This window comes from Adiantum capillus-veneris, chromosome 6 (genome assembly GCF_014529385.1).
Source record: "Adiantum capillus-veneris isolate H3 chromosome 6, ASM1452938v2, whole genome shotgun sequence".
NCBI classification, from domain to species: domain Eukaryota; kingdom Viridiplantae; phylum Streptophyta; class Polypodiopsida; order Polypodiales; family Pteridaceae; genus Adiantum; species Adiantum capillus-veneris.
In genome coordinates this window covers 85,889,388-86,033,566 of record NC_140936.1, presented here as the reverse complement: position 1 = coordinate 86,033,566, position 144,179 = coordinate 85,889,388, and the positions used below count along the sequence as shown (strand labels likewise).

At 43.9% G+C, this 144,179-nt stretch overlaps 2 protein-coding genes across 7 annotated transcripts; both read right to left on the bottom strand.

Moving 5' to 3' along the window:
* Nucleotides 1–65,285: 65,285 nt before the first annotated feature.
* LOC147455828 (purple acid phosphatase 2-like) lies at nt 65,286–128,385 on the bottom strand. Of its 6 annotated transcripts, none has more exons than XM_086514478.1 (9): nt 128,073–128,385; nt 93,101–93,269; nt 83,780–83,983; nt 83,598–83,709; nt 82,902–83,125; nt 82,348–82,486; nt 81,967–82,019; nt 66,205–66,326; nt 65,286–65,617 (listed from the first exon to the last, which is right to left on the bottom strand). In XM_086514478.1, the coding sequence occupies exons 2-9, from the start codon at nt 93,263–93,265 to the stop codon at nt 65,431–65,433; spliced, it is 1,206 nt and encodes a 401-aa protein (XP_086370604.1). In that variant the 5' UTR covers nt 93,266–93,269; nt 128,073–128,385; the 3' UTR covers nt 65,286–65,430. The 6 variants fall into 6 exon arrangements, with proteins under 6 accessions (XP_086370604.1, XP_086370602.1, XP_086370601.1 ...); XM_086514476.1 differs by having other exon boundaries at nt 81,967–82,136; nt 128,073–128,384; XM_086514475.1 differs by having other exon boundaries at nt 81,967–82,187; nt 128,102–128,382.
* On the bottom strand, nt 96,063–108,122 carry LOC147455829 (uncharacterized). Its single transcript, XM_086514473.1, has one exon. The coding sequence runs from the start codon at nt 106,351–106,353 to the stop codon at nt 105,802–105,804; it is 552 nt and encodes a 183-aa protein (XP_086370599.1). The 5' UTR covers nt 106,354–108,122; the 3' UTR covers nt 96,063–105,801.
* Nucleotides 128,386–144,179: the final 15,794 nt, after the last annotated feature.

The following is a 144,179-nucleotide window of genomic DNA, read 5'->3' as shown; positions in this document are numbered from 1 at the left end:
CAGTCTTTTTATGATGTTTTTTAAGCCTATAAAGAAAGTCAAAACTTAATTTGGCCTAAAATGTCAAGAAAAAGTAAATAATCTAAGTTTTGGTCAACTTTTTGAAATTTTTACCTCAAAGTGTCTTTGAGCTTAACCACTAGTTCGGACAACTCTTAGGCTTACTGTCCAGTCGGATTGAGTGAATTTGAGTCTTTTCGAGCTATTTCTAGCCGTAGACCTGAAATTTTGCAACTTAACATAACAACTCACACTTGATTCTTTCAGAGAGAGCAATGTTCTGAAATCCACCTCGGATCCTACTTACCCTACTCCTAGTTTCTCATGCAATGGGGTTGTGGAAAGTGTCCCCAAACACTCATTTTCTTGTATTTTTAATGTTTTTCAAAGTCTTTCTTAAGACTTGTCTCGTCTATCAATCATCCTCCAAATCCTAATCTAAATCTACAGTCCTATAGTCCTAAACGTACTCAGCAAGTACGATTACTTCCAAGCTACCTCTACACAGCAAAAGACGTCAATCTTAAGCTATGCGGTTTCTAGAAGAGAGTTTTGAACTCTAGGCGAACCTAGAGGAAGTTAAAGGACAATTACACAAGACCCTCGTGTTTTTTCCTAGTTTAGATCTCTTTGATCCCCGACAACGGCGCCAAATGTGGGACGCGTGTCTAACCTCACCATCCTATCTTATTGCAGTATTAGCGAGAACCACGATTAATTTGTCAAACCATGGGACGAAGCTGACTTGACTAGTGCATAGAGGCTACAAGAGGTTTTCAATCTCTAGAAAAACAACTAACAACTCGCATCTAACTCAAGCTACACTCAAGTGATTGAAATTACCAAAAGCAAATCGCTCATCGACAAGCAAATCACATCTGTTACAACATCAAATGACATCCAAACGTAACGAAACTTCTAGGACAAGTTTATAAGACCTAAGCACACATGCTTATGGTCTCAAACCCCACTTTAGGTCAAGTTTCAAAATCGCGATTATTAACAGCAGTGGATTTTTGACATAGTCGTTTTCGACCTAGAATGCATCTAAATGCTTAGCAATGATGCCCCAATACCCCGCCTATGCTTAGTTTTGGTTTTAAAAGTAAATTCCTAGTTATGAAGAAATTAGGCCGTGGGTCTCGGCGACGCCAAAAGCTAGAAAATACTGTGAATGGATTACGTCAATGCGTAGAGCTCTTACCTGCGGTTGCAATGCAACAAACACATTCGCAATGTGACAACCGGAGAGGGAGTAGGAAGCACGAGAAGGAGAGAAGTGAGCACCATTAGCTCACGCTGTGTATTTCTTATCCAAAAACTTGTAAAAAAACTTACAAAAATTTTCTTTTATACCTTAGCCAAGGTTTTTGAGTGGTCAAAATTAATAATCTGGAGTTCTACCAAAGTTGGGAATTGACTGGCTGATACAATCTAGAAGCTTGTAGCCCCGACTCATTAATTACAAAGTTTACTAAGAAAATAGGAGTTAGAATATTCTCGATTTATCAAAATAATAATTGTTTTACAAGGAGAACTTCAAAAAATGGTGTCCACATTAGCTTGCTGCTAACACAACACAACAACAAACCCACAACCAAACAAGTGAAGGGGCACCACCTAGTTAGAGAGCGCACTAGGATGCAAAAGAGGAGAATCCCTTAGCACTACAAGCGAGAATCAAGGGTGACTATCACTAATTTCAATGCTACAAATACACACAGAAAACAACACCGAGAGAGAGAGAGAGAGAGTTTTGTGCAAGAATTTAGCTTCAATTTTAATGATTGAAGCGGGTGTATGAATAGCTTGGAGAAGAGACAAGAGAGATAATTAAGTTTGATGATGTTGCGATCTACACATTATTTTAAGGTTATGGGAGCCCTCTCACCATACAACCCTCTTATAATTTTTTCCCAAGCAACAAAACAAACACCAAATCTCTTGAGTCATATACAAGAAAATACTACAATCAAATCTCAAAATGAAAAAGCATCACCTTAAACCAAATGAGATGAGGTTCCCGTGAGGAGAGACTCAAGAGAGTTTTGAACCGTGGTTGCACCCAATTTATTGATTCAATTGATGCACAAGAGTAGGTACAACTTTGATTGAAAGTTATGAATCACCCACTCCCTTGCAATGTTACAATTAGATCAAAGAAGCGTATGGTGTATAGAGAGCTCACTCTCTCTCCCTACAACTAAGATGGAGAATGGTATGCTCAAAGTAGTGAGCAATAGTGTACAGATCATGCCCTTTACAAAGGGAAAAGGGTTCTATTTATAGGTGAGGAGAGCCCTTATTAGGATTATCTCCTGATCAACATTTACATAGAAAACAATGTTTAAGAAATTTTTTATATGTCCTTATGGAAGTGGGGCTCTCTTATCTCGTGAGTCACATGGATGTAGGCTCAAGAGGAGAGAATTATTGAGGTGAAATAGAGAAGATTCTAGAGAGGTGAGTGATTTTTTTGTGTGAGGTTGCCTACTCCAAGGTAAAGTAGAGTGGGTGCAATTTACAAGAAGGATTAGTCATTAGTGTTAGTAGTTTGTAGTTAGTAGGATGGGGTAAAATTACATGGCATATGCATTCAAGGTGCATTATATGATTTATACAATGATAAAAAGTAAGAGAAGGATGATAATATACACAATTTGATGGAAACCACAAGATGGAAAGGGACTTTTCCACCTATCTCATCCAGTGAAAGAAGCGGTTGTAGAACTTTCTCGGTGTAGTTTTTGTGACCATGGGAAAGTTTCATTTTCCATGATCAATCTCCTCCTTTTGTAGAGCTTGAGATTGGTTATTTTTTTATTTTTTCTCTTTTTGTGAAAGCATGAAGAGGTTATGGTAATATGTATTTGATTCTAGAGAGAGAAATTGAGCTATATGTGTGTAGAGATGATAATTTTTGAGCTATGGGGAGATGGGAATGGTGAAGAAGATGAAAGAAGCCATATAAGTTGCAGGTTGGAGTGAGGGATGGAGAGGAATGAGTGTGTGTGTGTGTGTGTGTGTGTGTGTGTGTGTGTGTGAAAGTAGAAAAGGAGGTTAGAGAAGACTATGGGTTACTTTGTGAAAAAGTGGGCAGACTGGCGTCTACACAAAAAATCCTATCTCACCAGTGGTAGTTTTAAAAATTATGAAACAATTGGAGGTGATTATTGAGCTTGTGGGCTACGTTTTCTTTGCTGACCACTTTTTCCATTTCCAAGCAGAGTTAGACGCCAAAAATCTCACCAAAAAGCCTATTTTTTATGCCTACAATAGTCTTTTAGTGGCCCCCTCCTTTGTTCAATTTGCACAATGCATCCAAGAGTGAGCCCCTCTTTTTTCATATCATGATACAAAGCATCCAAGTTATCTTTACACATGCATGGAGGAGGATTATTGATGAATAAAAAAATATATACATGGTGGGACTAGTGTATGGACTATTCATGGATTTTAACTCAATGAGCATATGCTCCTATAATAATGAGTACATAATTAAAAAATATGGGAGAATTATGGATATGGAAAAAGATATTGGAATCATATGATATGGTCCCTCTTTTGTATTATTTTAGGTAAAAGAGGAAAAAGTATGCAAGTAATATGAAAATTATATAATAAACGTGACTAAGGGAGTTGAAACCAATTTTTTATTTTCACAAGGGTGAGGGTGAAAATGTGGAGGTGATTTGTATTTAAAAAAATGAGTTTAGAGTATATACATATTGACAAAAAATATACTTATGGTGCAAGAGGATGAAAGAAGGAGTACATAAGTTTAATAAAACACACACCTAGGTATAAATATTTAAATAAAATACCAAAATAATTATAAAAAACTCCCTACATTTAGGACCTATATACAATGAAATATTTACACACAAAAAGGCCATAATATACTTTTTATTTATTTATTTATTTGGTTCAACTAGCCCAGTGACCAGCTAATTGAGGGTTTTTTAAGGAGATATGGAAAAAGTCCCCTAACTCACACATGCCTATGTACAGTGAAAGGGTGAGGATAAATGTTTGAGTGATTTGATAGGGTGAGGTAGCTCACTGTGGCAATTTTGAATAGCCAAAAAATGGCTATCATTAGCCCTCCCCCAGGATGATGGTATAATCATGTATCGTCATAAAGCATCTTTTTCAAAGAGAGTGCTTCTGAGTCCTTGACAAGATTTTCATTGCTTGGCCCCTTGGAATTTTTGGCTTGAGTTACACTCATGATTCATGCAACAAAACTTACATGAGATGGTTGCCTTTTGATAGATCTTTGGTAGATCCTTTTGTAGAAGGAGACTCAAATAAGGCTTTAGCCGATATCCATTTACCTTCTTGGAGTGCTCTTTACCATTCAAGTCCATAAGCTGATAGTAACTTGGATTGAAAGCCTTCTTGACTATGTACGGTCCCTGCCATCTAGTTTCAAACTTGGCATCAAAACAATTGTCAAGTCGATTCTCATACCTTAGCACAAGCTCTCCTTCCTTGATGCCTTTGTCCTTGAGTTTCTTGTCAAGCTTCTCCTTTGCTTGTGTAGCTTTTCTTTTGTAGCACTCGTAAGCTACTTCTCTTTTCCACTCAAGCTCAGCTAAGTTAATAAGTCGATCCATCCATGCTTCTTGGTTATCTTGTGCAACCTCTGCTATGAAGCCGCATTGTGGTAATGTTGAGCTCGATAGGCTGCAAGGCCTCTTGAACATAGACCATGTGAAATGGTGTGAACTCCGTGGCTTCCCTATATGTGGTTTGATAAGCCCGCAAGGCACCATCCAAGAAGTCATCTCACAACTTTGTCTTGGTTTTCACAATCTTTTTAATGATGCCTGCAATGAGACCATTAGCCTTCTCAAACAAACCATTTGACTGGGGATAGTAGGGTGTACTATGGTGATGTAGAATGTGAAGTTCTTCTTTAGACTTCTGTGAGCAAGCCCTTTCTAAACCCTGGACCTTTATCAGAAACAATCTCCAAAGGTGTGCAAAATCTACAACAAATTTGAGTGTAGACAAATTTTCTCATTGTCCTCTCATTTACCTTTGCCACACTTTGTGCTTCCACCCACCTAGTTATATAGTCTACAACCACTAGAATGTAGAGTTTACCATTTTTTGTCCTAGATAGAGGATCCATAGCATCAATGCCCCACTTTTCAAAGGGTCCATGTCATAAAATCTAATATCTAACTAACCCAAATGATTTTCTCATATTAAATTGATCACTTAATGTGGGAGAATAAACGGGAACAAGTGTTAAGATATAGGTATGTGCTTTTAGATCTATCTCAACACGGGGCCAATGTAAAGGGGCCCAAAAGTGAGATGGTCTATCAAAGAGCAAGGCTAACCAATGGAGCATAAGACCTTAGGGTTAGCTTCATTGAAGACCTCCAATAAATGTGTGTAAAAGTCCTTTTGACCTTAAGTAAGCTAGGGCTGAGCTTGAGGTGGGAACCCGGCCCGAGCTTGAGGTGGGAACCCGGCCCGAGCTCGAGGTGCTTGTCCTGCTTGAGGTGCTTGTCATGCTTGAGGTGTTTTTCATACTTGAGGTGCTTGATTAAGATGCTTGAGGTGCTTGACTTGCTGCATGATTAAAGTACTTGAGGTGCCTTGAGAAGCTTGCCTGAGATGCTTGTGGGAACCCCCCCTAGTTCAAGTGCTTTGTCATGCTTGGTGAGTAAGGTGCTTGATCACCTAAAAGTCAAAAGCATTCCTACAAGAGGGGGGGCGAGCCCTTTTCCTAGGGCCTAGAGAGAGAACACCCACTCACACACACAAGGGAAGCCCATCTTGAAGAGGCAGCAAGGACACATGTCAGGCCCCTACCCATGTTACCTTCATGTGTTGCTTGAAGCCTATTGGCTAGGCTTCAAAGGGGTCCAATGATAAATTACATGAATTATCTAATTGTTTTAGCATTTATCAAGTCCTCTCTCTCAAAGGGGAAAGGGGGACACTTGTCCCAAGGCTACCCATGTTGCTTGTAATGGCTCCTGCTTGTGATTGGCTAGGCCTGGAGGGGTCCAATGAGCTTCAGGCATGAGCTACAAGGGGGGGTCGACCCAAGCAAGCTAGGGGGGTGCCTAGGGGGTATACTCACCCACACACACTCACAAGCACTCTCATTGTGTGATATGCAAAGTGCAAGAGCTCCCTCTCCAAGCAAGTAGAGGTTGAGAGCCTACACCAACACTCTTGGCTATGGAGTGCAAATCCAACCAAGAGCCATGCTTCAATGCTTAAGCTTGCCATCTCCTTCTTCTTCATTACTATGCTATTATGTATGCTAGCAACAAGAGTATGATAAGTGAGGAACTAATTCTTTCTCCTACGAAATGTTTCTTCTTCCTCTTCCCTACCCTCATTCCCTGCTAGCTCTCTCCACCTTCGAAGGTGTTTGAGGTCTTGGGACTGAGGCTTGGTATAGTTAAAGCTTTCTTCAAGTTTATGTTATGTTTGTGGTGCATGAAGCCCTCCATCTTCATGGCATCACCGAGGTCACAAGGAACACAAAGACTGTATTGTAACAAGTCTCTCTTTATGGGAGAAATCATAATACAAATGCCTATTGGAGGGGGGACCGACTCCACATAAATCCGGTCCTCAATTGTTGTCATGTTCTCTAAACTCTCTCTCTTGCAAAAGTATTGTCTATGCCAAGTTAACTAATTGCTATGATTATGTTGCTATCTTCAATTATGTATACCCGCTATGCTCACAAAATCATTTCTTGAAAGTACTCTCATTAAATTCCGCTATTCTCAAATTGAATAGGCAAATTCCATTACATTGGTATCAGAGCATTTGGTTTCTCTTTTCTTGCTTAAGAAGAGAGGTCCTTAAGTAGCCTATAAATGGTTGATGTTGTTAATTATAATAGAGTAAGTGGAACTGGGATCTAATACCGGTTTTGTTAAGCCCACTATGTGGGGGATGGTGCACACCTCGGGAGCTTTGGACTTAATAATGGAGTCTTTTTAGACTTGCCTACGGCTTTACCATTATTGAGCCATAAGAAGTCCGAAAGGAGCTAGCCCTTGGCAACTCTGCTATGTTAGACCTACTCCTCTACTCTCTATAATTAACCACTTTGAGCCGTGGGTGTAGATACTTAAGAGCCGATTTTCAAAGGCTAAGAGGAGTGGCAACTAAGGTTTTGAATTGCCAAAGCATACACTAAGTACATACATAAAATTTTGTTAACATGGCTGACAATAATCAAGAGAGTAGAATGAACATTGATAGCTTTGATTTTGCACATGAAGGTGCTAATGATGATGCTCCCATGTTTGTGAATTATCTTGTGACTAGGTTGCAACAAGCTATGGGCAACCCTACCTTGCAAGCCGAAGTTACTCAACAACTTCGTGCCTATGGAATTTCCCTTCCTCTCCAAGAGGAGAGAGAGCTTAGGAGGCCGAGTCTTGAAGAGACCCCCAAAAGAAGACTCTCTCCCATTCGAGAGGAGGAATCCAAAGAGAAAGAAAGCAATGAAAGTCTAAGTTCTTCTGAAGATGTGGCTCCACGAAGAAGGCGGTCTAGACGATCGCCTACTCCTCCCAAGAGGAAAAGAGCAACCCATAGTCCTTCTCCTCATCACTCTCAAAGGCAAGAGAGGAAACAAAGGAAGAAAAGGGCTAGGAAGAGGTCACCCTCTTCTCCTTCTTCTTCACCTTCCTTCTCTTCCGATGAAAGTTATGGTTATTCTCCTAGAGAATACAAGAGGGGAGGGCATCGCAAATCATTTCCTGCATGGCGAAGGTCACAAAAGCTAAAGAAGTTCAAGGAGGGAGGAAAGAGTATCTCTTTTCTCACCTACGATGGCACCTTTGGTGCTACCGACAAAGTGTTGGCCTTCATCCAGCAATTTGATGCGGCCTTTGGGGACGAGGGCTTCACAGAGTCCTCCAAGCTACGCCATGTAGCTATGCACTTCCAAAAATCAGCTCGTCAATGGTGGGCTAGCCTTCGTGGCAATGGAGAAGCCCCAAAAACATGGAAAACTCTACGAGTTTCCATCATGAAGCAATTTCTTCCAAGCGATACTAAAGATAAAGTTCTTACCGAATGGCGCGGCTTGAAGCTCCTCTCTCATGAGTCTATCAACAAGTATGTAGATAAGTTTTGGGATTTACATCTCAAAGCTACTGTCTTTCAAAAGATAGACTTTGCCGAGCAAAGACAACAATTCTGTGCGGGATTACCTGAAGAGATGGCCGAATATATCAACTCTCAACGGCCCGGTACTATTACCGAAGTAATCCACCACACCATGGTTGCTTCACGCATCAATTTCCATCAAGGGGCTAGACGTAATGTCAAGCCCATGGAAAACAAAGATAAAAATGATACAAAGGGGAAATCCAATGCTCAAAATAATTCCCAAGGCACTTCCAACAACAACAACAACAATCGGTCCAAGGAGAAGGGAGTTTACAAAGGTAAAAACAAACTCTCTCCTGAAGAGCTTGAAGCTTTTCGCAAGGACCATAAGTGTTTCAAGTGTGGGGAGCAAGGACATGGCTATCGTTCTTGCCCCAAGAAAAATACTCGCAATGAGACTCCTAGGGCTTCCACCATTGAAGCTCCAAAAGAGGATGCTCATTGCAAAGGATCATCACTCTCCTATGCTTGGGGAAAGGTAAGAGAGCATGATGCCTTCATCTTGTTTGACCCTGGCTCTACTCTCAACTTCATATCAATAGAGTTGGCCACCAAGTTGGGCATTCAAGCTTTTGAGATGGGAGATATAGTAACAGCTGATGCAGCTTTCAAGGGACAACAAGCCTCCGTTACTCCCTTGATTGGGAAGTTGAGGCTTCATGTCCAAAGCTATGTCGACAAAGAAGACTTCTTCATCTCTCCCCTCCAACATCAGGATGTTATCCTAGGGGCACCATGGTTTGATCGCATGGCTGCCAACATGAAGTTCCCTGAAAGGAGAATTTACTTCACCTACAGGGGAAAGAACATGTATATAGATGCTAGTGAGCGTGGTCGCACTATTCCACTTGTAAATCCTCTTTCTTTTGATAAATCAATGAAGAGCTCAGTTTCTGCGTACATGATTTATGTCAAAGAGTCTCTAAAAGCTAATAATGTTTCATCAAATGAAAATGATAGGAATCAAGAAGAGTTAGACTTGTCTACTTTTCTAAAAGGATTCCAAGATGTGTTCATCGATGATATCCCTATGGACCTACCTCCAAAACGAGGGGATGATGACCATCGTATTGAGCTCCTTCCAGGAAGCTCACCGCCTAACAAACCTCCTTATCGAGTCTCACAAGCTCAACAAGAGGAGATCATGAGGCAAGTACAAGAGCTGGTAGACAAAGGGATGGTGAGGCCTAGTTCCTCTCCCTTTTGTTCTCCAGTCCTTTTAGTGCAAAAGAAAGATGGTACATACCGTATGTGTGTGGACTATCGAGCACTAAACCATATCACTATCAAAAACAGATTTCCCGTACCTCGGGTAGAAGATCTGTTTGATAAGCTACAAGGCTCTACCTACTTCAGTAGGATTGACCTTAAGAGTGGCTATCATCAAATAAGGATAGTGGATGAAGATATTTCAAAGACCGCGTTTCGCACAACATTTGGTCTTTATGAATATCTAGTCATGCCTTTTGGCTTGACTAATGCACCAGCTACGTTCAATTGTTTGATGGAGAAAATTTTTAGACCATATCGAAAATTCACTGGAGTGTTCTTCGATGATATCATCATCTACTCCAAGTCTTTGGAGGAACATAAGCAACATCTCCAAGTGATTTTTCAAGCCTTGAGGGAGAACAAACTTTTTCTCAACCAAAAGAAAAGTGAATTCTTCCTTCAAGAGATTCAATATCTAAGCCATATTATCTCTCACGATGGTATTCGTATGGATCCATCAAAGTTAGAGGTAATAAAATCATGGCCTAACCCAAGGAATCTACATGAGCTAAGAAGCTTTATTGGTATGTGTGCATACTATAGACGCTTCATAGCAAAATTCTCTCAAGTAGCAGGACCACTACACGACTTAACCAAGAAGAACGTTAAGTTTGTATGGACTGCTAAGGAGCAAAATGCTTTTGAAAAACTCAAAGAGAAGCTTACTTCCCAACCAGTCCTCGTGCTTCCGGATCTCTCAAAGCCATTTGAGGTCCAATGTGATGCTTGTGGTGATTGCCTTGGAGCGGTTTTGCTTCAAGAAGGGCATGCCATAGCATATGAGAGCCGAAGGCTCAATGGTGATGAACGAGTCTTGGGCATTTATGAGAAAGAGCTTTTAGCTGTTCTACATGCCCTAGACACATGGAAGCACTACCTATTGGGGACTCCATTTATCCTACGAACCGACCACCAAAGTCTCAAGTATTTCATGACGCAAACCAAGCTTTCCGACAAACAAATGAGGTGGGAAAATTTTCTTTCGCAATTTAATTTCCATATTGCTCACATAGCTGGTAAGCACAATCAAGTTGCCGATGCACTTTCACGAAGACCAAAAGTTAATGCGGTGTCTATAGCTACTCACAATGATCTATCCTCTATGATAGATGAGTATGCTACTGACCCTGACTTTAGAGACATAATGTCAGCCCTTGCTTTGGGGAAGAAAGAGAAACCATTCACCTTGCAGGATGGTTATCTTCTCCACGGCAATAGGCTATGTGTTACCCATTCCCTTCGTGAAAAGGTTATGTATGAATCCCATGCTCCCCCATATGCAGGGCATAGAGGTATTCAACCTACTCTCCGAGGAGTAGAGACGTATTTCTATTGGCCTACCATGAAAGTGGACATACAAGAGTATGTTTCAAAATGTGTAGTATGCCAAAAGACCAAGTATGATAGAGGGAAGCAACCTGGATTACTCCAGCCATTGCCTATTCCAAATTCACCATGGGAGAGTATATCCATGGATTTCATCTTTGGATTACCCAAGTCTATCCATGGGAATACAGGAATATGGACAATAGTCGACAGGTTTAGCAAGCAAGCACATTTTATTCCTGTCAAAAAGACTATTAAGGCACATCAAATGGCAACTCTCTTCATATCTCAGATTTTCAAACACCATGGATTACCCACATCCATCGTGTCAGATAGAGATCCTAGAATGACCAGTAATTTCTGGAAAGGTCTCTTTGAAAATCTAGGAACAAGATTGAATTTCTCTTCGGCCTATCACCCACAAACGGATGGCCAAAGTGAGATAGCCAATCTTACGATACTCGATCTACTCAAGACTTATGTTACCGAAGTAGATCAACGCTCACAATGGGAAAAGTATTTACCGCTAGTAGAGTATGCCTACAATAATACTGTACATACTTCTACGGGCAAAGCACCTTTCGAGATCATAGAAGGAAGACCTAAAAGTCCCTTGCTACTGAAAGTACATGGGAAGATCTTCGCCGCCGATGAGTATAGCCGTGACCTACAAGAATCTTTTCAAAAGATTAGGGAGGCTATAGCCATCTCTCAACAAAGGCAAAAAGCTGCTGCTGATAAGCACAGAAGAGCCTTAATGTTCAAAGAAAATGATTGGGTCTTACTCAAGTTTCCTAAGGCTCGATTAAGGCAAATGACGGGCAAAAATCCTACGGGCCATCAAAAGTATTATGCTAAACTAGCAAAAAGATACTATGGTCCTTTCCAAATCTTGAAGCCTATCAATGAGACGGCTTATCAACTCAAGTTGCCCAACCATTGGCTTATACACAATGCCTTTCATGTAAGCTTACTTAAGCCCTACAAAGGAGAGCCACCAATTGAACCAATTATTGAAGACCCTCCCGAAGTTGAAGACCAAGAAGAGGTGCTACAACCCGAAGCTATCCTTCGGCATGAAGACAAGGTACTACGACATGGTAAGATTATCCGACGGTATCTTATTAAGTTCAAAAATTATCCTTTTGAAGATGCTAAATGGATGCAAGGAGTACAACTTAAGGATAGTATGAACCTTGTCAATGCTTACAATGCTACATTAGAGTAAGCAAATGTACAAATTTCTTTTAAATAACTCATGTTTTTGTCTTATATGACTAGTCCTCTTTTTAACTGTGCACAAATTTAACTAGTATGCATGCTTAGAATCATGTTTGTGATGACGACGTCTCTCAAACACCAAGTAGAATTTGTCACTCTACTTTGGGAGAATGAAATGGACTAAAGAGCAGACATGCTTGCGGCAGCTATGTCTCCCAAGCACCAAATGGATTAGTCATCCATCTTGGAAAGATGTCGTAGGGTAAAAAGGGATCCTTTACCCGCTAAGTACGATTGACTAATGACTAAGACTTTATCTCTTCTACCTCATAGTCGAGGACGACTATGATTTCAAGAGAGAGGTAATGTCATAAAATCTAATATCTAACTAACCCAAATGATTTTCTCATATTAAATTGATCACTTAATGTGGGAGAATAAACGGGAACAAGTGTTAAGATATAGGTATGTGCTTTTAGATCTATCTCAACACGGGGCCAATGTAAAGGGGCCCAAAAGTGAGATGGTCTATCAAAGAGCAAGGCTAACCAATGGAGCATAAGACCTTAGGGTTAGCTTCATTGAAGACCTCCAATAAATGTGTGTAAAAGTCCTTTTGACCTTAAGTAAGCTAGGGCTGAGCTTGAGGTGGGAACCCGGCCCAAGCTCGAGGTGCTTGTCCTGCTTGAGGTGCTTGTCATGCTTGAGGTGTTTTTCATGCTTGAGGTGCTTGATTAAGATGCTTGAGGTGCTTGACTGGCTCCATGCTTGAGGTGCTTGACTTGCTGCATGATTAAAGTACTTGAGGTGCCTTGAGAAGCTTGCCTGAGATGCTTGTGGGAACCCCCCCTAGTTCAAGTGCTTTGTCATGCTTGGTGAGTAAGGTGCTTGATCACCTAAAAGTCAAAAGCATTCCTACAAGAGGGGGGGCGAGCCCTTTTCCTAGGGCCTAGAGAGAGAACACCCACTCACACACACAAGGGAAGCCCATCTTGAAGAGGCAGCAAGGACACATGTCAGGCCCCTACCCATGTTACCTTCATGTGTTGCTTGAAGCCTATTGGCTAGGCTTCAAAGGGGTCCAATGATAAATTACATGAATTATCTAATTGTTTTAGCATTTATCAAGTCCTCTCTCTCAAAGGGGAAAGGGGGACACTTGTCCCAAGGCTACCCATGTTGCTTGTAATGGCTCCTGCTTGTGATTGGCTAGGCCTGGAGGGGTCCAATGAGCTTCAGGCATGAGCTACAAGGGGGGGTCGACCCAAGCAAGCTAGGGGGGTGCCTAGGGGGTATACTCACCCACACACACTCACAAGCACTCTCATTGTGTGATATGCAAAGTGCAAGAGCTCCCTCTCCAAGCAAGTAGAGGTTGAGAGCCTACACCAACACTCTTGGCTATGGAGTGCAAATCCAACCAAGAGCCATGCTTCAATGCTTAAGCTTGCCATCTCCTTCTTCTTCATTACTATGCTATTATGTATGCTAGCAACAAGAGTATGATAAGTGAGGAACTAATTCTTTCTCCTACGAAATGTTTCTTCTTCCTCTTCCCTACCCTCATTCCCTGCTAGCTCTCTCCACCTTCGAAGGTGTTTGAGGTCTTGGGACTGAGGCTTGGTATAGTTAAAGCTTTCTTCAAGTTTATGTTATGTTTGTGGTGCATGAAGCCCTCCATCTTCATGGCATCACCGAGGTCACAAGGAACACAAAGACTGTATTGTAACAAGTCTCTCTTTATGGGAGAAATCATAATACAAATGCCTATTGGAGGGGGGACCGACTCCACATAAATCCGGTCCTCAATTGTTGTCATGTTCTCTAAACTCTCTCTCTTGCAAAAGTATTGTCTATGCCAAGTTAACTAATTGCTATGATTATGTTGCTATCTTCAATTATGTATACCCGCTATGCTCACAAAATCATTTCTTGAAAGTACTCTCATTAAATTCCGCTATTCTCAAATTGAATAGGCAAATTCCATTACAGTCCATTTGCAAGCATGATTTTCCTTTGACCATATACCAATCTTCTATTCCTGTTTACCTGACAATTGTGACAACTTTTACACCAATGTTGGACATCCACATGCAGACTTGGTCAAACATACCCCGCAAGCAAAATCTCCTTCACAGTTAACTCTTGGGCAAAATGACCACCACATGCCTCTTCATGCAAAACTTTTAGAATGGCTGGAATTTCCTCGATAGTTGGTACTCTTCTACACACTTGATCTTTTCCTCTTTGATAGAGGGAGCCTTCTAGGAAGAGATACACGCTTGCCTTCTTCATGAGTCTCCTCTTCTGAGCTTTTGTGAAGTCTTGTGGAAACTCACCCTCCAAAATGTAGCCAATAATGGGATCCAATGACTCCAATCCCTGGTACCTCGGTTGCTTCATAGCAGTCGCCACCATGATGACCTGCACTTCTTTCTCAACACAGCAATTGCTTGTTGTGCAAGTAAATCAGCATCCTCATTTTGTTTCGTAGGAATATGATATAATTGCACTTCTTCAAATTGATTAGACAACCTACAAATAGAATGAACTTTTGTCCTTAGGATTTCATTTTTGCATGCCCAAACGCCCAAGATTTGCTTCACAATGAGGAGTGCATCCCCCTTTATCATGAGACATTGTATACCCAATGCAAATCTTTAAACCATGAAGTAGTGTATCGTATTTTGCTTCATTGTTGCTAGTTGAACTTGGTAGATTGACCTTCTCTTTCATGATCACCTCTCCATTGGGGTTGAGCAACCCTAGCCCTCCCCCTGCTTTTTTTATGGCTCGTCAAAAAGCTCCATCAAAGAACAAGGTAAAAGCATTAGGAATACTTTTTGGTGGTGGCAATGGTAGGGTCTTTACTTCAAGCACCTTAATCTCCTTCTCGTGTACCCTATAAGTGATGATCCTTGCCAATTGTGCATGCACACTATCTTCTACCTTGAAAGAGTATTAGAACTCTTGCAACTTCATAATCCACTTTGAGATCCTACTACTAAGATTCATTTGAGATGACACCCAAGGGAACAAATTTTTTGCAATGAGAATTACAAAAGTTTTTCGTAGCAAGTAGGATCTAAACTTCCTGACCGCAAAAATGAGAGAAAGCATCATGACTTCTGCCTCCATGTAGCCTCTCTCCAAAGCATTCATGACCCTACTAGAAAAGTAGATGGGCCACATCCTATTACTGTGGGGATCTTTTTGTAATAAAACATCCCCAATTGTTTCCTTCCCAACACTAGAGCTAACAAAGAATGTGTACTCCCAACAAGGAGGCATGAGTGTTGGTAGCTCTGACAAAACGACTTGAATGTTACAAAAGTACTCTTCAAGCTCATCAGACCATGCAAATTCTACTTGTTGTGTCAACTTTTGCAAAGGGTGAAGAAGCTCCAAAGCTAAGTGAATGAAGCGTGACATATACTTCACCTTTTGAATGAATGAGATGACCTCCTTACGACTCTTGGGTGATGGTAACTCAATAAGACACTTTTCCTTTGAAGGATCGACCTCGATGCCTTTGTAAGAAACTTTGTGACCAAGCAAGATCACTTCATCCTCACCTATGTGGCACTCGTCGGGGTTGAGCTGACCTCCCATGTCGTAAAGTTTTTTCAAACCTTCTTCTACCTTTTGTAGGTGCAATGATTTTGAGCTATAAATGCAAAAATAATCAGTAAAAACCCTAATGGACTTTCCAAAGAATGCTTGAAACACCATGTTCATGAAGCGTTGGAAAGTTGCAGGAGCATTTGTCAGGCCAAATGGCATGACTCTGAAAGCATAACAACCCCACGGAGTGATGACGGTTGTTTTTAATTGATCCTCCAATGCGATACCTACTTGAAAGTAACTTGAGTATCCATCACACATAGTGTACCAGCTACCTCATGTAGTATCTCATCCTGAAATGGGAGGGGAAAGTGATCTCTTTTTGTTGCCTCATTCAGTGGACCTCCACTTGCCGTTCTTCTTGGGATTGACAACAACGCGAGAGACCCACTCTGAATTCTCCACTTGATAAATGAAACTTGCTGCTATAAGCTTTCTTACCTCCTTAAGTAGAGCCTGCTCCTTTATAACTCCTAGCCTTCGTAGCTTTTGAGCTTTAGATGTGGCCTCAGGCTTTAACTCAATCTTGTGTTGAACAACATCTACTCCACGCATGTCGGTGTAATCTTTAGCAAAAAGCGTAGGAAAGTTTCTTAGCACACATTTGAACTCCTCTCCTTCGTCCTTTGTAAGTGTTGTAGAAAACATACCTTCATCTTGCACATTTTGGTTCTCTTGAGTATCTACTTCCTCCAAGCCTTAATCCCGCACCCTCGTGGAAGTCAAAATTTGTTTCTACACTGTCACTCACATTCACTAGATATTTTCTCGCTTGCATATTTTTCTCTTTCACCCAAAAACAAAATAAACTACTCCTATCATGATATTCCTTCATGGGTCCTGCACATATTTTTTTCCATACAGCATGTGCTCATAAAGACAAGGGCTAGGAAAACTCCAAGCACTAGGTCTATCATGTGCAATTGTTTTTTATTCTTAAAAAACCATCATCCATGCATGTGGCAAGGGCCACCTGGATTCCTTAGGTCATGGCATGGCTCATGGGGGACTCACCTTTGGATGTATAAGGAGAATTCAACCAAAAAGGGTCCCACATAAGCACCTTTGCAGTCCCACAATACACAACTTTTTGGTCGAATTTTGGCAGCTTTCTATCATCCGAATCAGCAAAAGTTGTCAACATACAAAATGAAGCTCGTGAGCTGAATTATTTTACATAAATATTTCAGCATTTTTGAAGAAAAACACAAATTTTGGTGAATTGTTTGGTGCGACCCAGTCAACCCACTCTATGCAAACAAGGATCCTCTCACTCTTCTCTCACATTTTCACACTCCCACACACATACACACTCATCCCTCTCCATCATCCTTTCAAATGTACATATTTCCATGCCCTCTCACCTTCTTCACCATCTCTCCTTCCCCTCTTACCACCATAGCCTTCTACATACACATATGCTCTCATATCGCTCTCTACTACCCCCAAATTACAATTTCATGTTAACTCCTCTAAAAGGCATGAATTTTTAGCACTTTATCCTTACATAACCTCTGCAAATAAGATTTTTTTCATCAATAATCCTCATCTCTTAGAGGTTTCATCAATCTCAAGAGCTCATCCACCTCATTCACCCTTGGTTCCTCAACAATCAAGTCACCATCACTTTTGTAAATATGCCACTAACATTTTCTAGCGATCACTAATAACTAACCCTTCTTGTAAATTGCACCCTCTACTATCTACTAGAGTAGGCACCTCCAAGTTACTCACCTCTCTCTCCTTTCACTCTCAATAATTCTTCCCCTTTAGCCCACATCCATGTGTCTTAAGAGATAAGGATGACCCACTCCCATTTAAAAAATCAAAATATTTTCTAATCTCTTGTTTTGTCAATAAAATTGATTAGAACTAATCCTAATCAAAGCTTCCAAAAACCACGGTAAATAGAATCCATCTCTCCTTGTAAAAGGCATCTCTACACCATTGCACACTAGATTGAGCGTAGCACATGCCAGTTCTATCTTGGTTGTAAGAAGAGAGAAAGCTTCTTATACACCATCACTTTGGTGCATAGAAAAGCTTGAGCTAGTTGAGTGAGTGCGAGTAGAAGATATTCTTGCTACCATTGTTGTATCTACCCCAACATCAATGAATTGGTAGTTTTGGGTGCAATTTCATGTCCAAAGGCTTACGCTTCTCCTCGAAGTTGGCTTGAAAAACTCATTCAGCTTCATAGGCGACTTGTTTCATTGAAGGTTGTTGTTTTGTTGCTTGTCCTTGCGATTCATTGGCTATTTTTGGTTGGCTACCATTGTAAAAGGGTGGATGGTGAGAGGGCTCCCATAACCCTAAGACAATGTGCTAGTGATGCTATAACCAAATCTTGTCACTTGAATCCGCAAGCTCTAGGTGCCTTCTTGTGCAAATCATAAGGTTGAAGCTAAGTTGTACACCATCTTTCTCTCTCTCTCTCTTGTGTTTTAGTGCGTGAGAGTGTTCCATTGGTGTTAGGGTTAGTGTAAAGTCCTTACTTGATTTTGGGTTGCTCTAACGATTCTCCTTTTTTTGCATGCTAGTTCGCTTTTAAACTAGGTGGTGCCCCTTGTGAAGTTGGGTTTTGGCTGTGGGTTTGTTGTTTTGTTGTGCTTGTGGTTGCCCCAGCCCCAATTGAGCAGCACGAGAGCCTTGAGGGGTGTTTAGAGGTCGCCTCTCTTGTTTCCCCCCCCCCCCCCAGAATAGAGGTTTTTGTTTTGTTTTGTTTTGTTTTTTGTTTTGTTTTAAGAATTAGGGCATGCATAGACCATGGATAATGGCCCAGAAATAGAGGTTTTCTCCATCCATTTCACTCCACACATTAGAGTAAACATTGCGATTAGTAGAAATATCCATTTTCAACAACGTATGGCGTTCATGTTTGGTGCCCAAAGAGTAGGAGAAATTCTCGCGTCACCAAACCCTGTCATCCTACCTCTTATTGATTATCATAGGTCATTTGATGTGAATATTTATATTTTGGTGTACAATAGATTGCAATTTAGAAAATATTATTGTGTAAATCTTTTAAAGAAAGAAAAAACAAAAACATGTGTCACTTTGAAATCAATTAAATGGAGAGCCAACGCCAAATGTCTGGATATCCTCTTTTCTTTGGAGAGCCTGGAGAGGATGCATAATTATTTTTAGCGAATTTCAAGATGTCTTGCCGTATCAAGAGGATAGTAACTGATCAAGAACGTGTAGAAATGTTTGAGGTGGTCCTTAGGAAAGATGCTAGCACTTGGTTTGACTCTTTGCCTGAGGAAGTTAAGGGGAATTACACAGAAGTTTTGAATTGTTTCAAGAAATACTTCTTTGATCCCCAAAACACTCAAAAACTATGGCAAGACATTGTTTCTTATAAGCAAAAAGACTTAGATGACTACTACTTGTACAAGAAAGAGTTTCTATGTCTTTGGGCTCTATGGATACCAAATGTTGCTAACCCTGGTGATGGTGCAAAATTTCTAAAGAAGGAGAGGTTCATATCCGGACTCTTTCCTGACCTTAAGGTAAAAGTTGAGGCCGGTGCACCTGCTACCTTTGATGCAGCTAAAACTAGGGCTGCTGAGAAATATAGGAAACTCAAGTGCTTAAGGGGGGAGGTTCCAATAGAAGGTCTTAGACCCAAAGGTAAGTCACAAGCATCAACATCTAGGGAGCTTCCTGAGGTAATGGTGGAAGTGATTGAGAAGTTAAATGAATCTTTAAGCAGCCTGTCAATTCACCTTGCACAAGTTGTAGGTCCAAAGGGACAAGCAAAGAAGTCTGAAGAGCGAGATTCACGACCTAGGAGAGTCTTGCAATGTTGGAATTGCGGTGAGTCTGGACATGGGATGTATAATTGTCCTTGGCCCCGTGGGGAGCTAGGGAGACCTAACTTGAATTACCCAGTGATGAATGCAGGTGAAGGAACTAGTCAACAACCAAGGCTTCTACAAAGACCAAATGGACCAAGACCACCTCCACAAGGGGTAGAAGGAGTTCCACCTTTGCTAAATCCAAATGTGCATGTAGTAGAGGTGACAAATTCAAATGAGATTAACATGGAAGCAAATGGCATTAAGCGTGGCCGAGGAAAAGGTAAAGAGAAAGAAGGTGTCACATCACAGAGTGACCATGGACAAGGCAAGAAGGCAAAGGAGACCAAGGAAGCTAAGAGGACTCGACGTCGTATTAATCTCCAAGACTTCCCTCTTGGACATGGTATGGCTCCATACAACCTGTTGGAAGACATGCAAGGTAAGGGTCTTGATATTTCATGGGCTCAATTCCTGGCATTATGTCCACAAGTTAGAAGGGATTCAACAAAGGCAGTTAGCACTAGGAGAAAGGTAAAAGAGAGTGTGCCTGTTGTAAAAATTGCACATGTTGAAATGAATGAGGATATTACACATGTGCTAGATTATTACATCAAAGGAAGATTGGTTAGGAAAGGTCTAGTGGATGGGGGTGCACAAATTTTCATCATGACAAAGGGACTCATGCAAAGACTAGGCATGCACATCCATGCGACACCTGAAATTAAAGTGAAGATGGCAAACAATAGCAAAGCTAGGTGTGTAGGCATTTGTAAAAATGTTTTTGTAGAGGCCTTTGGCATTAAGAAGGCAATGGATTTCTATGTCATGTCTACCAAAGGAAATGGTTACCCATTTATCTTAGGAAGACCATGGCTAATGAAAATGCGAGCTTTGCAGGATTGGAAGAGTGGAAAGCTAATTTGCAGGAATGAAAATTATAAGAAGGTTGTCTTTGACATGAAGGAGCAACACCAAGAGGAGCTCCATGAAGAATCATCTCAAAATGAGACGAAGATTAGACCGATAACACTTCAGAAGAAGAAAGTAGCGGTAGCATTACTGAAGAGGAGTCTTCCATTGAAGTCACAGGGGTAAGGTTTAAGCCAAACAACCAGGAGACCTCTTGTCGAGGTTTGGAAGAGGTAGGTACTCAAGAGAACCAAAATGTGCAAGATGAAGGAATGTTAGAAGGCATGTTGTCTACAACACTTACAAAAGGACGAAAGAGAGGAGTTCAAATGTGTGCTAAGGAAATTTCCTAGGCTTTTTGCTAAAGACTACACCGATGTGCATGGAGTAGATGTTGTTCAGCACAAGATTGAGTTGAAGCCAGAGGCCGCACCTAAGGCTCAAAAGATACAAAGACTAGGAGTCATCAAGGAGCAGGCTCTACTCAAGGAGGTAAGAAAGCTTCTAGCAGTAGGTTCCATTTATCTAGTGGAGAATTCAGAGTGGGTCTCTCCTGTTGTTGTCACTCATAAGAAAAACGGCAAGTGGAGGGTGTGTGTGGATTATTGTCCACTCAATGAGGCAACAAAAAGAGATCACTTTCCCCTCCCATTTTAGGATGAGATACTAAATGAGGTAGCTGGTCATGAGAAGTACACTGTGTGTGATGGCTACTCAGGCTACTTTCAAATAGGGATTGCTTTGGAGGACCAATTGAAAACAACCTTCATCACTCCTTGGGGTTGTTATGCTTTTAGAGTTATGCCATTTGGCCTGACAAATGCTCCTGCAACTTTCCAACGTTTCATGAACATGGTGTTTCAAGCATTCTTTGGAAAGTCAATCAGGGTGTTCATTGGCTATTTTTGCATTTATAGCTCAAAATCATTGCATTTACAAAAGGTAGAAGAAGGTTTAAAAAAACTTTACGACATGGGAGGTCAACTCAACCCTAACAAGTGCCACATAGGTGACGATGAAGTGATCTTGCTTGGTCACAAGGTTTCCTATAAAGGTATTGAGGTGGATCCAGCAAAGGCAAAATCTCTCATTGAGCTACCATCACCAAAGGGTCTTAAGGAGGTCATCTCATTCATTCAAAAGGTGAATTATATGTCACGCTTCATTCACTTAGCCTCGGAGTTACTTCTCCCTTTGCAAAAGTTGACACAACAAGTAGAATTTGCATGGTCTGAGGATCTTGAAGAGTATTTTTGTAATATTAAAGTCATTCTGTCAGAGCTACCAACACTCATGCCTCCTTGTTGGGAGTACACATTCTTTGTTAGCTCTAGTGTTGGGAAGGAAACGATTGGTGCAGTTTTATTACAACAAGATTCCACATTACCAGGATGCAACCCATCTACTTTGCTAGTAGGGTCATGAATTCTTTAGAGAGAGGTTACACGGAGGCATAACTCATGATGCTTTCTCTCATGTTTGCAGTGAGAAAGTTTAGATTCTACTTGCTACCAAAACCTTTTGTAATTCTCACTGCAGAAAATTTGTTCCCTTGGGTGTCATCTCAAATGAATCTTAGTACTAGGATCTCAAAGTGGATTATGGAGTTGCAAGAGTTTCAATACTCTTTCAAGGTAGAAGATAGTGTGTGTGCACAATTGGCAGGGAATCTCACTTATAAGGTACATGAGAAGGAAATAAAGGTGCCTAAAGTAAAGACCCTACCATTGCCACCACCTAAAATATTCATAATGATTTTACCTTGTTCTTTGATGGAGCTTTTCGACGAGCCACATGAAAAGCAGGGGGAGGGCTAGTATTGCTCAACCCAAGTGGAGAGGTGGTCATGAAAGAGAAGGTCAATCTACCAGGTTCAACTAGCAACAATGAAGCAAAATACGACACACTACTTCATGGTTTGAAGATGTGCATTGGCCAAGGTATACAACGTCTCATGGTAAAAGGGGATGCACTTCTCATTGTGAAGCAAATTCTAGGTATTTGGGCTTGTAAGAATGAAAGGCTAAGGCAAAAGGTTCATGCCATCCGTAAACTTTTCAATCAAACTGAAGAAGTACAATTGTATCATATTCCTAGGAAACAAAATGAAGATGCTGATTTGCTTGCCCAAAAAGGAGTTGCATGTGTTGAAGGTGACATGCGGGTCATCATGGCAGCAACAATGATTAAACAACCAAGGTACTAGGGGATGAAGTAATTGGCTCCCACTGTGAGCTACATTTTCGAGGGTGAGTTTCCAGAAGGCTTCACAAAGGCTCAAAAGAGGAGGCTCATTAAGAAGGCGAGTTTGTATTTGTTTTTGGAAGGTGCCCTCTACCAAAGAGGAAAAGATCAAGTTTGCAGGAGAATATCGACAACCAAGGAGATTCCAGCCATTCTTGAAGGTTTGCATGAGGAAACGTGTGGTGGTCATTTTGCACAGGAACTCACTGCGAAAAAGATTTTGCTTGCCGGGTATGTTTGGCCAAGCTTGCACATTGATGTTCAACATTGGTGTAAAAGCTGCCACAATTGTCAAATTAATGGAAACAAGCGTCTGTTACATGGTCCACGTCAGTTAGTCTTTGCAAATGGTCCGTTTGAAAAATGGGGCATTGATGCTATGGGTCCATTGCCCAGGACTGAAAATGGAAAATTGTATATCTTGGTGGCCATAGACTACATGAATAGGTGGGTAGAAGCTCAAAGTGTGACAAGAGTAAATGAGAGGACAGTTAGCAAGTTTGTGTACACTCACATTTGTTGCAGATTTGGCACACCTTTGGAGGTTGTTTTTAGGAAGGGCTTGCTCATAGAAGTTTGTGATGAGCTTCACATTCTACATCGGCATAGCACACCCTACTATCCTCAATAAAATGGTTTGGTAGAGAAGGCTAATGGCATCATTGCAGGAATCATCCGAAAGATGGTAAAGAACAATACAAAGCTATGGGATGACTTCTTGGATGGAGCATTGTGGGCCTATCGAACTACCTACAAGGAAGCGATAGAGTTCACACCCTTCCACCTATTCTATGGTCAAGAAGCTTTGAAACCCATCGAACTCAACATCCCAACGATGCGACTTCATGGAAAGGTGTCACAAGGAGAAGAAGCAGCATGGGAAGATCGACTTCTCACACTCACAGAACTAGAATGGAAACGGGAGGCGGCTTATGAGTGCTATAAAAGAAAGGCTACGCAAATAAAGGACAAGCTCGACAAAAAGGTGAAAGACAAAGGGATCAAGGAAGGAGATTTGGTGCTAAGGTACAATAATCGCCTTGACAATCGCTTTGATGTGAAGTTCAATACTAGATGGCAAGGAGCGCCCCAAGAAGGTGAATGGGTATCGATTAAAGCCTTACTTGAGTCGAGTTCTACCAGAGGATCTACAAGAGCAACAAACAGCTACAATACCATGTAAGTTTTTGAGCTTGGTACTACAAGATGAACATTCGATTAAGGCACCAAATATCACGAAGGATCGAAAAACACTCTCATTGGAAGGTATGCCTTTTGATGGTATATGAATGTACCATCATCTAGGGGAGGGCTAAATGATAGCCATTTTTTCGGTTCTCATAAAATGTTTTAAGAAGCCACTTCACCCCAAAGAAACACCCTAGCACAATGACTAGGCTCGCTTTTTCATTGTAAATAGTGTACATGCGTTTATGGTTTTTATCACATTTGTTTTATCAAATCATTGAGCGAGTCATTGGGCTAGGAGACAAAAAAATAAATTTATAATATTATGGTCCTCTTTACATGTAAATATGTTCTATCAAATAAAGGACCCAAGTATAAAGGTTTTTTTTCAAATTTTTTGTATTTATATGAATATATATTCCTAAGTGTGCATTCTCTCTAAATCTCTTTGCATCCTTTCACGGCATGAAATATTTCTATGTTAGTGTGTAAATACCCCATAATATTTATTTTTACAAAATAAACCCATGCATTCAATCCCGCACCCTTGTGGAAGTCAAAATTTGTTTCTACACTATCACTCACTTTCACTAGATATTTTCTCTCTTGCATATTTTTCTCTTTCACCCAAAAACAAAATAAACTACTCCTATCATGATATTCCTTCATGGGTCCTGCACATATTTTTTTCCATACACCACGTGCTCATAAAGACAAGGGCTAGGAAAATTCCAAGCACTAGGTCTATCATGTGCAATTGTTTTTTGTTCTTCAAAATTCATCATCCATGCATGTGGCAAGGGCCACTTTGATTTCTTAGGTCATGGCATGGCACATGGGGGGCTCACCTTTGGATGTCTAAGGAGAATTGAACCAAAAAGGGTCCCACATAAGCACCTTTGCAGTCCCACAATACACAGCTTTTTGGGCAACTTTTATCATCCGAATCATCAAAAGCTGTCAACATACAAAATGAAGCTCGTGAGCTGAATTATTTTACATAATTATTTCAGAATTATTGGAGAAAAACACGAATTTTGGTGAATTGTTTGGTGCGACCCACTCTGCCCACTCTATGCACACAAGGATCCTATCACTCTTCTCTCACATTTTCACACTCCCACGTACATACACACTTATCCCTCTCCATCATCCTTTCAAATGTACAGATTTTCATGTCGTCTCACCTTCTTCACCATCTCTCCTTCCCCTCTTACCACCATAGCCTTCCACATACACATATGCTCTCATACCACTCTCTACTACCCCCAAATTACAATTTCATGTTAACTCCTCTAAAAAGCATAAAGTTTTTAGCACTTTATCCTTGCATAACCTCTACAAATCAGAGGTTTTTCATCAATAACCCTCGTCTTCATCGTGGAGATCAACCGTGAAGGCGGTGCAAGAAGCAGAAGTAGAAGAAGAAGAAGAACCAGCGGTCATTTTCATAAGGGTGAGTCCATAATTCTTAGAGTTTTCATCAATGTCAAGAGCTCATCCACCTCATTCACCCTTGGTTCCTCGATAACCAAGTCATCATCACTTTTGTATATATACCACTAACATTTTCTAGTGATCGCTAACAACTAACCCTTCTTGTAAATTGCACCCTCTACTATCTACTAGAGTAGGCACCTCCAAGTTACTCACCTCTCTCTCCTTTCACTCTCAATAATTCTTCCCCTTTAGCCCACATTCATGTGTCTTAAGAGATAAGGATGACCCACTCCCATTTAAAAAATCAAAATATTTCCTAATCTCTTGTTTTGTCAATAAAATTGATTAGAACTAATCCTAATCAAAGCTTCCAAAAACCACGGTAAATAGAATCCATCTCTCCTTGTAAAAGGCATCTCTACACCATTGCACACTAGATTGAGCGTAGCACATGCCAGTTCTATCTTGGTTGTAAGAAGAGAGAAAGCTTTCTATACACCATCACTTTGGTGCATAGAAAAGCTTGAGCTAGTTGAGTGAGTGCGAGCAGAAGATATTCTTTCTACCATTGTTGTATCTACCCCAACATCAATGAATTGGTGGTTTTGGGTGCAATTTCATGTCCAAAGGCTCACGCTTCTCCTCGAATTTGGCTTGACAAACTCATTCAACTTCATAAGGTGACTTGTTTCATTGAAGGTTGTTGTTTTGTTGCTTGTCCTTGCGATTCATTGGCTATTGTTGGTTGGCTACCATTGTAAAAGGGTGGATGGTGAGAGGGTTTCCATAACCCTAAGACAATGTGATAGTGATGCTATAACCAAATCTTGTCACTTGAATCCACAAGCTCTAGGTGCCTTCTTGTGCAAATCATAAGGTTGAAGCTAAGTTGTACACCGTCGTTCTCTCTCTCTCTTGTGTTTTAGTGCGTGAGAGTGTTCTATTGGTGTTAGGGTTAGTATAAAGTCCTTACTTGATTTTGGGTTGCTCTAACGATTCTCCTTTTTTTGCGTCCTAGTTCGCTTTTAAACTAGGTGGTGCCCCTTGTGAAGTTGGGTTTTGGCTGTGGGTTTGTTGTTTTGTTGTGCTTGTGGTTGCCCCAGCCCCAATTGCGCAGCACGGGAGTCTTGAGGGGTGTTTAGAGGTCGCCTCTCTTGTTGCCTGCCCCGGACTGCTTCAATAACAATCTAGCACATGTTTAATATCCTCATTCATTTCAACTTGTGAAATTTTTACAACAGGCACACTCTATTTTATCTTTCTCCTAGTGCTAACTGCCTTCGTTAAATTTCTCCTAACTTGTGGACATAATGCAAGAAATTGAGGCCATGAGATATCAAGACCCTTACCTCTCATGTCTTCCAACAGGTTGTATGGAGCCATACAATGTCCAAGAGGGAAGTCTTGGAGGTTGATACGACGTCGAGTCCTCTTGGCTTCCTTGGTATCCTTTGCCTTCTTTTCTCATCCATGGTCACTTTGTGATGTGACTCCTTCTTTCTCCTTACCTTTCCCATATCCATGCTTGATGCCATTTGCTTGCATGTCAATTTGTTTTGAATTTGTCACCTCTACCACATGCACATTTGGATCTGGCAAAGGTGGAACTCCTCCCACTCCGCCTGGAGGTGGTCTTGCTCCATTTGGCCTTTGTAGAAGCCGTGGTTGCTAACTAGTTCCTTCACATGCATTCATCACTCGGTAATTCAAGTTAGGTCTCCCTAGCTCCCCATGGGGCCAAGGACAATTATACATCCCATGTCTAGACTCTCCACAATTCCAACTTGCAAAATTCCCCTAGGTCGTGGCTCTCGCTCCTCAGTTTTCTTTGTTTTTCCCTTGGGACCTACAACTTGTGCAAGATGAATTGACAAGTTGCTTAAGGATTCATTTAACTTTTCTATTACCTCCATTTTTACCTCAGGAATCTCTCCAGATGTTGATGCTTGCAATTTTCCTTAGGTTTAGGGCCCTCTATTGGAACCTCTCCCCTTAGGCACTTGAGTTTTCTATACTTCTCAACAGCCCTAGTTTCAGCTGCATCAAAGGTAGCACGTGCACCCGCCTCAACTTTTATCTTGAGTGTAGGGAAGAGACCCGCTATGAACCTCTTCTTCTTTAGGAACTCTATACCATCACCAGGGTTAGAAACAATTCTACCCATATAGCCCAAAGACGTAGAAACTCTTGTTTATACATGTAGTAGTCATCTAAATCTTTTTTCTTGTGAGAAACAATGTCTTGCCATAGCTTTTGAGTGTTTTGGGGGTCAAAAAAGTATCACTTTCTACCTCAAAGATTTCTAAGCGTTCCTCATCTCCTATCACTCTTTTTATGCGGCAAGCCATTTTGAAATTTGCTGGAAATAGCTTGGCATCTTCGCCAGACTCTCCAAAAAAGAGAGGATATCTTGACATTTGGCGTTGGGCCTTCATTGAATCAATTTCAAAGTGACAACACGTTTTTTTCTTTCTTAAAAAGACTTACATAATAATTTTTTTTAAATTGCAATCTATTCTACAATAACATAAAAATATGCACATCAAATGATCTATGATAATCAACAAGAGGCAAGATGATAGGGTTCGGTGATGCGAGAATTTCTCCTACTCTTTGGGCACCAAACATGAACACCATACGTTGTTGAAAATGGATCTTTCTACTAATTGCAACGTTTATTCAATGTGTGGAGTGAAATGGAAGGGAAAAACCTCTATTCTTAGTCCATTATCCATGGTCTATGCATGACCTAATGCTAAAAACAAAAGAAAAATATAGACATCCAAACTAAGGTCGTAATTAATGAGAGGCAAAATAAAAAGATTTACTGAAGCGTTTATCTCGGCCAATCTAAGAGACCCCAAAATTCTACGAATTACTCGTTGAAATTGCAACTTAGTACTAACAATTATGTGTACCTTTTGGCTTGCAATGGGAATGAAAGGATCATACAAATTCTCGTGATTCATGCAAACTACTTCACTATGCTAAAGGTTTAACCTACACAAAACATACACAAGCCCTCCTCCATGGGGGCACCAAAATTGAGGCGGTCCGGGATAGGCAACAAGAGAGGCGACGTCTAAACACTCCTCAAGGCTCTCGTGCTGCTCAGTTGGGGCTAGGGAAACCACAAGCACAACACAACAACAAATCCACAGCCAAACAAGTGAAGGGGCACCACCTAGTTAGAGAGCAAACTAGGATGCAAAAAAAGAGAATCCCTTAGCAATACAAGCAAGAATAAAGGGTAACTATCACTAATTTCAATGCTACAAATACACACACCAAACAACACCGAGAGAGAGAGAGAGAGAGAGAGAGAGAGAGAGAGAGAGAGAGTTTTGTGCAAGAATTTAGCTTCAATTTTAATGATTGAAGCGGGTGTATAAATAGCTTGGAGGAGAGACAAGAGACATAATTAAGTTTGATGATGTTGCGATCTACACATTATCTTAGGGTTATGGGAGCCCTCTCGCCATACAACCCTCTTATAATGTTTTCCCAAGCAACAAAACAAACACCAAATCTCTTGAGTCACATACAAGCAAATACTACAAACGGATCTCAAAATGAAAACGCATCACCTTAAACCAAACAATATGAGGTTACCAAGTGTGAGGATAGATTCAAGAGAGTTTTGAACCGTGGTTGCACCCAACTTATTGATTCAATTGATGCGCAAGAGTATGTACAACTTTGATTGGAAGTTATGAATCACTCACTCCCTTTCAATGTTACAACTAGATCAAAGAAACTTTGCTATACACCACAAGTATGGTGTATAGAGAGATCACTCTCTCTCCCTACAAATAAGATGGAGAATGGTATGCTCAAAGTAGTAAGAAATAGTGTAGAGATCATGCCATTTACAAAGGGAAAAGGGTTCTATTTATAGGTGAGAAGAGTCCTTATTAGGATTGTCTCCTAATCAACGTTTACATAGAAAACAATGTTTATGAAATTTTTTATATGTCCTTATGGAAGTAGGGTTCTCTTGCCTCCTGAGTCACATGGATGTGGGCTCAAGGGGAGAGAATGATTGAGGTGAAATAGAGAAGATTCTAGAGAGGTAAGTGATTGTTTTGTGTGAGGTTGCCTACTACAAGGTAAAGTAGAGTGGGTGCAATTTACAAGAAGGGTTAGTCATTAGTGTTAGTAGTTTGTAGTTAGTAGGATGGGGTAAAATTACATGGCATATGCACTCGAGGTGCATTATATGATTTATACAATGATGACACAATTTGATGGAAATCACAAGATGGAAAGGGATTTTTCCACCTATCTCATCCAGTGAATGAAGCGGTTGTAGAACTTTGTCGGTGTAGTTTTTGTGACCATGGGAAAGTTGAATTTTCCATGATAAAAATACTCCTTTTTTAGAGCGTGAGCTTGGTTATTTGCTGATTTTTTCTCTTTTTGTGAAAGCATGAAGAGGTCATGGTAATATGAACTTGATTCTAGAGAGAGAAATTGAGCTATATGTGTGTAGAGATGATAATTTTTGAGATATGGAGTAAGGGAGAGATGGGAATGGTGAAGAAGATGAAAGAAGCCATGAAAGTTGCAGGTTTGAGTGAGGGATGGAGAGGAATGAGTGTGTGTGTGTGTGTGTGTGTGTGTGTGTGTGTGTGTGTGTGTGTGTGTGTGTGGAAGTAGGAAAGGAGGTGAGAGAAGACTATGGGTTACTTTGTCAGAAAAGTGGACAGACTGGGGTCCACAAAAAAAAATCTTATCTCACTGGTGGTAGCTCCAAAAATTATGAAACAATTTGAGATGATTATTCAGATTGTGGGCTACATTTTCTTTGTTGACCACGTCTTCCAATTCCGAGAGGAGATAGGCGCAAAAAATCTCAACAAAAACATGTTTTTTATGCCGCTTTGATAGGGTGAGGTAGCTCACTATGGCAATTTTGAATAGCCAAAAAACCGCTATCAGTACCAATAAGCTCTGGAAGCTAGCCAACAACATCCATGAACTAATGAATGACGAGAGAGAGAGAGAGAGAGAGAGAGAGGCTCGATGGGGACGCAAGGAAGTAAAGAGGTATATTATGTTGTGGTGCATAGGCAAAGGAGGGAGGAAGTCATGAGGTATGGGATACAGTAGGAGATGGAGGCTATGAGGCGAAAGGAGTAGCAGTAAGGATGCGAGAGCAGGAGGAGGTGAGAGGGAGAGTCCAGATGACGAGGGCACATGCAGCAAGGGAGAGGAGGAGCGATGGAATCTTTGTGTTAATATATTTAATTTTATGTGGAGCCATGGCAGAGGCGGATGTTTTTCTAGCTGCATCATTGCAACAATGATAGACAGTTGCAGCTCTCCTACGCATTCTCCTCGCCACTACCCAACAATCTCAAAAATGTTCCCCAGGGCTACAGAGGGAAATATGTGGACTGTATAGAGAGAGAGAGAGAGAGAGAGAGAGAGAGAGAGAGGTTAGTTTGCATGTAACCAGAGACATGTTAACCCCACAGCTTACCCATGCCCCCCTCTCTTCATGCATCCCAACCTTCTTCTCTTCTTCTTTTTCTCTCAACCTCTTGTTTGAGAGCAAGAGAAGCGGCCCACAACTGCTTTCTGCACCAAGGTTTATATGGAAGCTGGGCACACACGACACTATGAACAGAGTAGACGTCAACTGACTCGCACCCAGTTGCAGATGTAAAGCTCTATAATTGGTAAGTCGCAAATCCGTGCAATCGCTTGTCATCTGTGGCAATGGAAAACTAGTAGGCTTTCCCATCTTCTCCATGGCAACAAGCCCAATACCATCGCCATTCCATTGTGTGCTATGTTGCTGTTACTGGATAGGCTGAAGGTTGTGTCATAACGAGTTTGATGATGCCAACTTTGAAGGAGTTTGAGAGGAAATTGAGACTTGATTAGAGAGTAAATAGCAAATAGAGCATAGCATAAGAGAGTAGAGAAGAGAATCTGCAAGAGAAAGGCCTAAATCTAGTCCCAAACTCCATGGCACCTCTCTTGTGGAGTTGGTATTTAATATATTATTTGTGAGTTTAAGGTGCCAAAATTTGAGGCCCTTCTTTTACAACCACTTCACTTTCGTAAGTGAAGCTCATTAGTTCTTGCATTACCCATAAGGGGAGTTCCCACTACAATTATTTACAGAGCCATAGTGGCTTATTGGAATGAAAATCTAAAACACTGTGCGAGTATAAAATGGTCAAGAGTAATTGTCGGCGCCTCTTCGTCAACTCTCCGCATTTCACTCTACAAAATCATCATCATCAACTCAATTAGAAAAATAAATAGACAGCACATAATTAACCATTACGCCAGCTATCCCAATTGCAGCTAGCCACTACAACATGAGTGTGCCCAGTCTCGTAACGCTCTAGCTTTTAGAAAGTGAAGAGAGTAAAGGGGTGTGGCCACATCAGCAAAAACGTAGGTCACTAAGAGCCAAAATTTTACTTTTTTTCAAAAAAAGTTGTTTTTATTTATTTATGACTTAAAACTCCCCCCAACATATATACATATCAAAAAATTATTTTTTGACATTTTTAAAACCTACAAGCACTGAAAATCCACTTTTTTTAAAAAAAATCTCCAAAAAAAAACCTTTCTTCTCTCCTCCTCCTCCTTCCTCTCTCCCTCTCCTCTCCCTCCCTGGCCCCTTCTCTCCTCCTCCTCCCCTCTCTCTCCCTCTCCTCTCCCTCCCTGCCCCCTTCTCTCCTCCTCCTCCTCCCCCCCTCTCTCTCCCTCTCCCCCTCTGTGCCCTTCTCTCCTCCCATGTTCCTCCCTCTCTCTCCGAAACACACCTTGGTGCAAGGTAACAATATAATTCTTACTTTTGGTTGTGTTCTTCTTATCATAGACTTTGAAGTCTGAGGTGTTACCTCTACTTGTTTTGTAGTTCTTGGCATAAAGGTTACTTTTGTGCATAAATAGTGAAAGGCTGCAAGTTAGAGAGGTCAAGTATCACCACTTTTCCTCTAAAACAACGTTCTTTGGTACATCTTGTAGGTAGGTGCTTCAAATCCATGCTTATTAGAGGTGGGTAATCTCATCCTAATGTATATTTTAGGATTGTCGATTCCCAGTTGGATGGAAATACTTGCAAATCTGTACATCATATACTTAACAAGTGTCTTTATTATACAGCTTGCAAATGTTGAATTCGTACATGTTTTTGTTTGAAGAACATGTCTCTAACGCGCCATGATACAAGGTGACCTCTTACTATGCTAGTTGAGTGGCGTTGTTTGCAAGAATGACTCAAGGAACTGGCATAACATGAATCTTTTACGGTGGCACAAAGCTCTCCTCAAGCAATGTGACTCCCACTACACCAAAAATCATTATGCTAATATGGAGAGATCCCTAGCAAGACAATACAACAACTTTTTATCAGCAACACGCCCTTTCCTAACATGAGGGCACCCCCACCAAAGATAGTTTTATGTGATAGGTTACCCCATGAGCATACCATGTCATGGAATGGAAGAACTATGACCGCACTACCCCTTGGAAGTTGTTCACAAATGTATGTTTATCAAAGTTAATGAGAAGAAATTTGGACTTTTTTGTTTGTTGATGTGTAAGAGCACTCTAGGTCTACCATATTTTAGATTGTTTGATAAGTTAAATAAGATTTGTAGTCATTTAAAATGTAAATTTATTTTTGTTTGGTAAGATTGTACATGAGAAGACATGATAAAGTACAAGAGATCTTGACTGAATAAACCTCAATGAGATTCCTACCATGCACTTGTGACACCATACCTCTCCTTGAACCCTTTAACTTCTATCATTGTGGGAAGTCCAATGGGGGCCTATTTTCAAAATTTTAGCAATAACTTTTTTTTGAAGGAAATTTTGGTTATTTTAAAGTTTGTACATAGTATAGGAGTTCATTCTGATTGTTTTCCTTTAGTTTCAAATTTTGACCGAGTGCACTCCTTGGAAGCCACTTTTGAAAGTGTTAGGATGAGATTTTGGAAAAGTTTTGTATGTAGAAAATACAATCATTAACACAATAAAAAACATTAGTTCTTTGAGTATTTTCAGATTCCATGGTTTTAATGCTCGTTGGAGGCCATAGATTAAGGAAAAAGTAAGAAAGGTCTATTTTACATCATGTTTTTAGAAATTGCCAACTTGCACGTTGATTTTTGGAGAATCTAAGAAAGATATGATTTTTTCGCATCACACAATGGTCGAAGAGTGCAACGAGATGAACAAATTCATGTCAGACAAGCCGAGACAAATTCGGAGCCGATTGGAAGCTAAAGCTATTGAAAACAGCCTAAAAGTTCAACACTTAATTTAAAAAAGAAAAAAACTTAACACTTGAATCATGGCCATGCATAAAAAATATGCTTGTATTTTTCATTAAGGCCCCAAGGTTCCTCGACAAGAGGGGCCAAAAGGACGTGCAAAATGTCCATCCATTTTTCTTGTAGGGCCATTCTGCGCGCCCTTGTGGCCCCTCTTGTTGAGGGTCCCTGGGGCTTTAAAATGGCAAATACAAGCATATTTTTTATGCATGGCCATGAGATAGAGGTGTGCAGTTTGTTGTAATCAGAGCAAACCCTCGCCCCCCCAATGGCAAATACCTAAACCTTGTATCATGCTCATCAACCATTTTTTACTTCCTTGTATCCACCCCTTGTTCTTGGGAATGTCTTGGTCTGTATTTGCCATTTTAAGGCCCCAGAGACCATCAACAAGAGGGTTCACAAGGGCGTGCAGAATGTCCATCCATTTTACTTGGATGGCCATTCTGCACGCCCTTGTGGCCCTTCTTGTTGAGGGTCCCTAGGGGTTTGAAATGACAAATAGGGGCTTTTTTTAATGCATGGCCATGAGATAGAGGTGTAATGTTTAATGTAATCCGAGCAAACCCCCCCCCCCCGTTTTGCTTTGTGTTCAAAGGTCTGGAGCATTCACTTTGTAAAAGTTTCCTATATCATGTGCGTTCATTACAATGGATTAAAAGTATCCCTTATAGGCCCTATCTACACATGTTTTTGTAACTTTACAAGAATATAAAATCCCTTCTGTTGAACACATGTGCTATGTTACATATACTTTAGTGAACTCCTCAGGTCAAAGGCCTTACAAATCCTGGGCACTAGACATTCAACACTAGAAATCGACCAAACAAGGAGCCAATGTTTACTTCCTTGTATCCACCTCGTGTTCTTGGAAATGTTTTGGTTAAGCCATTTATTTGGTATTTGAAACCACATGTGACCGCTATTGTTATAGTATCCAACCAAAGGTTTCTTGATTAGCAGTTTACATAGGCTCGAGTGGTACATATCTTCTATGGTAACAATGCATGTATCTATAATTTATGTTTACACTTTCTCTATCCAAATGAGATACATAGTAAAAATCAAATCCGCAACTTAACAGTTAAGTTCACAAGGTGATAGCTATTGGTATCATCTTTAGCGCAATACCAAAGAAATAGGTACCAATAGCTAATGAATAGGGATATTTAAGAAGATTTGATACCAAAAACTTGTCAACATTACTCAAAAAGATGGAAACTCAAAGGCTTCACAATATATATATGATGAAACACAAATGAATAATAAGTCAGCCCTATACATCGACACCTCCATCTCAAGTTGTCATTTCTCTAAGTCAAGCTTGGCATAGGCATAGTATGGAAACAATAACATGTTGGAAAGCAACACTTTAGCTTTCTCAACTTGTGAAACGTTGCTAATGATATATATTCAACATCCCCAAATGAGGACATCTTGACAAAGGTTATGATCCACATTAATAAGAATAACCATTAATGATTAAACTGAAATCAAAATATTGCTTGAATTTCTTCATGGTGCAGTGATTAAGACTTGGGACTTGAAACATCTTATAGGCAAATCAAAATATCCATAAAGTTCAACAATATTTCTCAAATCTGTATGAAACTCTAGTAGTCTAAATTAAATACTCTCAGACAATGCGACACCATTTAACAAAAAAAAAATATTTAAATTGCATTTATAGAGGAATCCAGCCTCATGAAAATAATTACAAACGAAGATAATTTTGTTGTTGTTAGGCTTCTCTTACAAGTATTTGTCTTCCTCATCTAGAGATTCATATACACTTGAGTATTTGTGTGTCTATGACACTAGGGAAGATAGTAGTACTATATGGATGGCTTTTCTAAGAGATCCTAGAGATTACCTATTGGTTCAAGATTCTACAAAAATCCTACTATTTTTATCAAAATCTTTTAATATGGTAGTGAAAGGTTCCTCAAGAACAAAAATAGAGTGATTTCCATCTCTGCACATGGTTTCTTGCTCATGTCCTCTCAAAACAAGTTGACTCTGTAATAAACAACAGATTATGTGAGCATAAAGTTATAAAGTACAAAATGATATCATTTTAATAATTTAATACAAAGAATAAATTATAAGAAAAATCTTTGATGACTCTCCATAGATAACACAACTTACTTGCATTGTGAGACTCAATCACATGCTACACAACTATAGATGGTGTGTCAAAGCCATCAACAAAATAGCACCACCCAGTGTTATGAGATGTGAAGCCTAAACATTGAAAGCCATAAAGAGGTTAATTATCTCCAACATGATAAACTTAAAGATGGAGATGATGTTAAGCTCTGAACGTAAGCTACAAGGGTAGTTTTCTTACCATTCTATCTTTATGTTGGAGATGAACCCTTGCAATGCCCACACACTATTCACACCTCCTGTTGTTGTGGTATGCAAGTCATGTGAGCTCATACTTTTGTCACCCTCAGGAGTAGAGGTTCCCATATAGTGTGAGTGAATGGAAGTAGAAGGAGTAGAATCTTGTTTTATGCTATAATGGATATGAGAGAAGGAAGAGGAGCTAGCTTGGTGTGAAACTATGTGGTGGGCAAAGGAAAGAGATGGGGGAGGAGCTTGCTTGGTGCTACAATGGAGGTGGTAGAAAGCTAGCAGAGCGATAATGCTGGACTATAGGGGGTGCATGTGGTTGTTGAAGCAATGGAGAGCTTGGAAAAGGGTTTGTAGAGAGAGAAAAGCACTTTTTAGCTATAGAATAGGTTTGGAGGGTGGAAAATGATGTTTTGATTTATTTTTTTTAAATCAATTTTTTGGATTTTTTAGTATACGTTTATTACGTTTGTAGGTCAAAAATATTTTTTGACCATGAAATAGGTTTGGGGACCTTTTAAGGAGGGAAAACTTGAAATTTGATTTTTTTTTGGAAATTTGAAATTTTTAGTGTATTTTTAAATCTGGGCCAAAAAGTGGGGGAAAAGAAATCAAAGTGGTCCCCCCCGCCCCCCCCATCCCTTTCCCCTATCCACCTCCCTTACCTTCTCAGTAGGTAAGAGGCCATTAAGAGGTGTAAGGCTACCTTGTTCCCCTAATTTTTTGAGGGTATAGAATGTGTCCACCACCCTCTTCCTATTGGTTGGCCTCTAATTAACCTTAATCCCAAAGGCCCGTAGAGGGTTTATATTTTTCCTAATGTAAGCAAGGATTTTCAAAAAGGGGACTACGTATTGGTATATACTCTCAAGCAACACTTCAAAAAACCCAAAAAGCGCGGGATGGGACCTTTTGTGATCCATGACATATCGCAAAGTGGTGCCATCAAACTTGCAACATTGGGGCAGGTGAGGAGATGCCTAATTGGATAAGTGGATGTAGGTTAAAAAAGTATCTTCTCTCATTAACAGAAGAGGAGTTAGAAACAATTCATGAGGCAACTGAGCGGAAGAACCAAGCCCATGCTATTTAAGCACATGCCAAGGAGGAAGCCAGACTTATGATATTGAAGCGGAAGGAACAAGGCAACCATAGAAAAACTTGGCAAGAATGCAAGGGTACCAATCATCCTCCAATCACAGCACTTCAAACGAAACCTACATGGCTTGGTGGTATGGATGTACAAATTATCCTTCAACTTTTTTATGGTTCCACTGACGTACTAATGGACACCAGAGCACGAGGCCAATGTCATCAAATACTCGACATTCTTGAGAATGGTCACGGAACCTCTAACACCAAAATACATTGAGCTCAAGGCAGCCAATCATGGGACAATTCTCAGCTTGGGACAAATCTTGGGACAAACCAATTTATTAGTCAATGATGTTGACGGTCACAACTTCCCTCATCAATTTAATGTAATGGATGATATCAATCCTAATGAAGCAGTGTTTCTTGGAGTACCCTGGGCAAGCTTTGAGGAGGCTTTGACAGCTTGGTCATCGGAGCCTTGAGCATCAGATGGCAGAAGGTCAAAGTGGGGAAAAAGAAAAGATTTTATGAGCTTTTAATGAAGGTTTTTGAGGGGCTTGGAGGGCTAGGCACTATTTAACATTGTCGGATATCCCACATGTGTTGTTTGGGTCCTGCAAAATGGGGTATAAATCCTACATTGTCACACCACTTAAGGACATCAAAGGGGAATGAGAGAGCACTTAATTTTTGCTATGGTGATCCTTGGGGTGGGCACTGATGATGCTGCTTGTGGTGGTTCGTTGGCGACCTTGCTGTGTGTGGTGGCGTTGTTGGTGATGGAATTGTGGTTGGCCAACGGATGTTGGCATTGCAACTTGCACTATAGTAATGATGTGGCATGGACGTTGGGGGCCTCATTCTCGCACACCCATAAACGGGCCAAATCTTTAAATTGAGAAGGGGGAGTCCCATGGCATTGTCACACCAATGTGACAACCATGAGGGCCAAGAGCTAATTCACATGTAGTGTGTTGAGAGACATGATAGAAGGTGGACAAGGTGGTGCGCCATGCAATGTAATGCTAAATATGATATACCAAGTGTGTGTAATGTGTGGAAAATGGTAAACAGGGCTCAAGTGGAGTTGCATGAGCGGATGAACCAATTTTTTTCTTTTTTTGGGAAATGAGGGCCTTCTATAAGAGGAAATTTTTGAAATTGTAGGGTCTTTTGGACGATATGATTTTTAACCATTGGTCTTTTTTTCCCATTGTGTGGTGGGAGCCATTGGAAGCTAGTGAACCAGGTGAAGTTTATGCAAAGCCAGGAGGGCTGTCGAGATGGCAATTGAGATTGTCGATGTGTGTGCCAATGGATTTGGTTTGTAGAAAATTTGTGTATGGTTATTTTGAATGAAGTGAAGCCATCATTGCCATATTCTAGTGTCAATTCCCCCCTTGTTTTCATGTGTGTTTCAAGGCATGTGTTGGCAGGTGTGCCCCCTCGAGGTCATGTTTTGTAGAGAGGGATAGAGAGAGGTGCTATGTGTGTTGGAAGACTGTGAATTGAGCATAGCGGAGTAAGTGGGTTGATTTTTGGTGTTGCGAAAAGTGTGCACATTGGGCTGCATACATACAATGGTTTGCTTGTGGAATTGTGGCGATTTGTGATTGTTTTTGAGTGGATTGGGGTGTTGTGGAAGCCATGGGCTATAGAGAGGCGTTTTGGTTGTGTGCTGGGTGTGCTCCCCTTTCCGCCTTTCCAATGAGAGTACAAACTTGTTGATCCATTTGACATAAAAAGGTATACATACAAGGGTACTCCGATCTCTACTTACTTTCAGTCAAAAACGATACCAAAGCACATACCAGAGAGGATTCCATCGAGATTTTCTCCAAGACAAGAAGAGAGGGCAAGAGACATTTTTGCAAGAGAACACAAACTCGTTAGATTGGTAACTGAACCACAACAAATAAAACCATCTCAACTGGCCACATGCATCAAGACAAAGTACAATGGGTCAAGGGATCTATTTGGTCATGTCTCACTCTTTAAACAAGTTTTTAGAGCTGAGTAGATGGCGGATTTTCACACAAGGTACAAAGGATTTGGGCTAACATTGGAAGAAATGTCCTTTCATTGAACAAAGGATTTGGGCTAGCATGGTACAAAGGATTTGGGCTAACATTGGAAGAAATGGCCTTGCTGTGGTTTTCACACAGGATACAAAGGATTTGGGCTAACATTGGAAGAAACGGCCTTGCTGTGGTTTTCACACAGAACACAAAGGATTTGGGCTAACATTGGAAGAAACGGCCTTGCTGTGGTTTCAATCATTGAACAAAGATGACTTTCCACACATAGAACAAATCTTGTAAGAATTTTCATGGGAGTTCTGAAAAAGGGGGATCAAGCACAACACTGTGCCACAAATCTATGCTTTCAAGTAAAAAGTGAACGAGAAAGTGAAGGAAGCATTGCTTTACTTCAAATAGTACATAGAGAGATGTCCCACATGAGAGTTATCGCAAGATGAGAGACTATTGTCTCTCTTCATAGAGGGTTTGAGGAATGAGACTCTCCAGAAGGACTTGCATTTGAAATCATGCATGACGTTTGAGCGGTGTCAGGGGATAAGTGTTCAAAACTTGAGCCAAATCAGCACCGAGCTGCTAACTGTGGAAAAATTGAGAGCGAAAAATTGCCACACCGCACAATACAACAGCTATTAATTACTTGGTAATGCTATTGACGCACAAAACTTGCTCGAAAATTGGTAACACCGACGAAACTGATACGCAATCAAGAAGAAGTTCCGTTAACGACACCATTAAACAATAATAATGACAATTTAAGAGCTTAAACTCCCATTATAGATCACTCCGGGCCGTTAATGGCTCCGCAATTCATCAAAAAGAAATAATTAATCCTATTGTGTCAGTTCTATCTGTTTGATTTGTCTTCAATCACTATCTTTGAATTTCTTCTTGCCTTTTCCTTAGCTCTAGACTTTTCGATTTCCCTTCATGCTCGGCTTGCTCCGAAGAGCTCTCAAAGCTTACCCTGCTTGCTATGCCGAAGCTTAGCTTTCTTCTCCTATGACTGCTTACAAGCCTTGGTTCGTCTCTCCTTGCCTAAGCCAAAAGAGAGCCATGCTTTGGTTGCCTTCTCCTTGCCTAAGCCAAAAGAGAGAGAGTGGTTCCTTCCTTAGCAAAGGCCGAGAGCAAGCCAAAGAGAGTGTCCTCCTTGCTAAGACCTCTCGATCCTTCTCTTCCCTCCTTGCTCCCGTCCAAGCTTTCTCCTCCCTCTCTCGCTTGCAATCACTTGCAATGACCTTCTCTTCTTGCCCTCGTTTACTTACCACTCTCCTTCATGCAAAAAACCCCCAGCTATTAATAGCATGACTTCTCCCTTAGCAACGACGGCGTCGTTGTTGCTAGGGAGGCATAAAAATTCCCTCCTATTGACGTGGCAGTCCGTCCTTGACCCAAGCAAAAAATGACACAGATGCTATCGGAAATGGTCACCTCGACGTGCTGGTCTGATCTTGCTTCATGCTCATCGGCTGTTGCGCCCTCTACAAGACGCTGCAACTTCCTCACTCCCTTCCTGCACTCGTCGCTGCTGCTGCCCGCCATTAACTTCTTTTCTTGCTTTGCTTTTACACTAAAAAACCTTAATTTAAACCATTGGGCGGGTGGCCTTCATAATTTGCCTTTGGGTGGCCATTTGTTTAAAGCTCTTGGGTGGCATTGAAGGGCATCACATTTGGCATGCATAGCGGCCAATCAATTTGGGCGTCCATTAATTTGAACTTGAGCGGGCGGCCGTTCCCCTTTGAGGTTGGCCATAGCTTATGTAAGGGCACCACCTTTGGCATACATGCTGCCCAAGCAATACCAAGCACTCGACAACCTTGGTACCCCCCATTTGGCATACATACTGACTAAAGCATCCCCAAGCACAACATCTTTCTTCAGCAGCCCCCGTCAAGCAACCTCATCATGAAATCTGTTGCCCATATCATGCAAGCTTCAAACAAACTTGATGTGCATTTTTTTGGCATCTTTCTTAGCATGGGAGTGGAACTGCACGACATCCACCCCCTCTGAACCTGCATAGCCTCTGGTATGTGCCAACCGCACTTATAAAGCATCATGAAGAGCATCATCAGACTCATCATCTGATGCATACATAACATTGTCTTTAGGAGGTTGATCTGTGTTGAAGTCTTAATCTCACCATGTCTTTGCTTAAACAACTTAACTCTTTTCCCTGCAATAGGCACCTTGAGCTCAGTGCCATCAAGCTCGCATAACTTGTAGGTCTCATTATCATAAACATGAAGTACTACATATGGTCCAAACCATCATTTAACCATCTTCCGCATAGCAGTGTACTGGTTCTCCAGGCTGCTATCATATACAAGGACCCAATCCCCATTTTTAATAGTACGAGGTCGTAGTCTCTGCTTACCATCAAACGCTGCTTTGTTCTTCAACGTTGCTTCCTTAAGCATTACTTTAGCCTGTTCAATATCTTCTTGATGCCTCTCAAGTTGGCGAATGTGCAATGCAAGCAAATCTTCTGTAGACATACCTTCTTCCCATGGCATTATGGTCCAAGAGATAACCGCTTCCTCTATAGGCATAATGGGTTTTTGCTCGTACATTATCTTAAATGGCATAAAACCTGTAACAGAATTAAGTGTAGTTCGATCAGCCCATAAATCAAATGGTAGGAGTTTAGGCCAATCACCAATATGTCCCTGGCATGCCTTTGCTAAAGCTTTAAAAATAGGCGGATGCCCTCTTTCACTTTTTCCATTACCCTCTGGATTGTATACTGTAGTGAGAGCCAATTTAATGCCCAAGCAAGCAAAGAAATCCCGAGCTTCATCTGCATCCAGCTCTCCTCTATCAGCAGTAATTCTACCAACACATCCATACCTGGAAATAACATCCTCAAGCAAGAACTTGCATACGGAACTTGTAGCTTTGGTACGCAAAGCTCTACCTTCCACCTGATTAGTAAGATCCTCTCTGGCAAGAACAATATACTACATCTGCCAGACACCTACTTGCATGGTAATCAGGTCCACCACCCACTTGTAGTGCAGAGCCAGTGGATAGGTGGGATGCAATCCATCTCAATGTCATACATTAGAATACTGTTGGCATGTTAGGCATGTCTCCACAAACTGAGCCACATCTTTATACATACCTTTCCACCAGTAACGATCCTTAATCTTGACAAAAGTTGCCCAGACCCCTCTGTGTCCAGCCCATAAACTTTCATGAAATTCTTTGATAGCTTGCTATTGAGTTGTTTTATCACAAACAACCCGTTGCGGTACTCCTTTAGAGCGTTTTGGTTGCTTCCATAAATGCCCATCCTTCAAAAAATAGCCGTAAGCTTTCTTTCTGATCTTTTTGTACTCTTGATCCATCCACCCTTCATGCTTAGTAAGAGTGCTAAGGTAGCGACCAATCAAAAGCCATTCTCCATCATAGAACTCTTCAAAAAATACCTCAAAAGTATGAGCAATATTTCCACAATTCGCATGCAGATAAGAAGACATATAGAACTTCAAGCCAACATCATCACTTGTGGTCAGCATCTCCTCTTCATCTTCAAATCTAGCTCTTGATAACATATCTGCACAACAGGATTATCTCTATCTGCAATATGATAAATTTCAGGATTAAGAGATTTAATATAGGCTATCCATCGTAGCATAGCAATATCCGGAGTAGAGCAATTTGCAATCATCCCTATCAGTGGCAAGCAATCTGTCTCTACCACGACTCAAGCTCCAATAAAGTATTCTTTATTGGACCTTAGAGCAATAGCAACGCCCCAAAGTTCTCTCTTAACCTGTGGGTAGCCTCTTTGGCAAGCAATGAGTACTTTTGCTCCAAATTGAACCGCATACATGTTCCCTTCTTCATCATCTTTACCTATAGCCCATCCAATACCTGTCGGACTAGTGTCAATTTTTAAAATTACTGGCCTTCTGCATTTATAGTCGACTTTCCTCAAGGTCGGAGCCTCAAGGAGAATCTTCTTTAATTTCCTCATAGCTCGTGTGTGAACTTCTTCCCAAACAAATATTTTACCTTTTCTCAACAGTTGATAAAGCACTTCTGCAACATGAGAAAAATGTGGCAGCCAAATAAGATAGAATACACATGCACCCAGAAACCGACGAACTTCAGTTATCGAAGAGCATGTGCCCAATTAGAATGTTCTATCTTATTTGGCTGCCACATTTTGCTCATGTTGCAGAAGTGCTTTAACAACTGTGCATGTGTATTCTATCTTTAGTGAATTTGTGCCCAATGTTCTTAGGATTCCTGAGCATAGGCTGTCGAGAAGCTTCTTTAATTACTCCATCACTTCCCTCTGGTAGAGGCATAGCCACAAGTCTCACTTTCTTTGCAACTGTCTTGTACTTTGTCTCTACCTGTGCTTCAACTTCTTTATCCAAGTCATCCTCGATATGCATAAGTGCCTCGTATATGTACAACTCTTCGTACATGTCCATTGAGTGCACTTTAACAACTTCAATTCCACTTTCTAACCTGTTTTGCTTGATATCCTCAAGCTCTGACATAGTATCAACATAAGAGATCCCTTCAAAGATTCCTGAAATCACATCATCTGGTTCTAGCACATCACATCCCTGCAAGTCAATTTGAATGCTTGAAACATATTGTTTCTCCCATTTAGTTAAATCATTAAATTTCCTGTAAGATACTGAACCCTCAGATGTCAACCCCAAAAATCTTGAAGAGAAGGTTTCTCTTTGCGAGAACTTCTCCTCACTTGCACCACCATAGTCCCGCTTTATAGTGGCACCCCAAGTAAATCCTGAGCAAATCTTTGTTCTTTAAACTCCTTACATATCTTTGGCATCGGACGATCACGTAAAATGTCTTTTTTTCTAGCATGATCAACACATACAGTTAGAAATTGAACCGCTTTCTTACCATCTCAGCTTTGAACCCTGGCATAGGTTGATGGCATAGGCGGAGCCATCATCCATCACCTTAGTTTCCATCCGCACAGCCATACTGTAGAGTTGTCCTAGAATCAATGGGTAGGAGGAATTCTCCTGTATAAAAAAGTTTTGCTCATCACAGACATCCCCAATAGCTACCTTAACATTTGCAAATGCACCGTAAAGATCCCAAGGAAGCATGTTGGTAGCTCAAATCCGCCAATCGTGATCCACATCAATAGGCCACTTCCTCTTTTGGTGCAAATTCTTTGCCATAAGATTGATTTTTGAACCATGGTCTACGAGGGCTAAGATCGGCTCCTCAATGTCGCCAAGCTTTACCACTTTTTCTATCGTTGCTCTTGCCCAATTAGTCCTCGAAAAGTGACTCTTGGGTATAACTTCTTCATCTTCACCGTCATTACAATGCATGTTTCTTACCTCAGGTACAATCGGGCTTGGAACCACCACAGGCTTTGGCTCTTCTTCTTCAAGATCTGCTAAATACTCTTCATATTCTTCCAAAATTTCTTCAATGTGACGAACCACTTGGCTTTTAACTGGATTTGACTCTTAATCACTCGGTATTTGTCGCTTCCTTTTTATAATGTCGATGATCTCTTCATGGAACTTGCACTTAGCAATTCCAAGAATATCCCCCAATGTGAGCTCCACTTTACTATTTAGGATACGTTCTTCAAATTTGTAGCCAATTCAATACCAGACTTGAGTTTATACAAGGGCTCTTTAGGCTTACCTTGCTTCTTGTCCTTCGGAGCCTCTTCCATAACCACCTCAGGAGAAAGTTTAGGAGGAGGCCCTTCTTCTTTCTTGTTGCTGGATCTCATTGGCCTTTTTGACATCCTAGCCACCTCTTCATCTCTTTTTCGCTTCTCTTCCACCATAGCTTCATTGGCTTGAGCTTTAGCAATATAAGCATATACCGCTCAGGGGGTTCACTATGTATAAAACTACCATATCATGTGCGTTCACTGTAAGTTTTTTTCAAATTTGAAAAAATAATACCCTTTTGTATATATATTTCTGTAAGTTTCAAGAACTTTAAATACCCTTCTGTTGAACTCATGTGATAGGTTACATTTTTATTAGGTGACCTCCCCAGCATATACCGAAAGAGAATCCATTGGATCGGTCCACCCAATAGTTTCTCGAATTGAATTCCCCACCTGGCGTAACTTCCCATATGTTACCTTATCTCATTCTGTTGTCTTTAAAGCATATGGCCACAACTGGCCCTTTGCACCTGTACCATCATCATCTTCCTTACCACAAACTTGTAGCCCATATGTAGCTGCTTCCACAAGAGCAACATTATCCTGTATTTCTTCCACTATCTTCTTCATTCCGCCTCTGCCAAAGTTCAAGTGGAGCATTTCCCCTGTTGCCCTGAGATGAATCTTCTTGTCTTTCTAGAAAACCACATTCTTCTTGTAAGCTTCATCAAACTCGTTACACTCTCTCACATACCTGTGATCTTCACTATTGCACCACATGCATTGATCCCAATTTTTACGTGGTGGCTGCTTAGGTTCAAAAGTAGACGCCTTTGTAGCTAACCCTTCAAATTTGATAGTTTTGAAATTCAAATTTAGTTCTTGAATAACTTTAACCAGATTGTCAAGAATAGGCCCCTCCACCTTGGGTACTGTCGAGGGTGACTTCTCTTTAATCTCTTCTTCATCATCATCTAGTACCTCAATCACGATTTGCTTATCAACTCACTTTTGTCGTTTTACGATCATATTCACCGCTTCAGAGTCTGTTTTCCAATATGATGTCAATCATAGTTCTCCTGTCGGGTCCTCCAATATTTGCACCAAATTCTTTTGTAGTCGCGGATCAACTGCTTGAATAACAATTCCACCTTTTGATCCCTCAAAGAACGTTGTTATGTTGATGATAATAGATCAAACTTCTTTTCAAACTCTCGCAACAGTTCTCGTGCAGATAAATTTTTACCCTTCTTCTACACCCACTTTGTTAAATTCTGTCTGGTCACCCATTGAGAATCCTCCAGAAAATATTCCTCTTGCAGTGCCTTCTTAAAGTCCTGCCAGTTCAGTCCTTGAGCCACTTGAATTTCTTTAATCCGGGCCCCAAGTTCCGGCACTGCAATCAATTGAAATCCTTCCACTGAATCCTCGTCTTCAATACCATTATCTTCCACAAACTGCTCATACAAATTGCAAACCGTTGCAGCTTCTCCGTAACACTTATCCGAGCTTTACGAATCCGCTCTTGCAAATTATGTTGTTGTTGGGAAGCCTGTTGCTATTGCATGTATGCTGCAAATTGCTGCATCATATGCTGCATGGCTGCCTCCTACGATGTAGACATAGGCTTCAACAATTTTCCCACCCCAGCTCGGGTTTTGTGTGTTGGGGGATAAGTGTTCGAAACTTGAGCCAGGTCAGCACCGGGGCTACTAGCTGTGGAAAAATTGAGAGCAAAAAATTGCCGCACCGCACAATACAACATCTATTAATTACTTGGTAATGCTATAAACACACAAAACTTGCTCAAAAATCGGTAACACCGACGAAACTGATACGCAATCAAGAAGAAGTGCCGTTAACGACACCATTAAACAATGCTAATGACAGTTTAGGAGCTTAAATTCCCATTACAGATCACTTCGGGCCGTTAACGGCTCCGCAATTCATCAAAGAGAAATAATTAATCCTATTGTGTCGGTTCCATCTGTTTGCTTTATCTTTAATCACTGTCTTCAAATTTCTTCTTGCCTTTTCCTTAGCTCTAGACTTTTCAATTTCCCTTCATGCTCGGCTTGCTCCGAGCTCTCAAAACTTACCCTGCTTGCTATGCTGAAGCTTAGCTTTCTTCTCCTATGATTGCTTACAAGCCTTGGTTGGTCTCTGCTTGCCTAAGCCGAAAGAGAGCTGTGCTTTGGTTGCCTTCTCCTTGCTAAGCCGAAAGAGAGAGAGAGTGGTTCCTTCCTTAGCAAAGGCCGAGAGCGAGCCAAAGAGAGTGTCCTCCTTGCTAAGCCCTCTCGATCCTTCTCTTCCCTCCTTGCTCCCGTTCAAGCTTTCTCCTCCTTCTCTCGCTTGCAATCACTTGCAATGAGCTTCTCTTCTTGCCCTCATTTACTTACCACTCTCCTTCATGCAAAAAACCCCCAGCTATTCATAGCATGACTTCTCCCTTAGCAACGATGGTGTCATCGTTGCTAGGGAGGCATAAAAATGCCCTCTTGCTGACGCGGCAGCCCGTCCTCGACCCACACAAAAAATGATGCAGATGCTATCAAAAACGGTCGCCTCAATGTGCTGGTCCGATCTCGCTTCATGCTCGCCGGCTGTTGCGCCCTCTACAAGACGCTGCAACCTCCTCACTCCCTTCCTACTCTCGTTACTGCTACTGCCTGCCATTAACTTCTTTTCTTGCTTTGCTTTTACACTAAAAAACCTTAATTTACCCCATTGGGCGGGTGGCCTTCATTATTTGGCTTTGGGCGGCCATTTGTTTAAAGCTCTTGGGTGGCCATTTGTTTAAAGCTCTTGGGAAACATTGAAGGGCATCACATTTGGCATGCATAGCGGCCAATCAATTTGGGTGTACATTAATTTGAACTTGAGCGGGCGGCCATGTCCGCTCAAGTTCAAAGGGGCGGCCATGCCCCTTTGAGGTCGGCCATAGCTTATGTAAGGGCACCACCTTTGGCATACATGTTGCCCAAGCAATACCAGGCACTCAACAACCTTGGTACCCCCCATTTGGCATACATACCGACTAAATCATCCCCAAGCACAACATCTTTCTTCAGCAGCCCGGTCGAGCAACCTCATCATGAAATCTGTTGCCCGTATCATGTAAGCTTCAAACAAACTTGATGTGCATTTTTCTGGCATCTTTCTTAGCATGGGAGCGGAGCTGCACGACAGCGGGTCATTAGAGAAGCTCTATTTCTAGTGGACAATTGCAAGGCTTACAAAGAGGGAAAGCCACAAATCATAGAGCTAGAAGAAACAACATACACAGGACATCGGGAACGGCCAAACAGTGTGTATGATGCTAGGGGGAGGCTATAAGATAGCATGGATGGGTGGAGACTAGCACACGGCATTACTCTTGTCCTTTCAGTGGTATCTGAGCTATTTTCAAAAAAGGGAAAAAAGCGGGCTGCAGGTGATGCACATATCCTCTCCCACGATCCGCAGACAGGCAAGGAAGACGACCCTCCACAGTGCAACAAAAAAGAGAAGACAGACAAAGAGCAGTGTTGGCCGCCCTATGTAGCCCTCCATAATGGGCGGCTAAGACATGCGACGAAGGCAAACTCGACCGACAACTCTACGGCATCAAGGCTCCATTGGTGTCATGTAGAAAGGCCCTCTAAACACTTGCATGAAGGAGGGTTGAACCCACCCCATGAGGGTAAGAGGCCAACACCCTACCATCCAAGCTATTGAACCTTGTTGTATACAACAAGGAAATATAGCATACTTGTGTTGACAAAGAAAGCTAGAAGGAAAGGAAAGCTACAAACTTCAAGGAAGTAGTTTTACCCTTCTTTTTCACTCCTTAGAGAAAGACAAGTTTTCTTTCAAAATTTCTTTTTCTTCAAGAAAGAAGCTTCACAAGTGAACAAAAGCCTTCACAAAAACGATGAATTTTTGTGAAAAAGTCAACAAAGGTTTACAAGGTACAAGTTGAAATTTTTTTTATCTCTCTACATTAACGTGTGTTTACCATGACCAGCCAGGATATCCCACCTACACACACTTTTGATTTTGAGCCCACACATCAAAATCCGACCACCACGAGCACTGTAGATATCAATATGCATGACAATGATGATCTAGGAGATCATGGCCTTATCTATATGGCTGCTTTCAAGACTTTGGAAAATTACCAAAGCTTACTTGAACGCAACCTCTCTGCACTAAATGCAAATGTTACAAACCTTAATCAGCTACTTGTGAAATTTATGAATTCACAGACGGATCAAGGAGCCCCAGCTGGCACGGTTCAAGGAACCCAAGCTCGCACAACTCAAGGGGGCCATGAGGCAAGTGCTTCAGAAGATGTAGAAGGTAGCCATGCATTACTTAAGAATATCACCATTCGTGAGTTTCACGCGGTGAAGAGCGTGATCGCAGCAAGGATGGAATCAATACGTTCTTACACAAATGGAGTGATATTCATAGGCTGAGACACACCCCATATATTAAGATAGTTGTGGAAACAAGTGTATCTCTTAAAGGCAAGGCCTATAAGTGGTGGATGACATTTCCAATAGATGCTCGTCCTCAGTCTTGGGCTGTGTTTCAAGCTTCTTTCTCCAAAGAGTTTTTGGACTCCAATGAAGAAGATAAGAATTGGCTAGCATGGGATGCATGCTACATGTCTGGCCTCTCTCTCACTTAATATCTTTCTAAGTATAGAGAAATTATATTAAAACTAGAAGGTCTAGATGAATTCCAAAAGATACGGGGTTTTAATAGGGGTCTTGACAAAGACTATCCGGACAAAGACTATCGTCTTCATGTCAAGACCCAACATCCAAAAACTTTAAAAGAAGCCATCGACCATGCCCAAAGGTGTGATGATGACCAAGAGAGGAAGGGAAATGTCCTACTCTAAGAATACTTTTGCTAAGAGCAATTCGGCTAAGGGCCAATGTCAAGGTAGATCTCCCATACGTTCCAAGAGGAGCAAGAGACAATCTACCTCTCCGCGCCCACAAGAGGCTAAAAATCCTAAGCAATCACGAGATACTCCACGTGGGTCTCTCAACACTGCCAATTTCGAGTGTGCAAAGAAACACAATTTGTGTTTCGGATATCTTTTGGACTAGTATAACAAGAAGGATTGTCCTCTTTTCCAAGGCAAAGAAAAGGCCATGCACACAGTGCAACACCTCACATTAGATTCATCTCCTAAATATTGTGCTATAGAGGTTCTTCACATGGAAGAAAAGCACAAGTTTTGTGTACCTGCTTCAATGTGGTAGCCTACCTTTGGCCCCCATGAGTTGATTTGCATGCATGGCACTATTAACGAACAACATGTTCTTATTTTAGTGGATGATGGTGCAACTCATAATTTCTTGAGCTATAAGCTAGTTTAGAAATTGAAGCTTACATAGACTCCCTGCTCCCACAAGTATGTGATAGAGCAGATGTCTTGAAATGATAAAGAAGTCTGGGACATGGTAGTTCAAGGGGTTGAGCTTATTGTTCAAGATCATATGATGACCCTTGACTTTCAAGTTATGAACATGGACCGTGTTGATGTAGTTTTAGGACGAGAGTGACTGCATGGTTTAGGAAACACATTGCACACTAGTTATGAACACAACTCCTTATCCTTTGTGGCCAATGGTAAGCATGTGCTTTTCTCGGGGGGTCCACCTCTATGTATGTAAGTATACCATGAGAGTTCCACAAGAGGGGTTTTTTAATTCAAAAATTTTGGGTAAATTTACATAAATATATTTAAATAAGGGGTTTTTTTATTGCACTTTGGAAAAAAAACCCGTAAGTTCATAAAGAAAGAGGGGTTGTTTTATTAGTTCAAGATTCACAGATAAGAGGTTTTTTAAATACCCTTTGAACGCACGTTGTATAGATGGTTTACATATAGTGAACCCCCCAAGGTGCTTTTGCTTGGGGAGAAAAATATACCATCTGTATCTCCTTAAATGTACAACGGAGCTTTCTGTTTTATAGAAAGAAAATTTAATAGATGAAGTCTTTTTGTGTTATCGCTTGTCTCCAAGTCTTGTGAATTCTCAAGAACAAAGTGTTGTGGATTCTAGTTATGGTATGCAAATTGCAATGAATTTTAATGAAAAGCAAAGTGCTAAAAATTCTAAAGAGAAAAGTGCTCTCAAGTATAATTATATTGAGTAACATGCAACTGTTGTAAAACAAACATTAAAGGAATTACAATATTCTCCATCCCAGCATAACTCTAGTTTACTTTTCTCCTTTTGCACGGCGAAAGCTAACTCACTTATCATATGAGCGCTAGTGAGGGCAAGGAGCATGAGAGTTAGTTGACTGACTACCTCGCCTATGGTTTCATTAGACCTAGCACTTTACCTTGGGCATCGCCAATTCTATTGGTAAAACAGAAAGATGGTACTATTCACATGTGTTTGGATTATCGCAAATTAAACGCCATAGCCATCAAGATCAAGTATCCTCTGCCTCGAGTGGATATGTTGTTCACTCAACTCCATGGGAAAAGATACTATACAAAGATAGATCTTCGTTCAAGATATCACCAGATGCGTATCCTTTTGAAAGATATCCCTAAAATTGCCTTTAGAACACGGTTCGAGTATTTTGAATTTTTGGTTATGCCTTTTGGTTTAACCAATGCTCCATCTACATTTATGACAGTCATGGATAGTGTCTTACTGGAAAATTTGATGTGGTTTTCCTTGATGACATTCTCATTTACAGTAAGACTGAAGATGAACACATAGAACACTTATGATTAGTGTTCGAACAACTACGAACTCATGCCCTGTATGCTAATCCAAGAAACTGCAATTTCTTTAAAACAGAGATACAGTACCTATGTCATGTGATCTCTTATTATTAAATCAAGATGGACACTGACAAGGTCGCTTCCATTCTTCGATGGCCACATCCCAAGATGATTGAGGAGCTTCAAATCTTCTTAGGCATGGCTGGATTTTATTGACAATATATCCGTGATTATGCCAATATCGTTGTTCCTATGGTGAATCAACTTAAAGAAAAAGGTAAGACATTTTCTTGGGAAGAAGCCCAACAACGCAATTAAGCCGTTTGCAGTAGAGACTGATGCTAGTGATAAAGCAATTGGTGTGGTACTTCTCCAAGAGGGTAGACCTATAACCTTTTGAAAGTAAAAAGTTAGATAGAGCTCAATAGAATTATTTTGTCTATGAGAGGGAGCTCTATGCCATAGTTCACACTTTACGAAAGTGGAGACACTATTTATATGGTGCCGAGCTTGAAGTAGTATAAAATGATATACTACTCAAACAGACTTGAAGGGTCTTAAAGCTAGATGGACAGAGATCTTTCAAGATTATGATTGTAAGCTACGATATCGCAAGGGGCGATATAATGTAGTAGTGGATGCACTAAGCCAGATGCCTCATATTAATTCACTTGCTTTCACGCAAATAAAGAGTGAATTTTTGGAGTCATTACGTGGCAAGTGTGCACAAGTTCAATCATATGCTAAAGTGTGGAGTGAAGTTTTAAGAAGGAATCCCTCACACTCACATGTCTCTATACGGCCAGATCAACATGTTTTTGAAACGCGTAGATAAAAAATCCAGCACACAGAGCTTTACCCCTACTCAGAAAATGCGAAGTTAATAAGCCAGAGTGCCTCAAGGTAGGTGGCCTTTTACATCCTTTAGATATTCCACAAGGTAAGTGTGAGAGTATCTCTATGGATTTTGTAGTAGGACTACCTAATACAAATTGTGGCCATGATGCCATATGGGTAATTGTAGACTGTCTAACAAAGATGTGTTGATTCATTCCCACTAAGACTATTTTTAAGACACCAAAATTAGCACGGCTATTTATAGAGCATATATATAGACTCTATGGTCTTCTAGCTAGTATCATTAGTGACAGAGATCGAAAGTTTGATAATCACTTTTGGAGAGCTATATTCCAAAAGTTGGAAACTACACTTAATCTTAGAACGAATGATCATCCCGAAAAAGATGGTCAAACCAAAAGGGTTAATCAAGTGTTAGAGGATATGCTACGACCATATGTTAGCAAGAAGAAAACCAATTGGGAAGACTACTTGCCTATATTAGAATTTTCTCTTATAATAGTTCAAAGGATGTGACTATAGGGTTTAGTCCATTTATTCTTTTATATGGTTTTCAACCTAGATCATCCGTTACGGTGGGGTTCGCTACGGAGAAGATGAAACAAGCAAAGGATTTTCTCAAAGACCATTTTGATATGCTTCGAGTTTCTTGACAGAATGTTAAGCAAGCTCCAGATTGATATTAGTACGCATATAAGCATCTTTGTCTGGCTACTTTCCAAGAAGGAGGCAAGGTTTTCCTCAAGGTTTCGGAGCATTCAGAAAGTCTAAGGATGGAAAAAGTTGCTAAACTTTCACCATGATATTATGGACCATTTACCATTCTCAAACGTATAGGTCAAGTGGCATATAAGTTAGCTCTTCCCAAGCACTCACGAGCACATCCTATTTTTCATGTTAGTCGTTTACAAAAACAACTAAGACAAAATGATAATGTCATTGACACAAGTGTGTTAGTTGACCTTATCAAACTGCCAAAGCATCCCTCATGAACCCGAAAGGATTTTGGATTCTCATGAGCTTCACACTAAACATCATGTCAGACAGCAGGTGTTGGTAAAATGGAAAGATAGACCTGAAGAAGGTTCTACATGGGAGAATGTCTCCACACTTAAGAAACATTTTCCTACGTTTGTTTTCGAGGACGAAAAAGATTCTCCAAGGGGGAGGGGGGGGGGGGGGGGGGGCAATGTAAGGACATGGGTCCTATGGGCAAGGCCACTAGCACAACCGGACAGTGTGTATGCTAGGGGGAGGCTATAAGATAGCATGGTTGGGTGAAAACTATCACACGGCATTACTCTCGTTCTCTCACACACCATCAAAAATACAATGGAAATCGAAACAAAAAATTTATCAACCTAAGTTTCCATCACAACAAAGCCTCCAAAAGAAGCCAAAGAGAATAAACCAAGTGTTGGTATATAATGAACACATCAAGGTCAAATATCTAATTTGGATACACCACTTGCACTTCCAACCTCAAAAACCAAAGGTAATAGGGTGGGTAGCATCAAATGGGTCAATCACTGCTCAAGGATACTTCCAATGAAATGGTCATGTTTGGGCCAAACAACCTAAAGTGATATCCTAGACCTACTCACCTCAAGAACACCTTAACTAGGATAAAAAAACAACCACAAGGGGCAAAAATAAAGACCTTTAAAGAAGCAAGCAACACAACAAGTATGGGTGCCAAAATCAAACTTCAACCAAGCTACCCAACAAAGAGAGATGCAGTAGCAGATGATTCGGATCCGGCTCCTCAAAGCTCAAGGATTTGATGAAGGTAACACTCAAATATGGTTACCAAAAGTAGAAGCTCAACTTGTAATGACAAAGATCAGTCAGGAAACACAAGGCTCCAACCAAAGGCAAACCAAAGGCAAGCAATCAAAAGGAAGATCCAACAACCATTCACAACTGAGGGTGATATGACCTCTAGATAGATACCTCATCATCCACTGCAACAACAAGGCTTTTACAATGGCAATAATAATGTATGGATACCAAAGTCTGGTGTCCATCAAGTCATCAAGCAAAAGGAGAAAATGCAAAGGATAATCACACAGGGACCAAAGACAGGGTGGGTTGCGAGTGGGAACTCAATCACAAAGAACCCAAAAACTTCTTCAAACACTTCTCATGGGAGATAAAGCAAAGGCTCCATCAGTCCCTACTACAACCATAGAACCTGTTTCACAATGCAATATCAACATGCAACAAATGACTCAAGAGGAGCAGAAGTATGCCAACCTACTAGAAAAAATGGTGGCATCCAAAGACCAAAACAATGAAAGAGGCTTAAATCTCAAGAACCTATAGAATTGAGTTTTTGCCCTTGAACAGGTACGCCATTAAAAATACATGGCGTAAAAGTCAGAGTCGAAGCCACTAAATGAGTGAGGCATTAGTCCCAAAGCTTCAAGTGATATTTTTTGTGGTCCAAGCATCTTAGCTATTCTAGTTACTACTCAGGCTGGAAGAATTAAGCATCATTACGTTGTGTTGCTCATGCTGATATAGGTGAGCATAAGAGTGAAAGTCTATGTATTTTACGTCCGGCAAAGTGAAGGAGAAAGTCCAAACAACACTCACGCACTCTCCATGCACTGAGCATAGTTAGGTATGAGTGGAGAAGCTTCTACACTTGAAAACCCTTCTTGGAAACATGGAAGGATGTCACACGTGCTACATGTGTTCCTTGAAGCACCCATCAACTCCATCTTTCACACTGCATGCTTTTGTTTGACAAATTTCTCATATGCATATAGAGTGTTCCATAATTGACACTTGCATTAGACACTCTTCCTTTGTTTCTCCTAAGCACTCACTTTGCATGAACATGTACTTCAATTTCAAATGCTCAACTCCAGTAAGAGCATATACCGAAGGCACTTTTTCCCATCGGGTTTTTTTCCTTTGGTCATCCAGGTTTTAGACCCTAATCTAGAAACATTTATCATCATCCTCTTGTATATATTCCTTCTACATAAGCAATAAGGAAATGGCTACCCATATCAATCGTCAAAGAATCAAAGCAACACTACAGGTCTCCAAGGGGGAAACAACAAAACTCCATCAAAAAATGGCAAATTGAGCAAGCGAGCTATCCACAACAATCAGGAGGAGCTCACACAATAATTCAAAATTGGAACAATATTGCAAAGGGCTAGCAATGTAGTGGAAATTGAGGGCCAATTTATCATGAAGTCAATGACCCAAAGTTACTCATTTCTCGCGAGGAATCTCAAATCTCGAGCGAGATTTTCCGAGCAATCCCTAAAACGAGCAAGACTGGACAAGGCACACTATACAAAACAAAAACCAAACATGATTTTTTAGGTGACTTCAAGCACAATTAAAAAAAACTAAAACAAGATTACACCTAATTTTAATGGTAAAACGATCACAAAGTTTTGACAAAAAAAACCCCTTGAACAAGGGTACGGTTTGGTAGAATGTTTCCTTTGATGGGCTATAACAATTGGAACCCATACAATGGCATTTTGATATTCCTCTTCTTGGAACTAGCTGCCCTCAGATATTGGAAGCTCATTCTACCACCATTGATCCTTGTTGGGAATAGTGGCACCATGATTCATTGGATATAAATCTCCTATTTCTACCTCCCTACATGTAGGACCACAAAACTTACACTAAAAGAGTAAGGTTGTTTCCACTTGCACAAAGCTCATGAATAAGGAGAGTCTGGGAGCTTGAGCTTCTTGTCACTTTTTCTTCTTCTTCTTCTTCTCCTCTCTCTTGCTCTACATAAAGTTATTGTGGGTTGATGTACGATAACATACTATGCATTTTAAGTCCATACACGTGCTACAGAAGCTTTGTGTTGTACCATAGAAGCCCTGTGACACGGGTGAGAGAATTTACAACGAGATTGCTATTGAGGGGTTGTCTTGTGTGTGGTGGTGCTTTGGTGGATATATATCCCTAGCGGTGCAGAGGAAAAGGGGGGAAAGGGTAAGCAAGAATTGTTTTTGAGTCTTGATTATCTCCAAAAGAGACGACTTCACCTTTATAATACCAATAAGTTGTGGAATCCAGGCAACAACATCCATGAACTAATGAAGAGAGAGAGAGAGAGAGAGAGAGAGAGAGATAGAGGCTCGATGGGGATGCAGGGAAGTAAAGAGGTATATTATGTTGTGGTGCATAGGCAAAGGAGGGAGGAAGTCGTGAGGTATGGGGTACAGTAGGAGATGGAGGCTATGGGGCGGAAGGAGTAGCACCAAGGATGCGAGAGCAGGAGGATGTGAGAGGGAGAGTCCAGACGACGAGGGCACATGCAGCAATGGAGAGGAGGAGCGATGGAAACTTTGTGTTAATAGATTTAATTTTATGTGGATCCATGGCAGAGGCGTATGTTTTTCTAGCTGCATCACCGCAACAACAATAGATAGCTGCAGCTCTCCTACGCATTCTCCTCGCCACTACCCAGAGAGAGAGAGGTTAGTATGTACGTAACCAGAGATATGTTAACCCCACAGCTTACCCATGACCCCCTCTCTTTATGTATCCCAGTCTTCCTCTCCGCTTCTTCTACTCTCAACCTCTTGTTTGAGAGCAAGAGAAGCGGCCCACAACTGCTTTTTGCACCAAGGTTTACATGGAAGCTGGGCACGCACGACACTGTCGGCAATGCATACACCAACTCACTCGCACCCAGTTGCAGATGTAAAGCTCTATAATTGGTAAGCCCCATGGAAAGCTTGTAGGCTTCCCCATCATCTCCATGGCAACAAGCCCCACACCATCGCCATTCCATTTTGTGCTATGTTGTTGTTGTTGCTGGATAGGCTAAAGGTTGTGTCATAACGAGTTTGATGATGCAAGCTTCTCAAACGAGCCCTGTTGTTGAAGTGGAAGGTAATGAATTGACGAGCCCTGTTGTTGAAGCGGATGAGATTGTGTATACGCATTGCTACAGCTTTTGAGAATCTCTCTCTCTCTCTCTCTCTCTCTCTCTCTCTCTCTCTCTCTCTCTCTCTCTCTCTCTCTCTCTCTCTCTCTCTCTCTCTCTCTCTCTCTCTCTCTCTCTCTCTCTCTCTCTAAGTCAAAAAGAAACTCTCTAAAAGAGTGCACTCCGATCTCTTAGTCAAAAAGAAACTCTCTGAAAGAGCATGCACCGGTGCGCGCTCTTTCAGAGAGTTTCTTTTTTACTTATAGAGTATGTGCTACCCATTTTGGAAAAAAAAATATAGATGGAATATTTTGTGGATGCCTTGAGCAACCAAACCAGATGGCGATGCACGCATGTGGGGGGGGCGGGGGGGGGGGGGGGGGGGGGGGGGGGGGGGGGGGGGGGGGGGGGGAGGCAACCAAAGCAGAGATCACCAATGCACGTGGCGTAGACTTGAGCAGCAAGTGGTAGTGCCACCCTTAGCAGGAGGCAGCAATGCAGATGGAGGGGGATTGTATTTAAATATTTTTTTTTAAAGATGATGAACCAACATCGAAGTTACCTTACTAAGGTGGTTAGTGTAGGGAATGTAACACTAATCTGTCTAAGTTAAAATCCGTTAAATGACCCTGGGTTTTGCTGCTCCATGTGGGATTATTAACCATGCTAAAAGTCCGGTTTGATGGGGCTGTTTGCTTTGTCTAAGTCAATTTTCACCAAAAGATTTAAACTACTGCGTTGGGGGAAAAAACAGGCCCATGCTGCCTGCTAACTGGTGTTTTAGGTCAAGCCTATAGTTTAGCTTACTTTTTATGTGCCATATCCGTACGACAGGCTAGTCATCAGCAATTATGGAGTCATGGTGTAAATATCCACTTTCTAGCAAGACAATTTGAATGATTGCAGGAAGATCCATACCAATTAAAATTCTAAGTGGAGGTATGAATACTTAAATAGTTAATAGGAGTTTTGGTTATGACTTGAAAAGTAATGGTGTTCCAAGGATCCTTTATCCTCTTGACTAAAAGAGAGAGAGAGAGAGAGAGAGAGAGAGAGAGAGAGAGAGAGAGAGAGAGGATCCTGCAAGGAAGTGTTCACCAAAACCTTTTGTAGGAACCAATGGAAAAAAGGACATTGAATATCTTAACAAATTTTTTTTGGATTTTTACCGAGTTTTACACTAAAATCCTCCAAATTTGACCAATTTCCTTCAATGCCACCCTCAAAACTAGCCTAGAAGTTTTGATTTTGGCCCTTAAAAATACACTTAAGGCCTGGTTTTTAATGACGTTTTTGCCAATGATAGTAATATTGTTTCTCATTTGAGAGAGAGAGAGAGAGAGAGAGAGAGAGAGAGAAAGAGAGATCTAAGCATCTTCTCTCACTTAGCATTGTTCTTTCTCATGTATACCACCTTCTCTCGAGCAGACACAAACTCAAAACAGATTGAATTTGCTGCAAACAAATTAGTATGCAAAGTCATTGCAGCGACCTTCCCTCTTGTTGAAACTATCGTTCCAAATTTGAAGAAGTCTCTAGTACCATGTTTTAGCGTATGGCATGGCTTTGATCTTCATAGATTGGAGCCAAATTTGCCTCTTATAATTGGTGGCGGCATGAATATTCCATATGACCAAAGATGTAAAGCATATTCCGACGATGATGTGGTGGATGATATGGCCTTCCTGACATCTGCCATATTTTCAAAGAATGATTTAAAATGGAAAGGAGAAACGTCTTCAATCTTTTGTGAAAGAAGTTGTTCAATTGAAGCTTTGAAGTTGTCACATTGTATGGTAAAAAGATCCTCAATATTTTATTTGTTTCCAACTAAATTATTTCAATTATGATGATGTCTTTCTAGAAAATTTTAGGCATAGAACTCTATTAATTTTGATTATTGTTTTTGTAAATTGATTTAAAAAAGGCATATATTGGTCAATTAAAGAAAAACATGATTTTATTGTAACAAGAAGTCTTTCATAATTAATAGTGTTTGTCGGACATGTGTAGTGTAAAAAGGGTGCCCTTGTATGAAGATCATAACCTTGTAATATGGGCAGGGAGGAAGATGACATGGAAGGGACGATTGGTGTATAAATGAACTAATGAGGTGTAATAAATTGCTATCAAATTGATGTGGCTAAGAGAGGAAGGATGCAATGCTCTCAAGTATAAATGACAATCAAGAACCAAAGTACTAGACAAGGGAGTACTTACCTTACAAAAAGAAACATAGGATGACTTGAGCATTAAGTAAAGTCCTAGAGCTCTTATTAGTCTATCAATCTTACTTCATGCTCAAACATGTGAAGCCCAAGCGAGAAAAATCCAAGCCAAAGAAGAGTAGAAGCAGAGGATATTACATTTAGATAAATAGAGATTGAGCCAGAAGATAATATTTTCAAATAATGTGTTACTTTTTTTAAAAGCAAACTTTGATCTTTTGGAATTTAGGAGGTAGTCTATCCATTGAAAACTCTTTTTGTTGTAGTGCATCAATATATAACAAACAATAAATATTTTGTTGATGATAAAATTTACTATATTGGGTACAAACACTTGCTCGGGTTTTTCTTTGCTCGGAAAAACTTTCTTGGTGCGTGGTAAGACTCATTTCCCACAAAGGAAGGCAACACCAAAAGCCGTCTTCATGTCCAAATGTGGTAACAAAGGAGAGAATGAGCAACAAGATACAAAGTTTCCTCGACAATTGAAGTCCAACATATGCATCAACCAGAACACAGGAGCTATGAACCACTCAAGGAAAGAGGAGCGTCATCAATGACAAAACACTTTTAAGCTAAGGACCAACTTTAAAGACAAAGTTGAAGACAATCCTAACAACAAGATTGCACATGGTCATGTCAAGGGACAACGTGAGCTAGGAAGGGGGGAATGTTGATGAATTGACTGAATGGGCACCCTGTGAGGACCATGCCAAGGACCGTCGACTGCACCATCTCCAAATGGATACACCACAATTCCGGACATCCCTCCCGCTTGAGACCGACACCAAGACAAAACTCCCCCTACTCTTCGATGCCAACTCAAGGAGGTGATAACATTCACTTTCTCTCATATGGGTCCCTTAGCCCCAAAATATCTCTCCTTATTACTTCAAACTTTCCAGTCGAGGTCGTCAGACTAACTGTAAACTCAACTTTCCAGGGTCAACTGGTGGATGTTCTCTAGTTCACCCTTGGTTCAAGGTCACGTGGATGCTTTTTTCCCGGTTCTAGCCGAGCACAACCATCATAGCGTTTCCCTAAGACGAGTGTATTTTAATAGACACACAAAGCCCTCATTCCCAAGTTTGATTCCCGCTCCATAGATCGGAATCCCTTATCCCGTTTTTCCCTTAACTAAATGGACAACATAAAATTGGGTTCAAATTTTTGGCCAACACATTAACCCTTCAAAATACACCCACCCACCAAATCATTTGATAGATGCACCTTTCCAAGGTAGTACTATGATACTAGAAAAAGGTATTCCAAAACATGTCGAACTATGAATACATTCAAGTATTTAAAAGAAGCATGCAAATTGTTGCATACCCTTGCAAGTGTGCATTTATCAGGTCGTTCCCACCTTTTTCCTTTTTGGAATATTTTACTTTATTTTTCCTTTAGCATTAGTAAAATTATCTAGTTATCTTTCAAGCAATCACATATACTCCTCCAGGCATATCCCTATCCTTATCCCAAGACTCCTCCGCCACACGTGGAGATGGCACCTTGACACAATTTCCAATTCTTATTTTTCTTTATCTTATGTAGGAAAGACTTACAAAAATAATCTACTCTAGATTCTTTTAAAATCACTAATCCGAGAAGCAGAGCAAATGTCCGACTGATGAGGACAATTGCGGAATAGCCCATTTAGGTTCCTAGCCTTTCCAAGGTTCCTTTTTACCAAACAATTTAAAGAGTTTCTTAATTAAATCACATCCTTCCCCCTTATCGTGATCCCTTCATGGATCCATTTTCCTTCCTTCTTTTCCCATTGGCATCAGGCCTACCCAGACTAAGCCAATTTCCAGACGCATCCGCGGGTCCCTATCACCCGATCGGGACTCACTCCCATTCAATCCCATTTCTAGGATAGTGAATGAACCCGAGCTCAAAACATAGACCAAAAATTATGAATCCTAGCCAAAAAGGACCATCCCCCATTGTATCCCACGAGTAATATCACCTAAGCCGGACTTTTCCAAGCATGTAAGACAAAGTTCACACTTAAATCTTCTATGTTATGCTAGGGCTATCCACGTCAAATCTTCTCGATAAAGTTTTAATCCTAATTTAAATTTAGGTTAATTTTCTTGAGCTATAATCTCTTGGTTCCTAGTTCATTTTAATCTTTAATCAAACCCCGGGGAGGTCACCTAAGAAAAATGTTACCTATCACGTGAGTTCAACAGATGGGTATTTAAAGTTCTTGAAACTTACAGAAATATATATACAGAAGGACATTATTTTTTCAAATTTGAAAAAAAACATACAGGTTTTAAAAGAAAATGGTACGTTATATTCCTAACAAAATTTACAGATAAGGGGTTTTACAAACATGTCTTGAACGCATGTGATATGGTAGTTTTACACATAGTGAACCTCCTGAGAATCAAACAAGACCTTAAGAAATACAACGAGTCTCTTGGGAGTTTAAGGTTTTGTCTTGACGTAAGTTTCAAGTTAACCCCGACTTTGACGATCCCATTTTGGTCCCTTTGCATCATTTGCCATCCATGGGACATCTCCACGGAAGCGATGGGAGTTTTATGTTCAAGCAACACAGTCACAACATCTGTGAAGCTATCCCCTTACTCCCCCCTTCGAATTTGCAAAACAAACTTGAAAGTAGACAAACTTAAAATGATCAATGCATATGCTTTCTACAATGAGTTTTTGCTTTGGTGTGATCTATGTGTGGTAAACAGAAAACTTTGGAATGCACCAACTTGGAATCTTGAGTCAAATAATCAAGAAGCTTCCTTTGAGTGCTTATGCAAGAGTGAAACCCTTCTATGCATGGTAGTGTGAGCAAAAAAAATTGTGAAGTTCCTAAGAGTGGACATGCTAGTATAGTGAAAAATGCTCGTGCAATAGTGTATGAATGATTAACAAATTATTCTTTAAGAAGGGATTTAGGCATACCTTTGCTACCGTAGAGAGGATTAATTATGTAGCTAGAAGAGGATTATGGTTTTGGGACTTTCCAATTGATAAAAGGGAGGAATAACCTTAATTGCAAGAAAATTTCCACTTCCAAGGAAAAACTCCTTTGATTAAGATAGAGCCACCCTTCAAAACTTAACTCTACTTGAGAGAATTAGTATTAGCTTTATTGGTATCACTAAACAAATCTTACACACATGCTCTTTTTCTGTTTGAAAGAAGAAAAATCCTATTTCTTAAATTTAAAGAAAAACTTGTGAACCTTTCATAAGAGCATTCTTTTTAGAGTAATTATAATGCCACTTTGAATAGAATGGTTAATTCCAAAAATTTCAAATACTTAATTGCCCATGATTATGCGACAATTATCTTGTGCATTTTAAAAATAGAAAAATATATTTTTGGCGGGGTTTAAGGATACGCATAGATATTAATCATCATCTAACATTCATGCTATTTTGGTATGATCTCCATTCACCTATGGTTAAAGATAGTGCTTTCTACTCTCCCTATGCCATATTAGTTTAGTAATCTAGAGAACAAAACTTGAAATATAAGTATGATCTCTAGTCACTTATGGTTAAAGAGAGTGCTTTCTACTCTTTCTATATCATATTAGTCTAGTAATCTAGAGAACTTGAAACAACAGAACTTGAAATAACATTGGGGTTAGTTGTTAGCAACATGGTCAGTTATGATTAACAGCAAACCATAATTAGAGGGAAACAATGAAATTAAGTAGTTATTTCTTCTTCCTAAGCAAAAGGCTTTCTTATGGAAAAATGAGAGCTTAAGCATAAATTTATGTAAACATGAAAATAAATCACTTTCAAGAAAATACAATAGCATACATAAAACAAGAAAACATTACCTTAGTGTATGTATGGCTTAGTCTTCTCCTTGCTTTGGATGTAGTGTTAGCAGTAAGCTAACTTGGACACCATTTTTCGGAGCTTTCATTGTAAAAAGATTTATTATTTTGATGAATCGAGAATATTGTAACTCATATTTTCTGGATAAACTTTGTAATTGATGAGCCAGAGCTACAAGCTTCCAGATTGTATCAACCTGTCTTTAGTTAGAGCTCCCAGATTATTAGTTTTGACCACCAAACAACTTGGATAAGGTATAAAAGCCAATTTTTTAAAGTTATTATTAAGTTTTGGATAATGAAATACAGTGAGAGCTAACGGCGCTCACTTCTCTCCTTCTCATGCTTTCTACTCCCTCTCCGATTGTCACATTGCAGTCGCGTCTGTTGCGTTGCAACAGCAGGTAAGAGCTCTATGCATTTTTCACAGTATTTCATAGCTTTTGGCATCGCCGACTCGCGGCCTAATCTCATCATAAGTAGGAATTTAAGCTTCAAAATCAAAAACTAAGTATAGGTGGGGTATTGGGGCATCATTGTTGCTAAGTATTTAGATGCATTCTAGGTCGAAAACGACTAGATCAAAAATCCACTGTTGTTAATAATCGTGATTTTTTCACTTGACCTAAAGTGGGATTTGAAACCATAAGCATGTGTGCTTAGGTCTTATAAACATGTCCTAGAAGTTTCATTACAGGGGAATTTGGGGAAAAATGGTTTGGGAAGTCCGAGTATAGATATCTAGGGTAGTTTAAAATCACCTCATTTCCACTTGTCGCCTTTGGAGAGAGAGCTTTCGACCTTCTTCGTGCGTGATTTTCGGAGTCCACAGTCACCCGTTTACAGTGCCATCTCGCACGAGACATGAGGGATAAGTTCTATACTTATCAATGATCCATTATGTATGGCCGGTAGCTAGTCTAAACCCCAGGAAAAAACCCTAGAATTCGAGCAGTGCACAAAGTCCTACGACCAAAAATTGACCATAGCAACCTATCAGTTCAACCAAATCGGACAAAACTTGAACTGTAGCATATCCTCATATAATAGTACACTTCTATATCACCACTCGACCATTCGACAAGGGTCGAGGGGGGTCCCAATTAAAAAAGCTAGGTTTTTGTCAGATGCCAGAATTGGATTCTAACTCCACAAACAACTTATAAACTGGGTAGCTCGAAGACTACAAAGCGTCAAATTTGACATACAAAGTCAAACTGACTCCAAATGGGCCAAAATTGGATGAGTAGCTTTTAGGATCTACAATGGGATGAACGAGCATCGTAAAACTTGGGGAAAAAAGTATTCTTAGGGAGCTCTCACATGGCCAAGATTACTTTGCTATGTTGCCAGTGTAGGTATCTTCGCTGGTTGGGTGGTGTGGGAAATGTCGTGGGGACAAAAAGAACAAAATATATAGCGCCAATTGATGTTGGGGTCCTAGATGGATGTGGATCCTTGATCCCATCTCGCTAGGTTTGTTCGAATTATAGTTGAGAGGTGGTTGGGTTTTTTAATGGGTGAATGGTAATCGTGTGTGGAGATTTGGAGGAAGGTGGGGAGAGGGGGGGGGGGGGGGGGGGGGGGGGGGGGGGGTTTGAATCAATTTGTGTAGCGTTGGAGTGTAGCTAGCCCACTCATTCTCACACTTCATTTTTTTAAGACATTTTGACCCAATAAAAGAAAACACAAAAATGGTCATGAGCCTTGCATATTTTTGGTCATCAAACCTAGGGTGCCATAGTTATAGGGCTTTTTCTTCATTCACAAATAGTTTTGCTTTTGACCTTGAGTCTCTGAGGGTGCCATGATTGTGGGCCTTTTGCTTTATTCATCTATACATTTGTAATCTCCTTAACAAACCCTACCAAAACGTAACCTACAACAACAACAATTTCTGAGGCATATATTTTCGACCTAAAACATAAGTCTCAAAAAATTGTTGGGAGTGTGCTCGAGTATGAAGAAAGGGAAAGGGGAATCAACGGGAGATGCTTCAATTGGTAAAGTTAAAACGTGTAAAAGGCAAAGTGTGCATGGGAGCGGGAGGCCGATTGCATTCAGACTTTACATCCAGACCAAACGAAGTATTTATTCATTAAGGTAGACATCTCCACAGTAGTAGCTTTGCAAATGGGTTGTAAAAACCCAAAGCAATGGTAGCCTTTTCTCTTTAAGACTACTTTCAACAAGAGAATATGGTGAACATGACAAGGTCTATCCCATTGTTGCCTTAGAGCTCCAATATTGATTAAAAAGCCATAGAGAGTCTGCCTCCACAGCTTCACCATCGTCATTGCGGTGCCAATAGTAATAAGCGTGTGTTCTATTTTTTATCTCAAGCATGCCATGACCAAAGCTCGCTTCCCTCATGGCAGAATAAACTGGTTGTGGCTCCATGAACCTGCAAAACCATCAGCATGCAAAAGTAAAACGTTCAGAAGAGTAGTAAGCCTTGACTCGGACATGCCTCTATGTTGTGCCCACCAACCCAACCAGCCACACACACACACACTTTTTTTTGTAAATCTTGATTGATAGAATTTACAAGTGGGAAACCTCAAAGCGAGGAAAACCCACAGAAGGAAAGATAAAAAGCGGAGCACAATGAGGCTCCGAAGGCTAGAAACAATCAAAGTAAATCCTATAGGTATCAAGAGTGATGTCTCCAGCGTCATAAGCGAAATGCAACGCTTGACCAATAGATAATTTGAAATAGGGAAAGGGCAAACACACACACACACACACACACACACCCCTTCTATTATGCATTTCATTCACCATTCATAAATGTGGCATACTTATGTCTTTGCATGCATTGGGGTCATTCACCATGGATATACGTGTCATATGCATGTCTTTGAATGCATTGGTGCTGCACCAATGTCCTTTTGCATGCATGCCTTTGCGCAGAGATAAAGATTCTTCAAACATGTTACTTGCAAGCTTCCTGAAGCACAAAAATGGTGCTATGGACATGAAAGGACTCACTCTGCAGCAAGGCCTTCGGAATTTCCACCATCACCGATTGTAATGTAAACCGGTGCAGATTCATTTCGCACAGGAGTGCATTGCCCATTCACGATATCGTACGCCACATTGGAAATTCGATACTGCGGCCATGAAAAATTCAGCTTTTAGGTGGAATGCAACTAAAAGCAATCATGAAACAACTCTAATGTCTGCATAGGCATCTCATCAATATGAAAGCACGAGTGTAGTGTCTGGCAAAGGGAGGCAATGAAATTGCAAAAGGAATCTTTCAAAGGTTGAAGGAACATATGATCATTCCAACAGCCTTTAATAGACCACACGGCCCGATAGCAGCAAACCCATGTAAAGAAAATGGCAGCGTGTGATACAAGACTCATCAAAGTGAGCAGCCAAAATTCAATGTCAGGCACAACAGATTTTATGTGACAAAGAAATCAGATAATCAAAACACCCCTTCCTTGCCCATTGTGCTACCAAGTTCTTTGGTTCTTCACTCAGGGAAGTTGAAGGTTACATCAAAGAGAGAAACGAAAATGAAATGAAATGTTTATTTACATTTGCAAAAGGCCTAAAATTCTTGGATCATAGTGACTAGTGGTCTGAGGTCTCTCAATCTCTCTTCAAATGTCATTATTCATACATCTGCCTAGACCAACTACAATGGTCTAGACTATTAGAAAAAGGAGCAAGAGAAGATTGCACCATGATGGGGTCCCAATCAACCTGGCCCCCACTCCGCCATCAGAGTCATATTTGCTTCTGAATTGCACAAACGATGGGTACAAGAATTGTACCATGCAGCGACGAAAATAACTTTGATATACATCCAACTAAATGACTTAGCAGTCGGTCTCAGTATTCTCCCAGGGACAGGTGATAAGGAGTAAGGGTCACTTTGTGGCTGTGCCCAACCAGTGTGAGGTAGTTTTCTCATGTCTGGATTTCCCAGCCATGTGTAGCTTTGAGTTTTTGGCTCTTTCCATGGTCATGTAGGCTCCTGTAGGCCTGGGATACTTTATCCCAGCCTCACCTATTTTTCTCCAAGCCTTGGTGGCCTCTACTAATTTGTTTTCTCTTTTTACCTCTATTTACTAATAGAGTTCAGGCATCTCTCTGGATTTGTCCAATCGGTCCCAATTTCTCCCAAGGACAGATGTTAGGGAGTGAGGGCTGTTTTGTGGCTGTGCATGGCAGTGTGAGGTAGGTTTCCCATGTCGGGTTGTGTCTAGCCATGTTTAGCCTCGGGTTTTGGCTTGGTTCCATGGCCATTAGGCTCCAGCAGGCTGGTGCTATCACAAACCAATAAGTGGGCAGGCTTCCCACTTCTCAGAGCATCTGGACGCAGAGTCTGAGAGTGAAAGCCTCCCACTCTCTTGTACTTTGAGTTGCAGATTAATACAAAAAGAAATACCGAAAGGGGCGCCAGACTTTTGGGCCAATATCTCTACGCATGAAACTCCGCCGGCGGGCCAGTGTCGAATCAATTGTGGACTGTGAACTGTTTTGAAGTGAATTCTTATGGTGTTGCGGTAGAATCTCGACTTGGAGTGTCCAAGTCTATTACAGTGGTATCAAAGCACGGCCGATTTCTCTTCTACCGGGAAATCCGATCCTTTTTACGCGGCACTTATGGCTTCAAATAGAGATCAGTCGACTTCCTCTGCATCCGAAGATGCGGGAAGAGATCACGGCGAAGATTCACGCGAGGAGTACGGCCCGCCTCAGCCTATTTAGGCGGAGCTCGAAGAGATGGAGCGTCAACGATTGATTGGCGATGCAACAAAGATGATGTTAAATTTTGCGAAGGACCCGAAATTTGCAAAATTTATGAGCCAAACCTCCTTCGACAAGGTGCATTCATAGTGGCGGCAGACCATAGAACCACCCCTCAAACCAGCACTGAAGAAACCTCCTACTCGAAGGATGTATTCAGAGCAAGAATTAGAAGAGGTGGTTGATGCACGAATTGCTCAGCCTTTTGACGCGCAGAACAAAGCAAAAAAGCACGACAAAAAGCAGAAGAAAGGAACTGACTTCCCGGGTTATTTGGGTCGTCAATCTACATTTGTATCAGCAAGAAAACATAAGAAGCGTGTTCGATTTGAAGGAGTACCCAGTTCTTCTTCTTCTTCTTCTTCTGAGAGTTGTTCTAGCTCCTCTGACTCGAACGAAAAAGACAGAAAAGGCAAAAGCGAAGCAAAAAGCAAAGCTTTGGAAAGGACAAGAAAAAGGCAAAGAAGCCTAAATCTCGCCCAGTTGTTGACAGTTCTACAAAGGACTCGTCTTGTAAGGTGCAGCAGAATAAATGTTGAACTTTGCTCAAGATGAGTGCTCCGAACTGTGCTCAAGGGTTCCTTTTACTAACGGAAGGGAGAGCCTTCCGTTCCTTTAATGAGAAAGTGCAATGGACACAAACAAAGTGAATGGACACTGTGAATGAAGTGCATGAGACTGAGAGATAAAGAGAGAAGAGAATACGACACCAGAATGTTGTCAAACCCTCCTCCGAAGGCCCCACTCTCTATGGCGAGAGCGGTCTACTTATGATTGCACAACTCTCTACAATGCTTGGACTTGCCGACGATGTCGACGACGATGAGACGGGCTGAAACCTGAGAATACTAAGGGCTGAAATCTGCAAAATGCTGAGGTGTGATGCAGATGCAAAAACGCTAGGGCTGATCTTTGTCTTCTGTTGCTGCCGATGGTTTGTAATGCAAAACGCTAGGCTGATCTGATGGGGTTCTGTCGCCAGGATGATGCATAAGCAAAAACGCTGGCTGCTCTGGTCCAAAAACGCTAGGTGTTGCAGTCTCTTGCAAAACGCTAGGCCTCTGTGGGGTTCAGCTGAGAAGTTGGCCTGTTGAGCAAGGTGCTCCTGCTGCCTCTTCTACCAGAAGGTGCTAGCTTTGGTTTGCTTATATATTATCTTAGCAAAATTGCCCTACCTACTTTCCAACAAGTCGCTTAAAAATAATAAGTGAAAAATGTCAAAAATAGGGAAAATAGATCTATGTCCTGTAAAAATGCTCCTAATGGGTTCTGATGGAATCTGATGGGAATCTGATGGTCATGTTGTGTACCACCGGAGGATATGCATCTACTCTAAGTGTCTGGACATGCACGGTCTGCAAACAGACTCACAAAGGTGCCAGATCACTTCCTATTCTAGACTGACTTGACTGAACTGAACCCTGGTCATGCTGTAGCTTGTCCACGGACACATAGGGTTGGATGTGTCACGTGACATCCCCTCCTTTTCAAAGTGAGGTACTCGTACCGAACTGTATGGCGTCGAGGGAGATCGCCAATAACATCCGGATGAATCCTGGAAAGGACTCTTCGTCGGCCCACTCTGATGCGTGGGTCGTGCGATACTTGAACTTCATAAAGGTCTGCAACGCTTGCTTCTTTGGGCCGCGCCGAAAGCGACACAAAGTCTTTTGTGGCTCCTTCGATGCTTCAACTTCGTCCATAATCATGCGTTTACCTTCTTCAAGAATCTCCGCGGAAAATTCCTGAAACCACTTCCAACACAAAACCATGAACATACTCATTCCATGTAAAGTGAGTGGAGAAAATCTCATCTTCCTCAAAGACTGTGCATGCAATGTAGATGAACAAATAGACGGAGTGCCAAACCGTTCACCACACACACGCAAACAATGAGATCAACTCTTGTCTTGTTGATCTAAATCAATCAACTGTGGCAATTCACAATGGAAATGCCCATGCTTGGTGCTGATACTTTCATGTGCTCGTTCTACAACTGTGTCTTGCCAAGGAAGAGACATGGGATGTGACATCCTTGAATGCATATTTTTCAGCTTTTCATGAATAATCCGCATACATCCGTGCTCATTCATGAGTGAAACGTGCTCAACGTACAATATGTCATGCCTAGGAAAAGGGATCACATAAAGACGCTAACTAAAATACAAAAAACGAGCACGAATGAAACACTCGTATAATGCGTGCTGACAAATCAATCGAACACATAGTACTTCCTGTGAGGGTTCTTTGGACCTAGGCTCGAGAGCCAAGATCGGTTCTTCGTGTTTGATCGAATCTTCCTGTGGGGGTTCTGTAGACCTCGACTCAAGAGCCAAGATCGGTTCTTCGTGATTGATCGAACCTGCAATGAGGTTAGCTTCGCTAGAAAAAGCATCAACTAAACCATCATCCTTGTGAACAATCACATCGTGGTCATACAAATCATCATGCTCGTGAGAAATCACATCTTGATCATGCAAATCATCATGCTTGTCATTGTCATGCAATTCGTCGTGCGTATCATTATCATTCAAACCATCATGCTTATCATCATGCAAATCTTGTGTGTCATGCTTTGGAGAAGAAGAGACTGAGAGAGTCTCCTTTTCCCGAATCTCTTGCATTTGTGCCTGCACTTGAGAAAAGAGTCACAAGAACTCTTTCATGTGTTGGTCGCTCTTTTCTTTTCTTGCTTTGTTCTCGCGATCAAATTCTGCTTGTCTTTCCAGGCATGCTTGCTCGTGCTCACGCTCTATGGCTTCCATTCTTGCTTCATATGCACGATCTCTGGCTGCCCTTCTTTCTGCGGATTCACGATCTATGGCTACTATTCTTTCTACATTTCTTGCTTTGCGTTCTAACTCCTTGTCCATCATCCTCTTGTCGAAAGCCTCCATCGGAGTTAGTGCAATCCTTGTCGTGGATGGGGAAGGGGGAGGGTCAGAAAAACCTCCTAGTGGGGAAAATTCTTCTTCGCCTCTCTCATGCTCATCACCTCCAAGCGAAGTATCCATTCCGCTACGAACGATGACCATCCACTGAAGTCGAGGGTTCTTGTGGATTCTTGTGGTCTTGGGTTCTTAAGTTCACTAGGAACTTGGGTTCTTGGGGGTCTTGGTTCTTGGGGATCTTGAGTTCTTGAGGTTCTTGCGGGTCTTGAGGTTCTTGAGGTCCTTCTTTCGCTTGCAATCTGTGTTAGAGAAGGATCTTCTCTTCATCCGAGTTCTGCTCTTTTCCGCGGGCGCACCCCTTGGCGGCCTTGCGCTCACACCAAGGTTGCTTTTTCCCACCTCACGTCGATTGGCCGGCCGCTAAGTGCACAGTCCGCTCTCAATGAGTAAAAAGAGGCACAAAGGGAGGTTGGAAAGCCCTTCTTTCTTGGGTTTCCTGTCACTCTTCAAAAACACGATTAGGAATTGACACACCCAAGAGGACTTGGGTTACGTACGCCCGCAACAAGCAAAAAAAATTATGTGGTTCTTGTGGTTCTTTCCTTAAGTGATACACAACACTGCCAAAGCTCTGATACCAATGGAAGGTGCAGCGGAATGAATGTTGAACTTTACTCAAGATGAGTGCTCCGAACTGTGCTCAAGGGTTCCTTTTACTTACGGAAGGGAGAGCCTTCCATTCCTTTCATGAGAAAGTGCAATGGACACAAACAAAGTGAATGGACACTATGAATGAAGTGCATGAGATAGAGAGAGAAGAGAATACGACACCAGAATGTTGTCAAACCCTCCTCCGAAGGCCCCACTCTCTATGGCGAGAGCGGTCTACTTATGATTGCACAAATCTCTACAATGCTTGGACTTGCCGACGATGTCGACGACGATGAGGACGACGACGAGACGGGCTGAAATCTGAGAATGCTAAGGGCTGAAATCTGCAAATCTTGTATCTGCTGAATTTTGACTCTGTCAGTGACGATGTCGATGGCGATGCGACGACGACGCGCTGAAAACGCAGATGCTGAAAACTGCGTTTTCCGGGCTGAATCTGTAAACTTCGCGGGATCTGACCGTGCGGTGAGGATCTGCTGTGGGAAGGTGAGATCTGCGAGGTTCGGGGGTTCTATTGCAGAGTCTGACTGCTGAAAACTGAAAACGCTGGTGCTTGATGAGGTTCCGTCGCGATGAATCTGTAAAACGCTGAGGTGTGATGCAGATGCAAAAACGCTAGGCTGATCTTTGTCTTCTGCTGCTGCCAGTGGTTTGCAATGCAAAACGCTAGGCTGATCTGATGGGGTTTTGTCGCCAGGATGATGCATAAGCAAAAACGCTGGTTGCTCTGGTCCAAAAACGCTAGGTGTTGCAGTCTCTTGCAAAACGCTAGGCCTCTGTGGGGTTCTGCTGAGAAGTTGGCCTGTTGAGCAAGGTGCTCTTGCTGCCTCTTCTGCCAGAAAGTGCTAGCTTTGATTTGCTTATATATTATCTTAGCAAAATTGCCTACCTACTTTCCAACAAAAGTCACTTAAAAATAATAAGTAAAAAATGTCAAAAATAGGGAAAATAGGTCTATGCACTGTAAAAATGCTCTTGATGGGTTTTGATGGAATCTGATGGGAATCTGATGGTCATGTTGTGTGCCACCGGAGGATATGCATCTACTCTAAGTGTCTGGACATGCACGATCTGCGAACAGACTCACAAAGGTGCCAGATCACTTCCTATTCTAGACTGACTTGACTGAACTGAACCCTGGTCATGATGTAGCTTGTCCACAGACACATAGGGTTGGATGTGTCATGTGACACGTCTTCAGATAGTTCGGACTCTTACGACAACAGCTTTTATGCAAAGAAGAAGAATTTTTATAAAGCCAACTAGTATGACTTTCTGGAAGATAAAAGCAAGAAAGTTCGAGAGTTTGAGGAAGGTGGACAGTCAATTAAATATGACACGTTTTCTGGTTATAGAGATGCTTCAAAGGCTTTGTCTTTCATACAACAGTTTGACATAGCTTTCTCTGGAGAGCGTTACTCAGAGCACTCCAAGATTCGGAGGGCTACCTCTTACTTCAAGGGAAATGCTCGAACTTGGTGGTCCACACTTCTAATAAACAAGACGGCGCCAGTTAAATGGCTGAAATTCAAAAGGCTTTTTATTTCTTCTTGGCTGACTCGAGAGTACGAACGAGACATACGAACTGTTTGGAACCATCTTCGGATGACCAAGAAGAATACATTGCGAGAGATTCTGGAGCTCTTTTCTACCCGCCTCTTCATTTAAGAGATCTCATTCAAAGAACAGATTGAGTGGTTTACCTTGGGACTTCCTACAGAGATCCGAGATCACTGCTTAGAGCAAAAGTCAGATTCCATTCAGGAACGGACGAGTCATGCGAAACGGGGTTTTGCCATTCATTTAGGCAGTTTGACCTACCCCACAGATGAAATCATGACGCAAAGGACCGAACAGACTTCGAAAAATGAAAGTAGAAAGAGGAAGAGCAGCCCAGAAAAGAAAGCAAAGGATGCACGACCCAAACGCACTCCTCAAGAGAGAGCTCTCTACATCAAGCAGGGGAAGTGCTTTGGATGCGGTAAAACTGGGCATATCTCCGCGAAGTGCCCTGAAAAGGCACCAAAAGAACAGAACGACAAGGACGAAGAAAGGCCTGAGAGTTCGAAAGCAGCTGAGGAACGTGGAGGAAAAGGCAAGATGAAAACAAGACTGGTTCCAGATTGCGTGGGTACTGACCCAAGCACGATGGACGAGAGTACAGAACTTTACCAAGCATGGGGCAAAGTGAAAGACCAAGAAGCCCTGATCTTCTTTGATGGAGGAGCCAAGGCCAACTTCATTTCACCTGAATTGGCGGTGCGGCTCGAGATCACACCCAATCAGATGGGACCACTAGCAGAGGTAGTTCTAGCGGCAACCGGCAGGGACGTAGCCATTACACTTGTCATTGGCAAACTTCGGTTGCATTGTCAGGGGTATTTGGGGCATGAGGACTTCTACATAATGCCTTTGGAAGGTTGTGATGTCCTCTTGGGAATTCCCTGGTACCATAAGAACAACGCCGTGGTCGACTATCGGGCGAGAAAAGCGACTTTGACCACAGAAAAGGGCAAAATCATTGTACTTGATGTAAAACTTAAGGGCAAGTCTGTCCCTATTGTATCGGCTTCAACCATTTCAAAATTAATGAAATCCAGTCTGTTTATTTACTCAATCTTCTTGAAAGAGATGAATGATGAGAATAGGACAAATATGTTTGAACTTGATAAAGAACGCCAAGATTTTCTCCACTCATGCCGATTGCTTTTCAAAGGGCCTGCCAAGCGAGTTACCACCCGCTCGTCCTGAGGATCATACCATTGATCTGATACCTGGAAGCACACCATTGAACCGGCCACCTTACCATGTGAGCCGAGCCCAGAACGAAGAAATTATGAACCAAGTGAAAGACCTCTTGGAAAAGGGTCTTATCTAGCCTAGTACTTCACTGTACTGCTCTCCAGTGTTATCGATTTTAAAGAACGACGGATCTTGGAGAATGTGCATCGATTATAGAGCATTCAACAAAATCACCATCAAGAACAGATTTCCGATTCCTAGGATTGATGATATACTTAACCGACCATAGGGATCCTCGTGCTTTAGCAGGATCGACTTGAAAAGCGGATATCATCATATCCGAATCGCGTCGGGAGATGTCTACAAGACAACCTTTCGAACGACTTTTGGGTTATTTGAGTTTTTGGTGATGCCTTTTGGCCTAACCAATGCTCCTACAACATTTAACTGGATGATGGACAAGATTTTTCAAGAGTATAGATTATTTGTTGGCACTTTCTTTGACGACATCATTATTTTCTCCAAGGATGAGGCAGAACATAGAGAACATCTGCTTCAGGTCTTTCAAGCATTACGAGATCACAAGTTGGTGATTAATGCGAAGAAAAGTGAATTTTTCCTACCAGAGATACACTTTTTGGGACACATTGTACAGCAACAGGAGTGCAGATGGACCCGGCCAAAATAGAGACTATCCGTGATTGGCCCGATTTGAAGAATGTCCATGAAGTTAGAAGCTTCTTGGGCTTGTGTTTGTACTACAGGCGGTACATTGGAAAGTTTGCAGAGGTTGCTTCCCCTTTGCATATCTTGACACAGAAAGGAGTCCCTTTCGCGTGGGGACCCACAGAGGAGAGGGCTACAACAAACAAAGGGGGGAGACTCTCCCAATGAAAAACAACATATGTACAATGAGGCTAAATCAAGGAATGGGAGGAGGGAAAATCCACACAGGTGGGCGGTAGTGCCATCTCAACACACCGTGGACCATGGTGAAGAAATGCCCAGGGCGCCACAGTCGAAGGAAAGCCTCTCTACGCTCCCGCATGCGGTTGGAATTGCCCTAGAGTCTCTCAAACTGTCCTCTGAGAGTGTGGATCAGCTCTAGCCAAAGATCTCGAACAGTCTCTGCTGGTGGTACAGGGCGAGCCTCAAAGATGCAGAAGCAACGGGCCCGCCAGATAAACTAGAGTGTCAGGCTGCAGATGAGCTCCCAACACTCCCCTCTCTCATTGTACCACTCTTGTGGAGTAAGCTCTGTAGAGCAGGCTGGAGTGTAGGTTGACCCCCCTTGCATCACTATCGTCCTGCTGGTGGAGGATAGCTCAAATTGAAGTGCCGGGCCCGTGAGAGTGGACCAAGCAGCTGTCCCCCAAGTGTACTGCCGTGTCGTGGAAAGAGCTGGCATCACCCGAAGGACACGAAGCCAAACCTGTTGTGCAAAGGACAGTCCCAAAGACAATGGCACCGACTCTCTGCAAGATGGTCACAAGCTGTGCATGCTGCCAGGCCCGTGAGAGTGGACCAAGCAGCTGCCCCCCAAGTGTACTGCGTTGTCGTGGAAAGAGCTGGCATACCTGTTGTGCCAAAGGACAGTCCCAAAGACAATGGCACTGACTCTCCGCAAGATGGTCACAAGCTGTGCATGCTACCGAGAGACCACTATGTACTAGCCAGCTCCCGACTGTTGTAGCTCGATGTGCAACAAACCACATTGGAACAAAGTGACTCGTGCGGCTGTCTGGAGTCCCACAACCTCTCCCAAAAGGCTGACAAGAACTCAACTGTGAGACCTGAGGTGCTACAGCAGGACATGCCTCTCTCCGCGCTGCCAATATGTGATGTCACAGTCGAACAGTGTACTGAAAGAAAGGGACGCCTAGATGGTCGACTGAGGAGAAAGGATCCCTCCCAAACCACTCTCCAGGATCCCACTGCACTCGTGCCAATGGACAACACTCCCAAGCCCACAACCTCCAGTGGCCAGTCTCAAGAGCTGCAGGGTCGGGATCTATGACACAAGTCCTCCCACTGATGCCCACAACTCGGATCCTCTGAAAACAGCACTCTGCCACCTATGGGGCCTCTATTGAAACTCGGTGTACGCGACCCTCACCCTGTAGCTTGAAAAATAGGGAGGATACAGTCTCTGAGCAAGCCCGAACTGCGATGAGAACCTCCAGTCTCGTGAAGGCCCCCATCCATCTGGGTGCTGCTGACTCGAGAGGTGTGAGCCACTCAACAGGTACTACCTCTGTCATGTCCTGACACATGCTCTGCACCCCTCTCATGCCCTGTAGTTGGATGCTGTGAAGCTCCTCTGACAAACCTGAAAACTGTAGCCAATCACCTAAAGTGAGTGTTGGACCCTCCGCCATGGAACCCCAAGAAACATGAGGCCTACTACCAACCAAGTGGCCTCTCTGAGTGCTAACCATGGAGTTCCAAATCAAGGGTTGTCTCAGGCACTCTTCCGTGCAAGTAGGCTAATGCTGCTCTAGGCCTCTCCGCGGCTGCTCCTAGGAACGGAGAAGACTCACAACGAAACGGTCCTCCAGTCTCCTGCTCAGGCCAGCTCTGCGCATCTCTGTGAAAATCCATCTGGTCGAAGGTCGCTAGGGGCCTCCAGCCTGAGGTACTCTAGCACTAAGCCACTACAGCAAAAACTCCTTCCAGGGCTCCTCCCCTGGGAGTAATCCTTTGACAACAAACTTCCCAAGAAGGGCTCTATTCTGTTGTGCTGGGTCTATGATCCCCAACCCTCCTTGAGAACAAGGAAGAGTGATGACCTGCCAGGCCACTTTGACCCGGGCTATCTGAGTGTCACGCCCTGACCAAAGGAAATTCCTGATCAGCCTCTCTACTTGGCTGATGCACGAACTCGAAAAGATCCAACAAGAGTGATGTACCACATAGTAGCCAACAACACCTGGTTGGCCACTACAACTCTGCCTGCCAGAGAAAGTCATGCGGAACTCCAATGTAACAACTTTCTCCTGATGGATAGGAGGAGGGGAGGAATCTGCTGCTCAGGAGACAAGTCCAAGCCAAGCTGACAGCCCAAGTATCTAACTGCAGTCCCTGGGGGAATCCATCTGAAGCCCTCACCTGGCAGCGAATCAGGCGTAGGAGCACTACCAACCGAGAAAGCCATTGTCTTTCTCCAGTTGATCCGTGCGCCTGATGCACAACAAGAGCTTGCTCACACCTGTGAAGGTTGGCCTCCTGGCCCTCCAAGTACAACGCTGAGTCATCTGCAAACTCAGTATCCAATAGCTCTTATCCCCGAATAGGGAGCGCTCAGCCACGAAGACCAACCTATTGTGAAGCCAAAAACCTGCTCATTGCCTCAGCATAGAACAGAAAGAGGAAGGGGGCAAGAGGACAGCCTTGTCTGACCGAACGTGTGAGCATGAAATGACCTCCTCTACCTCCTGCCAAAAGTACCTGACTGTGTGCCCGTCTGTAAAGAGCTGACACACCTCTGATCCATGCATTTGAGAAGCCCATCCTGCGTAAAGTGCCCTCCAAAAAATCCCAATCAACTGTATTGTAGGCCTTCTCAAAATCCAGAAGAAGTATCACTAGATCCTCACCAGGAAGGCGCGCGAGGGCAGATACCTCCCAGAAAGTGAAGATGTTATATATACCTTCATAAGTTCAGAATAGTCTGAACTCACGAATTATAAGAGGCAATAAAGCACTCATAAAACTATAAAAGCAAGGGACACAAGAAAAGAAAAGAAAAACAAAAACAAACAAACAAACTAAATCACTTTGTTTGCTACGAAACAAAACTAGATAAAACAAAACATTATTAACTTAAAAATGTTTTTAGAAAAGGCATGTGTAAAATAAGTTGACGCAAGGATACTACGAAGATGTTGTCAAGGATACTACACTCCTTGACAAAACCTGTCTGTGTCCCATGTATGATGCTCTCTAGAAGTGGCTGAATCCTCGAACTCAGAGCCTTGGCGAGAATTTTGTAGGGGAGAATTTTGATGGGCCGCCATTGTCGAATCTCATCCAAGGAGCCACCCTCCTTGGGAATGAGGTAAATCAGGCCCTCAATCAAGCTGTCAGGCATCTCTCCTGTGTGTAGAATGTACTGAAAAGCGCTGCAAAGATCTGAGCCAAGCAAGTCCCAACACTCTAAGAAGAAGCTGGGAGTCAAACCATCCTCACCTAGACAGCTACCACGGGGAAGTGCTCTGAGGGCCGTGTGGAGCTCCTCTGACTGAAGAGGCAACTCAAGCCTCTTGCGCATCTTCTCTGTCACAAGACAAGGCATCTGTGCCCACACCTGCTCTCTACATGCATCCTGACGCTCTGCTGCCGCATGTTGGGGCCCCACTGTCTCAAAGAAAGCCCCTGTCACTCTGTCACCCACCTAGATCCAGATGCCTGTCGATGAAAAGCAAACTCCTGGCGCCTCTCCTCTATGCTGGCAAGCTCCTGGCGAGCCTGCTACAACTGCTCCTCCAACCAAGGACCATCTGGATGCTACTCTTGCATCCTCCACAAGGAAGCAACGCCCCGTCGGAGACGCTGCTCCTCTTTTGCTGTAGCCAGGCGGGCCGTAGACTCCTGGAGAAATAGCCGACTAAGCTGAGCAAGTCTAGAGGCCACTCTGTCAGCAGGAGAGTCCTGGAAGTCTAAGCCCTCTGTCAAAGAGCCACCACTCGCTCTCTGAGCGCAGAGTCCAGCAAGACCCTCTCACGGATGCGAAGCATCGTGCTCCCCCTCCTCTGTCTATCTGTCACTGTGAGGATCACTGGTGCATGGTCCGAAAAAAAAGTCCCAGCCAAAATGCAAACTGACACACCCAAGTCACAGAAATGGTCACTAGTGTAGAAGCGATCTATCCGAGATAGATTCACTCCTCCCACTCTACGGTCCAAACGAGAGAAGGCCAGGCTATCTGGAGGTCTCACAAAGCTAGAGTGCTTCCACACATCTGAAACCCGCATAGTCATACATAACCTCTCCCAAGCTACCAACTCAACTCCATGCACAGTAATATGGCTACCTCCAATCCTGTCAGAGGGGTCCTCCAACATGTTGAAGTAACCCCCAATGCACCATTGCTCTGCCTACGGCAGAGACTCTACAATATTGGACCAAAACTCTACACGTTCACTCGCCACATTAGGCGCATAGATGTTCAGGAAGCCCATGAGGCAACCCTGAACCTGCATAGTAATCCACTGAGCCCTACCTGGCACAATAATCCCTATGTCCACAATGGCCTGCTGCAAAGAATCCGCAATAGTCATACATACCCCACCCTGGATGTCTCCACATCCAAATGCAACGGACCAAAACGTCTCATAGCGACCATGCAAAATCTGACCACACCGTCTAATGCGACTCTCACAAAGATGATGCTCATGTAGCATACGAATGTCAATCTCACCACCCACAAGGCATCTGTGAAGCTCCTGACGTAGCCGACCCCGTTGACGCTGAAATTGGGGCCCTCCTAAACCTTGCACATTCCATGAGATGATCCTCATGGAGTCAGTGGGAGAAAACAGTTGCTGCCACAACAACCAACCTCACTATCTTTGAGGGCGGTTTGGATGGAGAGTAATCCGCATCCGAACGACCTCTAGACAAGCGCGAAAGAAGTGACTATCCCGCCCAGGCCCAAGCCGAACGTGCAGCCCGAAGGGCTACATCCTCTGTCCAAGAATCCTTTTGTACAAATACATAACAGGGAGGGCTCTAAGTGTCAGCAAACAAGTGCACCACAATGTGTCTACAACCCACTGCATCCGGAGGCGTCACGCTGAACTTGGCCAGAGGCCAAAGTGCCTGCATCAGATCTGTCACCCCTAAGTCCCCTATGTGGTGTGAGAACTCAGTAGCCTGAGTCTAGAGCCAGTTAATAACTGTGTGCTGAGTCCACTCTGTGATCCCTACCGCATAATGGGAAGGAGAAACCCCTGCTGTGTCCAAAGCCTCAATGCCTCTAGCTGCAAGAAAGAGGACATGGACTCGAAAGCAAGACTCCTCCAGGTCAGGAGAAGAGTCACCCAAAAACCGAGTGAAACTGTAGTCAAAGAAGTCCCAACGTTTGCGAATGTCAAAGCTACTCAAAGAGATCGCCTCGCGGCAGACGCGTGTTCAGTGGCCTCCTGGGGCGGGTGCTACTGAAGGGGGTCAAAACGGTTCCCTCTCGTAACCCAGTGCTGTTGAGCTGTAGACGGTCGACCACCAGGGGGAGCAGCGGGGCGAGCCCTCCCCTGTCGGTGGCGGCTAGGAACCTGCTACCAACCGTCAATTGTCTCATCGCTGGTCTCAGTCGAGGTACCAACCTGTGCGTCCTCTGTGTCTGGCTGCTGGGCATGTTCAGCCTTGGTAGGTTGCACCTGCGCTGTGGGTCGAGGTCTCCTACGAGGACAGGCCTTAGCCAAATGGCCCATCTCTCTGCAAATGGAACACCGGTTCGGGAGGCTCGAATACTCCACGCTCTGACGAAACCAACCCCCACTCACCCTAGGGAGTAGGATGACCTTCGGGAGAGTGTGGGTGTTCCGAACCAGAACACGTACTGTGGGGATGCCGGCCGCCTTGGCAGCTACAAAGGCTGCCGTGCGAGGTGTCTCCAGGACAGTCCCAATCTCTGAGCCTATCCTAGACAAAGGTGGTAGGTACTCCCTCCTCAAACCGAGAAAGCAGACGGAGATGGACAGGTCTGCCTCCTCTACCAGAACATTTGTAGCCTCCACTGTCGAAAGTGGGCTCGAATTGCTCTGGTGGCCAAGGGACTCATTGCGATGACCTTGGACGCCATCTCAGAGGTCGATCTTGCCCACCTCGGCAGGGAGGCAGGCCTGGAGAAGATCGCGCACCTCTCCTCTGCTGGGTCTGGTGCCGAGAATCTTGCAGATGACGGAAGTCGCCTCTGCAGACGTTCCACCTCTACTGCGAGGCTCGCTTGCTCTGCCGGCGAGAGAGCAAGTCGGATGGTGGGCTCTGCGGGGTCGAGCGAGGGGGCTTCCTTAGAGTCCCTCTGAGGTGGAGCATGAGCCTCCATCAGTGTTTACTGCTGTGAGCCTCCATCAGTGTTTACTGCTGTGAAGAAAGGGCGAAATGTCGATGACGAGCGGTGGCCCTCTGCTAGCCGAGCACGACGGAGATGCTGACGAAATCAGCCGAGCCAGACCGGGGGGGGGGGGGGGGGGGGGGGGCGGCTGAGATGCGGCAGGCTGGCTGCAGGCTGGTGCTGAATGCAGGCAGCGGGCGGGCAGGGCAGGCAGCACGAGGGAGGCAGGCTGCTCGCTGGCTGCTGCACGCTGGTGTTGAGTGCAGGCAGGGTAGGGCAGGCAGCGCGAGGGAGGCTGTGGGGGGGGAGCGATGGCGAGGGAGGGGGGGTGCAGAGCGTGCACAGGGGAGAAGGCGAGGGCAGCATTAACTTGGCTTTCTTTGTATTTAGATTTGCTGATTTAAACAATACCTTTTTTGATACACCATAAGCAATAACCCTTGTCCACTGACCCTGTATCCTAATGAGCAGACGATATAAATCATTCGCTGATGGACTTTGGTTTCATTATAGTATGTTTAGTGATAATTGGACTCTCGTACACTATACACATCAGATTCTTAAGAATTAAGGGAGAGAAGGAAGGGGAATGTGGGGGAAAGGGAGGGGAGTGTTGTTGCTACATACCGTCCTTTCATATGCATGTACATGACCAGCGAAGACAATATCAACTTTCGCATCTGTAAACCATGATTCAAATTGAACTCTCATGGTTTCACCCTCCATGTAGTGATGCTCATTGCTGTTATATAGTGGAGCATGCATCAAAATGATTAGCCATGGTGTTTTTGTTCGATCTACAGCAGATAATTCCTGCTTTAGCCATCGATATTGAGGCGTATATGTTCCTGTGCTCACCCCAGATCTTAATTAATGGCAAAAACAATGCATAAAGCACATGGCCAAGATGTACACACCATACTCATGTGCATGTACGCATTCATGCACCAGTTCTTAGAAACGTCAAAATGGAAATCTATCCAGAACTAAGGACTCGAAAAACAGTACCGAATGCTGAATAAGATGAAAGCACAATGATGTGTGCTGAGGCTCTCTTTACAGAGTACCACAAAGGTGATGTACTGTTGGAGGCATGATACGGTGTAGGATATCTACTCAAGTATGGCTTGAATGGCTCCGTTTCCCCCTGCACAAAAACAAAATCTATTAACATTTTTGGACTCTTAAGGTCAGGATGCCAACGACCAATGCAAGGAAATTTTCACATAGAAAAGATCCAAACTGTAACCTGTGCACATCCTGATTCTCCACTTTTCTATGTTTCATATAATAATGATCTCTTACTTACAGTAACAGCTTTGTTATTAGCAAAGGTGAGTATCATTTGGGTAACCTTAAATTTTTTGCTCCGTGGTCTGAAAATGAGTGTTGTCAAATAGAGGTAGAACACAGAAACACATTCCTATTAGGGTATAATGAACAAAAATACTTTCAAGATATCTAGGAATAGAACTTCATTCTTATCTAACTTTGGCAAAGCTCGAAAGTTTGCCCAAAGCTAACCATCAAGACCATTTAAGGGTGTTATAACATTTGCTTACCACATCTGGGACAAAGTCAAGCTCGTGATTTCCTGCTGTCCAAATCCAAGGTTGATAGGCAGTGCTTGGTTCCAAGAAACGGCCCCATGTGTCCCACCTTGTATTATCATGGTATGGATACCTATCAGCATAGGAAAGGTCACCTACATAAAGAAGGGTTTGTCCATTCCCTTCCAAATAATGCTGGAGCGTCCTTTGAGAATCGTAAGTCTGTCCCAAATCTCCTGCAATAAATGCTTGAGCATAAGAAATCCTGTAATTATATTACCGTAATAAATCTCATACATGCACACGTAAGCCACGTGAAAATTTTTATTTATACAGGAGAGAAATAAATACAATTTGTTTTAAGTACAGTTGTGTGTCATCACGACATTAATGGTACAAGTTTGAAATGTGGCATACAGTGTAAAATATAGATAGCTATAGCACAGTAAAACAAGAGCGTGTACTTAAACCAAAGCTACAATTTTCAGAGAGAGTATATCTATTTAAACACTTAAAAATTTTGTAAACAATGCACTCATCCGGAAACATACGTGTAGAAGTCTATGAACCTCATCCGACGACATATGTGTAAAAGTTTGATGAACCTAGTATTTGGCTCATATTGGCAGGTCTTATCTTCCACATTCGAATGGGAAAACAATTTGATAGAAATGCTTCTAGCACCTTGAACTCAAGATACATCCTCACCAATAATTCCAAATACGTAAGAAGTATCTGGATCAACATCTGGGGGAGTCCAAAACCAAAATTCTCGAGCTGAATCTGCTTCCCCTAATTTATAGTAGTACCTTGTGCTGTGCTGCATGCAATCAAGCTCAGGGCAATGTATTTAAGAAATCACAAAAGCTAGACAGAGGCATTGTTGTCACCTCCAGGTTCTCGATGGTGCAATGATGTATAAATCCTGAGGTGTAATTGTAAAATTTGTACTGTAGCACAGATCCTTCCGCAAACTCAGGATACATCCCCTTCTTTTTACCGTAGTAAACCCTGTTGGATCCAGGCTCTGAAGGTGTGATCCATGTTACAATGATGGCTTTTCCAACAGCATCTCCTTGTGTTAAATGCACCTGCAAGATGTCATTAGGTGGCTCAGACGCTAAAGACAACAGCATACAACCTAAACAAAGAAACATTCCCAATGTAGAGGTTCATCTTCGTACCAATACAAAAAAAAAGTTTCATGGAGCAATCAAAGCTTACCTGCAATAATATCCACGCATGTATGTGTTTCGATTAATACCTCTTAATGTATGTGTCCAGAACGTGATGCCATATGTTCAGTTTTATTTGTTGTTGTTGCATTGGCCTCGTTCTTGCCTCTCGTCGCTTATGTCTGATATTGTATCTCACTTGTGGCGCACTAGTTCTCACAAGAAATGCCCTCCGTTTGTTATCAATGGAGAAACTTTGCACTCCGAAGCGTTTTGAGGGGCTGAATATTTTGAACCTTCGTTGCCACGTATTAGCGAGGAAGGCCATGTTATTGCCTAATCTTGCACAACAGTCTCAGCCATGGACAGTTATGGTTGCTACACTATGTCCTATGTCAGCATGCTACCACTCCCGCTTTTGGTCAATGGCACACTTCCCTTTGGGAGATTGTGTTTGGCAAGATGGTCAGCCATATTCCTGGTTGCTCGGTCCTCTAGTTTGCTCTTTGCTTCAAAAGTCGTTATGGATCATCTCTCTTGGCATGGCAGACAGCAAACAGATGGGAATTCGTTGCGTCTGGAAAGCATCCATTGGAGTAGGGCATTCTCTCTTACTCTTGTTGACCGGTCGCCTCGCCAAGCTTACTTCCTTTCTTGCCGAGGCATACGCACGGTGGATGATGTGGTGGATTCATCTGGGAATTTGCTCCCTTTTTCTCATGCAATTGTACGCTTTGGGTTGGGCGTGCATTATCATCAAATTTGGAGTGCGCTTGAGCATATGCTGGATGTTTTCCTCCCCATTCTGCCACACTGGCCAGTGGATGTCGTATGCCAGATTGGACTTTATGGGACACTCCTCTTGATGCCATTTCTGTCCGCAACATTTATGCTTCTCTTCTACAGGATTCTTGGCTGGCTGATCACTGTAATGCGCTTTGGTCTTTACATAAATCTGATCAATGGTGGAGAAAGGATCTTACAGCAATCTAGAAGAGCCACTTGCCTCTTAAGGAGTGTCTATTTCTTTAGCACTGTTTGCTGGGAGTTCTCCCTGTTGGAACTCTCCTTGCCGCGCATCGCATCAGTTCTTCTTGTTGTATCAGATGCTCTGCCGGTGATGAGACTGTCAAACATCTGCTTTGGGATTGTCGCTTCGCCAGGGCTTTTTGTCACGAGGATATGGCAACTACTCATTACCTTCACGAGGACGTGACGACTGCTAACCTTAGTTGTTGGTTTCTTTTCGATGATTTTTAATTAATTTTTGGGACACTCTTTTTGAAGTTGCAAATGGCCGGACATTGTTTGGCCAGTGTGAAACGGCCGATGGCCGAGAGTTTCACCTGCAGACAAGAAGGCCTTGTCGCCACGAGTTGGTCGGGCCGACCGGCACTGGAATCCGAGCAGTAAAAGGGTGTGTAGGCTCAGTTCAAAGTCATTTAGGCCTACTCGGTACTAGGAAAATTAACTCAAAGAGGCATAGTGGACACTTGGCACCACCAGAGCCTCTAGAGGTCAAACTCTGCCACCTCAGCCAAGAATTGGCGCAAAAATTAATTTGGGGTTGCCTATCTCTCTCATTGTGACTTACAGTGAGTGTGTGAGTAGTTGGTGCAGGTGTTGAAGCTTCAATGGAAAGCTTGCATTCACCCTTGCACTATGTAGCGTGATGATTCTACTCTCGCGCACCTCTCTCCCCTTTTGAATACAGAAACGTGATGCCCCGCTCAAGGGCTTTTCATCTGTATGTACAAATGTGTGGGTTCATGCGCGATTGCCGAGGCAAGAGCCTCTTGCACAGATACTAGATTAGCTAGTTGCTAATCCCCCGCAGGTACATGTGAATTTGGAGAGATTTCACATGAGAAATCTCGTCCGGTTCAAAGGGCAAGTAGCCCTACAAGTGCGGGAGCTCGAGGACTTGCTATGGATGCGACCAGCTCGCGAAACAGAGCCCAAAACAGGGAAATACAACCTGCGGTGTATTTTTGCAAGTTTAGGGTTTCCACCCTAAACGGTCCCTAATACCCCCAGGAGGTCCGGGGACGCGAGGGGACCGCTGTGCGGGTGATCTGGCGCATTTTCAGGGCTAGAAAACAGAGAAATCAGCGTGCTGCAGATTCTCGTCAGGTTTTGTAAAGTGTCCATATGCGTCGGGAAAGTCACTTATTGCGTGGGGATACTGTCTGTGAAGCGTCCTAGTATAGTTATGCTACCGAAATCGGGCCAAAACAGGTCATTTTCAGCCCGGATTATGCGGGACAGCTCGTAGAAAATCGCAGGTTTCATTCCCTCTTTGAATACAAAAAAGAAATACCGAAAGGAGCACCAATCTTTGGGACCACCAGGTGTCGACGTCTGCTTGGTAATGCTCTAGCTCCCAAGCCGTGTGTGTTTGAAGTGTCAATTCCCGTTACAAGTTTTTAGTTGCAAAGTTTCTCTGTGTCCTATAGTCTATACTAAAGTTTCGGGTGAAAGCCAAAGTCTACCGCCTTAGGGGCCGGTTTCATGGTTCCATTGCCAAGATAGAATCACTTTTTCCTTAAGAAGTGAGCCTCAGTTGGTTTGTGGCGAAGACTCAAAGTAAAAGAACGCGGGATTACACTATGGCCGACCAAGGGAAAGGCAGTATGGAAGAGGGTTCCTCTTCACACGACAGGTAGGCTATTCCTCCAATGTTTGAGGTTGGTGAGAGTTCACGGACACGCCTGTCTGTACCTTTGTTGATGTGAATGCTCCACAAGTGTAGGGCTTTATGACTGGGCAACTTGAAGATGATGCGTTCAGGACTCAGTTGGTTGCCGCTGTGAATGTGTTTTCTCGACCGGTGCAGAACCCAAGGTTTATGGAGTTTTTGCAAGCGTCATCAGTGCCACATCACACAAGGCAACTCACACAGCCAGTAGAGCCCGATGAGGCTCAAGCCCAGGTACTTCATGCGTCCCAGTAGGATAGGGAGAACTCGCACGTTGCGGAGTCGGGGGCTCCAAGACAGGTTTCTTTCGTCAATGAGCAGGTGGTTAGGACGCCAATTCCACAGGTTTTGCCATTTCAACCCGCCATCTTTCAAAGTCCACATGTTGCATTAAATGGATAGGGAACCAGTTTCCAAGCAATGCATCAGGTTTTTCCACCACCCACGGTACATCCGAGATATTTTGGGGGTGGATCTGTGTTCCAAAGTATGGCTGGTTATGCGCCTGGGAACAATGTTTGGGGGTATGCAAGGCATGATGTCAAACCCCATGTATGGTAATATCGGCATGCAGCAAGGCTTTCGGAGCAATTAGGGCCAGTTTGGGGTGCCACAGGGCAATTTTGGCATGGCTGGTTTTTCAGGACTTATGACACAAAATGTCAATGACCAAGGAATGACGATGATCCCTACTATAGTGCCCATGTTGCAGACAATTCCTTATGACAATTTGGGGGCACTGGAAAAGCCAAAAGCTTACAAAGAAGGTGGTGCAATTGTAAAGTTTAGCACTTTCAACAGCTTTGAGGATAAAGCAAAGGCTCTTACTTTCCTCCAGCAGTTTGATACAGCTTTTACAGAAGGGAATTTTACAGAGGCCTCTAAGGTCAGGAAAGTTGCCACTTTCTTGAAAGACAATGCGCTTACATGGTGGACAACATTGTTGATGCAAGGACAGGCACCTGCCACATGGGTATACTTTCAAGCAAATGTTTGTATTTGCGTGGCTGCAAATGAATTTGAAGTTCATGTCATGACGGATTGGCACCAACTCACTGCGGCTACTTGCAAGAGCCTACAAGAGTACAATCGAAGGTTTTGTAAAGCGTTTCTCTCAGTAACCTCCTACAGGTTTGTGCCACTGACAGAGCAAATTGAGAAGTATTGTTGTGGGTTGCCTAGAGGGCTTTGATATTACTGTACAAAGAACAGAGTGGTTGCCCTCACTCGGCTTATGGAAGTTGCCAACATTGGTCTTGCCTTGTTGAAGGGAGAGGACAATGGGTCTCCGAACAACATCGAAGGGGGGCAGCAAAAGAAAAATTCAACAAAAAAGCCTTTGTGAAAACGGCTCCCGAAGCGTCACAGGGTCAAAAAAGGTCAACAAGCACAAGGACTCAGCCGAGACTTTTGGAGGGCAGACAAAGAAACAGAAAAGGAAGCCTTTTGTGTGTAAGTCGCTCGAGGAAAAGAAGGTCTTGATGGCTGAGAATAAATGCTTTATATGCGAGTAGCCTAGTCACTTTGCTACAGATTGTCCACAAAGGAAAAGACCAACTGACTCAGATGATAAAGGGGACAAGAAAGGGAAGAAGCCCAAGCCCACGGCAAGTTTAGTCCCAGACATGGTGGGTGACAGGCCAAGCACGGATGCAAGCGAGTTATGCAGAGCATGGGGTGAAGTCACAGACCAGAAGGCACTTATTTTCTTTGATCTAGGTGCCAAAGCGAACTTTATCTCACCAGAGTTAGCTATGAAGTTGGGCATCAGAGCTGACGAGATGGGGTACATGGCAGAGGCAGGGTTGGCATGTCCTGGCCGCTTAGAGTGTGTCACTCCCATCATTGGAAAGTCGCGTCTGCATATTCAGTCGTATGTGGACATAGAAGAGTTTTATATCATGGCATTGGAAGGGTGTGATGCACTGTTGGGAATTCCATGGATGTTCCGAACACATGGCGTGCTGAATGTCTTTGACAAAAAGATCACCCTTCAACATAGGGGCAAAACTCATGTTTTGGATGTAAAGCTTAAAGGGGAGTCTGTCCCTATTGTATCTGCTTCGGCTATCACTTCTGTAATTAAGAATCATCTTTCTGTGTACTTGATTTTTGCACGTGATGTTTCAGATAATTGTCAGTCAAATTTATCTATGTTAGATAAATGCGCGAGAGTTTAATGACTGTTTTTGATTTATTACCGTCACAATTGCTGCCGGAGAGGCCTGAGGACCATACGATAGATTTGGTGCCAGGATGTAGCCCACCAAACAGACCTCCCTACCGGGTTAGTGAGGCTCAGCAAAAAGAGATTATGGGCTAGGTTGAGGAGCTTTTAGAGAAGGGGCTGATTCAGCCTAGTTCTTCACCTTTTTGCTACCCAGTGCTCCTAGTGCAGAAGAAGGATGGCTCTTGGCGCCTGTGTATTGACTACCGTGTGTTGAATAAGAACACCATCAAGAACAGGTTTCCAATCCCAAGGATTGATGATATTCTTGACTGTTTAGAGAGTGCTACAATTTTCAGCAGGATAGACCTTAAGAGTGGGTACCATCACATTCGTATAAGGCCAGAGGATGTGCACAAGACTGCGTTTAGGACGACATTTGGTCTCTATGAGTTTTTAGTGATGTCATTTGGTCTTACAAATGCTCCTGCTACTTTCAATAGGATGATGGACCGGATTTCCCGCTCGCATCAAAAGTTTGTTGGCACATTCTTTGATGACATGATAGTCTATTCGAAGAATGAAGAGGAGCATAGGCGTCACTTGACCATTATGTTTGAAGAGCTGCACAGTCACAGGTTACTTGTCAATCCTAAGAAAAGTGAATTCTTCTTAGAAGAGATCCACTTTCTTGGCCACATAGTGTCAAAGGATGGTGTACGAATGGATCCCGCAAAGGTTGAAGCTATTAAGACATGGCCAGACTTAAAGACTGTGCACGATGTTCGAAGTTTCTTGGGATTGTGCTCATACTATAGAAGGTTTATCAAGAATTTTACAACGATAGCTTCACGTCTTCACGCTTTGCAAAAGAAAGAGGTCACTTTCAGATGGACCCAAAAAGAGATTTCAGCTTTCAGTCTTTTAAAGGAAAAGTTGACTTCAAATCCCATGGTTGTTTTACCAAATTTTAGGAAGTCATTTGTGGTCCAGTGTGACGCGTGTGGCAATAGCATCAGAGCAGTGCTAATGCAAGATGGTCGGGTAGTAGCTTACGAGAGCAGAATCTTGCAAGGGCCAGAAAAGACTATGCAAATCTATGAGAAAGAGCTACTGGCTGTCATTCATGTGCTCTCTAGCTGGAAGCACTACATGTTAGGTGCTGATTTTGTTGTCCAGACAGACCATTAGACCTTGCGATACTTCTTGACACAGTCAAAGCTATCCAAAAAGCATATGCGATGGGCAAACATTCTTTCTATGTTCCACTTCCAGATTGTGGAAGGCAAGAGGAATGTTGTGGCTGATGCATTATCAAGAAAGCCACAAATTTCAGCTATGTCAATTCCTTATTATCATGAGCTTGGTGACATGAAGGAACAGTATGCTATTGATGAATATTTTGCGAGGATCTTTGAACAATTGCAAGATGGGCAACGTCATGAGCACTACTTCCTCAAAGACGGTTTTATGATGATGCATGGCAGACTTTGTGTCACTAGGCCATTGCAACATAAGGTCATGGTAAAAAGTCATGTCCCACCGTAGGCAGGGCATCGTGGAATTGATGCGACGGTGAGAGCAATAGAGACGTTCTTTTATTGGCCTACTTTGAGGAGAGATGTGAATGCCTTTGTACGAGCATGAGTGATTTGCGAAAAGGTCAAGTTTGACAGGCAAAAGGCACAAAAATTATTGCAGCCACTGTCGATCCCGGATAAGCCATGGGAAAGCATTGCTATGGATTTTATCTTTAATCTTCCAAGAATGTCGACAAGGAATGATTGTTTAAGTACCATGGTATGCCACAATCGATTGTCAGTGATCGTGATCCTTGCACCACGAGTTTGTTTTGGAGAGGATTATTTGAGAACATGGGCACTACGCTTAAGTTCTCGTCTTCGTTTCTTCCACAAACTGATGGACAGTCAGAAGAGGCTAATTCTATCGTCTTGGATCTGCTGAAATGTTATGTGTCAGATAATAAGGGGAAGTGGGAACATTATTTGCCTATGCTTGAGTATGCGTACAATAATATGGTGCATTCGTCCACAGGCAAGGCACCTTTTGAGGTTGTTCAAGGTAGCAAAAAGGTTCCTCCCATTTTGCATATAAAGGACAAGATCTTTGAGGCAGATCGATATGTTGAGAACATGGATGAAATGTATAAGAAGATTAAGCTTGCCTTGGAGAAGACTCGGGCAAAGCACAAAAGGGTTGTTGATCGTCACCATCATGAATTACTGTTTTAACCTGGTGATTGGGTACTTTTACGGTTTGAAAAGGCAAGGTTAAAGAAGATGAAGGGCAAGGAAAGGTTGTTTCCGAAGCTCAGTATGCTTTACTATGGGCCTTTTCAAGTGCTTGATAAGATCAGCGATATTGCTTATAGGCTGAAATTGCCTGACACTTGGAAGATTTATAATGCGTTTCACATGAGTCTTCTAAGACCCTTTGTGGGTGATGTGCCACAAAATATGCCACAGAAAGATCAGCCAGAAGTCGATGAGCTTGATGAGATCTTGGTACCTGAGCAGATTTTGGCACATAAAGAAAGAAAAGTTAAGGGACAGGTTGCCAGACGCTATTTGGTGAAATTCAAGAACTATCCACCTATGGATGCAAAGTGGATGGAAGAGCATGAGTCACCAAATGTATTGCAGCTTTACCTTGAGGCCTTTGGGTTACAGTCTACGTATGCCCCAACCCAACGTGTGCAAAAGAGGGGTAATGATGGAACTAGCACATCAAATGTACATACGGACTCAACGCAATAGAAGTGTGCATCGCTCTTCAATTGTTAAAGGTATTATGCTCACTTCTATCATAGATAGAAATGAAAAAAGTATGAAGGTCTCATTAAGTCATTTGTATCTATTTGTTATGACCTTTCTTGCACGTACATGTCACAAAAGCATGCTAACAACACAAGGTCATCAATGGCATGTATATATGGCATGCAATTGAGGACGTTTGCAATTTCAAGAAGGGGTTTGTCACGAGGACGTGGCAACTGCTAATTGTTGTCACAAGGACGTGACAACTGCTAACCTTAGTTGTCGGTTTCTTTCCGATGATGTTTATTTAGTTTTTGGGACCCTCTTTTTGAAGTTGCAAATGGCCAGACATTGTGTGGCCAGGGTGAAACAGTCGCTGGCTGAGACTTTCACCCGTAGATGGGAAGACCTTGTCGCCACGAGTTGGTCGGGCCGACCGGCACTAGAATCCGAGCAGTAAAAGGGTGTTTAGGCTCAGTTCAAAGTCATTTAGGCCCCCTCGCTACACGTATAAGTCGGTGGGTACTAGGAAAATTAACTCAAAGAGGCATAGTGGACACTTGGCAACAGCAGAGCCTCCAGAGGTCAAACTTTGCCACCTCAGCCAAGAATTGGCACAAAAATCAATTTTGACGACTGTGGCATGACTTTTGTTTTTTTAATCATTTCATCCCAAACTTCCGATGTGTGATTTGGCTTCACAATTTGAAAGACACTCGAAATACTTTCATAAGAGCATAGACAAGTATACAGCAACGCAAACATCTAATCTTCTCTGACACCCAATATTGCAACCTTACACATCAAACTAGCTACAGGGAGACCAAAGTTGGAACTACTTGTCACCTGATTGATTCATAGCTCTCTCTTTATATCAGCCTCTCATAATGTCGGTACCCTTCCTTGTCTTTATCCTAGTTTTGTCTTGTCCTCTAATGTCAGGCTGATTTAGCAACATTTTGGTGTGTTTGTGTGTGTTGGGGTGGGGTGTGTGTGTGTGTGTGTGTGTGTGTTTTGGGGGGGGGGGGGGGGGGGGGGGGGGGGGAGGGGGGCGCAATACATAGAGGCCCTTCAATTGATAGGGTATTTATCTTCAAAAACTTAATTTCAAACACATTAATCTAAAGAAATTAATTAGCATAATGCTTTCAATAACTCTCAATCCTTGTCATTAAATAAACCAACCAAGTAACATTAAGTTTGCAGAGCACAACTCTTTTTTGTAGAGGAAATTTGTTCTTCTCTGGCGCTTTTAAAGCTTCACTCCAATGGCAACCAAGCTCAAGCGAGTAATTAGCATGACTCTTGTACTAATCTTGAATTCCCAGTCACGAAATAAGATTAAGAATAATATGCTAGTACTAAGATTGCATGAGATAAATAACTCTTTCCTGTTGGGGAGCATTATATTCCTCTGGCACTTTGAAAGCATCACTATCCAAAGGCATGTCTGCAGTTGGTGCTAGCTTTCGTCTATACAAGCTTGTCACACTGCCTACGCAACATAATGAGCAAATAAGCAGCACTAACAAAAAGAGAAACTGAAGCATCCGCATCATTGTCCTGCCAAAAAAATCCGAGCTAGTTTAGTATGGCATTAATCATGTAAACAGTTGCAACCCAACAAAAAATGGATAGCACAAGACTTTTGGTTTCAACAGTTTTTGACCTTCTGCTTGACTGTGTCATTAAAAGAGATTCTACGGTGGGCCTTCCAAAAAAATTTGGTTTGAGGAAGCTTGAAAGGTGGCATGGCTACTCTATATTTACAGTTATATACTAGCATGTGTAAATCTAAATACTAATGCCGAAGTTAAGCTCTGTTTTGTTTTGTTTTCTGAGTCAGGAATGGATACTCTTTGTCGTCGAAAAGAATAATAATACTAATGCCAAAGTTAAGTTGAGAGAGAGAGAGAGAGAGAGAGAGAGAGAGAGAGAGTATTTAACAAGGAATGTCCGATACATTTAGTGCAAGAATCAACACATAGACTAGGGTACATGAATAATAGAGAGAGGTAGTGACAGCAGACACCACACATCCGCAAGCACACATTACCTTCCATTGCCTTGCGAGGTGAGAGGAGAGCATGCTTAGCTCAGCTTGAGTAGGAGTTGTACCACCTATTCTTGAGTCACAATTCCAATGAGGCATTAAGACACTTCCATGAGCAGAAAGCAAACCTACACCCATTACATCGACAGACACATGGGAAGAGTAAATAACTAGTGTTTGTGCAGTCTCACCTACCATCGCCGCTGAGCTCCCAACCTCAGAAATTTCACCTTCTTAAGTGCCAGTATGATACGTGATGCCATTGATAAAGTACACACAGGCACATCCCAAGACCATGATGGTCTAGTTACTGAGAAATTATGTCATGCCCGAGATAATTGGCACCTTTTGTTGCCACTCCTGTTTATAGAGCTATATGAGCAGGCTTGTGTGAGCATGGAGACTTCACATTGTTGTGTGAGTGCTCCCTATTAACTTTTGTGCTAATATTGAAGACTTGGATCCTATGCTCCCTAGTACCTATCGTATTATCACAATAGGCCACACATTGGTGAAGTGTAACGGGAGGGCACCACGGGCTAATTGAAAAAATAACAAATTGGAACATGCTTTTAGCGCTTCAATACAATTGAATAGAGAGAGAGAGAGAGAGAGAGAGAGAGAGATTCATGAGGTAGACATGGATCCTATGCTCCCTAGTACCTACCGTATTATCACAATAGGCCACACATTGGCCATGTGTAACGGGAGGGCACCTGTCACAAAGAGATGACGTGGCTACCGAGAGCAGAAACCCTAATTTGCAGAAACCCTAATTTCTGGAAACCCTAACCCTAACTGCTAGCTGAAACCCTAACCTGGCGGCTGAAATGCCACGTGGCAAACCAAGCAATACGGATATTTCCGGATTTTGCGGAGATGACAAAAAGCCCAGCTAGCGACGCAATTTTCTGCTTTTCTCTATGCATGGGCCAAGAGAGAGAAAAAAAAAACTGATTGCTTTAATTTTACTCTCCTGAGAGAGAGAGAATTTTTACTTTTAATTTTGGAAGCATTTGGGGCTCTGCTTTTGGGCATCCCTTGTAATCTTTAAATAAGCGGTGAGGGGCTCACTCTGCAGAGCATCTGGACGCAAAGTCTGAGAGTGAAACCCTAACCGCTCTCTTGTACTTTGACATTGATTTAATACATAAAGAAATACCGAAAGGGGCGCCAGTCTTTGGGGCCAATATCTCTAGGCACGGAACTCCGTCGGGCCAATGCAAATCTATTGTGATCTGTGAATTGTTTTGAAGTGGTTATTTTGGTGCTGTCGCGATTGATTCTTGACTTGGAGTGTCCAAGTCTGTTACAGTGGTATCAAAGCACAACCAATTTTTCTTCTACAGGAAATCCGATCCCCAAAAAAAATTTCCGCCGCACCTATGGCTTCATTCAAGGATAAGTCGACTCCCTCTGCATCTGGAGATGCGGGCAAGGATTACAACGAAGATTCTGACAGAGAGTATGGCCCGCCTCGGCCTACTCAGGCGGAGCGACAAGAGATGGAGCGTCGTCAATTGATCGGCGATGCAACAAAGATGATGCTCAATTTTGCGAAGGACCCAAAATTTGCAAAATATATGAGCGAGACTTCCTTTCAGGAAGTGCACGAGCAGTTTGCAGAAAACCACGACACCACCCCTGAAACCCGCTCTCAAGAAACCTTCTGCTCCCAAGAAATATTCAGAGAAGGAATTAAAAGAGGTGGTTGATGCACGGATTGCTCAGCTTTTTGACGCGCAAAAGAAAGCCAAAAAGCACGGCAAAAAGCAGAAGAAAAGCACTGACTTCTCGGGTTATTTGGATCGTCAGTCGACATTTGACAAAGCAAAGAAACAGAATAAGCGTGTTCACTTTGAAGGAGTACCCACTTCTTCTTCTTCTTCTTCTTCTTCTTACAGTTCTTCTTGCTCTTCAGATTCGAGCGAAGAAGAGAGAAAAGGTAAAAAGCGAAGCAAGAAACAACGCTTCGGAAAGGGCAAGGAAAAGGCAAAGAAGTCTAAATCTCGCCCAGAGACTGATAGTTCTACTGAGGACTCGTCTACAGAAAGTTCAGACTCCGTCATGACTGAATGCCACTGTCCACCTTTTACGGGTCACCGCCGCATTGCTACCACCATGAAGGGGGTAGAGAGAGACTTCTTTTGGCCGAGACTCAAAAAGGATGTGGAAGAGTTTGTGCGCAATTGCTTAGTATGCCAGAAGGTCAAGTTTGACAGGCATAAGGCACAGGGATTGTTATAGTCTTTACCCATACCCACCCGCCCCTAGGAAAGTATTGCAATGGATTTCATTTTTGATCTCCCGAGAACACAGAGTGGTCACGATGGTATCTGGACTGTTATTGACAGATTTAGCAAACAGGCTCATTTCATTCCAGTGAAGAAAACAGTCAAGCCGGATCACTTAGAGAGACTGTTTGTGGCCCAGATCTTCAGATTACATGGCATGCCTGTGACGATTGTCTCCGACAGAGACCCCAAATTTACGAGTTTGTTTTGGAAGGGAATTTGGGAGAACATTGGCACGCGGTTGCAGTTCTCGTCATCGTTCCACCCGTAGACTGATGGGCAATCTGAGATTGCAAATCCAATGGTTCTAGATTTATTAAAGTCTTATATCTCAGATCAGAAGACTCAATGGGAAAAGTACTTACCTTTGGTGGAATTTGCCTACAATAACAAGATACACTCTTCGATGGGGAAGGCGCCATTTGAGATTGTTGAAGGTGCTGCGAAGGTTCCACCCTTCCTAAGCACGAAAGATAAGATTTTTGAAGCGGAAGAATATACGCGAGATTTGGATACGGCTTTTGCCAAGGTTCGCGAGACTTTGCACAAGTCTCAAGAACGACAGAAAAAGGCAGCGGATCGCCATCGTCGTGACTTGAAATTGAAGGAGGATGATTGGGTGCTCTTACGTTTTGAGAAGGCATGCCTCAAAAAGCAAAAGGGAAAGGAGAGGCTTTTTCCAAAGCTTAGTATGCGATAGTACGGCCCTTTCTAATCACTGAAAAGATAAATGATGTCTCCTTCCGATTGAAACTGCCAGATACTTGGAGGATTCACAATGCATTCGATGTGAGTCTCTTGAAACCTTTCAAGGGTGATGTGCCTGATGATGGGGAGCTTGATGAGCAACCTGAAGTGGAAGAAAACGAGGAGATCCTTGTTCCTGAACAGATTTTGGCACATAAGGATACGAAGAATAAAGGTAAAGTCAGAAGGCGATTCTTGGTTAAGTTCAAGAATTATCCTGCATTGGATGCGAAGTGGATGGAGGAGGAGGACCTATCAGATACTCCTCAGATTGTGAAACTTTACCTCGATGCTTTTGGTTTAGCATAGTCTACTCCAAATGGAACTCGGAATTCAGCTTGGCCGGAGATCTAGTGCAGTGGGATGCACAAGAGGGGAGTCACTCCGCTCCTTTGTCAACAGATGCCTTGATTTAGATACTAGAGTCACTGATGTCTCTTTGAGCTTCACGGATACTGAAAGCTGACAGTATTCTGCTGTATGACTTTATGAAATGGAATTCCTGATTATGATACTGATTTGTTCTTGACTTCTTTTAAGTGCAGGAACTGATAGACGAAATGACTGCAGCATTTTGGTCTGATTGATCCCGAATAGACATGGTTGCAATAGGGGTTAGTCAATCGGGCATCGATGAGGTCCCGATTGGATCTAGATGCGATTGCTAGCTACATTGCCGATAAATCATGGTCTAAGATCCGAATGAATGTTGAATGTCATGTGATTTTTCCTGTGATGTCTAGTGATGTCCTGTGATGACGTGTGATGTGACTGTCGATTGGTACATATGCTAGATGTGTGTCCTTAGTACATAGGTACTGACAGTCAGAGTCTGCTAAGACCGTTTATGGCTTCTGTCGGTTTTGCAGGCGTAATCGCAGGCGATTACAATGCTTTCAAGAGGGGGGTATGTCACAAAGTGATGACGTGGCTAACGAGAGCAGAAACCCTAATTCTTGCAAACCCTAAATTCTGTCAAAAACCCTAATTTCTGAAAACCCTAACCCTAACTGCTGGCTGAAACCCTAAAGTGGCTGAAACCCTAACTTGGCGGCTGAAATGCCACGTGGCAAGCAGTACGGATATTTCCGGATTTTGCGGAGATGACAAAAAGCCAAGCTAGCGACGCAATTTTCTGCTTTTCTCTACGCATGGGCCAAGAGAGAGAGAAAAAACTGATTGCTTTATTTTTACTCTCTTGAGAGAGAGAGAGAGAGAGAGAGAGAGAGAGAGAGAATTTTTGCTTTTAATTTTGGAAGCTTTTGGGGCTCTTCTTTTGGGCATCCCTTGTAATCTTTAAATAAGCGGTGAGGGGCTCACTCTGCAAAAGCATCTGGACGCAGAGTCTGAGAGTGAAACCCTAACCGCTCTCTTGTGCTTTGACATTGATTTAATACATAAAGAAATACCGAAAGGGGCGCCAATCTTTGGGGCCAATATCTCTAGGCACGGAACTCCGTCGAGCCAGTGCAAATCTATTGTGATCTGTGAATTGTTTTGAAGTGGTTATTTTGGTGCTGTCGCGATTGATTCTTGACTTGGAGTGTCCAAGTCTATTACAGCACCACGGGCCAATTGAAAGAAGAACAGACCGGAACATGCTTTTAGCACTTCAATACAATTGAATAGAGAGAGAGAGAGAGAGAGAGAGAGAGAGAGAGAGAGATCCATGAGGTAGACCTCTATTCAATACAATTGAATAGAGAGAGAGAGAGAGAGAGAGAGAGAGAGAGAGAGATCCATGAGGTAGACCTCGAGTGGTGGTGTTCAACTCCTAAAGCACTCACCTCAAAACCCTAGCGCCCCTTTCGGTATTTCTTGGAAATTGCTTTACCAAAAGATATAACTGTTGGGGCTCTGCTATGCTTCCACCAACATGGAATGCCAGAGTGAACCCCCGAGTACATATTTGAAGGCCCTGGCCTCGAGAAGCGTCAAATAAAAAGTTGCTCATCCAAAGCGTCAGAAACCAAAAGCTTCCACAAATTTCAAGTTCCGCAAAACGCAAGTATCTGTACAGTGCCACCTCAGCATCCAATGCCACATCAGTAGTTTCTCAACCGGTAGTCCACTTGTTGGGGGCCTTTATGTCACGTGTGCACTTCACTTGCGCTACGTGGACATGCTTCTGCCACAATCTAGCATGAGTCATTAACTTAGGACTGAGCATGGCACCTTTGTGAGCCTCTAGCAGGACGTGCATGTCTAGGCCGGTCACACTTGCATACCCTCTCTTCCACAGGAAGCATTTCATCATGTAGGTGTTTTGCCACATGTGAACCACCTCTTATTTTGGCATTCATTAATACATCAATTTCAGCCTATTTATGGGATGGTCGTGGGGCTTCCTATTAGCTTGCTTGACTCGGATTTGGGAGACTATATAAGTGGCCTTTGGGCACTTAGAAGCCAGAGAACCCGGGAACTTGGCAATGCACCAAACCGTGCCGCAGTAGCCAGCAGCAGCCCAATGTTCTCTTAGCAGAACAGCCATGATGATCAACGTTTTTCATTAGTAGAAGACCAGTGTTTTCAGCCTTCATGATCAGTGTTTTTCAGCCAGACAAACAGCTTTTTCAGCTTTGAAGCACTTGCAAATCCCAGCCCTAGCCTCGTCGTGGTTGCGGTCCCTTACCATCGACAATGCTAACAGATTCAGGCATCCAACCGCAGCGTCGTCGTCGTCGACATCATTGTCGTCGTCGACGCAGTTCCCCAGCACCTAGTACCCCTTGTGCCTTGGCTTGGCATAAGGATCCACAGACCCGTCAAGAACCTCGTCGTCGTCGTCGACATAGATCCACATATCCTCGTCGTCGACATAGACTTCATCAGTACCTCGTCGTCGGTATCATCGTCATCGACATAGACCCATCAGTACCTCGTCATTGACAACATCGTCGTCGACATAGAACCCATCAGTACGTCAGTACTTGCAGTACCCTTCAATATCTCAGTAGTACCCAGCATCAATACCCATTAGCATCCGCATCTCAGCATTTAGTCATTATAGCAACATTTGTGCAAGAATAAAGAAAGTACTTACTCTGGCAACAAAGCAAGGGGGCCCTTGAGTGTGTGGGACCCGACATTTGGTGTCGTCTCTCTTTTCTCTCTCTTTGCCTATCTCTCTCTTTCATTCAGTTCAGTTCAATTCTTTCAAGAGAAGTAAAGTGTCCCTTGTGTTTGTGCGGAGTACTAGGTCCGAGCTAAATACGTAAACACTTCGGACTTCCGATGCACCTGACATTGGTATCAGAGCTCTATACGCGCTTCAGCTTCGGAAACTCAAGGGAAGAACCTAAAGAAGAACCATCAAGAATTAAGAACCCAAGCAGAACCAAGAACCCAAAGAACCTCTCCCAGTTTTTTTTTCCTGAAAGAATCTTGGAGTCCCAATCATGGACTTATTAGCTCCCATCTTCATTGCCATGTCTTTGAAGGAAGATTGACATCAGATACACGAAAACCCAGATCTTGAGTACCAAGATCTACTTGCCTCCTATACGGATATGGAAGGAGTTGGAGACAGGATCCCTAATCCTCTTTTGCATTCGCATTTGCATGTAGCGTGCATCCACTTCCACTGACAAGAAACCCTTGGAGATAACTCCGAGCACCCTTACCTTTCAGCTTCACCTGCAATGTTTTCACAACAGGACTATTCGAGTGGTAGTACTTGCTTGCAAGGCAGAGTCAGCATAAAAGCTGGTATTCTGCGACAGTAGTAACGCTACCCAGCAACTCGGTTGGTCGGTGTGTACATCACAACAGGACCTACATTCACAGCACCCACGAGTTTAGAGGAGTTTTCATTGGTTATGTATCCACAAGCATCAGAAGCAGTCAGCATCAGAAGTACAAAAGAATCCAAAGATAGAAGTTCGGCAGTTGCGCCTCACCTTTAACAGGGGGGATGTCACGTGCACACTTCACTTGCCCTACGTGGACATGCTTCTGCTACAATCTAGCATGAGTCATTAGCTTAGGACTGAGCCTAGCACCTTTGTGAGCCTCTAGCAGGACGAGCGTGTCCAAGCCGGTCACACTTGCATACCCTCTCTTGCACAAAAGCATTTCATCATGTAGGTGTTTTGCCGCATGTGAACCACCTCTTGTTTGGCATTCATTAATAAATCAATCATGGGGCTGCCTATTAGCCTGCTCGACCAGATTTGGGAGACTATAAGTGGCTTTTGGGCGCTTGTAGAAGCCAGAGAACCCAGGAACTTGGCAGTGCACCAAGCCGTGCCGCAATAGCCAGCAGCAGGACAGCCATGATAATCAACGTTTTTCATCAGTAGAAGACCAGTGTTTTCAGCCTTCATGATCAGCGTTTTAAACTTTGAAGCGCTTGCTGATCCCAACCCTAGCCTCGTCGTGGTTGCAATACCTTACCATCGACAGTGCTAGCACATTCCGGCATCTAGCCGCAACGTCGTCGTCGTCGACACAGTACCCCAGCACCTAGTACCCCTTGTGCCTTGGCTTGGCATAAGGATCCACAGACCCGTCAAGAACCTCCTCCTCGTCATAATCGTCGTCGAAATAGATCCACAGAACATCGCCGTCGAGTCCATCAGTACCTCGTCGTCGGCATCATCGTCATCGACATAGACCCATCAGTACCTCGTCGTCGACGGCATCGTCGTCAACATAGAACCCATCAATACCTCAATACTCGCACTACCCTTCAGTATCTGAGCAGTACCCAGCATCAGTACCCATTAGCATCCGCATCTCAACATTTAGTCATTATATCAACATGTGTGCAAGAATAAAGAAAGTACTTGCTCTGGCAACAAAGCAAGGGGGCCCTTGAGAGTTTGGAACCTAACATTCGGTTTCGTCTCTCTTTGCCTATCTCTCTCTTTCATTCAATTCAATTCAGTTCTTTCAAGTGAAGTAAAGTGTCTCTTGTGTTTGTACAGAGTACTAGATCCGAGCTAAATCCGTAAACACTTCTGATGCACCTGACACTACAGGTGGCCCTGATCCTGTAGGGGTGGTGCCATGGTACCAACTTGTGACATCCCCCCCACTTGAAAGAAGAGTAATCATCCACGATTAGACCTATAAAATTGAATCAGATTCTTTAGTAGACATTGCCTTCATGCATACATGTCAATGCCTATCAGTACCAAAATTGTGGACCTCGACTTGAGAGCCAAGATCTGTCCTTTGCGATTGAACGCATATGCAATTGGGTCAGCTTTACTAGGAGCATAATCAATCAAACCACCAAATTGCTCAAAATTTTGGTGTCACAAATGGGTGACGTGGCATGCTCCTGGACACTCACAGAGTGGCAGCAGACCCGGACAAGCGTCGACAAGCTGACGTGGCAGGTTGTACGGACTACCGTACGGATCTCCGGATTTTGCGGCGTGAAAAGCGCTGATAGTGCTGATGTGGCCAGCCGTACAAATTTCCGCTTTTTACGCTGACACAACTGTACACAATTCCTGATTTTACGATGGCTGAATTTTGGGACAGCTTTTGGGCCAATTGCTTTATTTTAAAAGCTTTTAAAATTTGAATGCTTTTGATTTTGGGGCTCTGGCCGAAAGGGGCGCCAGTCTTTGGGGCCAATCTCTCTAGGCACGGAACTACATCGGGCCGTGTCGACTCAAGTGTGAATTGTGAATTGTTTTGAAGTGAATCTCTGTTGTGTCGCAATAGACTTGGGTGTCCAAGTTTGTTACATTTGGGACCATTGGTCACTCCTAAATGCACTAGGCAGAGATTGGAGCCGCTTAACGACTTGATGATAAATACTGAAACTAAAATCTCTATACCCTACTCCGAGAATGTTTACTGAAGAAGAAGTCCATGATGCGGTCCAGGCCCAAATCAATCAGATTCTGAGCACAAAGAAGCCGACGGAAAAGCAATCGAAGCAACGTAACAAGGGAACTAATTTCCCCGGTTACTTGGATCAAAAATCCACTTTTGAAAACGCGAGAAATCAGAAGAAGCGTGTACGCTTCGAAGGATTGCCCGGTTCGTCCTCATCTTCTGATCAAACACCTCATCTTCTTCTAACTCAAGTGATGAGGACAGGAAAGGCAAGAAACAAAGGACAAAGCACATGTTTTATGCAAAAAGAACTGATTTTTATAGAGCCAATCAATATGATCTCCTCGACAACAAGGACAAAAAGCCCAAAGAATTCAAAGAGGGAGGACAGGCAATAAAGTTTGAGCATTTTTCAGGATTCCGAGATACTCCCAAGGCTTTAGCCTTTGTCCCACAATTTGACATAGCATTTTCTGGAGGCCGCTATACAGAGCACTCTAAGATCAGACGGGCGGCATCTTTTCTGAAAGGCAATGCACGGACATGGTGGTCCACTCTGTTGTTAAGGAAACAAGCGCCGACAAAGTGGTTGAAATTTAAGAAACTCTTTATTTCTTCATGGCTCACACAAGAATACGAACGAGATGTGATTACTGATTGGAACCATGTTTGGATGATCAAGACAAAATCTTTGGATTCTTACTATGAAAGATTTTGGGAAATTTTTCTACCTGTTTCATCCTTTAAGAAGATCAAATTTAAGGAGCAGATTAAACGGTTTTGTTGTGGGCTTCCCAAAGAAATTCGAGATTTCTATCTCGAAAGGAAGTCCGAGTCTATACAACAGTTGATGGGACACACGAAGCGGCGATTTGCTATACATTCGGGTAAATTGACTTACATCAGATGAACCTTCAACAAGTCATAGAGAAAACAATCGACAAAGAGATAGACGACCTTCACTGACAGAAGACCAAAGAGATGAATATTTCAAAGCAGGGAAGAGTTTTGAATGTGGAGAACAAAAACATATCGCTACAAAGTGTCCCAAAAGGGCACAAGAATCAAAATGACAGGTAGATTGAAAGAGCAACAGGACGAGGCAATACTCGTTTCAGAACAGCTTTTTGAATTAGCATTATTTTGCTTTATGGATTTATAAAACAAGACCTTTTTTTAGAAGATGATTTTGAATTTTGAATAAAACTAATGTTTTATAAAAGAATCTGCTAATCTGGAAAAAAAGCAGGATTAAGAATGAGATGGAGCAGTGACAGCTTCTGAATGAACCTGAATTCATGAATCACGATTGATTCGATGGAATGAATGACACGACCACTCAGTTCAGAATGAACTTAGTGATAATTTGGGATCCCCGGAAATGATTCTCGCACAGGACAGTGCTTAAGGTGAAAGATTTCTCACACACGATAGTGCTTGAGGCGAATGACTACTTGCATACGACAGTGCTTGAGTCGAAAAATCTCTATAGACATGATCACAATATTGGATTAGTTAACTTGACATCAATGAGGTCCAGAATGGATCTAGATGTGGTTACTAAATACGTTGCTGGCAGTCATGGTCTGAGATTTGGAATGAATGTTTCTGTGATTGATTGTCATGTGATGTCATGTGCAGTGATGTGACTGTCGTCTTTGTACATGTCCTAGATGTGTCGTGTCTAGTGCATCGGTACTAACAGTCAATGTCTACTAAGACAGTTTATGGCCTCTGTCTGTTTTGCAGACATAATCGGGGGCGATTACAATGCTTTCAAGAGGGGGGTATGTCACAAATGGGTGACGTGGCATGTTCCTGGACACTCACAGAGTGGCGGCAAACCCGGACAAGCGTTGACATGCTGATGTGGCAGGTTGTACGGCTTGCCGTACGGATCTCCGGATTTTGCGGCGTGAAAAGCACTGACAGTGCTGACGTGGCCAACCGTACGGATTTCCGCGTTTTACGCTGACACAGCTGTACGGAATTCCTAATTTTACGCTGGCTGAATTTTGGGACAGCTTTTCCGCCAGCTGCTTTATTTTAAAAGCTTTTAAAGTTTGAATGCTTTTGATTTTGGGGCTCTGCTTTTGGCATCCCTTGTAAGAATAAAAGAGCCCTAAGGGCCTCACTCTTCAGAGCATCTGGACGCAAAGTCTGAGAGCAGAGGACCCTGCGGGAGTTGTACTTTGCTCAAAGATTAATATAAAAGAAATACCGAAAGGGGCGTCAGTCTTTGGGGCCAATCTCTCTAGGCACGGAACTACGCCGGGCCGTGTCAACACAAGTGTGAATTGTGAACTTTTTTGAAGTGAATCTCTGTTGTGTCGCGGTAGAATCTTGACTTGGGGTGTCAAGTTTGTTACATTTGGGACCATCTAGCTTGGTCACTCCTACATGCACTAGGCAGAGATTGGAGCCGCTTGACGACTTGATGATAAATATTGAAACTAAAATCTCTATAGCATACACAAAATGCTTCTCATGCTTTAGAGAATGAATGACAGAGCGGTTTCTTATCATGCAATGACTAATTCTTTTCTAAATTATCTGACTATGTACTGAGAGATGTTGTTGGACTGTGTGTTTTATCCCCTTTCAAAATCATGAGAGTGACAAATTAACTGTCATGTGCAACGGAAGTATTTAACAATTTAGCTCGGATCTAGTACTCCGCACAAACACAAGGTTACTTTACTTCACTTGAAAAGAGAAATTGAACTGAACACCATGAACGAGAGAGAGAGAGAGAGAGAGAGAGAGAGAGAGAGAGAAGAAAGAAAGAAAGATATATTAACGTCCTGTCGAGGCCAAAGCTGACCTATAGGACGGATCAGAATATATCTTTGGTTACATTGTCTTCCATCATAGCAAAATAAAAATAAAATAAAACTACCTCGATAGCTCAGAGCTCCATGGTCATGAGCTTACCATTACAACATGTATTACCCATGCTTTCTACATATAAAGAAAAGAAAGATGTGCAATCAGGTTTCTTTAGTCTCCTGTTCTTGAGGTGATTTGTTGACAAAGTCTCTAATGATGGCTCTTCCTCCTCTATAGACTGCCCACTTCCCCTTTTTCCTTGCTTCTCTTACTTTTTCTAGTTCTGCTGATCTGTTCTTTAGTTGGGTAGGTGTCAGCTCATCTGATATCCAAACGGATGTACCTTTTAATGACCTTGTCTCCTTCATGACTGCTATCTTTCTTTCATATCATAGTAGAAAACCTTTGCATGTTTCCCTTTGACTTCCACATGCATTGGCTCTCCCAAATCGATGAAGGGGACCAACCGAGACAATCGTTTAGTCAGTGTATCTGTCTCTACAGTGTATTCAGATTCATCTTGTTCGTCTTCATGCCTTTGCGTGTCCCCCCCATCGGGAAGACCTCCAATTCGAATATGTCTTTCTATGCTCTGTACTCTCTCTTTTTCTTTAATAACAGACAAAACTTCATCAGAAAAGCTTTGTGGAGTTACCTTAGCTGTAGATTGGTCTTCTTCAACCTTTGGTGGGAATTCTTCCATTGCTGTTTGCTTTGTTGTCAATTCTTGTACTTTTGTTTGAAGGTCTGCTATGTATTCCTCTTTCTTCTGTAGCTCTTGTTTGACAAGACTGAGTTCATTCTGAAGTTTCTTCATTTCTTGTAGCAGGTAAGATTCCCATCCTGTTGGTTTTATGATTGGTGGAGGGATGCGATCTGGTTGTGTCAGGATGTCAGCAAAAGTCTTCTTCTGCTTCCCTGTCATGGTGCAGGTGTGTATGTAGAAAAAGGGGGGGGTGTTAGAGAGCTACCCGCCAAAGGGGGGATCCCCCCCTCAACCCCCTTGGGGGGCTACTCCCTTACCTCAAGGCGCTAAATGGTTTGCGGCTGCCCCGTGTCGCGCAAGGGAGAGAAGATCAGAAGATCAGAGCTGCCCCTGCTGTATCACGCGAGCCCCCCCCCCCCCCCCTTTTGAGACAATCAACCGCGACCTGCTACTGTGCCGCGAGAGACTTGCTACTGTGCACACACACACACACACAGAAATGAAATGAAATAAAATGTTATATTAAACGTCTTCAAAAGGCCAAAATGACCTATGAGACCAAACTGATGCAATCCTTGTGGATCTAATCCAATGTCTGGGTACAAAAATAAAATGAAGTAAAGTGAAAGACTAAAACTATTATGTCAAAGGTGCTCGCTGCTGCTGTCGCACCCCCCCCTCGCCATCGCTGGCCCCCCTTGCCCTCGCGCTGCCCTTTGTAGCGCAGATAGTGTGTCGTGCTCTCTACAGTGGGTGCTCCTCAGTGCAATGTGCGTGACAATCTCACTCAAAACAAACTGAAAACAGGAAACAATAGACAACAACTGAACTCACAGAGACACAACAGCAACAGTAGACCACAACAAATGACTCGACTATCTCAAAGAACTGATACAGACTCTGGCGTGGCAGCACACTCAGCTCCAGCCCAGGACTCTCAGGTACAATGGGGTGTCGAGACTCAGATGTGCAGGGATGGTGAGTAAGTGCTCTGTGTATAGACTCAATGCTCTAGACGACAATGCTGGACCATATATCTCGAAGATGATCCGATGACCCAACGGCCCATAAATGTCAGCCACCTAAGCCAATCTCCAAAGTGAGTGGTGGTGGTGACCTGGCCACGATGTCCACTAGACCACCATCCGTATCCTGCCACGTGTCATTGCCCAGCCCAGAGAGTCCATCCAGTGTGAACCAAACCAGACCAACTGTACTAACTGAGTGTCCTGTGAAAGTGACACTGTAGCCTGCTACAGGTTGCCCGCCACAAGACCGCTCACCGTCTCGGTGAGAGGAATACTGAAACTGTGAAAGAGAAGCACTAGGTACCGCGTCCGTACATCTTTCGTGAAGCAGGTTCTAGGCCCAACCCTAACCTTACATGCCTCAAAAGTGGAGTTAAAACACTGCACTGCTCACCAACGCCTTAAGCCTTTGCATAGGCGAGAACCCAGTATGATTGCATAGTCCAAGAATCCCTATCGGCAAAACAAAATGAGGCTCCATGGCAAAGAGATATGCTTGGTTTGGATCCAACGCATCTTTATCCTCCATAACCATATTAATAGAAAAATGACCTGGTCCATGCTTACAGATGAACCTTGCATCTTGTTGCAACAACACTCTTCTCCAAAAGAGGGATGACCATAAGCCCGAGTAACGCCGCAATTAAGGTTAAGCTCCATAATGATTGCAGAACAAAAAGCATTAACAACAACAAGATGACCGCGAGGTGAATGCTTGAAAGCCACAAGGAAATACAGAAAACTTGCTCTCCCCCTTTCTGTCACTTTCCTGCTTCTGTGAACAAGGAAACAACGCCAAAGGGCCGCTTGATTTTTAAATTATAGAAGGTCTGTCTCTTCAAGCTGAAGACAAGAGGTTACACACTGTGAAAGTACCTGGGGGAGAGGGTGATGAGAAGCAGCAAAGGATTTTTTCGGGCCATGTGTGGCAGGGGCGAGGGGTGGGTAGGGGGGTGAGAGCTATGGGCAGGGACGAGGTGGCAATAGGTAGGGGCGAGGGCTGATGAGAGGGGACTAGGGATGGGTAGGGGGCGAGATAGCACTAGGTAGGGGCGAGGGCTGATGAGGGGGGGCGAGGGGGTGGGTAGGGGCGACAGGTGAGGGGGTGGGATTGGGTAGGGGCGAGAGGTGAGGGAGGGTAGGGGCTAGAGGTGAGGGGGTGGGATTGGATAGGGGCGAGGGAGAGAGAGGGTAGGGGCGAGAGGTGAGGGGGTGGGATTGGGTAGGGGCGAGGGGTGAGGGGGTAGGGGCGAGGGTGAGTGGTAGGGGGTGGGTAGGGGTGAGGGGGGGCTGGTTAGGGGCGAGTGGAAGCGAGGGGTGAGTAGGGGTGAGGGTGCGTGGGGGACTGGTTAGGGGCGAGTGGAAGGGAGGGGTGGGTAGGGGCGAGGGCAAGGGAGGGCTGAGTAGGGGGTAGGGGCGAGGGTGAGTGGTAGAGGGTGGGTAGGGGCGAGGGCAAGGGACTAGGACGAGGGTGAGTGGCATGGGGACTAGGGGAGAGGGCAAGGGACTAGGGCGTGTGAGGGGCGAGGGCAAGGGACTTAGGGACGGGGGTGAGTGGGCATGGGGACTAGGGGCGAGGGGGTGTGAGGGGGTGGCAGATAGCAATTATTAATCACCCATGCAAAGTATGGCCGGAAGAGTCCGTGTTCCGTTGCAGACAAATTCCATGGTCCACTAATTGAAAGTTGAGAGGCTATAGAGCGCGTCAATTGATTGAGAGCAAGAGCTGAAAGTTGAGTTGCTACAAAGCACGGTAGTTGATGGAGAGCAAGAGGAGGTACCATGAGCAAGACAACTATCAAGAGCAGGGAATTCATCAAGCAGGCCGGGCTCTGTGAAGGGAGTTCGCCAGACCCAGAGGAGAGCTTTGTTCTAGTCGTAGAAGCAGACGCCACTGAGGCTGATGTTTGAAGGGGGGTGAACTCTTGTAGTGGTGATTTCTTCCCGCTTCTATGATTCTTCATAGGCGTACCAAATTCAAAGGCGTCCACCAAGGAAACATTGGAAGAGGGTGTACCTTCCGACAAAGAGTGAATAGAGACTCCATAATAGGGCATAGATTTGGTAGCATCCAACCACTCCAACAGATCCTCACCTAACCCTTCAGGTGTAGTAGGCTGTTCTTGTGCAGGGTTGGTTTCCATTGACAAAGAAACTTGTTGCACCACGGGATCCATACCTCCTTCTAAGAGAATGGGTTGCATCAGGGAGCCAGAAGTATGTATCCACATTGCATCGTTTCCCCAATCATGAAGTGCTTTAGTGTGTCGCAGCCATGGTCTTCCAATGAGCAAAGGAAATCCGCCCTCAACCTGGGGAAGACGAACCACAACAAAATCCAAGTTAAAAGTGAAGTCTTGTACCTAAAGAGGCACATTGTCCACAATGCCCACTGGGTACATTGTCCGTTGGTCGGCCAATGTAGCTGTGAAGAGAGCAGGGCGAGTAGACTGTAGACCTAGAGCTAACATAGTGAACTCGGGCATCAGGTTGATGCCAGATCCACCATCCACTATCACTCCTGAGAATTGCCGACCCAAAACGGACACTGTCAGGCAAGGGCTTCTATAATCAGTGAGTGGAGCAGTGGGACTGGATATCATATAGGACTCTGACGGTCGCACTGGGAGGTGCCCGCCACTAGGACCTGCTCCAGGGTAAAGTGACTGCAAGGGTATCACTTCTGAAACTCGCATCTAGCCGCAACATGTCATAGAGGGACACTTGTTGGAAAGTGTTCTTCAAGACTATCTCTGCTGTAAGCTTTTCTTGTTCTACCAGTGGTTTCTCTGGTACCTTGATCTTTTGTAGATCTAAAATTGCTTCCAAAAAAGCTTCATCAATATCGGAGAGCAAAGATTTGAATTCCTTCATGGCACTGGGGGATGGCTTGTTAACAGCTGCAGGCAAGGTATCCACTGGTGTGAGAATGTGTGGGGGAGTTGAACTTGCTTGAATGCTAAGACCGAGAGCGGCTCTCTCGGCCCGGGTGAGGATGCCCGATGGCTCCTCTACCAACTGCGGCGGCTTATTTTGAGGGGTAACCACGTGGGTAGAAGGTGGCGGCTGAGAAACGGTGCTAACTGCTATCAAATTGAGCTTGGGAAAGGCAAACTCATTCTGGCTTTGACTTGGGTTCGAACCCGTGGATGCACGAATTTTAGGGCAATCCTCACTGTAGTGATCCTTCATTTCGAGGCAATGACGGGGCAGGGAGGGGACCCTTCTGGCAAGGAGCATTTGCTTTGGTAATGCCCATATTCCCCGCATCTGTAGCACAAAATGGGCCGATTCAAAGGGCGAGTCGAAGGGCGAGGTGGTCCTTGCTCCTGGTGCATTGAGTTGGAGATGGAGGCATAGAAGCTTTGAGGTGATGAGGGAGCATGGGTATGATAAAAGCTCTGAGAGGGAAAAGTGCTCTCCATACCTTGCATAGGAGGGGCTATCAGCAAAGGTGGCATATGGTGTGGATGGCCACAGGGAGAAACCATGTTGGATGCAGGTGCTGGCCCTTGTTGAAGAGAAGGACCAAGACTTTGATGTATTTGTCGCAATCCCTTGAGGTAGTAGCAGTCCTTGTCCTCATGCCCAGACTTTTCGCAGAAGTGGCAATAAGCCCGAAGGGGACAGTCATGTGGAGGGTGTCCTGGAGAGCGACACGAGCTGCACCATACCATAGCCTTAGTCTCTTGCGGAGACCGAAGCTCTTCTAGCTCCCTCTTGATTTGATCCAAAGCCTCGTGATACGGGGCCTTCTCCTGTCTGAGAGAGATCGATTTCTCATCTTGAAGAGCTCGCTGTAGCTTAAGGGCTTCCAATTCCCTGCGTAGAGAAGTTAACGGATCAGAAGGACTTTCCAAAAACACTGAAGGGGCCTCTACGTGAGGAGAGTTACTAAACAGCTTCCTAGCCCCCGATGAACTCCTCCAGAGTGGCGTCAGGTCGGAGACTCTCTCGGAGCTTTTGCTGAGAAGTTTTGGGAAGCGCCTTCTCCACCCACTTCTTAACCATAAATTCACCGGGTTGATGGGGAAGCTTGGCAACCTGAGACTCAGGTACAATGGGGTGTCGAGGCTCAAATGTGCAGGGATGGTGAATAAGTGCTCTATGTATAGACTCAATGCTCTAGACGACGATGATGGACCATATATCTGGAAGATGATCCGATGACCCAACGCCCATAAATGTCAGCCACCTAAGCCAATCTCCAAAGTGAGTGGTGGTGGTGACCTGGCCACGATGCCCACTAGACCACCACCCGTATCCTGCCACGTGTCACTGCCCAGCCCAGAGAGTCCGTCCAGACCAGACCAACTGTACTAACTGAGTGTCCTGTGAAAGTAACATTGTAGCCTGCTACACCCTTCCGCCCTCACCTCCTGCGCGCAGTCCCCCAACGCGCACCCTGCCCCACCCGCTTCCCAGCCTGCCCGTTGCCCGCCTGCTACCCAACCCCGCTCGCCACCCTGCCCGCTGCCCGCCCGTCTCCCGCTGCTGCCCTACCCACTTGCCTGTCCACTGCCTCGCCCGCTTGCACACTACCATTAGCCCTTCACCTCTCCTTTCCTGCCTGTCGGGCCTCGCCGGCACCCTCGACGTGCTCGGTCCAACAGGATTCTCCCCATTCGTCGACGCTTCTCCGCCTCTTCTTCGCAACAGCAGACACGGATGGAGGCTCAAGCTCTGCCACAGAGGGACACCAATGAAGTCCCCTCGCCCCACCTCGCTAAGCCACCATTCGACTTGCTCTCACCGATCGAGCAAGCGAGCCTAGCCGCAGAGGTGGAACGCCTGCAGGCGACTTCCGTCATCTACAAGATTCTCGGCACCAGACCCAGCAGATGATCTTCTCCAGGCCTGCCTTCTTGCAGAGGTGGGCAAGATCTTGGACGTTCAGTTCCTCAAACGCGGCTACTATCAGATAGAGTTTGAGACCTCCGAGATGGCGTCCAAGGTCATCGCGATGAGCCCCTTGACCATCCGAGTAGTTCGAGCCCACTTTTGACAGTGGAAACATGGTTTTGACCCAGCTTCGGATGTTTTGGTAGAGGAGGTAGACCTTCCCATCTCCGTCTGTTTTCCTGGTTTGAGGAGGGAGTACCTACCACTTTTGTCCAGGGTAGGCTCAGAGATTGGGACTGTCCTGAGAGACACCTCGCATGGCAGCCTTGATAGCTGCCAAGGCGGCCTCAGTAAGACTTCTGGTTAGGGACACCCACACTCTCCCGAAGGTCATACTACTTCCTCGGGTGAGTGGGGGTTGGTTCCGACAGAGCGTGGAGTATTCGAGCCTCCGGAATCAGTGTTTTATTTGCCGACAAATGGGCCATCTTGCGAAGGCATGTCCACGGAGGAGACCCCGACCTACACCACAGACCCAGCCCCAAGGCTGGCCAGTTGCAGCAGACAGAGTCACAGAGTACGCAGGCAAAGCCACCCTCCGAGCCTGGGGCTCAAGCAGAGGAGGGCTGGCAACAAGTTCGTGGTCAACGTCGACAGGGACCACCGCGCCAGCCTGGCACTCAGAGTGGTCCTCAGGCTCCTACCCAACAGCAGTGGGTTCCCAAAGGAAACCGATTCGACCCTCTTCAACAGGACTAGGTCCCTGCTCCAGCCTCACTCTCGACACCCCTCCTCCTCCCTCTGCCTCTCTATCTTGCCCTCCTACCTTCGCCGATCCCCCTCGCCCCACCTCTCCCCTTGCTCCCTCACCTCCTCGCGCCCCAGTCCCGCAGCCGTCCCAAGGGGCAGGGCCCTCCTCGGCTGCTAGGAGATCTCTTGGCAATGCCTTTGCCACGAGTCGCTTAGCGAGAGAGGGACAGCCTTTCTTGCGACCCCCTCTTCTGGTACAGACATCTCCCTTTGCAGCAGTTCCTCGTGGTCTAACGAGCTTCGACATTCGTCGTCGTTGGGATTTCTTTGCCTACGACTTTACACGGTTCCTCGGCGACCCCTCACTAGACCTTGAGGCAGCCTACTTCAGAGTTCATGTGTTGTTCTTGCAGCTAGGGGGATAGAGGCCTTGGACTCAGCAGTTGGCTTCTCTTTTCCCCTATGCGGCAGGGACCACGCTGAGTGGACTATAGACTCAGTGATGGAGTGGTTGCAGACACAGGCCCTAGAGTTCTCTCATCACATGGGAGACCTAGGGGTTACAGACTTGCTTCAGACTCTTTGGCCATTGGCCAGGTTTGTTGTGACACCTCCAGACGCAGCAAGATGTAGACACATTGTGATTCACTTTTTTGCTGACATGCAGAGCCCGCCATGCTATGTACACATACATGAGGACTCCTAGATAGAGGAGGTTACTTTACGCAAGGCTCGGTCTACTTGGGCTTGGGCTAGACACTATTTGCAGTCACGCCTATCTCGAGGACACTCGGATGAGGATTACTCCCCATTCAAGCCTGCCTCGAAGATAGCACGGTTAGCTGCTGCGACAGCATCATTTCTCTCTTGCTCCCCATGAGGATCATCTCATGGAACGTACAGGGATTAGGCGGGCCCCAGTTTCAGCGTCAGAGGGGCCGGCTATGTCAGGAGCTTCAGCGATGCCTTGTGGGAGGAGAGATTGACCTTCTTATGCTACAAGAGCATCATTTGTATGAGAGCCGCATCAGACGTAGTGGTCAGCTTTTGCGCGGACGATACGAGACTTTTTGGTCAGCTGCATTTGGACCTGGAGGCATCCAGGGCAGGGTATGTATAAATATTGCGGATTGTTTGCAGCACGCCATTGTGGGCAGAGGGATTATTGTGCCAGGCAAGGCTCAGTGGATCACTATGCAGGTTCCGGGTTGTCTCGTGGGCTTCCTAAACATCTATGCGCCCAATGTGGCGAGTGCACGTGCAGAGTTTTGGTCTCAGATTGTTGAGTCTCTATCGCAGGCAGAGCAATGGTGCATAGGGGTGACTTCAACATGTTGGAGGAACCCTCTACTGTGCATGGAGTTGAGCTGGCAGCTTGGGAGAGGTTTTGTATGACTGCGGGTTTCAGAAGTGTGCGGCAACATTCTAGCTTTGTGAGGCCCCCAGACAACTCTGGCCTTCTCTCGTTCGGACCGCAGAGTGGGAGGCGTGAATCTATCTCAGATAGATCGCTTCTACACTAGTCACCACTTCTATGACTTGGGTGGGTAGTTGGCATTTTGGCAGGGACTTCCTTTTCGGACCATGCACCAGTGATCCTTACAATGACTAATAGGCAGAAGAGGGGAAGCACGATGCTACGCATCCTTGAGGGTCTTGCTGGACTCAGCGCTCATAGAGCGAGTGGAGGATCTTTGGACAGAGAGCCTAGACATGCAGGATTCTCCTGCTGACAGAGTGGCCTCAGGACTTACTCAGCTTAGTTGATTCTTTCTTCAGGAGTCTTCAGCTCGCCCTCGCTGCAGCGAGAGAGGAGCAGCGTCTCCCACGGGGTGTTGCTTCCTTGCAGAGGATGCAAGAGCAGCATCGAGACAGTCCTTGGTTGGAGGAGCAGTTACAGCAAGCTCGCCAGGAGCTCGTCAACACAGAGGAGAGGCGCCATGAGTTTGCTTTCCATCGACAGGCATCTCAGTGGACCCAGATGGGTGACAGAGTGACAGGCGCTTTCTTTGAGGCGGTGGGACCCAGCATACGCATGCCAAGGTCAGCCAATCGAGGAGGCACGACGGGTCAGTTTCTTTAGAGCTAGAGGACATGCGTACAGTTGCTACTGACTTCTACCGTGATCTACTATCTGCAGAGCCTCAATCAAAGCGTCAGGATGCATGCAGAGAGCAGGTGTGGGCACAGATTCCTTGTCTTGTGACTGAGGAGATGAGCCAGAGGCTTGAGCTTTCTCTTCAGCTAGAGGAGCTGCACACGGCTCTTAGAGCACTCCCCCGTGGTAGCTGTCCAGGTGAGGATGGCTTGACTCCCAGCTTTTTCTTGGAGTACTGGGACTTGCTTGGCACAGATCTTTGCAGTGCTTTTCAGCTCATCTTGCACACAAGAGAGATGTCTAACAACATGAGTGAGGGCCTGATCTACCTCATTCCCAAGGAGGGTGGCTCCTTGGATGAGATTCGACAGTGGCGCCCCATCACCATCCTCAACTCAGCCTACAAAATTCTTGCCAAGGCTCTGAGTTTGAGGATTCGGCCACTTCTAGAGAGCATTATACATGGGACACAGACAGGTTTTGTCAAGGAGCGTAGTATCCTTGACAACATCTTTACTTTTTGGGAGGCTTCTGCCCTTGCGCGGCTCCGTGGTGAGGATCTGGTGATTCGATTTTGAGAAGGCCTACGACAGAGTTGACTGGGACTTTTTGGAGGGCACTCTACGCAGGGTGGGCTTCTCAGATGCTTGGATCAAAGGGGTGTCAGCTTTGTACAGACGGGCACACAGTAAGGTACTTTTGTCAGGAGGTAGAGGTGATCGTTTCATGCTCACACGTTCAGTCAAACACGGCTGCCCTCTTGCCCCCTTCCTCTTTCTATTCTATGTTGAGGCGATGAGCAAGTTTTTGGTTTCACACCAAGGTTGGTTTACGTGGCTTAGCGCTCCCTATTCGGGGAGATGAGCTACTGGACGCTGAGTTTGCAGACGACTCAGCCTTGTACTTGGATGGCCAAGAGGCCAACCTTCACAGGTGTGAGCGGGCTCTAGAGACTTTTTGTTGTGCATCAGGCGCACTCATCAATTGGAGAAAGACAATGGCTTTCTCGGTTGGTAGTGCTCCTACGCTTGATTGGATGCCAGGTGAGGGTTTCAGGTGGATTCCCCCAGGGACTGCAGTTCGGTACTTGGGCTGTCAGGTTGGTTTGAACTTGTCTCCCGAGCAGCAGATTGCTCCCCTCCTCCTGTCTATCAGGAGGAAGTTGTTACACTGGAGCTCCGCACGACTTTCTCTGGCAGGCAGAGTTGTAGTGGCCAACCAGGTGTTGTTGGCTACTATGTGGTACATCACTTCTTGTTCGATCTTTTCGAGTTCTTGTATCAACCAGGTAGAGAGGCTGATCAGGAACGTCCTTTGGTCAGGGCGTGACACTCAGATAGCCCGAGCCAAAGTGGCATGGCAGGTCATCATTCGTCATTGTTCTCAGGGAGGATTGGGGATCATAGACCCAACACAACAGAGCAGAGCCCTTCTTGGGAAGTTTATTGTCAAAGGACTTCTTCTAGGTGAGAAGCCCTGGAAGGAGTTCTTGCTTCAGCGGCTTAGTACTAGGGTGCCTCAGGCTGGAGGCTTTTGGTGACCCTCGACTATGTGGATTTTCACAGAGATGCGCAGAGTTGGCTTGAGCAGGAGACTAGAGGACCACTTCGTTGTGAGTCTGCTCCGACCTTGAGAGCAACTGCGGAGAGGCTTGGAGCAACGTCAGCCTACTTGCACAGAGAAGCACCTGAGACAACCCCTTGTTTGGAACCCCATGGTTAGCACTCAGAGAGGCCACTTGATTGGTAGTCGGCCTCATTTCCTAGGGTCCCATGGCAGAGGGTCCAACACGCACTTTAGGTGACTGGCTACAGTTTTCAGGCTTGTCAGAGGAGCTTAAGGGCATTCAACTACAGGGCATGAGAGGGGTGCAGAGCATGTGTCAGGACATCTCAGAGGTTGTACCAGCTGAGTGGCTCACACCTCTCGAGTCAGCAGCGCCCAGACGGATGGGAGCCTTCACGCGACTGGAGGTTCTCATCTCAATTCGGGCTTGCTCAGAGACTATACCCTCCCTATTTTTCGAGCTACAGGGTGAGGGACGCTTACACTGAATTGCCGTAGAGGCCCCACAAGTGGTAGAGTGATGTTTTCAAAGGATCCGTGTGGTGGGCATCTGTGAGAGGACTTGTGTCATAGATCCCGACCCAGCAGCTCGTGAGACTGGCCACTGGAGACTGTGGGCTTGGGAGAGCTATCCACTGGCACGAGTACAATGGGATTCTGGAGAGTGGCTTTGTAGGCACCCTCTCTCCTTAGCAGACCATCCAAGCGTCCCTTTCTTTCAGTACACTGTTCGACTGGGACGTCACATACTGGCAGTGCAGAGAGAGGCTCGTCTTGCTGCAGCACCTCATTGGCAGGAGGAGGGTCTCACAGCTGAGTTCTTGGCACCTTTTGGGAGAGGTTGTGGGACTCCAGACAGCCGAGGCGAGTCACATTGTTCCAGTGGTTGGTTGCACACCAAGCTACAACAGTTGGGAGCTGGCTTGTACATAGTGGTCTCTCGGCCGCATGTGCAGCTTGTGACCACCTTTTGGAGAGTCAGCGTCACTATCTTTGGGACTGTCCTTTGGCACAGCAGGTGTGGCTTCGTGTTCTTCGGCTGATGCCAGCTTTTTCTACAGCTCGGCAGTACACTTGGGAGGCAGTTGCTTGGTCCACTCTCACGGGCCCGACACTTCAGTTTGAGCTATCCTCCACCAGCAGGATGATAGTGATGCAGGGGGGTCATCCTACACTCCACCTTCTACAGAGCTTACTCCACAAGAGTGGTGCAATGAGAGAGAGGAGTGTTGGGAGCTCATTAGCGGCCGGACACTCTGGTTCATCGGGCGGGCCCGCTGCTTCCACATCTTCGAGGCTCGCCCTATACCCCCAGCAGAGACTGTTCGGGATCTTTGGCTAGAGCTGATCCATACTCTCAGACGACAGCTCGAGAGACTCTAGGGCAGCTCCGACCGCATGCAGGAGCACAGAGAGGCTTTCCTTCTACTCTGACGTCCTGGCCCTTTTTTCACCATGGTCCAGGGTGTGCTCAGATGGCACTACCGCTTTTCCCTCCTCCCATCTCTTGATTTAGCCTCATTGTACATATGTTGTTTTTCCTTGGGAGAGTCTCCCCATCATGTTTGTTGTAGGCCTCTCTTGTAGAGGTGGTTGTAGCCCTATGGGCAGTTTCATTAACTAATAGAAGGATCTTTTTCTCAGAAGAAAAAAAGACTAAAAGGTCAGACTGAAAATCATCATCATCATCATCCATGCCCGAGGATGCCCGGCATCGGGCGTTGTCCGAGAAAGTATCGCATCGATCACTGAAGACATAAGGTACAGCGTTTTTGAAGGGCTGAAATGATGATAAATCGCAGCGTTTTTGAAGGGCTGAAATGATGATAAATCGCTGGTCTTACTGCAGGTTTAAGGGCTGAATTCTTTGCAGCATTTTGGGGCTGAAAACGCCAATGATCTACAACTGAATGCTAGCGTTAGTGAAGTCCTTGTGCTGCTGCCAATGGATAGTGAAAACGCCAGGCATGAAGGGACATGGGGTGGCGATGGCTGGGCTAGAAAACGCCAATAGAAGGGAGCACTGTGGCGATGGCTGAAAACGCTGATGGAAGGGGAGTGGCCTCGCCAAGGTTAGAGAGGGTCTTGCTGAGAGAGGGTTGGACACCTGTTACTTGGGGCTTGGGGAAGCCTGCTGTGCCTTTGCTCATCTGCCAATTTGTGCTAACTTGGGTTTGCTTATATATTAACTTACCCAATTTGCCCTACTGAGTACCCAACAAAAGTCACTTAATAAATAAGTGAAAAATGTCAAAAATAGGGGAAAATGGGATAAAGTCATCTGAAAAATCCCCAACTGACTCTGATGGAATCTGATGGAAATGCTTATGCTTATGCAAGGTGCAACCAGAGGATATGCATCTACACTCAGTGACTGGGCATGCACGGTCTACGAATAGACTCACAAAAGTGCCAGATGAAATCTAATCTAACTTGACTAGACTTGACGAAAACCCTGCTATGGTGTAGCTTGTCCACGGACACATAGGGTTGGGATGTGTCACGTAACATCCCCTCCTTTTTAAAGTGAGGTACTGATACCGAGCTGCATGGCTTCCTTGTAGTCTGCCAACAACTCTGGATAATCCTTAAAGAACTCCTCGTCTACCCACACCGCTTCATGGGTTCCTCGATCTTTGAACTTCAAAAAATATTGTCGTACTTATTTCTTCGAACCATGACGAAACCAATGTAACAAGACTTGCTCCGGCTCCATGACTTCTACTTCATCGATAATCTCCGGTTCTTCTTCTTCGAAACGTCCTTTGGAGGTGTTCCCTGAAACACTTTCAACCAAGAAACATGGAAAACGTTGTGCATAGACCATAAGTTAGGCAATTGCAATTTCATTGAAACCTCATTAATCTTTTTGATGACTGGAAATGGACCATACATACGAAAAGATAACTTAGGACCTTTCTTTCCAATTTGCTTAAGACGCTGTTTCATAATTCGTAGATACACCCAATCTCTTTCCTTGATCGAGACCTCCTGACGATGCTTGTTAGCCTGTCGAGAATAAGATTACTAAGCCTTGCTTAGCCGAAGCTTCACACTCTCAGAAATCTCATCCAATGACTGACTCTCAGCATTGGCATCAGGCATTTGACTGACCGATCGAGTCAACAATGACTAGAATCGGCGGCCAAAAGCTGCCTCATACGGAGTTCGATCAATAGCAGAAGAGAAGGAATCATTGAGAATAGCTTGAACCAATGGGAGGTAGAGCTCCCATTGAGACTGTTGATCATGAACATAAAACTTCAACACATCAAAAGCCAACTGATTATAAATTTCTGTTTGACCATCTGACTGTGGATGAAAAGCGGATGAAAAATTCAACTTTGTGCCAAAATTTTCAAAGAGTGTACGCCAAAAGTTGGACGTAAACTTAACATCCCTATCTGAAACAATGGACTTTGGCAAACCACAGAGGGGGTACCAATGCTTTATGAACAATCGTGCAACATCTTGTGCAGTGACTGTGGCCTTACAAGGAATCAACATGCAGAATTTGCTGAAACGATCAACAATAGTTAAACATTGAGTGTTCCTTGAATGCTGACTTGGTGGTAAGTTAGTCACAAAATCCATAGACATATCCTGAAAAGATCCCTCGGGAATAAGCAGCGGAAGCAAGAGGCCTTGCTGCTTACCCTGAGGAGCTTTTACTTTTTGACATATAGTACAATGTGTGTCATAACTAAACACATATTTTCGCATTTTAGGCCAATAGAAAAATCGTTCAATCTTTTCCAATGTGGTTCATACCCCTGTGCCCACCCGTGAGAGAGTCATGTGCATCATGCAATATGGCTGGCCTGAGAGAGGGCAACACACATAGACGCTGACGAAAAAATAACAATCCATCACGAATGAGATAGTTGTTGGGCCCTTGGGAAGCAAGAGCCTGCAACCAATACTTACCAAACTCCGAATCTGCATACCGATTCTTCATGCTGTCAAAAGACTCACCCTGTATAGAAAATGTGGTTCTTGACTCAAGAGCCAAAATCTGTCCTTTGCGACTCAACGCATCTACAACAGGGTTAGCTTTTCCATGCACATACTCAATCAAACCTCCAAATTGCGACCACAGCGCTTGGCGATCACTCCAATGTGCACTAGGCATAGACTGTAGCCACTTGAGGGCTTGATGATCTGTGCGCACTGTAAACTCTCTACCATACAAAAAATGCTTCCAATGCTTAAGAGAGTGAATGACAGACAAAAGTTCTTTATCATAAACTGAATAATTCTTTTCCGCACTATTGAGCTTTCGGCTAAGGAAAGCTACAGGACGACCATGTTGCTGGAGCACAGCGCCTATGGCGACATTGCTCGCATCCGTCCATACCTCAAAGGGGTTATCCCAAGAAGCAAGGATAAGACACGGAGCTTCCGTCACCGCAACCTTGAGAGCTGCAAAAGCCTCAATGGCTCCCTCGGGCAAGTCTACGCACTGACGGCGAGTCTTTACCCCTTTCAAAACATCTGTCATAGGTACAGCAATGCGTGCAAAATTCTCTATGTGCGAACTATATGCTTGACATAAACCAAGAAAAGAACACACATCATATGCAGTTTTGGGCAAATCCCAATTACAAACCTGTTCCACCTTCGCGGGGTCGAGCTTGACGCCTTCTGCAGAAATGATATAACCCAGATAAGTGACTTCATAAAGAAAAAATTCAGACTTCTTAGCTGCAATGTACAACTGACACTCATCCAAACGAGTTAGTACCCTTTCAACATCTCTTTCATGTTGTTCCCACGATGCAGAAAAAATGAGAATATCATCTAAAAAGATGAACACACATACACCTACCATGTCGCCGAAACGACCTACCATGAGACGATTGAACGTACCCACGGCTCCTGTCAATCCAAAAGGCATAACAATATACTCCCATTGCCCTCGCTCGGTGCGAAAGGCGGTCTTGAAAATGTCGTCTTTGAATACCCGTACCTGATGGTATCCACTTTTGAGATCGACCTTGCTGAAAACCTTTGCCCCATTGAGCCTATCGAGGATATACTCAATGCGAGGCATCGGAAACTTGTTCTTGACGGTCATCTTGTTTAATGCCCTGTAATCAACACACAAACGAGACGAACCATCCTTCTTGCGAACGAACAAAATAGGGGCAGCAAAAGGACTTACATTAGGACATATGAATCCTCTAGCCACCAACTCCGTGAGTTGTCACTCTAACTCTTCCTCCTGTGACTTGTTCAAACGATAGGGAGCCTCACTGACAGGCTGCGCTCCCTGCATAAGCTCGATGCGATGGTCCTCCAGCTGCTCCAGTGGGAGACGAGGTGCAAGATCATCCTATAAAAAGAGATGTTTAAATTTCGTAAACAACTCCAAATACTTACCTGGAGCCTGAATGCTCTGGGAAACTGGGGTAGCATAAATGAATACTGCTTGTGCTCCTCGTCGTAATTCACGCTTTACCTATACATGCGAGATGAGAGGCAAAGAATGCAAGCCCTCCTCAGCACGAATGATGAAGGGGCAATCAGATTTGGCATGTAAAATGAGAGTGTTAGCTTCAAAATCAATGAGAGCGTTGAGTTCACGAAACCATTTTATGCCCAAAATCATATCACATCCTGAGAGAGGAGACACAAGAAATTTCCTACGAAAAGAAGCTTGTTGAACGGTAAACATCACATCAAGGCACTCCTTCGTGATGAGAGAGTCCATACCAGGAGCGAAGCCAGAAACCTCGAGAGGACATTTCTGACTAACCTCTAAAGCGAGCTCTCTCAACAAGAGGAGGACTAATCACATCATGCATACTGCCTGGATCAAACAATATGATAAAACGCTGTCCTTTTACATGACCATAACACTTCAAGAGAGATTCATCAATGTGTGTGTCAGAGTCAGGAGAAGATACAGGTTGTGTTGTGATAGAGTTTGTGGTAGTTGTGGGTGCCTTTGGTTCTTTAGGTGGGACTGTCTTAGGACAGGCCTTCTTAATGTGACCCTTGATATGACATTTAAAACATCTACCTTCTTTAGCATAAATCACTTGTTCTTCCGCCGTGATGTATCCCCCTATAATTCCTTGAGAAGCTTTTTCATCAGGGGTTAGCTTAGGTTTTACAGGTGCTTTAGCTTTACCCTTAGATTCATTGTTAGAGTTCTTTTCCGAGGAATTAGAGGAAGAAGGGCTAGAAGAATTACCGTTCTTACCGTTCTTACCATTCTGTGTGTTCTGAGAATTCAAAGATGTCCCTTGAGAAGACTTGTTCTCCTTAGGCTTTCCCTTGTTGTGCTTCATCTCTTGGGGGAGAGCAATTGCTACCGCCTTGTTGAGATCCACGGGGTCAAAGACTTCAACATCAAACTTGATGTATTCGTCTAACCCAAAGAGAAAAGCCTCTTTGCGCTCATCATCCGACTTGCGTGGTTGAGTGCCTAGCTGCAAAACACGGTTAGAAAAAGACATGATTGGCATACCATGTTGCTTGAGATTACGCCAATCCTCTTTCAAGCGTGCAAGGTACTGAGGTGGCATAAACCGCGCCTTGAGCTTGTCTTGGAAATCAACCAAACTAAAAGAGAGGGACGTGAAATCGTCGGCTGCCTCTAGGTGCGCGGCTAGTTGTGCCTCTTGCCATGCATGGTACCAATTGATGGCATCACCGGCAAGGTACATAGCGGCCATCAAAACTTTGCTATTTCCTGTTTTCTTAGTTGTTGCAAAATAAGCATTAAATTGATGCAACCAAGAATGAATCACCGTAGCATCCATCTTACCATCGTACTTACTGAAAGTCGCTTTTTTGGTGACTGGGTTGTTGGAATCCGCATCGTGGCTTGCACCACGAGAGGAACTCCCATGATCTTTGGGTGGTTCGGTCTTCGAGGCTAGCAAGTGGAAAATAAATTCTTGATCGTAGAGCTTCTCCTTCATCGCGCTCGCGTTCAAAAGCAAGTCAATTTTCTTCTTGTTTTGCGGCAAGAGCAAGGCGATTTGCTTCTTGTCTATCCATCATGGCCATCATCTGCTTGACCACTGCCTCCATAGGGTTTGGCGTAGATGGCGAAGGGGGAGGGTTGAAGAGATCATCTCCGGGTAGGAACGAGTCTTCATCGCCTCTCTCATGCTCATCACCTGTATGCGAAGTATCCATTCCGCTTCGGGTGACGACCATGCACTATGACCTTGGGGTCTTAAGCTCGCGAGAAACTTGGGTTCTTGAGGGTCTTGAGGTTCTTGAGGTCCTTGATTCGGGAGAATCTTGGGTTCTTGAGGATCTTGAGGTTCTTGAGGGGTTCTTTCGCTTGCAAATCGCGTTGAGAAGGATCTTCTCTTCACCCAAGTTCTACCCTTTTTTGCGGGCGCACCCCTTGGCGGCCTTGCGCTCACACCAAGGTTGCTTTTTCCCACCTCACGTCAATTGGCCGGCCGCTAAATGCACGGTCCGCTCTCAATGAGTAAAAAGAGACACAAGGGGAGGCTGGACAAGCCCTTCTTTCTTGGGATTCCTGTCACTCTTCAACAAAACACGATTAGGAATCGCCACGCCCAAGTAAACTTGGGTTCGTGCGATCGCAACAAGCAAAAAAATTCTTGTGGTTCTTCCCTTGAGTAATGCAGAACACTTCCAAAGCTCTGATACCAATGTAAGGTGCAGCGGAATGAATGTTGTATTTTCTCAAGATTAGTGATCTTTACTCCTCAAGGTTCCTTTTAGTTCTTAGGGAAAGAGAGAGCTTTCCGTCTTATGGAGAGTGTTGTGATCACGAACAAAGTAAGGGGATATTGTGTGTGCAAGTGAATGAGACTGAGAGAAGGAGAGAGAAAAGATACGACACCGAGAGGTTGTAAAACCCTCCTCCGAAGGCCCCACTCTCGTCGGCGAGAGTAGTCTACTTGATTGCACAAAGGTGTACAATGCGAATGCAATGGACTGATGCAATGGGACTATGTTGATGACGACGACAACTTCGTGACTGAAAATAGGGATCTTCTATCTGCTGATTTTCATGGACTGTTCGGGGCTGAAATTCCCTGCTTTTGCTGAAGCTTCAAGGCTGAAAGAAAACTCTGGTTTCTAGGGTTTTGCTGCGTTTTAGAAGGGCTGGTTGCCGGCTGAAAACGCTGAGGATCTGCAGCTTTTTTGAAGGGCTGAAATGATGATAAATCGCTGGTCTTACTGCAGGTTTAAGGGCTGAATTCTTTGCAGCGTTTTGAGGCTGAAAACGCCAATGATCTGCAACTGAATGCTAGCGTTAGTGAAGTCCTTGTGCTGCTGCCAATGGATAGTGAAAACGCCAGGCATGAAGGAATATAGGGTGGCGATGGCTGGGCTAGAAAACGCCAATAGAAGGGAGCACCGTGGCGATGGCTGAAACCGCTGATGGAAGGGGAGTGGCCTCGCCAAGGTTGGAGAGGGTCTTGCTGAGAGAGGGTTGGACACCTGTTACTTGGGGCTTGGGGAAGCCTGCTATGCCTTTGCTCATCTGCCAATTTGTGCTAACTTGGGTTTGCCTATATATTAACTTACCCAATTTGCCCTACTGAGTACCCAACAAAAGTCACTTAATAAATAAGTGAAAAATGTCAAAAATAGGGGAAAATGGAATAAAGTCATCTGAAAAATCCCCAACTGACTCTGATGGAATCTGATGGAAATGCTTATGCTTATGCCAGGTGCAACCAGAGGATATGCATCTACACTCAGTGACTGGGCATGCACGGTCTACGAATAGACTCACAAAAGTGCCAGATCACTTCTAATCTAACTTGACTGGACTTGACGGAAACCCTGCTATAGTGTAGCTTGTCCACGGACACAGGGTTGAGATGTGTCACGTGACAGAAGAGCTTCGTCAACGTCTGACCCTGTAAATAGTCGTACTGGGCATCTCCCATGTCGTGCTAGAATAGTCCTGATTCTCTGGTGGAGTCTCCATCAATGTCGTGGTCGCCCCCATAGACGTGGACGTCTAGCTCTCCCAAGCTCAATGGCTCAATCCACTAATATACCTCTGGTAGCAGTGGGCTCTGAAGTTTGTTGTGAAGCATGCTCATCCGGCTGCTGAGTCCCTACTCTAAAACATTCGGTGATCTCCCTCTGTGAATGTCTTCCACTACCGAGTCTCCTCAAGAGACTCTCCCTATGTCTGCGTAGCTCAGCAAAAACAACCCGAGGTATCTCTGATCCTGATATCTCATGACTCTTGCCAATGGTCCAAAGCCCTTTTTGAATAGATAGTGAAAGTGGCCTCGTCTCTCATAGTATACCGAACAATGATAAATGTGATGTAACTCTGTCTCTGGCTCTATATGACACAACTAGCATATCTTGGCTTCTGCTGGTACTTTCCTAAATCTGTCAGTCTCAATCTCTAGCTAATGCGCTTCACGTCCTTGCTGCGGACTTGCCCCGGACTTATTAGTCACTCCGACCCTTAGTCCATCGCGCATCGGCGCGCTCCCGTCTTCATCGTTATGTCTTGAACGAAGATCGACATCGGATACACGAAAATCCAGATCTTAAAATCCAAGATTTGCTTGCCTCGTATGCTTATATCGAAGGAGTTGGTGCAAGTATCCATAACCCTCTTCTACATTCGCATTCGCATGTAGCCTGCATTCACTTCCGTTGACATGGAACCATTGGAAATACCTCAAAGTACCCTTACCTTTCATCTTCACCCACAATGTTTTCACGACAGGACTATTCGAGTGGTAGTACTTGCTCACAAGGCAAAGTCAGCATCAAGGCTGGTATTCTACGACACTAATAAGGCTACCTAGTAACTCGTATGGTCAGTGTTTACATAGCAGCACTACCTACATACGCAGTATCCACAAGTTTGGAGAAGTTTTCATCAGTTTATGCAACCACAAGCATCAGAAGCATTCAGTGTCAGTAGTACAGGATGTCACTTACACACTTCACTTGAGCTATGTGGACAAGCTTCAGCTACAGTATAGCGTTAGTCTTAGCTTAGGACCTAGCCTGGCACTCTTGTGAGCCTCTAGTAGGACGTGCATGTCCAGGCAGGTCATAGTTGGATACCCTCACTTGCACATTATAATCACTTAAGCATATAGACATATGAGCACTCACTTAAGTCATTTATTAATAAGTGACTTTGACATGACATTTATTAAAAGTAGGTAGGACAAATGGCTAAAAGAAGTATAAATGCAATCCTAGGGGCACCAGAGTCAGGAAAGGAGCAATAGAAAAGCCTCTCAGCAATACCAACGCTTGGGCAGCCATCAGCCAGCGTTTTCTCAAACGGCCATCAGCGTTTCAGCCCTATGATCGCCATCAGATTTCAGCCTCAAGCATTTTCAGCATAGCATCGTTTGCAGCTGCAGTCCTTGCCGCGTTACCACCAACGTTTTCAGATTTCAACCATCTTCATCTTCAGCGTTTTCAGATTTCAACCCATCGCCGTCCCCGGCAATAGCAAATCAGCCCACAGATCCGAAAGCTCGACAAAAAGGATGCCACAACCCATCGTAGTAAGCTCTAGCATACTACCCTCAAAGCCTCCGAATACAAACTAAAGTCGTTCACAGATAGTGGATCATGAGGGAGAGTGGCCCACCATGGGCAAACAACAAGAGTCCATCCAATGCAATGTCGAGTAGCAACCTAAATGCCATGCTAAGAGGCGGTTCACACGCGGTAAAGTGCCTGAATGCTAGAATGGTGTACTGTGCAAGAGAGGGTATGCACCTATGACCGGCCTGGACGTGCACATCTTGCTCGAGGCTCACAAGTGTGCCAAGCTAGGTCCTAAGCTAAGACTGACGCTAGACTTCAACAGAAGCTTGTCGATGTGGTGCAAGTGCATTGCGCACATGACAACTACAGTTGCCTTTGAGAGATAGGCACTCCCACCAAACGCTCACTCTGCTATTGCATACCAAAGATCAACAGCATCAGAAGGCCTCCACCGATGATGTAAAGTAAATAATGGGCTGCCTTGCTCAATATGGGGCTAAGCCAGCCAACTGGAACCTTCTAAAACCAGAGGGTTGAGGAGAAATAGAAGGGAGGGAGCCGGAGCTCCCGATGACAATGATGGTAAAGAAAAAACAATTGGCATCACCGAGAGCTCTAGTAAAGGAAACCATTAGGAAAACCAAGAAGAGTGTTGCAATCGCGATGCTACACCATGCGGGGCCACTGAAAGCAAGCAAGTTGCAAGCTTTTCCACTAGAAGAGACATCAGGGGCAACTCGAAGGCAAGAGCGGCAAGAACTCCGGCATGGCGAGGAAAAAGGAGCAAATCAAGGGCTTCTCCAAAGCATCAACAAGCCACAGCAATTCCATCCCTGCAAGACTGCACATGAGAGCCATACTGGGTACTGCAACCCAACCGCAGGGAGCGAAGATGAAAAAGGAATGGGAGGATAGCGGAAAGATGGCGCCACGGCCAAAGAAATTAGAAGTAGAAAACCAGCAAGAAACCCTGGAGAGCAACGGGTGTGGCATTCGGGGCAGCCGGTAGTACAACAGATGGATTTGTCCATACATCAAGGGTGCAAAAACTCTCTCTCTCTCTCTCTCTCTCTCTCTCTCTCTCTCTCTCTCTCTCTCTCTCTGTGTGTGTGTGTGTGTGTGTGTGTGTGTGTGTGTGTGTGTGTGTCTGGAACGAGACTTACTATCCAAGATAGAAAGAAGCATTGGTAACCTGCAAGACTTCTTGGGCAAAGGAAGCCGCAGGCAGTCACCGGGAGGAAGCCGCAGAGACCGTCAGGTACGGCGAGAGGAAGCAGTATGAGGTCGCCCGAGCCGGAGTTCTGCTCAACGTCGAATGGGATGGCAGGTACTAGGCGGCAAGGGAGTCAGGGACCAGTAATCTGGAGGCGGGTCCCGAAGATGGTGTACTGCTGCCATGCAGGACCCAGGACTCCAGCAGGTACACGCGCATTTCTTTTCTGCCTCCCGGAGTCTGAACGTAAGTGGTCCAATGGCGGGAAAAATCTTACAATGTGTTTTAGTTTCACACGGGCTTTGAAGATGCCAAAAGGAAGGAACGCAAATGAAAGCTCCTCCTGTTCATGTGGATTCTAATGGATGGATATGTATAAGTTTTCCTTCCCACACGTTGATCATTATTAAAATCTAATAAATTTGAAACGAGGCGTTTGGAGATAGATGTCGGCACCGGTCCTTTCACATCGATTAGAGAGAGAGAGAGAGAGAGAGATTATATATCAAAGAGGAGAAAAATAAAACATACCTTTAAAAATTTGAAGGGTCCTTTGAGTGAGAGAGAGAGAGAGAGAGAAAAAAGAAGAAGAAGAGAAATTATATATTAAAGAGGAGAAAGATGAAACATACCTTTGAAAAATTGGAAATTTGAAGGGTCCTTTGTAATGCCCTCTTCATACACCCTCCCTTTTTGTCCAAAGGCAAATAAAGTAAATCACCTAAGCATGTAAAAACATATTAGCTTCTCAAAGGGTGTCTCTTAATTTATGGGTTTACCTTTGAGAATTTTGAAAATTACATGTAAGCAAAAGGAGAAGAAATAAAATGCTCCTTGTAGATTTATAAATTTACACAAAACATGCTTAATTTATTGAATTTCTTTTATTGAAAAGTTGTAGAATAAAATGTGCTTATTTATTTATACGTATGTCTTTCACTAAGACAAATCAAATCAAATTTTTAAAAAGTGAATGCACATTCAAGCCTTGGGAAATAGCTTTTAAAGTTAGGCCAAGTTCAAATGGCACGGTGGAAGTCGAGAGGGGCAAGCTTTGCCTTCCAGCCTCTCGCTCACATGAGCCGGTGGTAAAGAGGTAAATCACTGACGACACATGAAAATACCTAGAGTTCATTAATCTGCAGTTGAGCACAAGCCTTACTAGGATAGCGAAAAAGAAATGGTGGGTCTGAAAGAACAGGGGCTTCCTAATACACCAATCGTTGTGCTTCTTCTGCCTTCCCATCTGAATCGAGCCTTAAGACCCCATAGCTCCGCTTCCAAAAAAGGACATGATTTCTTTTTGTCTTCAATATTTTTAAATCCCAATAGGACACATGAACTACCTTTCATACCTCTCTCCTATGACTTGATTTAACAAGCCAAAAAAGAGCAAGCAAAGAGACGTATAGATTTGCTTAGTGTCTTTTTGTTGCCCTACATAAAACCTTAGTAAAGCATAGCTTATCATGCCAATGCAAGCTAGCTTTATTGATTGAGTACTCATCCTCCATCACCCCGGTTGATTGGCTCAAGTGCAACCAAGCGACCTCGTGAAAAGCTCGTCGACATGCTTTGTATCATGCTCACAAAAATGCGAATGCTACTACAAGAAAAAAGGAGTTTACTAAAACATGGAACTTCTTCGAAGCATCTATGGATTGTTGGATAAGCTTATCGATTAGTGCCACATGGCAAGTCCATGATGGCAAACTTTTTTTCTTTCCATTTCTTGTACTAGGGCATTGAACCAGGCATCGGCTTAATGTAAGCAAGTAGGTGTCCCCAATTTCGAAAGCAGCTGCATTAAGGGGTATCTCGGGAGATCCTCAGGATAAGTTTGAAGTCAAAAAGGGGAAGGGAGCACGTGGAAAGAAGATGCAGTGGACACGTGGAAAGAGGAAGAGGGAGAGAGAGAGAGAGAGAGAGAGAGAGAGAGAGAGAGAGAGAGAGAGAGAGAGAGAAAAGTCATTTCGCAGGTCAAAACGCATTTCCCATGGCCATGGGTCGGCAAGTGCGGGAGAGGGGACAACGAGAGAGATACGGAGGGAGCTCCTCTGAGCGATGGCCATGGGTGCGCAGGTCCGACAGAGGCCAGAGCGGGAGAGACAACGAGAGAGCTTTTTCAGCGAGAGAGAAAGCAAGTGATTAGAGGACAAGACACACAGATGGGTCGAGAACAACAAGCAGTATATCGCGAGGTGGTCTGAGGGAGGCGGAGTCCGAGCTGCAGAGGGTGAGGCCATTGCTGCGCAGGTAGGGCAGAGGGAAGGGCGGAAGAGAGAGGAGAGAGAGGGTATCTGGGTAGATTCCGTGTAATGGGGGCGTAGAGAAATGTTTTTTTATTTCATTAACTAGAATCTAAGGGAGATCTTTTTTTTTCCAAACTCACAACAATGACCACACATGAGTTTGTTTGTTTTTTTTAAATGTTTAAGGCCACCACATACACCATCATAGGCTTGTAGCCTAGTGGTTTAGCTTAACCCGTACTCCTTCAACATGATGGGTTCAAATGCGAGTAATGAAAATTGAAATTATAAGTGGTTTTGTTGTAGCCTTCAAAATGGAGAGTGGGTGGAGATTTTGAAGCACCTTGCGAAGATTGCGCATAATGAGAATTGAAGTTGGAGCCAGTAGTAGTAGTAGGTTGTAGTTAGTCTCCACAATAGCCTATTACAAATTTAAGCTCCCCCTGTGCTCCTCTGCAGCCTGCACCCATGTCCACCTGCAAACAGGGAAGACAAGTGTTTGGTCGAGCCGATGGCTTCGTCGAGCTTGGTGGCTTGCATCCGTGACGAGGTTGCCCATGCAGCTTCGGCTGAGCTTTGGCGTTCCCACCCACGCCTCCTCCCTCTCTTTTCGGCGTGGATGGAGGCCAACCCTCCCAGGTCTAATTGTGGGTTGAAATGACGGCCAGATCTACTCCGAAGTGGTGCCTACAGTACGACGGTGCCCTTGAAGGGGAGGGGGGACGGTGGCAGAGTCCCTTCTTCCAGTGGCAGTCAGGGGCTGCCCTGTTCCTGTGGAGGTGGATGCATGGCTCACCCTTATTAGCATGCATGACTGTTTGGTGGATCCAGTGATCTTACACATGATAGGTGGATGTACACCAAACCCTGTAACACTCGCTCAATTTTACAGGCGGATGTACACCAAACCCTGTAACACTCACTCAATTTTTTGCACGAAGCCGTGTAATTCAGCTAATGATGATTTGTAATTGTAATATATTCTGACATATCCTCTCAACCTCTCTGAATCTACACCCTTGTAAGTGCCGAATGGCCGTCAGAAAGTTCCCTTAACCCTTAAGTCAAAACCCTTAGTTTTAGACTAAAGAGATATCATTAGTTGAGGGGAGTTTTGAACGTTCACTGTGAGAGCTTCTTGCTGCTACAAATTGTAATCCTCTTTTCTCTTGGACTGGTAATGAGATTTCATTTCCAAAGAGCACATTGTGTTTCTGGTCTCTTGCTCTACAATCTAAGTATAACCATTCTCAGTTTTGCTGTGGTTCGTGACGCGTTGCTTGTGAGCTAAATACATTGATTTGAAGGTTAAAATGGTTGTTTTTTGATGTTTTGACCATGGATAAGTGTTTCTATGCTTAAAGGGGACCTTTTCGAGTAGTTATGTTTCAGTTTTCTACACATTTTTTGTGATGGATCGTGATTTATGTACCTTCCCAGATGGTTGCAAAACTTGGTAGGATTGTGTCCCTAGGTGTTGTAATACTTCTCCTAAGTTTTGTTGCATTCTGAATTCGTTTAAATGCCGAAAAGGCGTGATGACCTAGAGCAGTGATATTGGACGCATACTAATTTTTTGGCTAGGAAGTGGTTGATTTTCTTTTGTCGTAGAATGAGTAGCCCTCTGAGTTCCCAATTTGTCTGCCTATCCAACATGGATCGCGATCCATGTACCTTTTTGGCAAAATGTGCTAAAACTATTTTCCTTGCTCAGAAGAGGCTCTCAGGCATCGAAACCTTGAGTTTGGTCAAAAATAGAGTGCTAAAAGATCACTAGAATCAAGAAATTGGGTTGAGTAGAGCAATGTTACCATATACATGTGGTAGTAATGTGTGTGAACACACTAGGACCGCCGAGGCATTTTGTCCCTCTTAAGGAGGTTTTTTCCCCGTGCATTGTATATACGCCCATCACTCTAGGGCTATCCATCTTTCCATTGCACACTAAGTAACACACTCTCTATTGTGTGTCTTGAGCTTCCTTCATCTTCTCCAAGCTGTGTGCGTTTCTCTGCAACCCTAATTCCAATAATTGGTATCAGAGCAGGTTGCGTCCTCCCGGGCTTAGTCGCCAACTGCTCCAGCACACGCCTGCTCACTTTCTCCGATTTCAATGAGCTTTGGCGAGCGTTCGCAGGTCGACAAATACTTTGGGCAAGCTCGTAGAGCTTGGTCTGCTCAGATTTTTGATTTGGGCTCATTTCAGCCTCCGTTTCCACTCTAGGCAGGTTTGCACAGGCAATTTCGTCATTTTGTGCAAAATTTTTGTCAGTGCCATTTTCTGCATAACACGTGCCCTATGGTCTTCTGCGGTTTGTGCTATATAGCACGTGTTGTTCTCGCTCCGTTTCTCCTATTTTCGGGCAGTTTTCACATCAGGTGCAGCATTTACCATGGCTGACAACAACAACACATATGTATTCAAGATGTTTGCTGTTGAGGACAAGTTGGATGGGGACAACTATCCTATGTGGGCTTATATGATGCAACATGTTCTTGTGTTAAAGGGCGTCTGGAACATTGTGCAGGGCATTGATGTACGTCCTGGTTCTGAGGATGTAGGCGATGTTGAGGATGTTGCAGGTCTTCCTGCAAGGATTGCTGCTGTTAGAGTTGTTTTGCCTACGGTAGAACAAGCTCGTTGGGATGTTAAGGATGCGCAGGCTCATCATTGATTGCGTTATCTATGAAGCGCACCATTGTTCCTCACATCCGTTCAACAAAATCTGCAAAACAGGCTTGGGATATTTTGGCCGGTCTTTATGCAAGTCGCAATGAGGCTAAAATTGCTTTGCTGCGTAAAGAGCTGGAGTCGAAGATTATGCATGAGGAAGATGATATGGACACTTTCCTTGCTAGTGTCAAGGATATCAATGAGCAACTTATTTCTGCAGGCGAAGTCATTTCAGACAGTTTTCTTGACGTGCAGACTGTTCTTGATACCTTACCAGATTCTTACCAGACTTTTGCTAGTACTTGGAGACTTATGACCCAAGGAAATCCTGAAGTTGTCAAGTTTGATGCATTATGCACATTGCTGTTGTTGCAAGAGTCACTTTCCAGAAAGAACAGGACTAGGCAGCGTGCAGTTGAACAGGCTTTTAGTGCTTCTCAAAGAAAGGGTGGTAACAGCAATGCAGCCACTTCTTATGGTTCTGCTGCGAGCAGCAAAAATACTGTTCCTAATGGTAGCACTTCGTCTGGCAATTCTGGTGATAAGGCAAAACGAAGATGCGTTGCCATTATTGTAAAGCTAATGATCACTTGATCAAGTCATGTCCTAAGTTGAAGGCCAAAGAGGCTAAGAAGAAAGAGGGTGGTTCCAATGCAAATGCTGGTTCCACTACAAATGCAGCCATTGTCGAGTCTTCTGTGAAAGGAGACGGTAATGCTGATGTTGATGCAGAATGGGCTTTTAGCGCAGAGTGCACTTACAATCCTGCTGTCCATGATGCATGCTTGAGTTGCTGCAGATTCACATGTGTGGTATTTCGACAGTGGTGCTACAAAGCACATTATCTCACATCGTGAATTGTTTACCTCTCTCGAGTCTGTCCCTCATGGGAATTCAGTCACTTGTGCCAACAATGCCTCTTATCCAGTTCAGGGAGTTGGAAAGATTGTGCTTACTGCTGCTAATGGCAGTTCTTTCACACTTGTTGATGCACTTTATGTACCAAGAAGAATCTCTTGTCTGTATCCGCACTTGCTAGACTTGGACTTGTAGTCAAATTTGTGGATGACAGATGTACAGTTCATGATCTCATTTTTGGTGATGAAATTGTTGCATCTGGGCTTTTGTGTCGTGGGCTGTATAAGCTCACTTTGTATGACAAGTGTGGACAAAATTTTGCAAACGTTGTTGCAGATTCAAGGGCTATTTCAGATGCAAAACTTTGGCATGCACGTTTTGGTCATCTTAATTTTGCCAGTTGTTGCGTTTGCAGAAATCTGATATGGTTGCTTCTTTGCCGCCTCTTGAAGCACCTGTCAAACATGTTTGTGAAGGTTGTATTATGGGTAAAATGCAGCGTTCTAAGTTTCCAAAGGATGGTTCAGTTAGGGCCACATGCAGGTTGCAGCTTGTGCATAGTGATGTTTGTGGGCCCATGCAAACTCCGTCCTTGGCCAATTACCTGTACTTCGTGACTTTCATTGATGATTACTCCAGGCATGCATGGGTATTTCCGCTTAAAGCGAAGTCCGAAGTTTTTATGTGCTTCAAACAATTTATGGCTATGGCTGAAAATGTCTCGAAATGTACTATGGGCACCCTCCGTTCCGATCGAGGGGGGGAGTATATGTCTTATGAATTTAATGCATTTCTGGCTAGTCGTGGGATAAAAAACCAATGTACAGTGCCTTATACACCTCAGCAAAATGGTGTTGCTGAGAGAAAAGACAGGTCACTAACGGAAATGGCACGATGTATGGTCAAAAGTCAAGCTTTGCCGCATTCTTTTTGGCTTGAGGCCATCATGTGTCCCACTTATGTACTTAACAGGTGTCCTACGAAAGCTTTGAAGTGTATTACTCCATATGAAGCATGGCATGATAGAAAGCCTTCTATTGAGCACATGCGTGTTTTTGGCTGTTTGGCATATGCTTTGGTGCCACAAGTGCAGCGTAAAAAATTGGATGATAAGGCTGTCAAATGTATTTTTGTTGGTTATAGTGCTAAAACCAAAGGTTACAGGTTGTATCATCCGCAAACAAAACGTATTCTAGTTTCACGGGATGTAGTGTTTGTGGAAGATTCTGTTCAGCCCTTGCTGTCATGTACTAGAGACAGTAATGTAAGCTTACAGGACATTTATGACACTTTGTTGCCTCTTTTCAATGGTGGAAATATGAATGTAAGTTCCAATGAGGCAAATCTACAGCCTATGGGGGTTTCTGAAAATGTTTTAGATCAGCCTATTAGTGATGCAGATGTACATGATGTACTTGATGAGGAAAGGGCTGAAAATGAGCAGGCTAGTGGTATGCCAAAAATGGTTGGTGCACACTTTGCGTGACAGTAAATTGGATGCACCTTTGTCTAGTCATACTTGTTTAGGCTCTCGCCATGCATCTTATGCATCAAATTGTTATCCTTTGGATGTGTCTAGCTTACATGATGTTGAGGAGCCTCTGTATTTTGATGAAGCACAAAATTCAGAAAATTGGATGGCTACCATTTGCAATCAGAATATGATGCACTTATAGAAAATGACACATGGACTTTATGTGATTTGCCTCCGGCAAAAAGGCCATTGGTACGAAGTGGATTTACAAGTTGAAACGCAAGCCGGATGGTGAGATTGATTGCCATAAGGCTCGACTTCTTGCAAAGGGTTATGCACAACAAAAAGGCATAGATTATGAAGAGACTTTTGCTCCCACTTGTCGTATGACTATTGTGCGTTTTCTATGTGCATTGGCAGCTCATTTTGGTTGGGATGTACATCAATCAGACATTGTTACTGCTTTCTTGAATGGGGACATATTTGAGGAAGTTTATGTAACGCAACCTCGCGGTTTTGTCATAAAAGGACAAGAGGACAAAGTGTGCAGATGTAAGAAGGCTTTGTATGGGTTGAAGCAATCTCCTCGTGCGTGGTATGAGAAAGTTGACACTCATTTGGTTAAACGAGGCTTTCATAACAGTCCAACAGAAAGCACATTGTATGTAAAGCGTGAGGGTGATGTACTTCTCATTGTGGTTCTTTATGTTGATGATTTGCTGATCACTGGACCAAATGAGACATATTGCTGAATTTAAGACTGATTTGAATGCTACTTTCAAGATGAAAGATTTGGGACTGTTGCATCATTACTTGGGTATACAGTTTAAGCAATGTGATGGTGGTATTGCCTTGTGTCAGAAAAGTTACATAGAGACATTGCTATGTAAGTTTGGACTTGAGGATTGCAAACCTATTGCCACTCCCATGGAAACAGGTTTGAAGTTGAGTCTACATGATGCTGGCGATCCTGTTGATGTCACTCTTTACCAAACTGCTATTGGCTGCCTCATTTATGTATGCAACACGAGGCCGGATATTCAGTTTGCAATCTCACAGGTCAGCAGATTTATGCATAGCCCAGGGTCTAAGCATTGGCAGGTTGTCAAGAGGATTTTCCGCTACCTTAGTGGCACTTTACATCTTGGCTTGTTTTATCCCAAGGGGGGATCATTGCCGCCAGACCTACATGCTTTTTCAGACTCAGATTGGGCTGGTTGTTTTGACACGAGAGTGTCCACAAGTGGTTTTTGTTTCATGCTTGGCAGTTCATGTATATCATGGTTGAGCAAGAAGCAACCTACTGTGGCTACTTCGAGTTGTGAGGCTGAGTATAGGGCAGTCTTCACAGCTACGATTGAGTGTGTATGGCTCAGACGCCTTATGGCTGATTTGGGTGTTGGACAGGACACTGCCAAGACTATCTACACTGACAGTCAGAGCGCATTGGCAGTTGCGAGCAACCCAGTTTTTCATGCTCGCACAAAGCACATTGAGGTGCATTACCACTATGTCAAAGAGAGGCTCTCAGCAGGAGAGATCAGCTTGGCTTATGTGCCAACACAGGACAACCTTGCAGATCTTTTCACAAAGGCATTGTCTCGTGAGAAGCTTGAAGCTTTCCGCAAAGCTTTGGGATTACTTCCCTTTGTGGACTGATCATGTCCTTAGGACATGGCACTTCCCTTTACTCATGTGCCACCTCTCGTTCACCGCATCACTCGAGGGGGGATTTGTTACCATATACATGTGGTAGTGATGTGTGTGAACACACTAGGACCGCCGGGGATTTTTTCCCTCTTTAGGAGGTTTTTTCCCCGTGCATTGTATATACGCCCATCACTCTAGGGCTATCCATCTTTCCATTGCACACTAAGTAACACACTCTCTATTGGGTGCCTTGAGCTTCCTTCGTCTTCTCCAAGCTGTGTGCGTTTCTCTGCAACCCTAATTCCAACAAGCAAAGCCTTATAAATTGAGGAAAATAAGGAAAAAATGAACCATTACTTGTCCATATTCATACACGGAAGAGAATTGTGATCAACTAGAAGCAGGGAACCAACAGAACCAAAAATCATGACCAGATGCTTTCCAACATGGATCGTGACCCATGTGTACAATTTTTTCAAAAAGGGCCATAGACAAAAAGTGAAGAAACTTGATCAAAATACCAAAAAAGGAGTTGTTTGCAAAAAACCGCAAACAGACACAAAATCTTGCTTTTGACTTAGAAAAAGTTGATCAAATCCAAAAAGATTTAGGGAATAGCATCACTAGACCTTTTGTCACAAACTCACAAAGTATCAATCCAAAATCTTGCTAAACATGGATCGCGATTCATGTACCTTTTTGGAAATTTGAGCTGATATTGGGCAAGTAGAAAAGTGATAACATTTTAAGCACTTTCTCCCAAGGGATCCTTATCAGAAAAGTTCAAAAGAGGGCAAAAGGGGCAAAAATCAGATCAAGGGAGAAACCACTGGAACAAACCTAAAACTGACTTTTGGCTTACCTAAAAAACTCCAAAACATTCAAAAACTATATAGCTAGTATCAGTAGGCCAAGGACTAGTTGTGGGTCAAGTTTCAATGCATTCTAACACTAAGGAACATGGATCACGATCCATGTTCCCTTGACACATTTTGTTACAAAAATTGCACCATAGCTAGAGGGCATCACAGAGAGTCTAGTGGTCCTTTCAAAATTGAATTTGGATGCAAAAAACCATACCAAAAGCCCAAAACTGGCAGGAACTCTGGCAAAGTGACAGAATTGACCTAGCTTCCAATCCAGAGGTTCATTTTTGAAAATTTTGATACCATAAGACCTCCTAATCATGCTGAACCTGATGGTACCAAAAAAAGTCCGTTTGGCTTCCAAACATGGATCACTATCCATGTTCCTCTGAGTCAGAATAGAAGCAAAATTTCACCACACAAAGAGCTAGTCCACAGGACCCTGGTGGCTCTTTCAAAATTGAAATTAGACCTAAATTGTTGATGTTTTGTGAAGAACTGTGTGCTACTGAAAAACCTAGCTAAATTTTGTCGATTAAAATCTAGAACTAACAAGAACGGCTGTAAGCTCACAGCTATTAAGCAATTTTTGACAGGTTGCAGGTACTAGAGGATATTACCCAGCAAGTAAGATCAAACGGGAGATTCAAACTAGCTAATGAGGTAACCCGGTTTGGATTCTGCAATACCAATTCTTCATGAATTTGCGATCAGGAAGATTGTACTAGAATAGGAATCCTAGCATCTTTGACCAAGGAAGCAATCACTCAATGGAAGAAAGCGTGAATCAGAGACCATTTCCGCCTTTAGAACCCATTTTAGAGGAGAGCTTCTCTGACACTTCGTCAGAAAGATCATACAACCTCATGACTGAGGATTCTAACAAGTCGAGCCCTAAGGGAACAGCTTCGATGGGGGCAGGTCCTTCTCAACCTGCATCTAATGTAAAATTGTTGTATTTAAAGTTTCAATTTGAAAATGTGCTTAAGGCCAAAATATATAAGGACGGAATGGACCGCTATTGTGTTAAGATGGAAAATAAGCCTAGCGAGTTCAGAAATCTTGTAGATGTTGATTATGACAGGGATAGGTATTTCAACAGAGAGGGGATAATGTACCTCATGGTTCATAACCCCTTTATTGTGGATAAATGGGGGATGACTGGCACCAAGGACAAGGTAGATTACGAGATGGCCGATGCGCCACCCAAAATGGAGAAGCAAAACACGGTGCTTAGACGCATCAATGAGACAGAGCGCCTTAATACAAACAACACGTATGTGGGGCTATATAAGTTTAATAATGGATAACAAACACTCTATTATAGATGTGACGAACCCCGCATCAAGGAACTTACTGATCGTAAAAACCATATGTTTTCACGCACACGGAGGGGAGAAGTATTCAGGTGGTCATAATAGACAAGTATGGCCGAAAGTACTCTCCAATGGATCGTAAGGAATTAGAGAGATATACATATTTTGGGGGACCACTCCACCAATACTATGTAAATCCGGAAGAGGTAAAAACCATGACTACTCACACAAGACCTGAGACTGTACATGTGAGCCCAGTGAGAAGCAAGGTGGAGGAGTCTTTTGGACATGAACGAGTCCCAAACACAGGGCCTTTAGGATCAATGGGGTCTAGGGTTTCCATGAACACACATAGGGGCAGTACTGTTCCTGACGTCACTTACACCACTAGAATCCCTTTGACTATTACACGAGATCGACTTGACGCACGTATGGTAGAGAGGATACCACTGGTAGTACCAAGAGGAGATTATGAACCTTGAGAAACCACACCAGGAGGACTAGGTGTTGTCAAAATGGTCACGGAGGCCAGACGTGTGCAACCATCTCAAGTGGAAAATGTGTATCCAAAAAGTATAGTGGATCAGGAGATCCGTATGCCCATGTTTTAATCTTCAAACAAGTGCTGAGGGCGAAACACATAACTGATTTATATAGTCAATATGAAGGCTTTGGGTTGACGTTAGAAGGGACTTCTTTGACATGGTTCCAACCGTTAAATAGCTTGGAATTCCCAAGTATTGAGCAACTTCTTCGAGAGTTCGTTGAGGAATTCTCAAAGAGAGGAATCAAGCATAACACCGTCTCCCAGATTTATGCATTTAGGCAAAAGGAGAAAGAGAAAGTGAAGGAAGCATTGCTTCATTTCAAGCAGTATATAGAAAGATGCCTTGCTCGAGAACTACTTCAGGATGAGAGATTGTCAGTCCTTTTTATAGAAGGATTGCGAAATGACACGTTCAAAAAGGACTTGCACTTGAAGGCATGTGTAACTTTTGAGCAAGTCACGAAAGAAGCATTATATCTGGTAGATAATTGCAAGGCATATGGGGAGGTGATTGAAGACACAGATTAGGGAATGAGTAGTACCTCTTCAACCACTAGTGAGTCCACGATGAAATTGGACGGGAAAAACCCAACTGTGCTGGACATTGATCAAATGATCGAGGAAGTGATCAGAAGGATAACCCAAGGAAATGGTACGAACCCAAACACACAACAACCGCCCACCCGAAAATACGACACTTGTGGAGGAGATCGTCCAACCCAGTGGTGCAACCTTCAACAAAGGCCAGGACTAAACGCACAGTGAGTACTGAAGTCGTGTGCTACCGAACAACAATGGACAAACCATGAAACCCATGAATGCTTCTATAATCGGAACTATGTTAGAGAGAGACAATATGGACCACATGGAGAGCAACAATTTCCACCCCATCCTAGATACCAAATAGGCCCAAATAATGCAATCCAAGGGCAGAAAAAACCTCAACCTGTGTTGGGACACCAACTTCCCTTACCCCAGGACAATACGGCCATGGTACGAATTTCTCAACCCATAGAAACACCTACTGATCAGAGTTGACTGGGACTTTCATGGAGGGCACTCTACGCAGGGTGGTCTTCTCAGATGCTTGGATCAAAGGGATGCCAGCTTCGTACAGACGAGCACACAGTCAGGTACTTTTGTCAGGAGGCAGAGGTGATCGTTTCATTCTCACACGTTCAGTCAGATAGGGCTGCCCTCTTGCCCCCTTCCTCTTTCTGTTCTATGTTGAGGCGATGAGCAGGTTTTTGGTTTCACAGCAGGTTGGGTTACGTGGCCTAGTGCTCCCTATTCGGGGAGATGAGCCACTGGATGATGAGTTTACAGACGACTCAGCCTTGTACTTGGATGGCCAGGAGGCCCCAACCTTCACAGATGTGAGTAGGCTCTAGAGACTTTTTGTTGTGCATCAGAAACACTGATCAATTGGAGAAAGACAGTGGCTTTCTCGGTTGGTAGTGCTCCTACGCCTGATTGGATGCCAGGTGATGGTTTCAGGTGGATTCCCCCAGAAATTGCAGTTCGGTAGTTGGGCTGTTAGGTTGGTTTGAACTTATCTCCCGAGTACGAGATTGCTCCCCTCCTCTTGTCTATTAGGAGAAAGTTGTTACATTGGAGCTCCACACGACTTTCTCTGGTAGGCAGAGCTGTAGTGGCCAACCAGGTGTTGTTGGCTACTATGTGGTACATCACTTCTTGTTGGATCTTTTCAAGTTCTTGTATCAGCCAGGGAGGTAGAGAGGCTGATCAAGAACTTCCTTTGGTCAGGGTGTGACACTTAGATAGCCCGGGCCAAAGTGGCATGGTAGGTCATCATTCTTCCTTGTTCTCAGGGAGGATTGGGGATCATAGACCCAGCACAACAGAGCACAGCCCTTCTTGGGAAGTTTATCGTCAGAGGACTTCTTCCAGGTGAGAAGCCCTGGAAGGAGTTCTTGCTTCAACGGCTTTGTACTAGGGTGCCTCAGGCTGGAGGCCCCTGGCGACCCTCGACTAGATGGATTTTCACAGAGATGCACAGAGTTGGCTTGAGCAGGAGACTGGAGGACCGCTTCGCTGTGAGTGTGCTCCGATCCTGGCAGCAGTTGCGATGAGCCCTGGAGCAGCGTCAGCCTACTTGCACGGAGGAGCACTTGAGACAACCCCTTGTTTGGAACCCCATGGTTAGCACTTAGAGAGGCCACTTGGTTGGTAGTCGGCCTCATTTCCTAGGGTCCCATGGAGGAGGGTCCAGCACGCACTTTAGGTGGCTGGCTACAGTTTTCAGGCTTGTCAGAGGAGCTTCAGGGCATTCAGCTCTACAGGGCATGAGAGGGGTGGAGAGCATGTGTCAGGACATCTCAGAGGTTATACCAGCTGAGTGGCTCACACCTCTCGAGTCAGCAGCGTCCAGATGGATGGGAGCCTTCACGCGACTTGAGGTTCTCATCTCAATTCGGGCTTGCTCAGAGACTATACCCTCTCTATTTTTCGAGCTACAGGGTGAGGGACGCTTACACCGAATTGCAATAGAGGCCCCACATGTGGCAGAGTGCTGTTTTCAAAGGATTCGTGTGTTGAGCATATGTGGGAGGACGTGTCTCGTAGATCCCGACCCAGTAGCTCTTGAGACTGGCCACTAGGGACTGTAGGCTTGGGAGAGCTGTCCACTGGCACGAGTACAATGGGATTCTGGAGAGTGGCTTTGGAGGGACCCTCTCTCCTCAACAGACCATCCAGACATCCCTTTCTTTCAGTACACTGTTCAACTGGGACATCACATACTGGTAGCGTAGAGAGAGGCTTGTCTTGCTGTAGCACCTCATTGGCAGGAGGAGGGTCTCACAGCTGAGTTCTTGGCAGCCTTTTGGGAGAGGTTGTGGGACTCTAGACAGCCGAGGCGAGTCACTTTGTTCCAGTGGTTGGTTGCACACCAAGCTACAACAATTGGGAGCTGGCTTGTACATAGTGGTCTCTCGGCCGCATGCGCAACTTGTAACCACCTTGTGGAGAGTCAGCATGAATGTTTATGGGACTATCCTTTGGCACAACAGGTGTGGCTTCCTGTTCTTCGGCTGATGCCAGCTCTTTCTACAGCTCGTCAATACACTTGGGGGGCAGCTGCTTGGTCCACTCTCACGGGCCCGACACTTCAGTTTGAGCTATCCTCCGCCAGTAGGATAATAGTGATGCAGGAGGGTCGTCCTACACTCCACCTTCTACAGAACTTACTCCACAGGAGTGGTGCAGTGAGAGAGAGGAGTGTTGGGAGCTTATTAGCGGCCTAACACTCTGGTTCATCTGGCGGGCCTGCTGCTTCCGCATCTTCGAGGATCGCCCTGTACCACCAGCAGAGACTGTTTGGGATCTTTGACTAGAGGTGATCCATACTCTCAGAGGGTTGAGAGACTCCAGGGTAGCTTCGACCGCACGCGGAAGCGTAGAGAGGCTTTCCTTCTACTTTGGCGTCTTGGGTCTTTTTTCACCATGGTCCAGGGTGTGCTCAGATGGCACTACCGCTTTTCCCTCCTCCCATCTTTGATTTAGCCTCATTGTACATATGCTGTTTTTTCATTGGGAGAGTCTCCCCATCATGTTTGTTGTAGGCCTCTCTTGTAGAGGTGGTTGTAGCACGATGGGCAGTTTCATTAACTAATAGAAGGATCTTTTTCTTGGAAGAAAAAAAGACTAAAACTAAAAGACTAAAAGGTTAGACTGAAAATCATCATCATCATCATCCATGCCCGAGGATGCCTGGCATCGGGCGTTGTCCGAGAAAGTATTGCATCGATCACTGATGAGCTTCGTCAACGACTGACCCTGTAAATAGTCGTACTGGGCATCTCCCATGTCGTGCTAGAATAGTCCTGATTCTTTGTTCGAGTCTCCATCTGTTAACCCTCATGCACATTCCTATCACCTAAGACGGACGCCGTATTATTTATTTGGTAGAGTCAGGTACCGGGCTTGTCGGTCCAATAGGAAAAGGATAAGAGTGGTCGCCGATGAGAGGCGCACTCTAACTGGAACATTCAAGGGATTAGTTGGCTAAGAATGGGCGCCCAAGTGTGAATGGGACTAGCTCATATAAAAGTCAACTAAACCTAAAATTCACTCATTCTCTTATTTGTGCAATTGAAGAGTGCTCTTGCTCCATCTCCATCTTCTTCTTCTTCATCTCCTTGTGTGTATGCGTGAGAGAGAGTGTGTGTGTGATTGAGCATTGCGACAGCGGCACGACGGCGGCCAGGTGGTTGAGCGCGGCGTAGCGGCGTCCCCCTCTTCTTCATGGCGAGGAATCCTCCACGATAGCAAGCTTAGAGCGGTGAGTGACACACCATTGCCATCTTTGAGCTTACTAGTTTAGGCTAGTTGCGTGCTTGGAACCATTTGTGGCTCGCACATAGTGTATCGACAAGTCCCTTGCATTGACACGTGCTAC

Excerpts from the sequence above, each read along its gene's own strand:
- LOC147455828 (XM_086514475.1), bottom strand. The coding sequence starts at position 93,265 with ATGATGCGGATGCTTCAGTTTCTCTTTTTGTTAGTGCTGCTTATTTGC. Across the intron at positions 83,984-93,100 it reads AGGAATATAATGCTCCCCAA|CAGGTGCATTTAACACAAGG; the intron begins CAGGAAAGAGTT and ends AATGACATCTTG. Across the intron at positions 66,327-81,966 it reads TACATGCATATGAAAGGACG|TATCGAATTTCCAATGTGGC; the intron begins GTATGTAGCAAC and ends TCATGGCCGCAG.
- LOC147455829 (XM_086514473.1), bottom strand. The coding sequence starts at position 106,353 with ATGACAGGGAAGCAGAAGAAGACTTTTGCTGACATCCTGACACAACCA.